General features: G+C 35.6%; 6 protein-coding genes across 6 annotated transcripts; 2 read left to right on the top strand and 4 right to left on the bottom strand.

Moving 5' to 3' along the window:
• The first annotated feature begins 24,133 nt into the window (after positions 1-24,133).
• LOC133321696 (phenylalanine--tRNA ligase beta subunit) lies at positions 24,134-26,241 on the top strand. Its single transcript, XM_061530780.1, has 4 exons — positions 24,134-24,304; positions 24,379-24,595; positions 24,661-26,021; positions 26,090-26,241. Exons 1-4 carry the CDS (start codon positions 24,247-24,249, stop codon positions 26,239-26,241), a joined length of 1,788 nt encoding a protein of 595 aa, XP_061386764.1. The 5' UTR covers positions 24,134-24,246.
• Positions 26,242-40,166: 13,925 nt separating this feature from the next.
• On the bottom strand, positions 40,167-84,964 carry LOC133321706 (ankyrin repeat and KH domain-containing protein mask). The gene is made up of 20 exons (XM_061530790.1): positions 84,961-84,964; positions 81,837-83,248; positions 59,995-60,033; positions 58,908-59,208; positions 58,747-58,843; positions 55,566-55,725; positions 55,196-55,495; positions 53,587-54,919; positions 52,709-53,553; positions 52,489-52,630; positions 52,158-52,369; positions 51,810-52,106; positions 49,904-51,595; positions 49,518-49,829; positions 48,691-49,446; positions 48,234-48,368; positions 47,903-48,173; positions 42,110-47,832; positions 40,299-40,483; positions 40,167-40,221 (listed from the first exon to the last, which is right to left on the bottom strand). The coding sequence occupies exons 1-20, from the start codon at positions 84,962-84,964 to the stop codon at positions 40,206-40,208; spliced, it is 14,232 nt and encodes a 4,743-aa protein (XP_061386774.1). The 3' UTR covers positions 40,167-40,205.
• A 12,761-nt stretch (positions 84,965-97,725) lies between these two features.
• On the top strand, positions 97,726-101,399 carry LOC133321705 (lysophospholipid acyltransferase 7). The gene is made up of 6 exons (XM_061530789.1): positions 97,726-97,937; positions 98,027-98,153; positions 98,219-98,378; positions 100,341-100,492; positions 100,554-100,930; positions 100,988-101,399. The coding sequence occupies exons 1-6, from the start codon at positions 97,726-97,728 to the stop codon at positions 101,397-101,399; spliced, it is 1,440 nt and encodes a 479-aa protein (XP_061386773.1).
• Positions 101,400-110,272: 8,873 nt separating this feature from the next.
• On the bottom strand, positions 110,273-111,844 carry LOC133321703 (myb-like protein Q). Its single transcript, XM_061530788.1, has one exon. It carries the CDS (start codon positions 111,839-111,841, stop codon positions 110,273-110,275), a length of 1,569 nt encoding a protein of 522 aa, XP_061386772.1. The 5' UTR covers positions 111,842-111,844.
• A 3,638-nt stretch (positions 111,845-115,482) lies between these two features.
• Positions 115,483-120,353, bottom strand: LOC133321702 (fat-body protein 1-like). The gene is made up of 5 exons (XM_061530787.1): positions 120,233-120,353; positions 120,006-120,157; positions 117,626-118,192; positions 116,611-117,558; positions 115,483-116,568 (listed from the first exon to the last, which is right to left on the bottom strand). Exons 1-5 carry the CDS (start codon positions 120,351-120,353, stop codon positions 115,483-115,485), a joined length of 2,874 nt encoding a protein of 957 aa, XP_061386771.1.
• Positions 120,354-126,689: 6,336 nt separating this feature from the next.
• On the bottom strand, positions 126,690-133,586 carry LOC133321701 (fat-body protein 1-like). The gene is made up of 3 exons (XM_061530786.1): positions 133,455-133,586; positions 130,972-131,922; positions 126,690-129,479 (listed from the first exon to the last, which is right to left on the bottom strand). Exons 1-3 carry the CDS (start codon positions 133,584-133,586, stop codon positions 126,690-126,692), a joined length of 3,873 nt encoding a protein of 1,290 aa, XP_061386770.1.
• Positions 133,587-143,925: the final 10,339 nt, after the last annotated feature.

Raw genomic sequence — 143,925 nt, 5'->3', positions numbered from 1 at the left:
CGCCTTCTTGGATGGTCCTTGAAAAATATTCTTTAAAAAATCCACGCCTTGTTGGATGGTCCTTGAAAAATATTCTTTAAAATATCCACGCCTTCTTGGATGGTCCTTGAAAAATATTCTTTAAAAAATCCACGCCTGTTCAGATGGTCGTTGAAAAAATATTCTTTAAAAAATCCACGCCTGTTCAGATGGTCGTTGAAAAAATATTCTTTAAAAAATCCACGCCTGTTCAGATGGTCGTTGAAAAAATATTCTTTAAAAAATCCACGCCTGTTCAGATGGTCGTTGAAAAAATATTCTTTAAAAAATCCACGCCTGTTCAGATGGTCGTTGAAAAAATATTCTTTAAAAATCCACGCCTGTTCAGATGGTCGTTGAAAAAATATTCTTTAAAAAATCCACGCCTGTTCAGATGGTCGTTGAAAAAATATTCTTTAAAAAATCCACGCCTGTTCAGATGGTCGTTGAAAAAATATTCTTTAAAAAATCCACACCTGTTCAGATGGTCGTTGAAAAAATATTTTTTAAAAAATCCGCGCCTGTTCAGATGGTCCTTGAAAAAATATTCTTTAAAAAATCCACGCCTGTTCAGATGGTCGTTGAAAAAATATTCTTTAAAAAATCCACGCCTGTTCAGATGGTCGTTGAAAAAATATTCTTTAAAAAATCCACGCCTGTTCAGATGGTCGTTGAAAAAATATTCTTTAAAAAATCCACGCCTGTTCAGATGGTCGTTGAAAAAATATTCTTTAAAAAATCCACGCCTGTTCAGATGGTCGTTGAAAAAATATTCTTTAAAAATCCACGCCTGTTCAGATGGTCGTTGAAAAAATATTCTTTAAAAAATCCACGCCTGTTCAGATGGTCGTTGAAAAAATATTCTTTAAAAAATCCACGCCTGTTCAGATGGTCGTTGAAAAAATATTCTTTAAAAAATCCACACCTGTTCAGATGGTCGTTGAAAAAATATTTTTTAAAAAATCCGCGCCTGTTCAGATGGTCCTTGAAAAAATATTCTTTAAAAAATCCACACCTGTTCAGATGGTCGTTGAAAAAATATTTTTTAAAAAATCCGCGCCTGTTCAGATGGTCCTTGAAAAAATATTCTTTAAAAAACCCACGCCTGTTATGGTCCTTGAAAAAATATTCTTTAAAAAATCCACGTCCTTAAAAAAATATTTCTTACGATTAGGATCCTAAAAATGATTCTTTAAGTTTTTGTTGAACAGTTGGTGTTGTGATTATTTTCCGAACGGAAGTAAATATCCATAAATGTCGAACACATCATCCTTCAAAGGATACACCTCAAATTTTGACATTGTTGCAGAACAAATTAGAATTAAATGAATATTTCTGAAGATGATTCCGGTTTCTTTTGTTAGGGAAAAGTCAAAAGAGAGATCGTAAAAAAATAAACAAAAAAGTGAAAACTCATTTCATGCTTGTTATGATTGAGAATTGAAATGAGAATAGGAAATTAAATTCAAATCTCAAAAAACAACACCAGTTGGTCTATCGCCAATAAAAACACCCATTTAAATATGGAAAATTGTTTTTCACTTTTTTCCTGTTTCTTTCACATCGACTGAAAGGGAAAACAAAAGAAACATTTTCATATTGTGCAACAATCACTTGAGAAAATCTCTATTTCCCCCTCCCCGCATCCAAGGAATTGAAAATAAAAAACAATAGAATTGAAACAACGGAAGGATGGCCCAAGAAAGGTATCCTTATTGTGCAACATAAGGGGGATCGATGATCAATTGAACGAACGATCCCTGACAGGGTTTTAAAGTGGTTGTTGGTAGGTTGATTGTTTGGCTAAGACCTAACTCCAGTGGTAACAGGTGGCGCAACCAACGGAAGCCACAAAAACAGTTTTACTTTTCTGGGGAAGAGCCCCAGAGAAGACAAGAAAGTGAAACGCCAAAATACAATGGAAAAAAGGCAACAATAATTTTTAATAAGTTTTTTGTTGATGTTGAGTGGTGTTGGCCAAAAAAAAGATACCTTTTTTCTTATGATTTTTATTACGAAATAATCCTGCTGATGATCATGATTATGAGTATTTGTTATTGTTGCCTAGATAACCGCGATCTTCGCATCCATACAGCATTCAAGGGAGTCATCATTCTCGTACTTCCGATTCCGAAGGATGGTTGAATTCTTCATGCACAGCATGAAATGTGTGAGAACATTTTAACATTCGCACTTGAAAAAGAAGTCCCACAAAAAATGAATGAAAGACGAGGAGAAGGACGAACACAAACAGTTAGCCCTCGATCCGAATTTGTTTCCTTTTTTGGGAGAGATTTTTTTTTACCTAAAAATCAAATTAAACAAAAAACGGAAGGATGTGGCTAAATTGGAAAAATTAATCAAATCGGAAATGTATACAAATACAATAATTAATCAAAGGACCTCTCCGTATAATTATTGAGGAGACATTTGAAAAAAGGGACTCATGGCCAAAGAGAAGAAAGGTTACTCTGTAACATCAACATATGTTCATATTCGAATACAATTTAGGGACACAATAAAAGGATTTGAATGGAGGTACGTCAAGTTAACATATCAAAATTATGTTTCAGTTCATAACCCCTTCCGACTATAACACGTGGTCAAGTTTAGTTCGAATTAGTTAACGGTCTCTATTAAAAGATCTTACAAAGGTTAAAAACACCACATCAGAAATTTGTAGCACATGTTTGATAGAAGGCACGGTGCTTCGGAAAAGAAAATAAATTTATTTATCTGGAAAGATTTTTTTTGAAGAATATATTTTTCAAAGGTCACAAAGTGCATTTTACAGAATATTTCTTCAAGGTCCAACACAGGCATGGATTTAAAAAAAAATATTTCTTCAAGGCCTAACACAGACATGGATATTTCTTCAAGGCCTATTAGAGTCGTGGATTTATTAAAGAATATTTTTAAGGTATATGAAAGGGTTTGTTTTTATACCCTACACAACTATGTTGTCAGGATATTATAGCTTTGTGTGTTTGCCCCAAGAGTTTGTAACGCGGAGAGTTTGTAACGCGGAGTTAAGTATACCGATCGTCATATCTCGACTAGCTGAGTCGATCTAGACATGTGTGTCCGTCCGTCCATTATATTTTGTATGGGCCACAATTATGGACCAATCTCCACCAGATTTTGCATGTATGATGGGTTCCGGCCTATTGTTTTTGGTAAAGATCGGTTAATATCTAGGGGATGAAATGGACCAAATACTTAATTTTTCCCCGTTTTTCTGGTCGCTCCAGAGGCCACAATTATGGCCCAAACATCGCGAATTTTTACATAGAGATGGGGATCGGGCCAATGAATAAGCATGCCTGTTTTGATAAGGATCGGTCAATATTTAGCAAGTCAAATGGACCCTGACTTTTGTGTGAAAAATTAAAAAAAATATATTCTATAGCGTATAGATTTACCCCTGAAGGACATTTACTGCTCCGCTCACTGGTTTTAAAGAATATTTTCATAAGAATATTCTTTCAATGATTTTAATTTTCTTCTGTCTTCCATCTTTTAAAATCACTGTACAAACACACACGTACGTAATTGTCGGTAATTTTTCCTGTAATCAATCCAATTTTAAAGGGCATTATTATTTCTCAAAGACTTGAAAACCATAGCAAACCCCATTCAAACTCCTCGTAGACATTCCAAACGAATGAATCATTCATTGAGGAAACAATTTCGCACCATTCCAATGCATTTCATTGATCGTGTTTCTGTGTCGGTTTCTTGGGTGAATTTGAATGGAAAGTGTTTCTGTTCCTTTTTTCTTCGTCTTCTTCAATTGCTACACCGATCGCAATTCATTCAAAAGTACTCAGGAAAGGCTTAAAACAATTATCACATACTCAACAAGAGAACAACAGCCCCGTCGGATTCAGTTCATGCAGAAACCCTAAACGCCACAATGCAGGGGAATTCACATATTCCTGCATTTTCTTGGATTTCTTTTGTGGTTCTTTAATTTGAATGTTTTTTATTTGAGAACAAAATGCGCATGAGGTGAAGTGGTTATGTTTTATTGGATGTATCGTGTATTGTTATTTCATTAATATAAAACAACAATAAAATAAAAATAATTGAAACAATTCAAGGAAATTTAGAGCACTTTTTTTAAATGGTGTGAATAAACATGTTGGGTAATAAATTCTTTAAATATTTATTTACGTTTGTGAGAAACACCAAATCAAAATAAGTAGCGATAGAAACCCTTAAACATATTTCAGTCTTTTAGGGAATAATTAACTTCGTTTTAGTCTAATGTTTGCGTATCCCATCACTTTGGAACCAAATGTATTTCAGTCAAAAACTATCGAAGGGAGTAACAAATTTTATACAAGCATTGCACATATTTTTACAAACCATAGACTAAGTTCAAAGATGGCCTATCGATCCTTCTGAAACTCTATCATTCATAAGAAGCAGGGATTGTCCTTCAGAAATGTCGGAAATCTTTCTACTTGAAAAAGTTTGGCTGGACTATGTATGTTTATAATTGCTTTACCAAAAACTAGATGACACCGAGACTACTGTTTCAGACGACCTTATTATTCGCTAAGAGATTGCTCAATATTTCGATTCGTAGCCATAGTATGTATTTTTTGAGAATAATTTTTTTCAGTACAATCGAATAGAATATTTCGCCCTTCTAAGTCGATTCCTTGTGTTCCTTATTTATCCTCGCAATGTCCCTTTACGCTTTTCTTGTCATTAAAACCTACATACATAAGACGTATTTCAATAAATTCAGTATACATTCCTCATTATGACAAATATGTAAAAAAATTAATTTCGATGGAAAAAGAACCGGGTTTCAAAAATTTGGAAACGATTTTGTTGCAGTGTTACCATTTAAACATGCATTTTAATTTATTTATATTCCTTTAATATATATATATATATATAATTTTGAGCTCATATATCTATCTCGAACCATATCGACTAATTTACAAAAAACCGCATGCTAGTCTCATTTCTTGAAACAATTACAACGCTAACTACCGATTCTGGGTAGGCACGATTCGCAATATGAAAGAGGGGCTGCTTGTCTTTACAAAGATAATTATTAGATTGTCGACTAACTGAATTGATATTGCTACGCGTGTTCTTCCGTCTGGCCAATTATTTTTTTTATAGGGTATATCTTTATTCCGAAAATCCAGAGAAGTTCCCAGTCTTTGGAATGAATCACCTATAAATGATATTAATTGTGTGTACTCGATATATTCATTGCATTGTATGAATATACCAAAAATAATTTTTCCTTGGCAAATTTATTTAACTTTCAAAAACCAAAATTCTGACCAAGGATCGAAATTCCAAGTTCGGTTTAAAAATGTGCTTATAGCCCAAAAATACGAATATTTGTGGGGCTATACCAAATTGCAATTTGTTTCAAGATCGGCATAAATAAAAACCAGTGAGCGGAACAGTATAGTCGGACGGGCCGACCATACGACACCCTACACAACTACCACGGGACTCTAACTTCCTGCGGATTTTTATTCCGAACCTGGGCAATATTTCGTAATATTTGCAACCTCTTGCCCGATTAAAGATCAACAGCTCTTCCTTACACTGACATATTTTCCGAATATTTATAATATTCGGTTCATGTCCATATTCCATTCCCCGAGGGTTGTGTTGTGATGTTCGTCTTGTGTGGCCTATATATCGACACGAAAAAAACACACAAAATTAAGTTTTCAGTTCACTTTATCCCAAAATTATTATCTGATCATCACCGAAAATTATAGGCGTTGGCCTTGACCATAACTGGAACCTCATGGAACATTTCAAAGCGATCAGCGCTATATTTCCGCCCTCTAGTGTGGTCCATTTGACCAGCTAAATATTGACCAATCTTTATTAAAACTGGCATGCTTATTCTTTAGCCCGATATCATTCTCCATGCAAAAAATCGCGGTGTTTGGGCCATAATTGCGGCCTCTGGAGCGACCAGAAAATCAGACAAAAATAAAGTTTTTGGTCTATTTCACACCCTTAATATTAACTGATCTTTCCAAAAAACAAACAGGGGCTTCTTAGGCCAGAACCCATTCTACATGCCAAATTTCGTGCAGATTGACCCATAACTGTGGCCTGTATCGTGTTTACAAATTATAATGGACAGACGGACGCACATGTCTAGATCGACTTAGCTAGTCGATATATGACGATCGGTATACTTAAAGGTAGGTCTAGGACCGATATTTCGCGGCGTTACAAACTTTTGGGGCTGCACAAAGCTATAATACATTGACAACATAGTTGTGTAGGGTAAAAAATATTTTGGAGATAATGTGTTTAAAATTTAAACCGATTCACACCTTACAAAAAACAGAGGAACGTCTACAGCTTCTCAATCAAAGTGTGTAAGATATATTAATCTGAAGTCTGATATACTTACTTATCTGGCTTATGACAGAATGATTGTTCCATAAGCCTATGTAAAAACAGACTTCCAAGCGCGTCGGTCTTGTGTGCATCTCATCCATTCTGAAAGACCATGTTCCGAAATGTTGTCATCTACTTAATATTTTCATCGGATTTGTGGCCTTCCCCTTTTGCTTGAACCATCACTTGGCTCGCTTTTTTATGCCTTCTGAGTGGGGGAATCCTCAACCATTCTCACAACATGACCTAACCAAAGTAGTCGCTGCAACTCGATCCGACCAACTATGTCGATGTCCGAGTATAAGTCTGATATATAGCTAACAATTGTGCATCATTATTTCAAAAATCACCATTTTTGATTTATGCTGGTTTTGCAGTAAAAGAGCGATATGAGCTGAATAAGAACATTCTCAGGCATTATTCTGCGGGTGCGAAACCTTGTTCCATATTCTTTCCAGATAGTTCTAGTCCATTTCTTTTTTTCAGTTTTCAACAATATTCAAATATTACTGTATTTCAGAAAGGAGATTTTTTTCTGGTATAGCCCGTCACAATTTTTATATTTATAGCCGACTTTTCCAAACGAAAGAACTTTAATTCCATATGCATAGTTATCGATGTTTCATCATCGTTAGAGGTGGTAGTTAATGGGTAAATATTGAAGGGGTAGGTAAAAGCCTATTTGCGAGTTTTTTTGTATTGAATCGCTAATACAACATCTTACACCATAGTTCCGTGTTTCCGTTATCAAATCGGTTTGAAAGGAACAGTTTTAAAATAACTTAAATACTTGACCAAATACCCGATTATTTACCTAAATTTTGGGTATAAACAACAGGCAGCCAAACTTTAGCTCACATGTTTTTAATGTCAAAACGAATAGTGGTACGGAAAATGGGGTCTTTGGGTCCATGTTTTAATATAACTCCATATAACCTTAACTCCCGAGTTTAGGTAGTTTACCTGTAATTTGCCACAGAGAGTTCTCTATGGGTACCAAATATCCATGTAAACATTTCTCGACGTAGGTCCGAGTTTTCTGGTAGCCCCCATATAAAGGTACCCCTATTTTGAGTATTTACCCAAATATTGCGTGTAAACTCATTATCCGGCGAATCACTTGACATTGGCGGTCATATATTTTTACTGTCAAAACGAATACTGGTGGGAAAAATGCGGTCTATGTGTCTATATATTGATATAACACAAAACTATCCATTTTAAATCGATTTGATAGCAGAAACCCGGAAATAGGTTGTATGATGTTGTATTAGCGATTCAATTTACTCAAATAAATACCCACAAATCTCTAACCATCGTCTTTATAGAAAAATATAAATTGAGCTCCATATTTTGACACAAATACTAAATAAAGAACCAATCTTTTTTAATGTGATGACTTTTTCTGGGATTTGTTGTTAAAATATTTTTTTCGCAGAAAGCGTTGTATATACGAGTGCAATTCGGAAAGTTCTTAGCCTAGCAGACAATGCGGGGTATACCTGTTTCTATATGAAGGAGTTGCCAGATCGAAACGCAATTTAACATGTGTTCATAACAGAGATGGAAGTTTCCAAAACACTTAACTTTTGTTTCTATTTATACCGCACTTCTTGTGCTAGGCTAAGAACTTTCCGAACTACCCTCGTATTTAATTCCATCTTTTGACATTGCTTCCTCGTATGAAGATTCGTTGGCTATTACCTCCTCTTCCAAAACGGTGCAGATATAAATATGCATTTCGAAGTGTAAATTAATCTTGGACTGCTATTTTCAATGTAGATAAATATATTTAGAAAGCTAGGTGGCTTTTCAAACCGATGTGCCAGTATGGACGCTTGGTGATTGAAAACATTATAAACTTATACCGTTGCACATCATATATTAAATTTTAAGTTTCCTGTCTGTAATTTGGGGCTTCGCTTACCTAGAGGAAAAAAATCAACTGACTCCAAATATCCCATTTTATTGTGAAGGTCATAAAGGGTTTTTATTACCGAAAAGTAATAAGATAATATATTCATCCTTTGATCGATTATTTATTATGGAGGCGTTGTATCGAATATGTCATCCGATAACTATTTATATAATATTAACTAATCGGATGTCCTAAGTCTGTTTTTACATTCTGTCTCTCACTCTTCTTTATTTTCAGAAGCGAAAAATTGAAGATAATGGACCAACCCATTTTCATCGAATGAAGTATCTGTTACGGAATCCTGAAATGATATTTAGCTCGATGGTAAGTCTATAACTAAATATTTCTGATAAAAAAACATAGCCTGATTCTTCCACATAGAATTATAGGTCACATATAAAGAACGACTTTACCCCATTAAATTTTACATTATATTTTTATTTTACAAAATCTCTACAACTTGCACCCTCAATTCAAACTTCTCCAATAAAATAATAAAAATACCCTACAAAGTAAAATGACCCCGCAAACTGACCCCAGTCCTCCAAACAATGGATACAACAAAAAACAAATAGCAATCATTTTGTTATCATTGCTAAACAACAAAAAAAACGGTAACGTTTAGTGGTGGTCATTTAAAATTGGACATCAGCCGAAAATCTCCTTCGCAGTTCACCAAAAATAATGAATGGCAATCAACAACAAAATAAAAATAAGCAAAGAAACTAAGGAAGGCCAACAAAATTCTTAAAATGTTTTTTGGTGTAGAAGCACACTTGCACTATTATAGCATTTTCCACCAACCGAACCCGCATCAGGTCCGACGAAGAGGAAGTGGCAAATTACATTTAATTTTATCAGCAAACAGAAACACAAAAAAACTAAAATGAAATCAAGCGCAAAATTTTCAAATTTCGAGGTCGTAACATTTTTGTTCTCCTCTTTTGCAATATTTTTTCTTCTTTTCATTCAAAAGATATTATTGTTAAGTTGATCTGACCACAAAAGCAAGGGGCAAAAGTGTGGGTATAATGAAGGACTATTTAATGTGGTGGCGTTGTGTTGTGTTCCTGCTGCAAAGAGCACGCGCAAATTCTCTCTCAGAAGTAAGGAATAATCGTGGATGGAATACTTTTGTTTTTGTTATTTGGCGAAGGTGTCTTTGGCAATGTTTTTTTCGTTTTGTTTTTGGAATTTCGAGAGACAATTTCAACAAATTTTATTGTTAAATTTAATTCGATCATTACCGGCGTGTTCCCTTCTTATTTTTGGTTTCAGATAATTGCTTTCAGGTGCAGACCTGGCTGTGATTGTTGCATTTACATGGATTCCTTCTAAATTATTTGAATGCATAAAAATGCGTGTGAAAAATACCAGATGAGAACCCCATTCCTCCACTAAGAATATTTAGAATATTTTTTCAAGGCCTATCCAAGGCGTGGATTTATTAAAGAATATTTTTTCAAGGCCTATCCAAGGCGTGGATTTATTAAAGAATATTTTTTCAAGGCCTATCCAAGGCGTGGATTTATTAAAGAATATTTTTTCAAGGCCTATCCAAGGCGTGGATTTATTAAAGAATATTTTTCAAGGCCTATCCAAGGCGTGGATTTATTAAAGAATATTTTTTTAAGGCCTATCCAAGGCGTGGATTTATTAAAGAATATTTTTTCAAGGCCTATCCAAGGCGTGGATTTATTAAAGAATATTTTTTCAAGGCCTATCCAAGGCGTGGATTTATTAAAGAATATTTTTTCAAGGCCTATCCAAGGCGTGGATTTATTAAAGAATATTTTTTCAAGGCCTATCCAAGGCGTGGATTTATTAAAGAATATTTTTTCAAGGCCTATCCAAGGCGTGGATTTATTAAAGAATATTTTTTCAAGGCCTATCCAAGGCGTGGATTTATTAAAGAATATTTTTTCAAGGCCTATCCAAGGCGTGGATTTATTAAAGAATATTTTTTCAAGGCCTATCCAAGGCGTGGATTTATTAAAGAATATTTTTTCAAGGCCTATCCAAGGCGTGGATTTATTAAAGAATATTTTTTCAAGGCCTATCCAAGGCGTGGATTTATTAAAGAATATTTTTTCAAGGCCTATCCAAGGCGTGGATTTATTAAAGAATATTTTTTCAAGTCCTATCCAAGGCGTGTGATTTATTAAAGAGACATTTTTTCAAGGCCTATCCAAGGCGTGGATTTATTAAAGAATATTTTATCAAGGCCTATCCAAGGCGTGGATTTATTAAAGAATATTTTTTCAAGGCCTATTCAAGGCGTGGATTTATTAAAGAATATTTTTTCAAGGCCTATCCAAGGCGTGGATTTATTAAAGAATATTTTTTCAAGGCCTATCCAAGGCGTGGATTTATTAAAGAATATTTTTTCAAGGCCTATCCAAGGCGTGGATTTATTAAAGAATATTTTTTCAAGGCCTATCCAAGGCGTGGATTTATTAAAGAATATTTTTTCAAGGCCTATCCAAGGCGTGGATTTATTAAAGAATATTTTTTCAAGGCCTATCCAAGGCGTGGATTTATTAAAGAATATTTTTTCAAGGCCTATCCAAGGCGTGGATTTATTAAAGAATATTTTTTCAAGGCCTATCAAAGGCGTGGATTTATTAAAGAATATTTTTTCAAGGCCTATCAAAGGCGTGGATTTATTAAAGAATATTTTTTCAAGGCCTATCCAAGGCGTGGATTTATTAAAGAATATTTTTTCAAGGCCTATCCAAGGCGTGGATTTATTAAAGAATATTTTTTCAAGGCCTATCCAAGGTGTGGATTTATTAAAGAATATTTTTTCAAGGCCTATCCAAGGCGTGGATTTATTAAAGAATATTTTTTCAAGGCCTATCCAAGGCGTGGATTTATTAAAGAATATTTTTTCAAGGCCTATCCAAGGCGTGGATTTATTAAAGAATATTTTTTCAAGGCCTATCCAAGGCGTGGATTTATTAAAGAATATTTTTTCAAGGCCTATCCAAGGCGTGGATTTATTAAAGAATATTTTTTCAAGGCCTATCCAAGGCGTGGATTTATTAAAGAATATTTTTTCAAGGCCTGTCATTTTACTGGTCTTCACGAAAAGGCATTCTGGCCTTCTATGAGAAGACCTTCTGTTCTTCTAGACCAAGCAGACCTTGTATTTAAATATTTCATTTCAGTATTCAAATTTGAAGTTTCTATCAATGAATCCGTTCTTTTAGTAAACTTTTACCTTTTTCTTTGCTCTTATTCTAAGTATCAATCACTGCAAAAATATTCAAGGTCTTTGTCTTCAGCGGAACGTATCTAATTTGTGAAGGTGACAATTTTTGTGTGTGTTAAGACACCTCACTTTTTTTGGTGCCTCCAATTAACTGTTATTTTCCGATAATTTGTAGTATTATCTTTATAGCATTTCATACCGTTTTGACAGATAGCCAGATCAGCTATCCGCAAAAAAACCGGTTGTCATTTAAGTTGGCAAAGACTAAATGGCCACACACGCGCGCCTTGTCGTTGGGTGAGTTTTATTGACATTTTTTGTTTGTTGGCAATGTTTGCGGATCCTTAAAGAACTACCTGTCGTCTATTGAAGCTTCGATCGTTTTCATTGTTGCAAAAAAAAACGTTTTGTTGTTGCTAAAAATTCCAGTTTCGAAATTTTGGCTCATGTCGCTTTAAATGTTGACGCCTTGAGCTGCTTTGGTGGTGACTACTTAAAATGGCTTAAATAACCATGGTTGTTGGGAGGTCTTCAATTTTTTTTTTTTGCGTTTGGTTCTTCATATCCTTGGCTTAATTTGTCGTTTATCATTTAGGCTGCGTCGTTCCTTTTTTATTTTTGAATGTTTTAGGCTTTACTTCCGAGTTTTTTTATGTTCGGACTTTCGTTTTTAACACTTTTTCTTTATTTGTCTGGCTAACACTGACTTTTTGTGACCAGACTTGATGTCGATCGTGGTAACAGATGTTTAGACTTAAAATGTTTTTTTTTCTGAAATTTATGTCCCAGGGAATCCTTACAAGGCTTAATGTGTGGCAAGTGCTTGGTAATAACATAATTAACTTGGTTTAATTGTTGTCAAAAATATAACGGTTACCTAACCAATCAACTGTAAACTGTGACATATTGTCAGGATTGAAAATATATATTTTTTATTATATTTGCATTAATTTTTTAAACGGCGTAGAATTTTTTATTTAAAAAATAAAATATGGATTACAAGCAGATGTCAGATTTAATATTTGAAATCTGTAGAATTCGAAGACCTACCAGTGTTCTTCTTCTGGAAGACCTACTCATCTTCATAAATAATGATTTCCTATTTAAGGTAATGTTGGTATTTGAATGTATGTGGGTTCGGGTCTGCCCAAAGATAATACCTATAGTTTTTGGTATTATCTTTGGAACATAAATTGTATTTTTGCCAATTTTGCCAAGGTCGAACTAGAATTATAACCAAAACATATTACAAAGACTGTTTTGACGGTGAGGACATCCATGTGAAAAATGACAACATTTTTAGCCCGTATTCAAAGACCCCGTACCATTTTCGTTCATTTAAAAATTTTAGCCGTATTTTGCAACCGACGAAGCTTTAATATTGCATCCAGGCCCCATTGACATTGTCTCCAAATAATTTCTCGCATCATTTTGAATAATTTCTCCGAAATTACTGTAATTTGGCATTCCACATTTCCCCCAGCATTTTTTAGAAATATTTCTATGTAGGCCTGTGATTTGACATAGCTCCACTTCTTGAAGTTCTTAAAAAATGTTGCAGAAATATTTTTATATAGGTTTAAGTTTTGTCATATGAAGGTTCCTTCCCAATTTTCGGTATTATACAAATGTTCGTAGTGGTTATAATTTGGCATTCCAGGTTCTCATCATAAAATACCTTTGTTGAAGATCCATGTTTTAAAATAGCTCCATATTAGAGTAGAGAGTTCTTCTCATTTAAAGGTGGATTCAGCATACCGGGTTCTTTGAGGGTTAAAATATATTTCCTTAGCCCCCATATAAGTGACATAGGCTCAATATAAAGGTCTCATCCCATTTTTTTACAGCAGTTTCCCACCAAACTATTTCGGTATAGGTCTAGGTTTGAGATAGCCGTCATATAAATACCGTAGTGAGAGTATATTTGACATTAAGGTTTTCAATGTAGGTAGGTGGGAGATGTGACTGATGTGATAGACGTTGGGTGAGCAATACTCGGAAGAAATGTATTTTCAGAAAAATATGAAAGAATAAGAAAAACGAGAGCGTGAGCAAAACGAGATGTACAAGAGTCAGAATGAAGTCCGGAAATTTGAACAATGAATAAAACACCAAACCGAAGGCTTTGGGACAGACAGACAGCGTGTTGAGGATTTGGAAGGAGCATTTTGCCAAACTTCTGGTATCAAATAGTGGCAGTGAAGTAGAACCAGAACCAATAGAGTCATCAGTTTTGAAATTTGGACGATAATAGTGTTGGCCAACAGATGCTACTATAGTTTAAGTAATCAATTCAGAAACAAGGCCATCTCTCGCCAGACTAAACTCACACTCTACAAGACGCTGATATTACCCATGCTGTTACAAAATCAGATGAGGCAGCTCTTGAAGTGTTTGAGAGAAAAGAAAAATAAAGAAAAGACAAATGGCAAATGGAAACCTTTGAGATTGAAGGGGTTTGGCGGACAAGAAGCTTTTCGCAAAAAAATTAACCCACCCAATTTTAGGTATTTTCAAGATTGTAATATTAAGCTCTTGTTCGACCGAAGCTGAAATTTCAAGCTGGTCTAACTATATGTAAATATGACAAATCTTAATTTGTCATATTTACATATTACATATAAATCAAATTAATTTTATAGGTAGACGTGGGAACTTTATGGGCAAGAATATAAAATTTTCGGCCCGGGTTTAAGCAGCAGTGGTGCACTTAAATTCGAATTTTGACTAGGTAGATAATCATATTGTTACAACTCAGATCTATTTTTAGACAGCATATAAATCACATGATTAAAAAGGTAATGACATATTGGAGCGGCATTATCAAAACTATCTTCGAAGGTCCTGTGTCCATTTGTTGAAAAACCATATCGGCCGTGGCGTCAACAAATTAGCGATATGATAACACAAGAAAATATTTATTTATTTTGCCGATTACACCACACAAAATATTCCACCTCGATATAATCCTTTTATTTAAATACACCACTTACTAACACAAAAGATCAAAGACTTATCCTTTTATAAAATTTGAATTATTTCCAAACTAAAAAATATTCCTCCCAATATTTTCCTTAGATTTAAATGCTCCAATTACACCCGATCACATCACATCAAACAAAGATTTATCCTTTGAATTATTTACAAAATATGATAATTTTTCAGAAACAACAATTCGAACATAATAAATCCATCATTCATTAATAATTCATACAAAGGCGTTAATCTATAATTAAAAGACAATAAAAAAACGAATGCGCACAAATAACTCAATTTCAAAGCAAAATCTCCCCCAAACAACAACAGCAACAATAGACCTTTGTACTGTGTTGGCAGGCATACATATTCCTGGAATTGATTTCAAATTAGCCGCTTAATATGGCTATCAAAAGGGACTAAGGATATTTTCACAACTGCAGTCTACTACTCCTACCGCCGCCGAGGAGGAACAACAACAATAAATGAGAGCACGTTTTAAACAAAAGAGTTGTATCGGTCTCAGGCAAAGGAGGATGGTTTCCCCCTCACCCAAACACAAGAACAAATGATAACTCTATCAATAAAAATCGCGCTATACGTTTAACGCGAATGAGCGAGCATGTGTGTATTGTTTTCTACACACAAAAACAAGGACCTTTACACTTGTGGACGAGAGCAATGCTTTTTTTGTTGTTGTAAAACAAAAAGGGTTTCTGTTTTTATTGTGCACGTTATGCTGCTGGACAATTAAAAAAGGATACACACATGCACTTCACCTCTGCTCCATATAAATGATTACATTTTTTTCTATTTCTAATCCTTTTTTCGAATTTCCTCTTACAAGCAAAGCAAATACAGCAATTATTGGGAGTATGAATTTATTTACTCAGCTCAAACCATAATCAATCTTTATTTGTCGGACAGAGTTGGTATTTTCTCCCGGTTAAGGGCTAAGCAAATACAAATCATGCCGAGTTAGTGGCTTAGGTAAATAAGACGGCGACGATGAAGAAGTAGGAGTGTGCTAGAATGATGCTGTGTGTGTACGAAGACAAATACACGAAGGAGTAATCGATCAATTGTTGAATTTAAATTCATATTGAGTTCACAATTGGGGATAGGATTAATATGACAAAGGAGGAATAGGCGTTTGTGGTGCACGTTTGATTAATCCTTTCTGAAATGTTTTAAATTATCACATTTTATTTAAAGGGTTTTCTAATAATTCGAATGGAAGGGAATGGTATTTATTGGAATCAAATTGTTATAACAAATTTAAATTTGAATAATTGTTCTAGGTTCACCCCTCCAATAGATCAATACAAAGAAAATAAATTCCATCGACGGTTGAACAATAGAAATTTGGTCACGAGACATTTTGTGGTCCAAAGACCCAGATTTCGATACACACTTGGCTTTACAACCCACTCTCGGCCAGGAATCCAATTTTTTGCAAAAAGTCCATTTAAGGTAGAGCCGATAAAACGTTATGTATTTGAAATCTGGGACCTTTGAGCTTTACACCAGCAAAATTTTATAACATTGTCAAATTTCATAATAAAGTCAAAACTTCATATTTTTGTGAATATAATTTATATTTGAAAATTGGTATATAAAAATTAATTTAATTGAAAAACATGGGATCCCTGGCCATATTACAATACAATATTTATTTCTGGCTAATTTTTGCCTGACGTTATCTGACATGTTCATTGAAAATTTATTTACTTTTTGTATAAAAGTACTCAGTACAATTTGACCAAGGTTTTTTCATAAGGTTAACATAACAGGGTGGCGAATTCGAAGTCTTTATTGACTGCCAAATTTATTATTTGAAGAACAAATAGACAAATTATATTTTTATTCGAACCAAAAATATTAGGTTGGGAAAAAATAAATCCATTATTTTTATATGAACTATAGGATTTTAATTAACATGTTTTGGAATGTTGTATGATTTGTTGCCATTTTAAACTTAACTTCATATTGACTCTCTCATGGAAGTCCTGTTCTCTATTTGCAAAAAACTCTAGTAGTCGATTTTCACAATCATACCCAGATACCAATTTTTTTACCATTAAGGGGACCTCCCCCCATTCTCGATTAAAAAATTATAATGTTAAGGTTTGTAACTTTACACATATATAATTGAAGATTTAGGAGAGAAGAAAAACAATTTTCAGAATTTTGTTGTTGTTGTTTTTGGTGATTAAAGAAAAATCCTTATTTTTGATGGCGGGCATGATAACTCCTCACTGGAACATCGGTATCCGGAAATTCCAAGGGTGTTAGAAAGAGTGCATGAAAGAGAACAAAATGGCGGACATTTGATTTTTTTTCTTTCTTTGTAAATTCGTCTATTTTTGACCACAAACTAAGTTAAAAAATAAGGAAGTTCTTCACCGATTGGCTTTATCCTAGTTCATACGATAGCTATACACTCCCAGAGAAACGTGTCAAAATTATTGGTTTTTGAGTTATCGTACCCGAATGCATTTAAACTTCCCAACCAAGCTCCCGAATTTTCTGGCGCATCACTGTAGATGTGGGTGACATAGCGTTGTCCTGGTTGAACACGACAACTCTCCTTTTGGCCAATTCTGGCCGTTTCTGACCAATTTTCGATTTTTAGCTCCTGGGCGATGTTACGACTGCTAACATGCCGGTCACCTTCGATCATTTCTCCAATTTTATCGATATTTTCGAAATGGGCGAAATGCATCTTTAAAATTAACAATTCCTGTTGCAGTATCGGTAAAAATATTTGGGGTGTAACTCAGTTTTTTAAAAACAATAGCGAAAAATTCAATTAAAATAAAATATTCCTTATCATAAATCATGATCAGCAAACGATTTATATAAACTCAATTTAACTCCCGAAAGAAGTTACTGATTTCATCCAAACTTTGCACACCGTAATATTTCTTCCAGACCTAAGATCGAGAATATCATACCTCTCTCACAAAAGGGTCCATGTTTTGAAAGATTTAAAATACCCTATAATGCGAACGGAGTATTCGTTTTCGTAAAAAAATCCGCACATTCTGATATGTTTGTCAAAGTTTGTTTGAATTTTTAACAGATCTAGATCGGGTCCTCCCCAAAGGGTTTGAAATGGTAAATCTACATAGATTCCGAAAATGGTTTATGGATCCATTTCCTTGGGTACCTTTTCCTCCTCCTCTTCCACAAATTGTCAACGTCTGGTATTTTCTCAATTTTACTTTAGTTTTAAACTATATTTAGTTATTAAATTTGAAATGAATCAAATTGGCCCTCTCCGTAAATTGTGAAGGAGGATCGAGAAATGGAACAATGGCTAGAACATTCAACATGCCTGAACATTCAACAGCACAGAAAAAGTGCTGTGTTTGGTGCACTCTTTGGTCCGAAGGTTTGGTTGGACCTTACTTCTTCGAAAACGACGATGTAACGACTATCACCTTCAATTCGGAGCGTTATGGACATACAATAACCGTTTTTTTTTTTTTTTTTTTTTTGCCTGCTATTAAAGAATACGACTTGGAGAATGTGTGGATTCAACAAAACGGTACCAGATGCCAAACAATTTAAGTGAATATGGCATGCATTTCTCGTCGTGGCGAACCAACTGGCTACCAAGATCATGCAATGCCCACGACGATAAAGTTACAAGCGTCGATTAGATCTGTCGCGAACATTCGTTGATTAAGAGCATTCATTTGAAGAACTCAAAAGATAAATGTTCCCGAATGCTCGCTAGCGTTGTTAAAAACAACAACAAATACAAAGATCATAAAGAAGGAAACACACACAGCGAATGAATGTGTGCGTAGCAAAAAGTGTTGGGCATGTGTGGAACAACAAAAAACTTGTCCAACAACTATTGAGTCCGTTTGTTGTTATTATTTTTGCTGTTTTGATCATTCGCGAGAATTAGCGAGCTTTCGCAAATGTTCGTTGTCATTCGTGAATGTCAGAAAGAATTTCAAACACCAACGCAACGAACGATCGTTGTTGTGTTCTCTCACTCGTTTGTTAGGTGTGTGTGAACATTCCTTAGACAAATGTTTGTTTTGTAAAGAATTGATACCGATAAATTCATTTGCAAAATGAGTCCAAAAAGAGTATTTTGTATCATTAGCGAACGAATTTTTACGCACCCTGTTTTTTTGTACTTGATATTGAAGAACGGTCAAAATGACTGGCTTCGGCAATCTAGTGTTAATAAGATCTATGTTTCTGCATTTATGATGATTTGCATTTATGATTTATGACGACACTGTACTGGCGTACTCGTCGAATATTGCGAAGCAAACAAACCTAAAGTTCTTGGTCAATTCGATCCTCCGATCATTACCGAAAGCTATATGTGTCGTCTTCGGCCAGACGTCTTGGACCAGAAGCAAAAGTTCATGCAAAATTTATATCGTTCCATAATTGGGGTCTAGTTATCGCATCATACAATACACTTGACCTCAGCTTCAACAGAAATTAATTTTTCATCGAAGAAAGATCCTTTTATCCTAATTATAAAATCAACTATCCACACAATGTGTCAATTAATGTCCTTGTGGTTAATTTCAAAATTACAATTTTTCATCCTTCAAAGAATTCGACAACAGTGACAACCAAACAAAAAATGTAAATCTGGTGAAAGTGACAACTCGTTGTGTGTGGGCCGGCTCACAGCTAGGATTACTGTTTTCCCTTTTTAGCTTCTTGTTAATTGTCGATTTAAATATCGAATTAAATTATTGGAAAAAGAAGATAAAGATGATGATGACGATGTTGAAAATGAAGACCTCACAGGGTAATGGAAAGGGGATTGAGGGAATGATGGTAACTTTAGTAAGTGACAAACAAAAAAACCAAGGTTGACAATAGCAACAACAAAACGGTATGAAGTCAGTAATCTCATTCCAAGGGATGAGCGAGCGAACTGACGATGATGATGATCTGTAGGATCTGATCACTGTGATCAGATAGAATTACATGGTGAACACACAACAATGGCAACACAACAGTAAGTGTAAACTGTCAACACAGCCCAAGAACCAGGGCTAACTGAATAAAAAATCCTGAAATCTTAATTTATAATTTCATAACAACAAAAACAATGCTGGAGGTTTACAAGGCTCAATGAAAAAAATAAAAACAACAACAACGAGTCAAATGATGTCAATAAGAAAGATTGTGATCTAGTAGTGGCTGGTCAATTTTCAATTCTATTCAAATTGAAAATTGTTTTTCAAAAAAATCGAAGATTTCACTTTCCTCTCCTTGCCCTGAATAAACATCCTATCAATTACAATTGTGTGTGGACCTTTGGGAATTAAGTTGTTGTTGTTGTTGTGTCACTGTGACAACAAGGGTATCCTTACACTTGTTACACTGTCAGGTACATTGTCAGCAGCCCTCTTGAAGGAAGGCTAATTTTTCTTAGAAGGTATTATTTTCGAAAAAAATAAATGTTTGTGTTTAATTTAAAATTCAATTTTGCCACATATTGGGTTGCCAAATGAAAATTGTGAACATACAAGGACAATCAATGTCCTTTCTCCCATGGTTAGATATTGTTGTTGTTTTTGATTGGGATTAACATAAAAATTCCTTGGATAAACAAGCCAAGAAACAAGTGTGTGTATGTTTCTTCCGTGTAAGACATCTTGTTGACATGCTGTATTTCTATTTGGCGACTCTTGGGTCTGCATCCAGAACCTAAAAAATCTTTTCAACAAGTGTCCAAGTGTTAAAGTAGCAATTGACTTCTTGTTAATCAAGGGAAGGGACAGAAAAAGAAAAAAACAACAAATCCAGACAATAACAATTATAATATTCCCATCGACTGTGCAGAATAACACCTCTGGGAAAACTTATGTCTCCAAGATAATTTTTTTTTTTTTGCACATATCCCATTGAACACTTGTTAGTTTCTCACCTTCAAATTAATGTTGTTTTAACAACATCTAATCCATCACATGCAGCAAAGGACCTTCATTTCAATGACGAAATCCTGCTAGTGTGATGTTTTCACACATCTTCCGTTTCGGCATCCCCTTTGTCGGTCATGAGTGCTCTAGTTTGTGGTAGTTACCGCCCACCAAACGGAAGTAGTGATCTACTTAAAATCAAATGGTAAAAATATCCTTACCATATTTTGTACAAACAAATCATTTATCAATCGACAAGTTAACAAGGATCATTAGTGTGTAATAATTGCAATTATTTTTTTCTTCCAATTGAACTCTTTGAAATGCGATAATTAGAACCTTTACAAATTTGCCGCTTATAGAGTAAATTTTGTTAAAAATATGCCGACATACGATATTATTTGCTAACAAGGTCATGTGTTTTGTGCACAATTCGGCAATCATCTCAAAAGAATTTTACAAACATCATTTGTCCACCCTTTCGCCTTAACAAGGTTCTTTAAAATGCAATTATTGAAAAAACTATCATAAGGAAGAGTAGGATCATTTGATGAGCCGCAACATTTGTTGCTATAATTATTCATATACTAATAAGTGTAGTTCGTTTACTATAAAAAATCTGTAGGAACATACGCAAGGGTCACAAGCTCCCTCCGAACTGTTTTTTCTTACAATAAGTTTGTTTTCCAAACATAGAAAATTTTAACAACATGTTTTCTTCGTATTTAAAACTGGAATATAAAAAAATCGATGGGAAGGTGTACCCGAGTCCTACCAATTAGATTTCGAAAATTGCCTATAATGTTCGTTACCATTCTATAAAGCGATCAAAATGTTTTACATATTTTACAAAAAATAATAATCATCGATATAAATTGCAAGAATCTTGAACTTTTTGAGTACGAGAATACATATTTTAAAGGCTTATAAAAGGGCTTAGTGTTAAGTGAATGACTGACAGGAAATTCGAACTAGAAGGGTATGAAAAGTACTAAAATGTACCAAAAATGTGGTAACCTTTTGTATCTGACGAACGGGAAGAGTTAGAATTCTGAAATTTGGAATGTGGGTCACTAATTGAAAGTTAGAAAGATGTACAAAAGGGGTTTTGGAAATTCGACATATAAGTGTACTAAAAGTACTAAATTTAGTTCAAATTTTATATATATTGAACATATATATAACTGGAATCTTAAAATTTTATATGAAATAAGAAATTCGTACTTATGTGTATTAAAAGTAGAAAATGGTACTAAATTTGGTACTATTTGCATTTAGTTGAATGTATAGAGATGGAATCCTGAAAATATAAATTAGGAATACTATTGGAGTACAGCATTGAGGTAGCTTTAAAAAATCGTACTTATGTGTACGAAAAGTACTAAGGAAATTCGTACCTATTGGTACGAAAAGTACTTTATGGTACTAAAGTTAGTTCAATTTGGATTATGCTTTAAAGGATAGAGCTGAAAACCTGAAATTTGGGATTAAGATTACTGTTGAAGATTGATCTATAGAGACATCTTTGGAAATTCGTATTTATGTGTACGAAAAGTACTAAACGGTACTACTAGAACGGAGGGAGCTGGAAACCAAAAATTTGGAATAATGGCTGCTGTTGGAATATAGAATTGAGATATGGAAGCATAGTACTTATGTGTACTAAATGATACTATATTTGGTACAACTTGATTATGTGTAAACGGATAGAGCTGGACTCCAGAATTTAGGAATTAAAATTACCTTATGGATGTAGGATTGACGTAGTTTTGGAAATTACACAAAAAGTACTAAATGGTATATGATACCAAATAGTTTATTTACAAATTGTTTTTGTGTGAAGAGATAGGGCTGAAATTTCATTTAGATTTTAGTGACCGGATAGACATTGAAAACATAAATTTGGAATGAAAATGAACTGTAATAAAATATTAAAAGCTTTTTAAAATTCAGAAAAATAGTTAAAGCATGATCAAGGTTTTAAAAATACAGATGACTAATAGTACGTTTACATTTAACCGGATTTCGTTAACCCAGTGGGTTTCAATTGTCATTTCCTTTGCATATATGTCAAATAAATCTTCATAAAGTAGGTTAACCCGGTAAAAAGTTCTAATGTACAAGGAGTTTAAAGATGACAAATTTTAGAAATATACGACTTATAGAGGACGTACATTTTATAGATCACAGCCAGTTAAAATACATATTTGGGTTTAATTCGTTTGAATGTTTGAATATATTAAAACAAACTTTCTCCTGTATAATTTCAATTTGTGGGTTACGTTTTTTGGCGAATATAATTACGATTAAAACCAAACTTTGCATAACCTAATATTTGAACCAAGCATATATAATGTTTGGCAGATGAGACTTATCGATCCAATTCTTTAAGCACTTCCCCACTAAGAACCTGAGTGGTTGTAAGGCACTAACTTTATTGTAATATATTTATCCTTAGGTTCTAATTAAACTACTCTTGCTTAGCCTAATCTCAAATACAAAATACTTATCAGAAAACTATTTATTATAACAATAGAATTTGATCTGTGGAGAGTTTTCCCATCATGTCCGTCATAAAATCTCAACACCAACAAAGTATTTTGAACAGGGCCAGATATCCCATTTTGTTGGCCATAATTAGAACATCGCTGATTACGATTCTGCAAGAAAAAAGAAAAATTTTGAAAATCGAATTGAAAATGGCGGTCATTTATTATAATAATTTTTGAACACGTTTTGTAGAGCTATGTTCACAGATTACAAAGTATCAAATGATGGATGTTTCGTTTAAGTCAAATAGATAGTTTTTGGTACGAAGATTTCACATCCAATATATAATCAAAAAATCAAAATTGGAGTGTACCGTTCAATAAGGGCTACCCCAAATAGTGGACCAAAATGTATCCTTTTTGGTTGAAGGTGAGACAAATTTATTTTTTTATTACATTTTTGCATTCAATTAATAACACTCGAAAATAACTCTGACATTTATGAACGGTCGCAATATTCCAGACAGAGAACATATCAAGGCGTCGATTGTCCAATACATTTTTAGTAAATACACTTTGTTTTAAGGTCGATCAATTAACTCATGTAAATAACATAAAACATATCGCGAAATTCTATATTAAAATGTGACTTCAGTGACTCACCGTAATAACGTGGTATCACATACATATTACAATAACAAACATGTGTTTTGTTGTTTTGGAGTGTTTACTTGCAAATTTCAATACCCAAAACAAAATTCATGAATTTCAAAATTTTGACATTTGGCCAAATAGTGGTGACTACTTTCCTAAGGCCCTAATCATTTGCCTTATAATTCCTTCACTTCAATGTTAAAATGCAGGACATAATCAAATTAATAATAAATAAATATAAATTCAATTTGAATGTATTAAGCAATGAATTTGAAGTACATTTAAATAGATTTATTCTTTTTTACTGCCCCTTTAAGGCAAATAAGAGTTTATTTTGCATTATTTTTCCTTTTTATTATTTAATAATATGAATATTTATTTAGTAATTATACAAAAACATTAATTTATAATATAAATTTAATATTAACGATCATTCTAAAAACTCCCAACACCAGCAAATCCAATTAGAATCACAGTGTTGTATAGTCAGTGGTGTTATCAATTCCCAGTGCTCATTACCACAACAATAAGAAGCAGCATAATAACAAACCGCTGTCAAATCTTTTTAACGCGTGTGCAATTTTTTCCCCGACATCTCCGGATTCGTGGCCAGGAAAAAGGGTTAAATATTGTTGGAATTTATCAATAAAATAAAACATGCCGACCATCGGAGTTAAACGTGATCTCTTATTCGAGGCATTGGGCAAAAAATACAGTAATGTCAAGAGAAATTAGTCGCTATTTATACGGAAAATTAATATGTGTGTGTGTCTGTGGTTTCTTTTATAGCCGATGATGAGTTTCAAACATTGTGTTTTGCCTTCGGTCTGGAACTGGATGAAGTCACAACAGAGAAACAAATGTTAACCCGTGAACAGGGTGATGATGCTGCTGGAGCTGCTGATGCTTCAGAGGAAATCATTTATCGTATTGATATTCCGGCAAATCGTTATGATTTGTTGTGTATGGAGGGTTTGGTCACCGGTCTGTTGGTGTTCCAGGGCAAGTAAGTTTTAAGAATGGGCGTTGTATTGAAAAACATTTTTAAATATCTCTCTTTTTTAATTGAAGAATCAAACCCCCACAATTTAAGATTGTGGAACCAGCTGATGGCAAACGTCAAGTTATGAAAATCTTACCCGAAACAGCCCAAATTCGTCCCTTTGCTGTGGCTGCAGTTTTGCGTAATATCACCCTGAATCAGGCTGCCTATGATTCCTTCATTGATCTGCAAGATAAATTGCATCAAAACATTTGCCGCAAACGTACCCTGGTGGCCATTGGCACTCACGATTTGGATACCATTCAAGGTCCATTTACATATGAGGCTCGTGCTCCCACAGATATCAGCTTTGTTCCCTTGAACCAAACCAAATCCATGAATGGCAATGAATTAATGGAATTCTATTCGACTCATGCTCAACTAAAACAATATTTACCCATTATACGTGACTCACCAGTATACCCAGTAATTTATGATGCCAATGGTGTGGTCTTGTCATTGCCACCCATCATTAACGGTGATCATTCAAAGATTTCATTGAAAACCAAGAATGTTTTCATTGAATGTACAGCCACAGATTTAACCAAAGCTAAGGTTGTGTTGGACACAATTGTCTGCATGTTTTCAGCACATTGCGACGAAAAATTCAGTGTTGAACCCTGTGATGTTATACAGCCGGATGGTACCACTGTAACCTATCCCGAATTGGAAGTACGTGAAGAAACCATTTCTGCCAAAAAGGCTAACTTAGCCATTGGTATTTCGGAGAGTCCCGAAAAAATTGCCGATATGTTGACACGCATGTATTTGGAAGCAGAATGTCAGGCTGATGGTGATCAAATTAAAGTTAAAATTCCACCCACTCGGCATGATGTCATTCATGCCTGTGATATTTATGAAGATGTGGCAATTGCCTTTGGCTATAATAACATTACGAAGTCGCTGCCTTCATTTATGCACATTGCCAAACAATACCCATTGAACAAATTAACCGAACAGCTCAGGGAACAAGTGGCTCAGGCTGGTTTTACTGAAGCCCTCACCTTTACATTGTGTTCTCGTGATGATATTGCACGTAAATTGAATAAATCTATTGATAATATACCAGCTGTGCATATTGCAAATCCCAAGACATTAGAATTCCAAGTTGTAAGAACAACTCTATTGCCAGGCCTACTAAAGACACTGGTGGCCAATCGTAAAATGCCACTGCCCTTGAAATTGTTTGAAATTAGTGATGTTGTTGTGGCCGATGATGATACTGAGGTTGGAGCACGCAACGAAAGGCGTTTGTGTGCTGTTAACTGCAATAAAACTGCAGGTTTTGAGGTCGTACATGGTCTCTTGGATCGTGTTATGCAATTGCTTGAGGTACCATGGAAATCATCGAACTCTAAAAATACTGGATATTATCTACAAGCTGCTGAGGGTAGGTTTTTCAAAATTGATGATACAAAATAAAAATTAAATTTTAATAAATCATTTTCTTCCCTGTAGATCCTTCATATTTCCCCGGCCGTTGTGCCCACATTATGTTGAACAATGTTGCCATTGGTAAAATTGGTGTACTTCATCCCACAGTTTTACAAGCCTTTGAATTGACCACACCATGCTCGGTGGTAGAATTCAACATTGAACCATTTGTGTAAACATATGGAGTAGTAATTCTTGGAAATGCATTTTTAGCTTGGTGTGGCGTAAAGAGATATTTAAGCAAATGAAATAATCAATTTTACAAGAGTTTGAAATAAACAATTAAAAAAGAAAATTCTTAAAAATTGCAACAACTTACTTTTTATTAATTTATTATGACATTCACACTGTAAAAGGAAAATAATTATAATAAAGCTCTAAGCCTTAAATCATAATCATATACCTAAAAGTGGTAAAATATTTATTATTTTTCATTGGAAGGCTTTTTTACCAAATGAGAGCCGAAAATGGCAAAATTCTTATGGAAAACCTGTCCAAAATTCTTATATCCAAAATTCTTATTCTTTTAAAATTGCAATATTTTTGTCTCGAAATTTTTGTTCAAAGTCTCTTGGAAGAAGTTTTTCCCATACTGCCTTTCCTTTCTCATTGAATAGGAATCCCTTTAGCTGTAATTGGGCTAACTTGTGGATATACTCGATACTATTCTTGATTATAAAGGAGTTCGTGACAGCGGTGTGCTGATGAAGTCAAACCAGCAGCAGTAGAAAAGGGTAGACACAATCAGCCTTATTCTGGGTATTCGCTAGGGAGAGATCTCGCTTGTGAAATTTTTTTCTCTTTCACACTCTAGCCTTATTCTGTATGGATAGGGAGAAGCAAAAAATGCGAGATGCGGATTTGAATTTTCAAGAAATGGTGTTTGAAAAAAGATCCGCGTTGCCAATTTTAATTTGATTTTGTAATATTTTTTAATAATTTATTTATTCCATTTCTTTTTTAAAATTATTAATTTTTATTATTATTTAAACTTTATAACAATAATTTACGTAGTTACTTAGCTGGCTTGTTACAGAACGGTTGTTCCATAAGCAGAGCTTAAAAAAGATTTCCAAGCGATTTGAAAGACTATATTCCGAGATCCATATAACAGCACGGGTAGTATCAGTGTGAGTTTGGTCTGGCGGGAGGTGGCCTTGTTTCTAATTGCTTACTTAGACCATAGTAGCATCTGTTGGCCAACACTAACATTCTCCGAATTTCAAAACTGATGTCAATAGTTTTATTTATTGCGGCACCAAGGTATATAAAATCTTTAACTACCTCGACGCTGTAGTTCTCAAGTTCCACAGTTGGTCCGAGTCTACTAGCATCTTGCCATCGACGAATAGGTGGAATGTGTCGATGTATTTTCATGGGTCTTTTCCAGTATCTGGCGCAGAGTTAACATCTGGTCAATGGTGGATTTGCCAGGTCTGAAGCCGCATTGGTACAGTCCAATAATGTCATTGACCATTGGCTTCAGTCGTTCACACAGCACGCTGGATAGCACTTTATATGCGATGGGAAGAAGACTAATTCCTCTATAGTGCACATATCGTCTTGTCTCCTTTTTGTGCACGGGACACATGATACTGAGGTTCCAATCAGTTGATGCATGCTCCTTACCAGCATCTGACCACCAGTCATGAATAGTTTGGCTGGAAACCCATCGGTTCTTGCTCCTTTATTACTCTTCAGCCGATTGATTGCTATTCTGATCTCATCTTGGCTAGGTGGTATACATTCTATACCGTCATCTCATATTGGTACCAGAAGCTTTTCAAAATGCTGCATATCCTCAACACGCTGTCTGTATCTGTCACCTGGTTACCTTCTTCATCTCTACAATATGAATGTGAAATGGTAAAACTGCTTTGTAATTAAAAGAAAATAAATAAATGTGGCAACATACAACGGAATTTGAAACAGCTGTTTATTGTTCTGATGCAATTTGGTGTAACAACTACAACCAGATTATAAATAAAAGAACATATTTTATGATTGCAAACATATAATATTCAAAATAATCATAAAATAAGTATTGTGTAGATATTTTTAATACTTATATTTTTTGTGATCAGATCCATTTAAATGTATTAGCGAAAAATTTCTCACAAAATGTCATCACATTCTGTAATCCAGAATAACTATTTTTTCTCCTAAGCGGATTTTTTCGCCTTCGAACTTGATTCAGAATAAGGCAAAAGCGAGAATGCGAAACAATTCCTTGTGAAATGTTGTTCAGAATAAGTCGAAGGGGAAGAGCGAGTAAATTCACGTGGAATTGACATCCATAATAAGGCTGAATATTTAAATTTTTTTTTTGGAGAGACAGATACATTTCTCACAAAATATCATCACATTCTCCCATTCCCTGTTATCCAGAACAACTATTTTTTCCCCAAACCGATTTTTTCGCTTTCGAACTTGATTCAAGATAAGGAAAAAGTGAAAATGCGAAAAAATCGCTGCGAGTTCTGGTTCAGAGTAACTTTAAAGGAAAGAGCGAACAAATTCACGGTGAATTGATGTGTCCTGAATAAGGCTGAGTAACGAATATCAGTAACCTACTGACTTTTTCATTATCCGCAACCTGTAGACGAGTTTAATAGCATTCAGCGCTCAAATCCCCGGTAAATAAACTTACATCCTTTCTTTCAGCTCTCACCAATAAAACAATAATTCTCTTGTTCTTCTTTGTATGTTGTTTTTATTTAGCATTTGTGTTTTTTTGTTTTCATTTTTTTTTGTTCTTTACTCATTTTTATCTGTTTAATATTATTACTAGTGGATTTGTTTTTAATAATATTTTTCTTTTCGGTTTTTATCAGTTTTATGGTTTTTAATTTTCTTTTATATTTCGTCTTAGTTTGTATATAGAGAAATTGCAATTTAACTTTGTTGTGGAGTAATAATTAAATGCAATTTCAAAATGTTTTTTTGTTTTAGATTAATTATTTTGCATTATTTCTATAAGAATGCATTTTAATAATATATTTGTTGTTGTTATTTGTTATTATTTTTAAGAGGGATTTCTGTCGGCTTGTAACTACGCTTTTTGTTTGTGGTTATACTTAGATTCGAATACGGTGTTTTTTGTTTCATTTTATTTTTTTTTTTTTTGCAGTTTTCACATTTTGTTTTATATTTTTTCTTCTTTATGCATAGTTATATTAATAATAATCATAATAATAATTAATATATTATTAATACAATAATAATATTTGTTGTTGTTCGGTTTGGTTTTATTTTGTTTCAATGTAATATATTATTAATATATACGTTTTTAGGTTTGGTTTTTTATCGTTTTAATAATAATAATAATCATAATATAATAATAAATAGTATTTTAAATAATATTTGTATATGCATTGTAATATTGTTTTTTATTACTTTTTCAATAACTCTTGCATATATTATCTGCCCGTAGTTTTTTACGAGTAATGACATTTTATGAAGCAAATGCTTTTTTTTATACAAGTCTGTGATTTTTTCCCCACTTTCCACCCATTTTATCTCGGGGTTTCCTCTTCTTGTCATAAAGTAATAATAGTGGTTTTCCGTATGGCCTTTCTCTGAGGATTGTAATCCTAATTATTCATTTTTTTATTTTTGTATACTTTCAATATCTACTAATTTCTAATTGTTATCATTTCATTTTTTAATATATAATTTTAAGTAATAAAAAACATGAATATGATCGTTACATAGTTAGTTAGATTTTGGTTTTGAAATTTTTTTTATTGGAATGAGAATGAATGAGAGTGTATTTATTTTTTGTTTCTACCCAGCAAACATTATGGCGCCATTAATAGAGGATGAGTAACTAATTTATTATATTTTAATTTTTGGTTTTTGAATATTTCTTTTTCAATTCAAAATTTTATAAATATTTTTTTATATTCTTGTTAATAATAAGATTTTATAAAGTCACTTGTTACTGTTGTTGTTTTTTTTTTCAGAATTTAATGTAATTTTAGCGATTTTTTCTTTCATTTATAAACATTGCTTGCAGCTTTTAGAGTATAATTGTTAAATGGTATTTTTTTAATTAGTAATATTAAAAAGAAAAAGGTGATCGTAAATAAAGACATGAATAAACAATTTATTTTTAAATATTAAAAATAGCTATTTTTAAAGAGTATGTATATAAAATAATAACAATTTTTATATATGAGTTGCATGTAAGATATATGTAATAGAAAATTATTAAATAGGAAAGAATATTTAATAACAATAAATAATATTCAAGATTGATCAAAATTTTAGGTATCAAGCACCATCCATTAGAACAAAACAAAATTATTGGAACTCTAAAGTGTAACTTAAAAAATATAAAGTCTCAACACCCATAAGTTAATTGTTTTTAGACATATTCAGCTCAGATTACTCAACTTATGATTACTCAAATTTATTACATAAAATAATGAAAAAATAAGTGAAAAAATTAATTAAAAAAATATATTACATCACATAATAAAATAAGTGAAAGCATAACCAGAATACCGGACAAAATTTTAAATATGTTTTTATTTGAGATTTTAGCTAGAAAATAGCTTCATGTTAATAACCCACTATATTCAAAAAAAGAAATAACAAGAAAACTGTAAGCGTGAGCAACTCGAGATGTAAGGAGTCAGAATGAAGTCCGGAAATTTTACCAATGAGTAAAACACCAAACCGAAGACTTTGGCGCAGGCACATCCTCCTGTAGAGTTAAAGAAGGAAGCCTGGTGGCAGATACAGACAGCGTTTTGAGCATCTGGAAGGAGCATTTTGAAAAGCTTCTGGTATCAAATAGTGGCTGTGAACAAGATACTTCAAAACCAATAAGAGATGACGGTATAAAGCGTATACCACCTAGCCAAGATGAGGTCAGAATAGCAATCAATCGGCTGAAGAATAATAAAGCAGCAGGTGCCGATGGGTTACCTGCCGAACTATTTAAGACTTGTGGTCAGATGCTGGTCAGGAGCATGTACCAGCCAATTTGTACAATTTGGCTAGAGGAATGCATGCCCCACGATTGGAACCCCAGCATCCTGTGTCCCGTGTACAAAAATGGAGACAAGACGATATGTGCCAACTACAGAGGAATAAGTCTCCTTGACATCGCATATAAAGTGCTATCCAGTGTGCTGTGTGAACGACTGAAGGCAATGAATGGTCAATGACATTATTGGAACATACCAATGCGGCTTCAGGCCTGGCAAATCCACCATAGACCAGATTTTCACTCTGCGCCAAATCCTGAAAAAAAACCCCCAAGAAAACCACATCGACACATTCCACCTATTCGTCGACTATAAAGCCGCATTCGACAACCCTATCCGTTCAGAGGTGTTTAAAGGCATGTCTGAGTTCGGCATTCCTGCATAATTAATACGGCTATGCAGGATAACTTTGAGTGGCACCAGGTCAGTAGCGGAATTTGGAAAGGACCTTTCGGAGCAATTATAATACCGAACGAGGATTCAGACAAGGTGGCAGTGTGTCGTGTGACCTTTGTCAAAGTGGGTCTGGCAGTAAATGGCGAAAAGACCATGCTGATGGTAACAACGTGCAAGACGTCCAGTAGTCTCGGACCAACTGTGGAACTTGAAAACTACATCTTCGAGGTATTGAACGATTTTATATACCTAGGTACCGCCATAAATAAAACTAAAGCCATCAGTTTTGAAATTCTGAGAAGGATAGTGTTGGCCAACAGGTGCTACTATGATCTGAGTAAGCAACTCAAAAGCAAGGCCACCTCTCGCTAGACCAAACTCACACTCTACAAGATGCTGATACTACTCGTGCTGTTGTATGGATTTGAAGCATGGGTACTTGCGCAAGCAGATGAGGCCGCTCTTAAAGTGTTTGAGAGAAAAAAATCTCCGAAAGATCTATGGACCGATCTGCTAGACGGTGAATATCGCCGTCGAATGAACCATGGGCTGTACCAGCTATTCTCGGACATCGGTATTGTTAGACGCATTGAGCTGCAGCGTCTACGTTGGCTAGGTCATGTTGTGAGAATGGATGAAGATGCCCCAGCACAAAAGCACATATAAAAGCGAGTCAACTGATGGCTCACGCAGAAGGGGAAGGTCACGAAATAAATGGAAAGATCAAGTGGAAACCACATTGCAGACTATGATATTTCAAACTTGAAAAACTGCGTAAAAGACCGACGCGCCTGGAAATCTTTTTTTAATTTCGGCTTATGGAACGAAAGTTCTGTCACAAGCCAGCTAAATAAGTAAGTACATAACAGTTTTACAGCGGATTCTTGATATTTCACTTTTATATTGTTATAAAGTTATTTAAACATAAAGTTATTAAAACTTAATAAAAAGTAACGTTTACAAAAATCAATAAATATAATAATATTAAAAAATATTGAATGTGAAAGCGAAATCTCTCTCTAGGAAAAATCATAAAAAGTCTAACAAATAACATATTTCAAGAACATAAATATTTATTAATTAACGAGAGCTCTTTAGATAAGCTTTACTTCAATAATTTGTAAAAAATTTATTAAATTTCTAAAACATATTTATTTATTGTTGGTGAGGTCTTTAATTTAAATATTTTATTTGAATAATTAATAATGAATATAAAACAAATAGGAAAAAAGTGTTCAATTTTAAAAATGTATTTTTCTTATTGTGAATTGGTAATAATAAAATAAAAATGAACATATTTATAAATTATTTAATGTGAATTTATTTTAAAATGTATTTTAGTATAATTTTTTTTAACTTTTGTAGATTAATGTTTTTGTTTTAATTTTTTATTAAAGCAAGCAATTGTTATAGTGTATACCGTTTAATATTCATTTTTTATGTTAGTTATATATTTTTTTAGTTTATATAGATTTAAATTTTGTTTTGGTTATGTTTAATGTCTAATAATTTTTAAAAGGGTTCATATAATTTATTTATGGTATGTTTTTTTTTCTTTGTCGATCAAATAAAATAAAAGAAAAAGCAGTGCATAGTTTTATGTATTATTTATTTTTTGGTTACAAAGTTTTCAAAGTTCCAAATGTGTGTTTGTATATGCAAGGTATGTATTAGGTATATGTTGTGGTTCACAGAAATGGGATTTTAAATTCCACAATTATTATTATTATTAATTGAGTGCTGTTTTATATATATACCTTAGTCCTGAAATATTTAAGTTTTTTTTTAAGTTATTGCTCACAAAGAATTCTCGGCCACGATTTGCAGCTAGTGGAATAAATACATATATAGTTAAAGACACGGATGGCCAGCAGATCTTATTGGATGGTCGAGTTAATGGAAGATTGAGGGGCTCCTATAAATAAACAGAAGTATGGGTTTGCGTCACCTGCCCATTGGCTAGCTAAGACTCAGAGTTTACAGTTTCTCTATGCCGTTGTTCATTGCTAATGTGGATGTATTGATACTGTCAGTCTTAACCGTAATCCTTTTACCTCTAAATACTGTTTTAATACCAGTAGTACTTGCCTGGCGGATGCGGACAACATCTTGACTGACGTTCATTTCGTAAACAAAGAGGAAGTCACGTCCCACACCGTGGTAAGCAATGTAACACCCATTCTATTCCAAAGAGGAAAATCCAGTTCTACGTGCACCCAAGATGAAATGTCATTACTTGAAGGACTAGTAGCAATTAAGCAAGCAGGAGACACAGCAACAAATTTCATAAACAAAGTGTATGACGACTTCTAAAAACCAGTGCGAATCTTAAAGTATGTGAGAAACGTTCAAAAGAAGCAATCCGCAAGTACCAACGAGCGAAATTCAAATCAGGAAATTTTACAGCATTTACACGGTATACTTCCGTCTTAACCAAATTGACGACAAAGAGAATCCCCAGTACTGCTCTAAATCTAATTAATCATAGTACTCACAGCAGGAACATCGAAGGAGTCTTTAAAAATGTCGAAACTCATCACGAAATTCAAATCAGGAAATTTTACAGCAAATCAGGAAATTGTACAGCAAACAAATTGACGACAAAGTGAATCCCCAGTACAGCTCAAAATCTAATTATTCAGAGTCCTCACAGCAGGCACATCGAAGGAGTCTTTAAAAATGTCGAAACTCTCACGAATCAGGAAATTTTACAGCAAATCAGGAAATTTTACAGCTAATCAGGAAATTTTACAGCAAACAAATTGACGACAAAGTGAATCCCCAGTACAGCTCAAAATCTAATTATTCAGAGTCCTCACAGCAGGTACATCGAAGGAAGTCCGATTCATCGGACTTCAAAAAGTATCAACATAAAAACAATGGCATTTCAGAGATAAATTATTACAGGTCCACTTGCAAATTTTTCATCTTATTAGAGAGAACCCTAGGTGTGTGAAAAAGTTTCGATAAACTATTCTCGCATGCTATGAACAAAAATCAGGTCCAAACATTTTCACAAAAATTAAAGTTGCCAATTTCAGTCGGAATCTTTACCAAACCTTCAAGTCTAACAACAATGTAATCTGCACTGCCAAAAGGCTCGAGCTTGAGACTCTTGAACCATCCAAAACCTTTGGGTTCGTTCATAATTAGGCAGCGCATCGGAAAATAATGTCGCGTCAAAACGAAAATGTACTCAAAGGAATGACAGAGTAATAAATATTTGTATCTTAAATGTCACATAGCTTTTAGAAGGGCAAATATGCTGAACTCTACAAGTCCTGGAGTGTAGATATATTTTTTTATTAGACACCAAACCATTGGCCTGTCTTCTCCTCTTCCAAAAAACTCCCTAAAAAGAACCATTGAATTTCAAATAAATGGTACACAAAAAGGTAGATAGAAAGAATAAAGAAATTTGTATTTTTTCAATCGCCAAAAACTGCCTACAACAGTACTCCCATGTTGTGTCAATTGATTTATTTTCTTAAATGTTCAAATTTAAAGCATAGTTCTAGGCGCTAAAATAAAATCACTTTGTCCATTACATTTGAATGTAGTTGATTATTAAATATAACGCCTGAAACCATGCTTCATTTTTCCAAAAATTTATAAAATAACACAAAGCAAAGACATAAAAGTATAAAGATAGGACAATCGATACGTCAACAATTTCCAATAGATGGCTTTTCCTCTGTTGTTACGATATCATAACAACAGAGCGAACAGAATTAAACGTTTTAATCGCTATATAGCAAGCTTATAAAATAAAAATATATTTTGTATGTGCAGATCTCTGATTTTATTTACATTTTATACACACATTTTCGCGTATTAGCGTTTTTATTCTTAACATGCCTCTGTTATGCCTGATACCCCCTGGATATTTTTTCATAAACTATTTTGTCAAAATGCATTTTGTCGAGTCTTTACGGTTTCTATGTCTTTGCACAAAGCCCCCTTCAACCAATCTGGCAACGTTGCTGTGAAATTAGCCATTTAGCAAAATGTAAATTCTTTGATTTTCCATTTTGTGGTACTAGGCAAACAGAACGATGTAGCAGCTATATTTTAACACAAGGTTAAATTGAAATGCCTATAATTCAGCAATGCATTAACAGATTTTCATGAAACTATTACCATTAGTAAGGGGAAAAAGTGTAGTTTTTATAGAAATCGATAATTTAAAGAAATTGTTTGTGAGTAGCGAGAAAATCACGAGTGTTTGTGGACTTCCTTAATGCCATATAACTAGGGGAAATTTTGCAATTTTTGGAAAATTTTGGACATTTAGTTATTGTTGAAGAGATGGACAACAACGAAAACCCTTTGATTTGATTAAAACCCTTAAAATTGTGGCAGTATGAGGGAATTTACAAAGTGTCATTTAATTTGCAATTTTACTATTTTAAGACGAAAAAATGGAATTGTTCGATCGATTTTCAATAAATCTACAAAATTTTAGATTGTAATTTGTTTTTGATGGATTTTTGTCTTCCCTTTTAAAGTTAGAAACAAACCCCCTAAATAATGAAATAAAATGTGAACCACAACAGAACCCAATAAGGTATAATTTTGTTCTTGTTTTTTGGTACTAATAATTGTTCATTTCATTTTTTATTTATATTTTTAAATGTTGTTAATTGTTTTTTTATCTTTTGTTAGATTTCTTTCTTAGCAGAGTTATTTGATTTTCCATACACCAAAAAACCTTGCAAATGTTAGCTTGTTTCTTTAGTGAAACTTTTAGGTTATTTTTATTGATATTTTGACAATGGAAATGTTATTAATGTGTCCCTTTTTGCATCAATATATGACCAGTGGTCGGCGACAATTTCCTTTAAAAATCCGAATTTTAATTGTGTCCATAATTTTACAATTATAAATATCTATTCTTCATATTTATATAAAGACAAAATTAATATCAATACATGCTTTAAAATCCGCCTAAGACTCCTTAAAATCTGTCAGGACAAAGTAAGATCAATATTGTAAATTGTCTGCCACGAAGTTGAAGAGTTCGTCTAGTAGTTCCACATATACAGAAAAATGGGGCGAGATCAGTAGACAAATATCTACTTATAGCCACATTAGGCTATGTCCACCTATGAAAATATCTTAAATTGGATAAGACCTATATTCCATAGTTTCTGCAAAAAAAGACCCCTAAATGTCAACCGTTTAAAAAATACACATAAGTCCTACGTCAAAACGTAGACCTATTAAATTTTCGGCAAGGACATTTTTAAAAGACCAAGAACTGAAATTCTAATGCTGCGGTAAAAGTAGGAGAATTGATCAAAATGTTTAATTCCAAACACCCACAATGTATGTGAAAAATGTCAAAGCTTCACATTATCAAGTTTTTAAAAATATTGAACCTTTGAGTTATCACCAGTAGTGGACCGATAGGCTTCAATTTACTATGTGTGATGTTACTACTACTGACCTCATTTTTAAATCCAAACATCCAAGCAACAGTCGCAATGAATGTGAAAAACGTCCAAAATCTATTTTAATTATTATGATCTCTAACGCGTGTGTGATAGTTCCCAAAAAGAGTGGACCCATAGGTTTCATTTTCAGACTTAATTGGAAGAAATATTACGATAAGCTAATTTTGGATAAAATTTGATATTTCAGTCATATGATTTTTTTAAAGTTTCAAAAGTAGGGCCTCTTTATGTAACAATTACCAGCAGCGGTGGATCGATGAGAAGACTCTATCTTCGGTCTTGATTGGTGGAAAAAAAGTTTTACGAGTAAACTTCATCTCTTGCCAGAAAAAACTTACGCTTTGCAAGATGCTGATATTAGTCGTGCTGTTGTATGGAGCTGAAGCATGGGTACTTGCGCAAGCAGATGAGGCAGCTCTTGAAGTGTTTGAGGGAAAAATTACCGGAAGATCTATGGGCCGATCTGCGTCCACGGCGAATATTGTCGTCAAATGAACCATGAGCTATACCATCTATTCTCGGACATCGATATACTCAGACGGATCGAGATGCAGCGAGTACGTTGGCTGGCTAGGTCATGTTGGGAGAATGGATGATGATTCCCCCCACTCAAAAGGCATATAAAAGCGGGCCAAGTGATGGTCACGCAGAAGGTGTAGTCCACAAATCCGATGGAAAGATCAAAAAGAAGACAACATCTCGGAACATGGTTTTCAAATTGGATCTCGAATCTCGCACAGACCGACGCGCTTGAAAATCTCTTTTTAAGCTCGGCTTATAGAACAAACATTCTGCTACATTCTACTCCATTCACTTCTTAAAAAATGTACATGTTTTCATAATGTTGACCCTTTTGAGGGGGAGGTACAAAACAGACTTCACGACTATTCTAGTTGTGATATATGATGATTTGCAAAGTTTGTAAATTCAGAATTGATTTGATTCGAATATCTCTGATATTTTAAAATTTTCTTCAAAATGTTAACCAGATTTTTCTACAAACTATAGTTTTTTTCTACAAGCTATAACTTTTGAAGAAGTTATTGCGATGGGCAAAGTTTAAAAAAAAATCGGTTAGTGTCTACATTAGGAGCCTAAATAGATTGCAAAAGATTTAGAACGGATGATTTGCAGGACAACCAAAGACGCCATTTAGATGACATAAAGCTTCCAGTTTCGTCATATGATAGTTTTTTAAATGCTAAACATGGATAAAGGGTCTTCGACATCATAAAAAAAAAACAATAAAAGTGGTGGATAAAATCCATTCGTAACGTTTAAGTATGAGTTGGCGCCAGGCGCCACATCTTTAATTTAGATTTTTTAAGCCCTAACATTTCTACATTTTTGCCACAATTATAAAATTATTCTCTATAAAGTTATAACCACTGTTTTGTTTTTTTCTGCAATTTTCCTCTTGTCAACGTCAATTCTTCATGGTGTTATAGTTTTTCGGTATTTTATAAAATTGTGTATCCAGTTATAAAGCCTACAAGAAATAAGGCGGCGGCGACAAGTGAATTAAAAAAAACTAATGACTATACAACAAAATTTCAAATGATGGCAACGAATGATTGGTGGTGATCAAGGTTTATTCATAAGGTTAACAGGGAGACGAATTCAAAGTCTTCATTGACTGTCAGATATATTTTTTGAAGAATAAATAAAATATTTTTATTCGAAACAAAATATTCGTGCATATTCTTATCAATACGCCTTTTTTGAAAGATATTTGGACCTTTTATTCTGTTCTGCTTCCTATTTCGCTATTAAAAAGTTGACAGCAAGAGAAGACTAAGACATGAATTCGGCCTGCCGGTTAACCTTATGAATAAAACATGGTGGTGATGTTTGTTTGGTTGGCGACTGACTATTAATTGAAGGCCATTTACTTTTCTTCTTCTTTCCTCGTAGAACAAAAAAAAATAAAATTGGAAAAATTTAAAAATTATTTTTAATGGTTTTTTGTTTTTATTTATATTCCATGCGATTTTATGTTTGTTGGTTTTTTTTTTGTTTTATTTTATATGTATATAGTAATATATTTATTAAATATTTCAGTGTTTGCTATTTTATAATATATATATTTTTTGTTATTCAAAAACATTTTTGTTTTTATTTTAATATTTTCATTTTATACTTCTGTGTTTGTTGTTGTTTTTTCTTTTGTAGCTGCTTACAGACTAACAATGTATGTAATTTCATTCATATATCAGAGTGTGTTGTTTTTCATGTTTATTTCGGGTTGTTTCTCTCTTTTTCAAAAAGGGGATTATTAGTGTTTGGGGGGGTAGGTAGGTAATGTTTTTTTTTTTCTTCTTATCATTATACGACGACGAGTAGTTCAAAAGTGTTTTTTTGTTTTTGCCTTAGCTTTTCTTTTATATAATTTTTTATAAGATTTTTTTTTTCTCTTGCAGAAGGAATATATTCTCACTAATTTGAAAGTTCGCACAAAACTCTTATATGTATACCAAAATGAAAAAGAAAGAAAATATATGGAGAATTTTCAATTGAACAAAAAATCAAAGTAAAATTCTTTCATAGATAACTTTCAAGCATAACTTCTTCTCCTTGCCAAGGTAGTAGAACATGAAAAACAATATATAATGATAGTTTAAATTTAAAAGTAATACAATTATACAATTTTAAATTGAAGTTGTTTCGTTTTTTAGTTTTCTCATTCTTCCAAGCTGGGCCAGGCCATTCAAATCTCTAGGTATTTGTTTATGTGTGTGTGTGTTTGGGGGTTGGGTATTTTATATATATTAGATATTTTTAAGCTTAATCCAAATGAAAAATAATTATAATAATGAAAAAACTAAAAATAAACATAGTAAATGTATGCGGCGGCTTGTGTTTGTGTGTGGGGGGAGAAAGGATAATTAATTGTTCTTTTCCATTTTCTTGTTGCCATTATTTTTTATATAAACTTGTGTATGTGTGTATTTTTTGTTATAGAGGAAAGTAGCGCTTGCCATAATATTTTAAAATATTATTATAAATATTCATTCTCAAAGAGACTTGTTTTTCTGTTTTTTTTTTCAGCGACGGCGGCATTTGCGACGACGACATTATGTATCGTTGAGTTTCGAGAAAATTTGACGATTTCTAATTTGTTTTTTAGCTTAGCCTTTTTCGATTGTTTTTTAGCTTTGTCATATAACTGGAGGATACAATATAGTTGAAAAATGTTGTTGTTGCTGATTTTTATTATTTAATGTTGTCGTTTGTTATTTTGTGTGTTTTGGGGTACGTCTCCATTCACTGGCTAATCTTACGTTTGCATCATCAATTGGTCCAATTGCTAGTGGCCCAGGGCTAAAAATAGAAAACAAACAAAATAACATTGTAAAGCTCCTAGTTGAAATTGAAGAATAAAACAAAATACTTACATGTTTCTCATGGTGATCCCACAATTCGATCTTATCAGGCATATGGGACATATCATTACCACCGACATGGCTTAGAAATGGTTGATACGCTGTATATGTTGGTATAACATTCATGGCCTGATTTTGATTTAATGGTGGTATTGGCTGCATGCTATTGTGATAGTCCAAAGCCATCTGAAATTGACAAAAGAAAATAAACAATAACAAATTAAAAAAACCCCTATTAAAAATCATTAAAAAAATTTTTAATCCCTTCACCGTGGGTAGGGAAAAATTTATTTACAATGGAGTTTCCAGTTTTATTTAGACCTAACATTACTATACTGCAACGAATGGTATTGAAAATAATGCAGGTAACATTCGAATATCTCAATGTACAAAAAACGGGGTTACCGTCATAATGGAGACTATTCATAAATGTGGACCGATATAGATAATTTTTGGTAGGAAGATTTTTCAGACCTAATGAGAAAGCAAAATATCAAACTATAGCCAATACGGTTTGAACCCCAAAATTTTATATCATTAAAATACCGAAAAGTTCTTCTTCTTAGCTGGCTTGTGATAGAACTTTCGTTTCTTAAGCCGAGTTTAAAAAAGACTTCCAAACGCGTCGGTATTTTGCGCAGTTTTTTCCCATTTGAAAGATCATATTCGGCAATATTGTCTTCCACTTGATCTTTCCATCTTATTCGTGTTCTTCCCTTTTTCTGCGTGAACCATCAGCTGGTTGATACCATCAGCTTCGTCTTCTCGCCGTTTATTGCCCGACCCACTTTGGCAAACTCCTTCTCAATTTGTTCAAAGATGGCTGTTACCGCTCTCAATGTTAGGCGAGTAATAATTTCCGACTTTAACTGCTGATCTTGTGCCAGTTAAAGTTATCCTGCATAGCCAAATTTATTTTGCAGGAATGCCAAACGCAGACATGGCTTTATGCACATCTAAACGGATAAGGCTGTCGAATGCGGCTTTATAGTCGACGAATAGGTCGAATGTGTCGATGTGTTTTTCGTGGGTTTGTTTTTCCAGGTTTTCTTACCAGCATCTGACCACCTGTCTTGAATAGTTCGGCTGGTAACCAATCGGCTCGTGCTGCTTTATTACTTTTCAGCCGATTGATTGCTATTCTGACTTCATCTTAGCTAGATTGTATACACTGTATGCCGTCATCTATTATTGGTTCCGGGGTTATCCTCTTCGTCGCTATTATTTGATACCAAAAGTTTTTTAAAATGCTTCTTCCAGATCCTCTGCACGCTGTCTGTATCTGTCACTTAAATCTAAATTGTACCAAATTTAGTGCCATTTAGTACACATAAGTACTATACTTCCATATCGCAATTCCACACTCCAAAATTAATCATTATTTAAAATTTTATGTTTCCAGCTTTCTCCGTTTACCCAAATAACAATTTGAACATATTTAGTACCATTCAGTGGTTTTCGTACCCATAAGTACGAAATTCCAATACTGCCTTAATTCAATAATTTTAATTTCAAATTTATGTATTCCATCTCTATCCTGTTCACTTAAATCTAAATTTTACCACATTTAGTACCATTTAGTACACATAAGTACTATACTTCCATATCTAAATTCCATACTCCAAAATCAACCATTTTTCCAAATGTATATATGTAATATACAATTAGTACTAAATTTAGTAATGTTAAGTACTTTCAAAATTTCAAACTTCTAGCTTCAGCCGTTTCGTCTGGGCGATGATCTGGCAGTCACTCACTCACTTATCACTAAGCTACTAATAAAAAACATTCGTAATCAAACAAAAAACTTACATGATATTGATCTTGTTGATGGTGATATTCTCCCCCCAACCCAGCCATTGAACCAGCTCCGGCACCAGCTGGTGGTGCTGCTGCACCACCAGCTCCGCCATAATAACGATACTGTTGTTTCATCCAATTCACCTGCTGTTGCTGCTGTTGTTGTTGTACAGCAGCTGCAGCGGCCTGCTTCTCAGCAGCAGCTCCCAATAGCCATGGTGGTAGCGGACCAGCAGCTGTATGCATTGCTGCTGCACCTGGTCCAGCACCAGGCATACCACCGCCACTAGCCGCAGCTGCCATAGCGACCAAAGTACTATCGTCGACACCGAGACCGGCTAAACCGCCAATACTTATACCCATATTGGTCATATTTGGATAATTATTGTATTTCCATGAGGCTCGTTCAGTGCCGATGGGTCTGGGCATTTTACGCATATCCTCTGTGGACTGCTGTTGTTGGGTTTGCATTTGTTGTTGTGGTGTTTGCAATAACATGGGTGGATTGATGACATTAGCATTGGTACCAGCACCACCGCCGCCCTGGTTTGGCGACATGGCTGCCGGAGAATTTGAACCGGGTCCGGTTGAACCATTTTCCAAGTTCAATAGTTCTCTGGTAGACGGCGGTACATAACCACCCGGAGCAGCATAGTCGGCATACCAACGTTGATTTTGTGTTTGGCCAGCTTGTGGTTGAGACTGGGGTCTTTGAGGTGCTAGATTCGGATTGTGATTATGGGGTGGTTTACCGGGTGCGGCATTGAAGCCATTTCCCGGGCCGGTTGGTTGTTGTGCAGATGGGTTTTGTTGTTGTCCTTGATTCGATTGAGATTGTGGATGGTACATACCAGCAGCACCCATGGCCTGTGGACCTTGTGGGGGCTGTTGTTTATTTCCAGCTCCCTGTTGCTGTCCACCACCACCACCAAATACGGAGCCACGTACATTCATTCTTGCATTATTGGCGTTGAACGCTTGCTGCAAGACGGAAGGGTCCATGGGGTAGCCCATTGGAGCAGATACGTTTAATTGGCCTGTTGGATCGTAGAAACGTGGCTGTTCACCGATAGCCCCTGGGGCGTTGGTAGTTCTGGTAGATGTGTTCGATCCAATGGGTCCGAAATTATGATGATTTCCGATAGTGTTGTCACCTACACTTGTGACATTTGAAGGTGGTGATTGCTGGGCAGTTCCACTGCTACCTTGACGATGCTGTCCGCTGGTATTTGGTCTCTGTATTGCCAGACCGCTGGAAGGAGGTCCTCCTGGTTGAGTATTTCCTGTGGTTGGATTTGTTTGTTGCTGATGTTGTTGTTGCTGTTGTTGATTAGCGTTGGCGGAGGAGGGCGGTTTGATAACTCCTGGTGAAATAGCACTGGCATCAGATGGCGCAGCTGGCGATTGTTGATTGGCCACATTGGCAGAAACAGATGGAGAAATTTCATTGGCTATGGGTATAGCTCCTGGTGATCGAGCTGTTTGTACCCCAATAGGCGGCACTCCAGTTTCGGGCAATATAGTCAATGTCTGCTGCTGCTGGCTGCCAACCACCATATTCAAATTAGTGGTTCCTGGTGGTGTGGTGGAGAGGCTAGATGAGGCCTTTGAACTACCCACGGGGGAACTTAGGATGTTACGATTGTATCCGGGAGCTTTAGAAGCGTCGGCCTGAGGCAAATTGTCATTGACCAATTGATTGGCATTGGTGTAGACTTGTGAAGCATCCGATGTTGCTGTGGTAGTTCCCCATTGTGTTTGATGATAGTCGTTGAACAGGGAATATTCACTGCTAATTTTCGAGGCCAGTTGTGTGGCAAAGCTGCCAGATGAAGCCATTGAGGTTGAGACTGAGGAGGTGGGCACATCCACGCCCAATGGTCCGGTGTTGATGTGTAAATTCTGTGACGATGACTGATTGGCCATTGCAGCAGAGTTTCCAATGTGAGAATGCGAGGACGACGACGAGGTTTGTTGATGTTGACCACCAGTCATTTGTTGCTGCTGTTGTTGTTGGGCTGTGGGTGTGGGAGCTCTTTGCTTATTTGGTGGTCCGATGGGTGTAACGGAACGACCATGATTACCTGCTGCAGAGGAAGCACTGTTGTTGTTGTTGTTGGCCGCTGCTGCTGCAGCATTTGCAGCTGCCACAGCGGCGGCAGCTTCAGCTACATTAAATGTACCAATGGGACCAGCTAAGGTATTGTTGTTGTTGTTATTATTGTTATGTGAATGTCCACCGCCGCCTCCAAGGTTTGGAATGGTGGAACTAGGTACAGGTTTCCCGCGGCCATATGGAGCTGTTATACCAGGACGTTGTATGCCACCCAATTCGGATTTTTTCGTTGGTGACATATTGCTTACCCCAGGTACCGCAGATGATGCTCCCGTCAAAAGCTTGGCAGCAAATGTTTGATTGTTGATTGCTGTCGATGAACCTTTGCCGCCACCACCCGCCTGAGCAGATAACGATTTTTGGCTGTTCTGGTAATTTGAAGACAGAACCTTAGAATTAACATCCTTGTGTTTGCCGCCGCCTTGACTGGTAGAAAGTGAACCTCCCATAGCGCCGCCTCCAGTGCCACCAGGGCCTCGAGTTGTTGAGATTTGTTGTGAATAGAAAGGCTTGGCTGGTTGAGTACGATTTGTTGTCGATTTAGGACCACCGCTGTTCCCGACAATACCACCCTGAAGTTTAGCAGCATTGTTTTTGCCAGCAGCACCATTGCCAAGTGACTTGGAATTTGATAGTTGACTGCCAGTAGTCGAAGAAACCGAGGAAGCGGTCGACGATCCCGAAGACATATTTTGGGCACTGTTCGCGGCATTATTAGATGTCGCTTGTAATGCCGTCTTGTTGTCCCAGGTACCCACGTGCATTGTAGCAATCGATGAGGACATCGACGCTGAAGATGCTGGTGGAGAGGTAACTGGTGGTGGAACCACATTTGCCTTAATTGTGGTATTGATTCGTGGCAACATCTGCAAAATATCCACATCAGGATCCTTGATCAAGGCCAAAATCAACATGTGAGCTTGTTTTGTGGCCTCGGTTAGACCTTTTATGGTGATGCTGCGTTCCGATTGATTTTTGCCTTGCTTTTCGACTTCAATGTGAGCGCCGGTAGTGGCACGTATGGCATTAATGTTGCTGCCAGCACGGCCAATGACACGAGAAATGGCATTGACTGGAACTTGCACCTTCTTGCAAATCATTTCGGGCATTGTGGACGTGACTGTGGTTGTTGTTGATACACCTGGCACTGTAATGCAAGTAGACGACGATGATGACGACGAGGTCGATGACGAAGATGAATTAGCCGATGTTGTTATTGACGAACTATTAGTAGTAGTACTGTTGTTGTTTGTGGCAGAAGATGGAGTAGCAACCGTTGAAGTAACTGCTGATGATGGAGTGGTTCCTGCAGCAGACTGTTGGGCAGAACTTTTCCTTACCACCTCTTTCCAACCATCTTCTCCCCGTTTGGGAACCGATGCAGTATTTGGATGAGATTTATTAGCCGCACTTGTTGCAGTTGGAACTCCAGCTGTCGCATTATCTGCGATTTCTTTACGATCTTCGGTATTCTTTCCGGCCAAGGATTTACGATTTCCTCCTGATGTACTGTCTGTTGTTTTTGATTGCTGCTGATGTTGTTGCTGCTGCACTTGTGGCTGTTGTTGTAGTTTGTTATTTGTTCCAGATTGTTGTTGAGCCGTTCCTGCGGCTGTTTGTAATTCCTTAGGGGCCAAATTCTCTTTTTCTTTTTGTTTATTTGATTCCTTCTTGTTCTTGGTCTGATTACCACCACCAGCAGCTGTGTTTGAAACTGCAGCATCTTCCTTTTTGCTGTCCACTGCTGCAGCGTTGGCCTTCTTATTGTTGGCGCTATTTGCTGTTTGTGTCTTGGAGGTGGCTAAGGTGGCATTGGAATCTTGTGATTTTTTATTGCCAGCTGATGATTTTGAGTCCTCCTTCTTTTGTTTTTGCTGCGACTTGTTGTTAGTGGACGAAGGAACTGAGGCCGTTGCTGGTGCTGCTAATGAAGGTTCTTCAATTACCGGACTGCTATTTCTGGTATTTTGGTTAGCCTGCTGCTGCTTATTTTTCTTTTTATTCTTATTTTTGCCACCTGTGGCAGATTTTTCAGTACTTTGGTTATTGCCTGCGGCACCTTTGATATCGGTACTAGAGCAAGATCCTTGGTCAATGCCGGAATCACCTTCCTCTCGGTAATTGGGGGCATTTTGCTGTTCATCGTCTTCGTCGGCAGCGTTATTTTCTTCATTGTCGGAATCTTCTTCCTTGTCGGAGTCTTTGTCTTCATCGTCTTCCTGACTTTGTTGACGTTGTTTACGTTGACCACCGCTGGAACCGGTTGCCTCCTCCATTTGACGACGTTTCTCTTCCTTTTTCTCCATCTTCTTCTTCTTTTTACGTTCACGTCTGCGTGCAGCCGCAGCCCTTCGACTTTCTTCGCGAGAACGCTCCATGTCTAGTTCTTCCAAGAGAATGGAGGCATTTTTATTTGCCTTGACGGCTTGAGCTTCTTTAGCAGCGCGTATAATCTTCATGCAGTCATAACACTTTTCGGATAGTTCTTTGTCGCTTATTGTCGAAATGAAGCGATTCATTTCCTGATCCGAGGGGAATTGTGTGACATATTGGACCATCCACTTGACCACTTTGGTGTGACCTTTGCGGAAAGCAGCCATCAGGCAAGAAACACGACGATTATCCTGAGAATCTATATCGGCACTGTGGGCATACAATATCTCCACAACGCTCAGGTGGCCACCATGGGCTGCCAACCACAAGGGTGAATTGCCCTTCTTGTTCTTAACCTCGACGGCAGCACCACGTGAAAGCAACAGCTCCACAAACTTCAAATGTCCCTTGTCAGCGGCAATGGTTAAGGCAGTATCCCTAGAGGTGGGTACAGGGGCGGCATTGACGTCGGCTCCTTTATCTAGCAATACGCGGCCCACTTCTATGTAACCACCAGAGGCAGCTTCCATTAGAGGTGTAAGGCCGGTCTTGGCTCTGTGTTCCACATTAGCTTTGCGATCCAAAAGTAGGCTGACCACTTCATGTCTTCCCTGGAAGCAGGCCAGTGTAAGAGCCGTGTTACGATTAGTCTCTATCTGGGCATTGATATCAGAACCCTGATCTAATAGAAGTTTTACAGCTGCTGTGTGGCCATTCATGGCGGCCAACATTAATGGCGAAATACCCAGTTTGCTACCGGTACGTGAATTAATTTCAGCTCCATTGCTTAACAGCAGCTTAATGATGTTCACATAGCCTCCACTGGCGGCCAAGCTCAGGGGTGTATAGTCAGAGACATTGCGATGTTCCTTGTTGGCTCCAACACTAAGTAGTAACTCGACCACCTCGTAACGTCCGCCGGAACAAGCTAGGGACAACGGTGTGTCCTTGGTGCGTTCCGATTGGGCTTCCAAGTCAGCGCCATGTTTAAGCAAAATGTCAACGACCTTTTCGTGGCCAGCAGTTGCTGCCAATATGAGTGGCGTGAATCCTTTTTTGTCGCGATGTTCGATATTGGCACCACGATTTATCAACAGCTCCACTAGTTCTTCGTGACCACCAGCACAGGCCAATGTGAGAGCGGTATCATGATTGGAATCAGTTTCGGAATCAACATCAATTGTTTTGTCCAGTGTTGTAGTAGCGGCTACAGTCTGCTGATATTGTTGTTGGGCAACGGCATTTGCTGTAAGTAAAAATGAACGAAAAAACGAATTAAAAATCATATTTTGTCTGATACCGCGCAAATAACTTACCTTGACTTCCGGCTGCAGTACGTAACAAAGAATAACGATTACGTTCCTTGCGAGATTGTTTGTCGATAACTTTTTTCGCAATGCCACCGGGCATTTTGCTGCCGCCACTTCCACCTCCGCTACCTCCGGCACTGGTCGATGCTTGCGGTGGTGGTACAGAGGCATTTGCAACAACTTGGGTAAAAGCTGAACTCAAATTGCTTGGAGCTGTTATTTGTGGTTGCTGTTGTACTGCTGCCGCGGCAGCAGCTGCTGCAGCCACCGCCATTTGCTGTTGTTGCGATTGTTGTTGTTGCTGCTGCTGTTGTTGCTGGGGTGTTAAAGCACATACACTACCCAAACCGACATCAACAGTGGCAGCCATTGTCGATAAAGTTGGACAGAATTGATTGACACCCCTTGCCGATTGAACAGCATTTGGATGCGGAACAACAACCGATGGTTGTGTTTGAGTAGCAACTTGAACCTGAAAATGTAAACGAAGACGTGAAGAGGTAAAAGTGGAGACAATTTAAAAAAATATGCAGTAGATAAAAGAGCATGGGGATATGCTATCAAAAGAGTTAGCATCATCTCTTATCCTAAAAGAAATGTTGCGAACCGAAATACATCTTTTAGATAGATATTGTGGGTTCTTATCGAAGGCCTCAAACCCCATCTTAAATTCAACATCCACACATTTGTTTACAACTCCTTACCTGTGTAGACTGCTGTTGTTGTTGTTGCTGCTGTTGTTGTTGCAACAATAACTGTTGTTGTTTCTGTTTCAAAACTTGCTGGCTGAGTACTTGTTGGGCTAATGCGGCTTGTTGTTGTAACAACAAATTGCTTTGCTCCAATGTGGTTTGTTGCTGGTGCAAATGTTGTTCCTGTTGTTGCTGCTCCTGTTGTTGTTGCATTAGACTTTCGGCTTGCGACAAATCTTGCAACATCTGCTGTTCCTGTTGTAAAAGTTTCAATTGTTGTTGCTGTTGTTTCTTTTGATCCTGTAACTCTTGATGGTGCAGTTTCAAGTGCTGCAACTGTTGAGCTGTGGCAGCCACTTCGTCTTCCAATTGATGGTCGTGCTGTTGCTGTTGTAGTTGTTGTTGTACAGCAGGTGGCAATTGGAATAGTAGTTGCAGGGATTGTGATGGTTTGTCACCCACATTTACCGCACCACCAGCATCACCACCAGCTGTGGCAGCACTGCCATCAACATTGAACACAAAATTGGCATTGGCATTTGTGATGTTTTGCTGTTGACCATTTTGCTGCTGCTGCTGTTGTTGTTGTTGCTGCTGTTGATTGGCAGCAGCTGCAGCTACAGCCTTTAGGAGACGTACATTGGTTTGCTGTTGTTGCAATTGCTGTATGTGTTGTTTTAGTTCATGATCCAGACCCAAATGTTGATGCTGTTGTTGTAGCTGCTGATATTCAGCCACAGCATCTTGTGAAGTTGTCGATGTAGGCAGTGTTGGTTGCAATTGCTGCTGTTGGGCAGCAGCTGCTGCAGCATCTTCAGGTGAGAATGGTATCAAAGACAAAGTGGTTTGCTGATGTTGCTAAAATATAGAAAAAAACAAACAGACAGATGCGATTATGCATTGGGAGGGGTGGATTACGAATAACTTACCTGCATTTGTAATTCATCGGCATCGGCAAATCTTTGTTGCAATTGTTGCTGTAGCTGATAATCCAAAAGCAATTGATTGGCTTGTCTCTGCTGCTCATGTTGTTGTTGCTGCTGTTGTTGTTCATCTTCTTCGCCGGCGGTTAAGAGACCTTGCTGTTGTTGTTGGTGATGGGCAGCGGCCGCTGCACTTATCAAATGATCTTGACTAGTCCATTTGGGTGTCAGAGCCCAATTGCCATTCCAACGAGTCTTACATATGGAATTTATGCCGAAGTCGGTTAGTTCACTACAGTTTAAGTTGCTGGCAAATTCCTGAAAAGCGAAATACAAAATAAATTATAGTAACCCGTCCGTGAAAATCGTACACGCATTTGTGTCAAACTTACCTGTAATGCTGGATCGTGAACATTGTGTATGACATGGAAGAATTCATCCATTTCCACTTCAATGTCATACATTTCATCACGCATACCCTCCTCGACTTGCTGATCGTCATTACCACCGCCACCAACAACTTGATGATTTTGGTGACCCTGGCCATTTGAAACACTCATGTTGGCTGCAGAATTGGCAAATTGTTCCAACGTTTCAGCATCCATGGCAGATGTGTAAACCAATTCACCACCACTTTGGCCGGAATTTCCAGCCTCCATATCGCCGCCACCGGCCTCATTTACTTGCTGCAAAATATCTCCGCCACCACTAGTAGTTTCATCCTGTGCTACAGTTGTAACATCGCCTATTTGCTGTTTGACAGCAGCCAAATGTTGTTGCAAGGCATTACTCAAGGCTGTATTGCCGGAAAATTTCAAATTCATATTTTGTGGGAATACGGTAAGAACATCATTGCCGCCGCCGGATGCTCCTCCTGTTGTACCTGCTGCACCAATTTCTTGACGCAAATCAGTAAAGGCTTGTGATAAATCACCTGGCTTCAGAGTGGCATTCGATAGGATGAGATTTTCCAAACGTTGAGAAATTGGTTTGATGAATTTGGAGGGTGATTTGTTGTTGTAGTCTTGTAGGGTGGCTGCAACTTTCATATCTTCAGTCAAATGTTGTTGTTGTTCGACATCAGAGTTTGTCTCGTCCTCGGGCAGACATTCTTCAGAGGCTAAGGAATGATCATCAAATGAACTGCGACGATCAGACTGCTGCTGTTGTTCATTTGCAGTTGATGCTGCAGCGGCTGCAGCAGCTGCGGCCGCCGCTTCCTGTTGTTGTTGAGCCAACTTTTCTTTCTTTGATAATTTCCTTTGTTTCTTGCTTTGGGTCTGACCACCGCTGGTAGCAGTGTTGGAGGATTCCTCTTTCGCAACGACATCATGTTGCTGCTGATCAACATTCACAGCAGCTGCTTGGGCGGCAGCCGTGCAAAGAGTTGCCAAATTTTTCATTTCATTACTGGTATCTGTCATTTCATGCGCTTCCAAAGCATTAGCGCCCGATTCCATACTACCGCCGCCAGCACCAATTTCCATAATTTGTTGTTGTTGTTGCTGTTTATCTGGTGGTGTTTCAGTTGGTGATTTTGGTTGTTTATGTTGGAATATACGCTGGCGTAGGTCAACAATTTGCCAACCTTCCTGCAGCTTCTTCAAACATTCCTGCTGTTCAGCCTGATTGAGGCCACATGCCTTGGCGACGGCTGCTGCAGCAGCTGCGGCATTGGCTTTATTAAAGGCATTCAAAGATTCGGTGACGGCCAACTTCGAGTCAGATAAAGCCGCATCAAGAGCATCTTGAATTTCTTGAGCGGTTTGCTCATTATCAGGTTGCTGCTGCTGTTGTTGCTGTTGCAGAACTTGATTTTGTTGAGCCTGTTCCGCTGATTGAAGTTCCATTAATTGTTGCAACTGTTGCTGCTGAGGATTGTACAAGGCCACCGAACCAGATGAAGGAGAAGCTAAAGGTGATGCTGGTGAATTACTTAAAGCAATAACACCTTGCTGGGAAACATCCAAAGATATTTGTGATTGTTGCTGCTGCTGATGTTGTTGAGCAGCAAACACCATATGATTCATGATGGCATGCTGGGTTTGTATGCTTGGAGTCGATTCGTTCGTAATTAACATGGGCTAATTGGAAAGAAAATGAAAAAAAAAAACAACAAATATATAATAGATATGGTCCTTAGTATGGTCTTCAAATTAATTTGAATGGAATTATTCTAAATCAATCTATATACAAATTATATAGAATTTGCCTTCATTCTAGGCAAACTCAAATATATGAGATTTCGGGGTATCCATAATATATGGTATGGGATGCCATACATTCTAGGCTACTTACCAAGTTATTGTAGATGGATACCATTTGATTTTGTCTAAATAATGGCTGCTGTTGTTGAGCCTGCTGTATGGCTGTACTTGTGGCTGAAGTTGCTGCAACCGAACTGCTGCTGCTGGGCACCACTGTGGATTGTGTACAGGTTTTACGCAACATTTTACCATCCTTTTTCGACACTGGCTTTGCCTTGGGTCGGTCACTAATAGCTGTGCTTTGCGATACTTCAGATGGTGTGGTAATACCACCAGTTTTTTGTGTTGCCTTACCACCGGCCACAATACGCTGCTGCTGTTGTTGTTGCTGGTGCTGTTGTTGCATTGCATGCTGTTGCTGCTGCTGTAAAGCTGCTGCAGCTTGCTGTTGCTGAGGCGTGGGTGCTGGTCCCAAAACAAATTGTGTTCCCTGTGGCAATGTTGTGGCCAATGTCAAGGGTGTTTGAGGATTATTGGGATCGAACAGTTCCTGCATCATTAAAGCTTGATTGGGTGCAAAATTCAATGGTTCTGGACTTGCTATGATGACCGGTTGCATTTCCGAACCATCGCCCAATGTACCGGGAGCAACTGAGGGAAGTAAAGAGATGGTTATTATTATTTTTTTAGATTTAAAGATATGACAAAATCCTTCATTGGGAAAAATTATAATGAAGATTTGCCAGGAATAACCCAACGCAATGTCTTACCTGCCAATAAATTTTGATTCAAAGCCATTTCATCGGCGCCATCACCCACATTTTGACCAGCAGCATTAACACCAGAACCAGTCATTTCCAAATATGTAGCCGGCAACAAAGTAGCTGCTAGATTTTTCTGGTCATTAGACATCTGAAATTACAACAATAATAATATTTTATTTGTCATTTCTGAATTAATCTTTGCCATATTCTTGTCACAGCTACATACCTTATTAAGATCCTGTCTTAGGACACGACGTCTAATAAAGCGAGCATCATCACTGAAACAGGGAAATTGCAAAATGGGTGGTTGTCGTTGTTGTTGCTGCTGGGATGTTGGCTGCAATTGTTGCTGCTGAGACTTGTTACCCAAGCCATCATCACCCAGCGGTTGGGAACGTTCAACATCTTGCATTTGTTGCTGTTGTTGATGCTGCTGTTCACAGTTGTTAGTGGTAGTAGATGTGGTGGTGGTGGTTGTGGTGTTAGTATTAGCGGCAGTGTTGTTGTTGGCTGTTGGTAGATTTACTTCAAATGGTTGGGGTGGTTGTAGACGATTCTTACGTTGATTTCCTTTTAGCTTAGTTTGCTGTTGCGGCTGCTGCTGTGTAGTTTGCTGTTGACCGGAAGAATGATTGTTGTTTTGTTGCTGTTGTTGAACAGTTGCTGACTGCGATGATTGTTGTTGTTGCTGCTGCTGTTGTTGAAGTACAGGTGGAGCCGGCGGTTGCTTTTGTGGGGGCGTTAAAGGCATTATATGTGACATTTCCAATTCGTACTGTTTACGCTGTTGCAATATATGCTGCTGCTTTTGTGCATCGGTAAGTGGAATTGCTCTTGCCACCTTACCACCACCCCTGGTGCCGGTGGTGCTACTGCCTACATTACCAAAACCAGCTTGCAAATGAAAGAGTCGCGATTTCGCTATAAGTGCCTCTTGCTGTTGGGCACTCAACGAATTGATATCAATGGCTGCATACTCTTCATTACAAGACGCCACTTGATTCACAACATCTTGACTGGATGTTACTCCTGCTCCTCCGCCAGTTGTAGATGTTGCCGCAACAGATGTTGGTGCCGCGACCATTTGCAATTGATCTTCGAAATATTCAACTGATCCACTGGCGGCTTGACCGGCATCACTGTTATAGGCCTGCTGATGGAATATGGGATTAGATGTCCGTACAGCCTCCGATACATCGTGTATGCTGGGTGGTGCACTCAGCTGCTGTAGCTGCAGCTGCAGTTGTTGTTGCAATTGTTTATGTTGCTGGTGTAGCTGCTTTTGTTGTTGCAAATTGATAAGATGCAATTGATTTGCGGCAGCTGCATTTGTGGTGGTGTTATTTATACCCACGGCTGCAGCAGCATTGGCCGCTGCTGCAGCGGCGGCTGCCGATTGCAAATCATTCTGGTGATTTTGTATGAAGTGCGGATATTTAAAGAGCAGTTCCACAACACGAGTATGTCCACCTTTGGCTGCCTCTATTAACATGGTACTGTTATCTTTCAATTTGTGGAAGGGATCAGCGCCACTTTTCAGTAGATACTCGACCACAGCCTGATGGCCACCGGCACATGCCAACGACAAAGGGGTGTGATCGTTACTGCTGGTCTGTTTATTAACATCGGCTCCCTTGGAAATGAGAAATTTCACGGTACACAAATGTCCGGCACGACAGGCTTTCATAAGTGGGGTGCGGCCACCTTCGGACTCATGCTCCAACTCAGCGCCATAGCTTAGCAAAACTTCAGCAGCATCGGTGTGACCATTTTCACAGGCATGTGTCAAAGCAGTGTCTCCAGTCTGTGTCTCAGCGTGGACATTGGCCTTATTTTCCAACAGGAAACGTACCAAATCAGTGTGCCCCTCTTGAGCTGCTTCCATTAGAGGTGTCGATGCACCCAGCTCCAGATTGGCTCCATGTTTAATCAAATATTCGGCCACTTCACTGAAACCACCGCAACAGGCCAATGTTAAGGCAGTCTCTTGGGTTTCCTCAGTGGTAGCATTGATATTTGCACCCTTACTCAGCAATAGGGCAACCATTTCCTCGTGACCTTCTCGGGCAGCTTCCATCAGAGGTGTATAACCTTCGTCATTGACCTCTTCAATGTTGGCTCCGCGTTCAATTAGCAAAGTGGCCAATTCGACATGGCCACCACAAGCTGCCAAGGTGAGAGGTGATTCGAATGAGTCGGTTGGCATGTTAACTTGAGCTCCGGAATCTAAAAGCAGGCGTGCCACCTCAACGTGGCCATCCATAGAGGCTTCCATTAAGGCAGTGTGCATTTCATCGGTTTTGTGTTCTTGATCGGCGCCGGCTTGCAGCAAAAAGCGTACCATATTCAGGTGGCCTTTGTAGCAGGCCAGTGTCAGGGCACTCTCTTTGAATTCATTTGAATGGGTATTAATACCGGCACCATGTTCCAATAAAACCTGTGTCAAGACATAATATTATTAAAAATAGCAAACGACAGAAACACAAGATAAATTTCAAATTTTCTAAACATCAAATAAGATCAAAGGATGTCATTAACTTTCTGGGCATTTATAACATGATGATCTCATTTCGGGCATCAGATTAGTAACTCAATCTTCTTAGTGATGCCCTAGATGATATCGGTTATAATTCAAAAAGTTTCAAATCTCGGATTGTCATCATTTGTAAAAAAAATCTTTTGTGGTTTTCTTTTTTTTTATTTTTTAACTTACCTTAGCTACTTCCACATGTCCAGCTGAAGCTGCCTCCATTAATGGCGTATGACCATTCTCGTTTTGTTCTTCAACATTGGCACCATGCTTTAGCAGTTCTTTGACAACTTCAACATGACCACCAGCGCAGGCAAACATAAGCGGGGTATTGCCAGTGGCACAATGAGCATTGACATCTGCATTGTGACTTAACAATAGTTTAACAATCTCCAAATGACCAGCAGAGGCAGCCTCCATTAAAGGAGTACAATCTTTCTGGCCCTTGTCTTCGACTTGTGCTGCAGACATGGCCAAAAGAACCTAAATGAAATCAAAAGATGATAAGAGGTGTTGAGTGTCGAAATTACTTCTTTTTTGTATCATTCCGTACCTGTGCCAATTCATAGTAACCAGCTGAGCAGGCCATCGAAAGCAAGGATTCACCATCATCGGTTGATTCGTTAATATTGACATTACCCTTGCCAAGTAAACTGCGCACAGTATTGACATCGTTATCGTTGCAAGCGGCAATTAATGTACGGGAGAACATCCTGAAAGAATAAATGAAGAAAATTATAATTGAATACTTGAATAATTAGTTGGGTAAATGGAACATTTGTAACAATGATCATTTCATAATCAAAGACGGACGATAATATATATATATATATATAAATCTGAACCGATTTCAATGAAACTTGACAGAGATTAGTTTATATTAATTTCAATAAATTGTACGAAATTTGTGCAAACGGAAAAACTTTGGGTCTTTAGAGTACAACTTACATAAAATTGAAGAAAGTATATATGGGAGCTATATCTAAATCTTAACCGATTTTCAGGAAACTTAACACACATCATTCTAGACTTAAATCAGTACGCTATGCCAAATTTCGTGCAAATCGAAAAATATATAGGGTCTTTAGTACACCATTTACATAAAATCGGAAGAAAATATATATGGGAGCTATATCTAAATCTTAACCGATTTTCACGAAACTTGGCACACATCATTCTACACTCAATTCAGTACGCTATGCCAAATTTCGTACACATCAAAAGATATATAAGGATTTGGTGGACCATTTACATGAAATCGGATGAAAATATAAATGGGAGCTATAACTAAATCTGAACCGTTTTTCAGGAAATTAATTACACATCATTCTAGACTGAATTCAGTACGTTATGCCAAATTTCGTGCAAATCGAAAGATATATAGGGATTTGGTTGACCATTTACATAAAATCGGATGAAAATATATATGGAAGCTATATCTAAATCTGAACCGATTTTTACGAAACTTAATACACATCATTTTAGGTTCAATTCAGTACGCTATGCCAAATTCCGTGCAAATCCAAAGATATATAGGGATTTTAATGCACCATTCACACAAAATCGGACGAAAAATTGTGTGGGCGCTATGTCTAAATCTAAATCGATTTTCACGAAACTTAACACACATCACTATATACTCATTTCAGTACGTTATGCCAAATTTCGTGCAAATTGTGCACCATTTACATTAAATGGGAAGAATATATATATGGGAGCTATATCTAAATCTGAACCGATTTTCATGAAACTTAACACACATAATTTTAGGCTCAATTCAGTACGCTATGCCAAATTTCGTGCAAATCGAAAGTTATATATAGGGCTTTAGTGCACCATTTACATAAAATCGGATGAATATATATATATATATATATATAGGGGAGAGGGGGCACCTTTGCTTTTTGCTTTCAAGCCTTATAAATTTTTTTATTTTATAATTTTTGGTTTATTATAAATTTTAACTAATAGGTACACATGTAACCTTTAAAATGAATATACATATGGCATACTTTAAGCTTGATAAATATATTTTATTACTGTTTTAATGGACGAACTCAAAGTGTTCAAAACTGTGAGGGGGGCAATTTGTTGGCATTTTTGAAAAAAATGGTTTTTTACAGTGTTCATGTTCAAATATGTATGTTTTTTATTCATACATATCAGAATTGCATTAATTCATAAAAAATATATAAAAAAGTTCAAAATTTAAAAAATTTAGATCAAAAGTTATTAAAACATAAAATGACTTAAAAACAAAAATTAATATGGTGAAAAATACAGTTAATTTCGTAATTTTATTAGCCCATTTGAAATTTTGAGAAATCGAATCCAAAAGTTAAAAACTCCTTTTTTTACTCGAGTTTAATGGGCATGTTCAAAGGTGCCCCACCATTGCATTTTACGGAAATTTAAAATAACTTTTTTTGTAATAAATATATATGAAAGAAATTACATTAGTTATGTTTGAAATGATTGTTGGAATGCAAAAAAATTGTTTGACGAAAGAAAACTATCACAGAATTCTTCCTGCTCCCTTACAACCAAATGAACAAAAGTTTACAATGACACTGAGAAAACATGGTCACCCATGCACAATTTTTTGATAACTGAAAAAGCAAGCCAAAATGGTTTACGCATATAGAGAACAAGATTGCCATATACAAAAATGTGGTTGCGGGTCGGAAAAATATTAAACCAAGATTTTATGATGTTCAAAGGTACGTTCAATATATATTAATTTGATATATTTCGGGGAGTAGTTTTGAAAAAGTTTGTTTTCCGAATGTGTATTCCCACCAAACCGATTCTTCTTCACATAATAATTTTTTGTTTAATAAAATAGCAATTCAAATCTAATCTGTGGTGTATATTCACGATTACAAACTATTGTTTATAGTTGTTTGTTTTATTGTCTCACACAACGAAAACAACAACAAATGGGGTTTTAAAATAATATATATATATATATATATATATTGTACTTTTGTGATTGTGTTAATTACACTGTGCTACAAAATAACAAAAAAATTTTTTTCAGGGGTTCTAATGTACCAATTATGTTTAGTTGGAGTCCCTGGATCACGAAAATACCTTTGGTTTTTCTGGGTCACTTCGAAAATTAATTTTATAACGGTAAATATATGGTTTCATGGATTTTCCATTTGAAACTTGAATAACTTATTTGCTTTATAACGGATTTATATTATTCTTTTTTTCTTTGGAAGAGTACAATTTTTCCTTTCAAACAAGATATATATTTATATATATATATATATATATTACAGCGGTTGAAATGTGAAAAAATACGCATAAAATGACAAAATTTATTTTTCTTCGGACTGTACGATGAAATTATGATATTAAGCCATATAATTTTTATTATATTACGGGGAAGAAAATTAAGTTAGCTTTCGAAAATGATAAAAATCAAAAAAATCGGTTAAAAAATGGATGACTTATACACATTTTTGTATTGAATCTATGCATATTCTCTAAAGGAAATATGGGTCTGTATCGTTTCCTGTTACAAACCGTTATGCGTATAAGAATAATATAAATCCGTTATAAAGTAAATAAGTTATTCAAGTTTCAAATGGAAAATCCATGAAACCAATATTTACCGTTATAAAATTAATTTTCGAATATATAATATATATATATTGGTACATTAGAACCCCTGAAAAATTTTCGTGTCGCACAGTGTTATTAATAATATATAAATATGTACTTACGTCTTATCACTACTAGCCCCTCGCATTTTTGTTAAAGCCTGTTTGGTTTCATCGATTGCATGGGTGGCATGTCGTAAAACGGGAGCTTTGTCATTTGCTAAAAAAAAAAATTCCATTAGAATTAGAATCTTAAAATTATAAAGGAAAAAATCACAACTTACCGGCAGCTTCAAAGAGGGCATTTAAATTACGATTACGATCGATTGTTGTGTCAAGCAGGAAATCACCACTGACTTCATTGGGATCTTGAATTTCTTCATCCTCATCTTCGTCGTCGATTTCCTCCTCTTCATCCTCATCGTCGTCTTCGTCATCTTCATCATCGTCCTCATTTTCATCTTCATCATCCTCTTCGTCCTCGTCGTCTTCCTCATCTTCATCCTCGTCATCACCATCATCTTCCTCATCGTGACCTTCGGCATCATGGCCACAGGAATCGGGATCGGATTCGGGAATATCATCCTATAAAGAAATGAAAAAAAAAAAAACAAATGTTCATTATATTACAAAATTAATTTAATATTTTGTCTCTACAATTTGATTTTGTTTTTAGAGAAGATTTAAGCAAAAATGATTAAACTCTTTATAAAAAACGTAAAACAATTTAAGCCAAATTATAATTAGTTAACAAAAGAAAACCAAACTCTTTGGAAATTATTATAATATTAAAAAAAAACTAAATTATAAAAATAAAAACAAATGAATAATAAACAAGAAGAAGAAGATCATGTTGTCTAAGGCCAGCACAAAATCAGTTAATCACTTCGTTTTCTTCATTTGATGGTAGTAGGAGTAGTTGTTGGGTATTATAATTATTTCATTATTTATTTATTTTGTTGATACAACATTTTGTTGGAGTCCACACACTAAAAGCTACATACTTTTGCAATTATTATTGAAAACAAAAAAACTAAAGCTTTTCACAATTGTGCCAAAACTATTTAATTTCTGAATTGTTATATTAGATTTTTATGCATTTTTTAAAACGAAGAAAATGACATTTTAGCAACCCTATTATTTCAATCAAAAAAACCTTGCCAATATAAATTTGCAACAAAAAAGGTTGATTTTGGAAAAAAGCTTTATTTAGTCATATTGTATTAGTTGTATTATTAGAGGAAATAAAAAATATTATTTCATTAATATTGTTTAATTGTTGGGTAATTTAAAAAAAGAAGATTTTTCTTTTTTATAAAAAAATCAATAGTAAGTAAAACGCAAAAAATGCATAAAAACGACGCAACTTACCAATAAATCTGGCCTTAGACACAAGCATGCCAAAAGGATCTACAAAAAGAAAATGGAAAAAAGAAAAGAATAAAATAATAAATTTGAACATAAAAATCATAAATAACAACAACTATTGCTTCTTCAAATACGTCTGGCTAAATGAATAAAAAAACATGAAAAACAATAGGACAAAAACAATAACAGCGACGAAACCACTCAACAATTCAAAACAATTTATAAAAAAAAAATAAATATAAAAAAGCAACCAAAAAGTAGTTACAAAGTTATTGAACAATATAATAATTATTTATAAAATATACATATTTATATAACTATTACATAACAATACAAACTACAGGTTATGATATTGGAAGAAGGAATGAATGGTATTTAATTTACGTTTTTATTATTTCCAAATTTTAAGAAATTCGAATACATAACACTGTAAGTCGAATTCTATTGGAATTATATATAGAACGGAGACGAAGTGTATATGGTAGATATGTATTTTTATAGTCGAATCTAGCAATAAAATTGGTAACAGCCTGGAAAATATAGAAACTATAAACTCGATTCTAAAGGCGCGTTTAGACTATAGCCTTTATCGTGATAAAGTGCATTATCTCGATTTAATTGCTAATTCGAGTTGAATTTACCTCGATTTAACATACAAAATTAAGGCTACGTTTAGACTACTCCATCGTCACGTTAATCCAGTTGATTACATTTGACGTATACGCTATGGAATTGGCATTTAAAATCGAGTACATTTCGTAACTCTAAAAGTACCTTAAATCCGCTCAATATTATATCGATTTGCTCTAAATCCTATGCTAAATTGAGATTATTTCAAATACAACCCTGCTTTTGTCCCAAAAAAATAGTAATAATAATAGTTTATCCTTAAAGTATGCTGAAAAATTGTTAATATTCAAAATAATTGCCCGATAAAAAAGTGTCAAGTGTTGAAAATGTATTATTTATGTATAATTTAGAACGACAAAGTCTTTTTATGTATTTTTGACATAAAAGAAAACAGTTTCTAATAAAAATATTAAAATATTGATTTAAACATTACCGCAGACATCATGAACGCAAGGAAATGTGTTTGTGTACGTAAACAAATAACAGCTGACAAATCAACATCATTTCATTACAATACTTCTAAAAAGTTATGGTTTGATATCCCGATTTACAAATTAAGTCCATTTAGAGGCATTGTTTAAACACGCCTTAAATATATAAAAATATGTATCAACAACATTTTATCTCGAATTCCACCTTTCCTAAGTGTAACCGCCATTCTAAATGAAGTGGAAGAACTCGAATTTAAAAAATTTAGAAATTGGCATAAATCGTGTGTTAATATTTAATTTTTAATAAATGATTTTGCAAATAATAAAATAATAAATCAATTTAATGTTCCCCATATTGTAATAGTAAAACGAATTTTTATTAAATTTGACACTGAGTTCCCAATCAAAACCTTAAAAATATTAATCGGAGACCCGTGAAGAATATTTAATATTCAATAAAGTATATTTAATCTATTTTGGATCCCGACCGAATTATTTTTGTTATATGTATTATTATATTATATGTATTTGTTATATTTATCATAATTCAACATCAAATTTGCAGAACGATTTGTCTTTTTATACAAAATAATGTTAAAAATTTTATTATTTACTAAACTAATTTTTCCTAGTAAGAATCCGTAAATTATCAATAACATAAATTACTTAAAGTATATTGACATATACGATTTTAAATCGACCCGATTAACGAAATCCAAAAATACACCCTAATTGTTTACACATACCCCCCATGGCACAATAAATAGGTAGTCCCATGGCCTATAAATAAGGTCACCAAGGGAGACCAGCTGATTATCGATACCTCTCAAGTTTGCTGTCAAAATGCATTATTGTGAATTGACGTACATTATGAAAACGTAAACAAAGTCGAAATTTTTGACATTAGACTTGAGAAAAAACAGCTGTTTTCCGATTTCGATTGCTATCTTGGTGACCTTATTAATAGATCTTGGGTAGTCCATTAGCGCACCTGATGTCTCGATTAACTGTCAAAGTGCCTAATTTCTACTTGAATTCGATGTGCAATGTTACCAACCATGTGAAATATGGAAAAAATCTCGATTACCTGCCAAAATTTTGCATATTTCAAATGGTTGGCAACACTACACATCTAATTCAAGAAGAAATTACCCACATTGATAGTTAATCAAGACATCAGATGCGCTAAATGGACTACCTATTCATTGTGCCATGGTCGAGGCAAAACCAAAGGTTTTTGTTTTGATACATCACCTTATTATTGCATCATGCACATACCTTTGATCATGATCTAAATGCCGATAAGCTGATGTTTTTAGTATACATATAAAATTATTAATTTGCGCCAAAAATATGTGTTTGCAATTTGAAAATAATGAAAAAAGAATTACAACAATGGAAATGTTTTTGCGTTGCTGTGATCGTTTGGAAAGTAAAATAAAACAAAAATTCTAAAAATAACTTTTATTTTCCTTCGATCTTTCATTTTTATATTTGGCAACCGTTTAATTATGATTTCGATCAAGATTAAAAATAAACCCTGCCTCACGATGATATAAATTTGTATGATAAATCGTGGTGAAATAAGCCAGATTAAGAAAATAAACCCGAAATCAGCCTTTAATCATGATTAAATGTTATATGTAACTTCCCTTTTAAAATAGGCTTTTTATGAAACAAAATTATATGTAAACATTGACAATCATAAAGGTTTGCTAGTGTGTAGCATACTTCAATAGCCGTTGCTTGACGTTTATATGCATGCGAGAGAGATAATATGTTTCTTCTTTTCTTCTATTTTGTATATTATTAATTAATTATTTTTGTGTATCAAATTTGCTTTAAAATTTCCTTTATTTATGTAAATGCATTAATTTATAAAAAAAAAGTTTAATAATTTATTTATTCATCATCGTATGGCAACTCTACTAATAAAGAATACTAAAAGAATCAACGAGAGAGAGAGAGCGCGAGAGAGGCCACACACTTAGGAGAGAAACATGTGTTCAAAGCAAACACACACTCATTCACACTGGCCATCATGTCAAAGCACAAAAACACTTGACAAAATATTTGTCATCAACAGAGGAGAAGGAGGAGTAGTAGTAGATAATAATTTTATGCTATTTTCTTTTTTCAATTTCATTTTTTGTTTTGCACTGCATAAACATATTAAAAAAAACGTACACACAGAGGAGAATACCGACAAAATGAGGGATTTGCAAAGGCCATGACATGTATTATAAAAAGAGAACGACCATTGGCACAATGTACGTACGACGTATGAAAAATAATGCCAGCAACCTATTACAAAAGCGTGTATCTGTCAATGACGGCAGCAAAACCCAAGTAATAATTTGATTGATAATTTTTAAAGTTAAAGTATTATGATAAATATAACCAAAATGAATTAGCTATGGTATATATAAACATTAAGAGAAAAGCTGCTAGGTAATAAATACAAAGAAATACAAAATCTTAATAATGTACGTACAACTTATGGAAAAAAAAGACCAGCAACCTATTACAAAAGCGTGTATCTGTCAATGGCGGCAGCAAAATTCAAATAATAATTTGATTGATCATTTTTTTAGTTATGATGAATATAACCAAAATGTATTAGCTATGGTATATATAAATTAAGAAAAAGGTACTAGATAATAAATACAAAGATATACATATATAAACGAATAACAAATTTTTCACAAAATTCGAGAAGCTATGGAGCAGAATTTTACAAAAATTACAGAAATTAATGACTATCTTGTCTCCGCCGCCTGTGCCAGAAAACTATCACAGAGTAGAAATAAAAATAAAATTCGAAAAAACAACAAAACGAAACAAATATGACGACCAAAAGGAATACATGCAAACAAATTATTATACGAAATGACGACTATACCAAATGACAACGAACTACGACTTTGTTTGTTGGTTTTGAAATGTACAAAGAAAAAAACCCCAAAACAAAGCAAAAAACCAGACGACAAGGGATACACAACAACACAATAATGATCATAAAACTAGCAATAAAACATGAAGAATATTTAAATACGTATTTCAACAGAATTTTTTTGTGATTGAAATACTCTAAGTACATACAATTAAATATATAAAAGTAATGTAAACAATTTTCAAATGAGTTATTTTGTTTCAAATGCAATTAAATTTTATACAAGAAATAAAAAAAGGACTCTGATTTCCTTTGTTCCACGACGATACAAAATAAATGCCATTATTTCATGAATTACGGTTTGGTAATTCGAGGTTAGACTATGGCTACGTTTAGACTACTAAATCCACTCGATCTCAAATGTCAATTCCATTGCGTATACGTCAGGTTAAAGTACATTTACATATACGATTTTAAATCGACTCGATTAACGAAATCCAGAAACACGCCCTTATACACATACCTTTAATCATGATCTAATGTCGATCAGTTGATATTTGTTAGCATACATACAAAATTATGAAGTGTAAACATATTATCTTTCTCGTATGCATATAAAACGTCAAGCAACGGCTATGGAAGTATGCTACACACTAGCAAACCTTTTATGATTGTCAATGTTTACATATATTTTTTTTTTTAATATAAGTCATTTATTTTACCGATTCTTAAAGTACATTTACATATACGATTTTAAATCGACTCGATTAACGAAATCCAGAAACACGCCCTTATTGTTTACAAATACCTTTAATCATGATCTAAATGCCGATCAGCTGATGTTTGTTAGTATACATACAAAATTATTAATTTGTGCCAAAAATACTTGTTTGCAATTTGGAATGAAAAGAAAAGCTACAGCAATGGAAATGTATTTATAATTCTTGGAATGTAAAAAAGTCTCCTAAAACACAAAAATTCTATAAATAATTGTTGTTTCCTTAACTTTTTCATTTTTGCATTTGGCAACCCTTTAAATATAAGAACATACGACATGTGAAAACAGTTGCAAATTTTGGTACTCTGTGAAAGAGAGTTGAATTTGTTCGTACAAAAACGGCGTTGCGTCTCATTAGTATAATGATTTTGATCATGATTTAAAATAAACCCTGCAGCACAATGATTTAAATTTGATTAAGAAAATAAATCCTGTATGTTTAAGTATACTTTTAGAAGAAATTATTATTATTTTTTGTGCAAAAGCAGGATTGTCTTTGAAATTTGCTCATTTAGGAAAGATTCTCGAGCAAATCATTTTACTTTTGTATAGTAAATCTAGATAATTTCAACACGATTTAGCTACTGAATCGAGGCCATGAAAGATTTAACTATTGAATCATGATTAAAGTTTAAACCCACCTTTATATAAAGATTGCTAGGAAAAAATAATTTTATTAGAGTTTCTAACGAGTCCACAATGGCTTTGTTAATGAACAAATGACAGTTAGGGTCAGATCCGCAAATGTAATTACTATAATAAGAGTTTTGATTTGAAAACACTTTGGTAATATATGAAGTCTTTAACTATTATATTTTAGTATATTTTTTGCAAACAATTTAAACTCCACCACATGGAGGATATTTTGAAAATAACCTTCTTAGCAGTAGAGTAATGGCGGCGTTGCTGCCCATGCATTAGTTTTCTTGTTGTATTTTTTGTTGTTCTTGATTGAGGGAGAACGAAAACGAAAAAACATGTGAATATTTTCAAGAATCACATTTTGAATGAATCATCGCCATCAATGCTTAAATTAATTGAGTCAATGAATGAATGCTAATGGCAAAAAAGGGAGACCAGAGAGGAGGGATGGGGTAGTCGGGATATGGTGTTAAATATTGTATGTTAACATACAACACACCAAGTCATATTTGTACGACGTACATATGTATATATGAACGGCCGACAAACATATGAATGATGGTGCTGACGGCAACGGCGGGGCAGCAGCAATTCAGCCAACCATCCAGTTTATTTGCCTTTCTTTGTATAGTGTGCAATAAAACGTCAACGACAAAACACGTAATCCGAGTACTTGACCTTTTTTGTTGAAGGGAAATTTGTATATAAAAACACAATTTGAAATTGCAAACAAAAAAAATTATAGAAAAAAAAATATAAAAAATATAGAAGTACACTTCAAAGACTAAAAAATATATATAAACTATTTTATTTGTAATAAAAATAGCTCACAAAACTTTCCTGGTCAATTTTCTAAATAGTAATAATGCTACCATATTTAGCTCTTCCAAATAAAAGTTTTAGAAAACATTTCAAGAGATCAGCTGATCTAAGTTAAATGATGCTTACCTTATTTAGAAATAATCAGTCGAGCTGAATTTACAATACAGAATTAAATAGACTTTTTATTTCGATTTTATTGAAATCCTACTCTAAATCAAGATTGATTTTAATACAATACTGTTTTTGCAAAAAAAAAAAAAAAAAAAAGCATGACTTTTCCCAAAAGTATCAAATGACATATCAAAATTCCAAATACCTTAAAAATAAATGGCAACAGTACTATACTTTCTAAATCGATTCGATTTAGAAAGTATAGTCTAAACGCGCCTATACATATAACCTCAGCAGAATATAAGCGGATTTACATATAACATTTCACCATGATTAAAGGCTGAATCAGTATTTTCTTAATAAGGCAGAATTTAGCACGATTTATCATACACATTTAAATAATCGTGCGGCAGTGTTTATTTTAAATCATGATGCAATAATAAGGTGATGTTTTAAAACAAAAACCTTTGTTTTTGTCTCGACCATCTGTCAAATTTTTCTTTATAATATTTCACATGGTTGGCAACACTGCACATCGAATTCAAGTAGAAATTACCCACTTTGACAGTTATTCGAGATATCAGCTGCGCAAAATGGACTAACTATTCATTGTGCCATGTTTTAAATCGTGATCGAAATCATGATTCTAATGAGATGCAACGTGTTTTTTGTACGAAAAAATACAACTCCTCATAGTGTACCAAAATTTGCAACTGTTTTCACATGTTGTTTGTTTTTATATACGACGGCTGCCAAATGCAAAAATGAAAGATCAAAGGAAAAATAAAATTGTTGTGATTTTAGTTGTTTTTTTTTTTACTTTTCAAGCGATCACAGCAGTTTCATTGTTGTAATTTTTCATTTCATTTTCAAATTGCAAACAAATATTTTTGTCGCAAATTCATAATTTTTTATGTATTACTAACAAATATCAGCTGTTCGATATTTAGATCATGATTAAAGGTATATTTAAATAATTAGGGTGAATTTCTGGATTTCGTTAATCGAGTCGATTCAAAATCGTATATGTAAAAGTAGTTTAAGTATCTTAAGTATGTATTTATTTTGTATGCTATTTGTATAGTTTGATAAGGATTATTTTAAATGTTTTAATGTGTTTAACTCTCATTTTCCAACTAAATATTTTATGTATTTTTTCAATATTTATGTTTAGTTTTTTTTTAACATTCGTTTCAGTAAACATAGTCATAAAACAATATTCAATTGTTTACTCAACGGAACAGTAGGACTTTCACTAGACTAGTTCTGTATATCACATTAGTGAATTGTTCTATTGAACTAATTACTAAAGGAATAATGTGAGGGAAATAAATACAACATTGGCCAACTTCAGACGAAGGGCGTATCATACCGGAAATGGGCCAAGGAGTTAACACTTCTATAAGAGGATAACAATTTAAATGTGAACATAAGTAAAATCCAATATATTTATGAATAAAATTAACTTGTTGCCATTTAATTGACATTAAGGAAACGGTATTAAGTGAACTAGTTCATTTGATCCCTTTTGTGAATTATTCAAGTGCGATTAAACTTTCATAGGGGAGTAACACCGCTTTGATCCAAACTCTACAAATCGTAATATTCTTCAAAATCATGTTGGAATAATGAGAAGATCGATCTACTGCTTCTGGTATAAATTTATTATTTCATTTGAAATAATAAATTTTTTTATTTAAACTTTTTACAAGACGATATTTTTCACCGAACCGAATTAAACTAACAATTCCACAATTCATGTAGCTTTAAAAATTCGTTACATTGTTCTGCAGAATGAACCTCTCGGGATCGTTGTCTTCTCCATATTGGTATGGTAATGAACTGTGATGGTAATTCAATTTTATTTCTCATCGTTTTTTTTTTTTTTTTTTTTTGCAATGTAATATTTTACTCCACCTTTGCTTCATTTTTTTCAAACAAATTCTTGTGGTTGTTGTTATTGTTTAATTTTTTCCGTCAAGCGTCTCTGATTGTATACTCGTTGTTTGTTGGCAAGTTGTTTCAAATTACTCAAGATATAATTTTTGTTGGTGTTGTTATCATTTTTAATCGTTATGATGGAGGAGGGAGAAGAGAGGTAAAATGTGTGGTGTTGCCAAAAAAGATATCGATTTATTTTTTATTATTATGAAAATAAATAAAATTGGCAAAGAGAGCAGATCAAGCCATAATATAGTAAAAAACAAATATGTCAAACAACAATGCAATTTGGCAACTCTGTTTTCATTTCATTTGGGGAACGAGAACGCAAACATAATAAAGCAGTTGGGAGAGAGAGAGAGAGTGGGAGAACTGTCGCCTCCAGACATGGAGCATTACGTCGTTGTTGGAGCCAAATAGCAACAACAATAATAATAACAACAACGACAGCAAATAATACGAACGAATTTGTAAGGAAACAACAAACTGATGATGTTTAGACGACAAGATGAAATAAAGGAAAAAAATACACAGTCGTGCAAAAGAAACAAATTGTAAGATGATGATGATAATTGTAAAGCAAACACATACACACACAACTAAACAAAAACACATAATTGCAAAGAAATCAAAAATATGTATTTTATCGCATAGCACAATATAATGTTAATAATAAGACATTTTGGTGGAATTACGAGAAATGTGTATAGGAAAAAATGGAAAGCTAAAAAATATATTCGAAAACTTAAAAAATGTAAAAAAGTTTTTATTAAATAACTTTTAAGATTTGCAAAAATGGGTAGAACAGCTAATTAGTGTCAAGAAATTGACATGATGAATAGATAAGATTTTACTAGAAAATCGTAAAATCAAGATAAAACTCGAAAAATCCAGAATGACGTGAATGAATTGATTGATGGGGAACTGACAAATAGTAAAATGGGGTACACACTAGCCAACATAAATAGTAATTGATATAGAAGGGTGTGGACAATTTAAGTGAGGTACACACTCGTACAAAAAAATCTGGATAAAAGGGACAAAAACCAATCATGGCGTCTATGATTTGAATTAAATGTGGTACACATTAGCCAACATAAAACAAAGAAATAAAATTTGTTGTATTTAAAATAAAATAAAAATAGTAAATTTCAAACTTCATACAGCTCGACTTATAAAGACATTTTCAATCTACAAGAAAACAACATTTAGCTGGTAATCCCTTAATCTCGACTATAAGGTACAGTGCATCCCGACTGTTTGATACAGTTTAATTTTCTTCCAACCCTGATATAATAAAGTCGGCATTGATGTCAACATTTTATTTATTTTTTCTTTATTTTCAGAGAAATGTCATAGCCAGTTGTAATTTTTCCGAAGAAATGAAATTCTTACAAAATGATGATGATGTTCAATGAGAATTGTTTCGTTCTTGAACAAATATGATAAATGAGTGCGGTGACAGACAGGGAGGAGGGAGGAAAGTATTTCATTGAATTTTCACTCTTTATGTTTATGATTTTTTGTTCTTGGTTGGTTGTTTGGTGGTTTCTGTGCTCGACGGCAAGAGGCTAGACCGACATAAACAATTGAAAATAAATAAAGAAAAAAACTACACGTCATTAATTAGACACGACGCCACACAACCAACCAGCAGTAGCACCAGACGGCAAAAGCAGCAAAATATAATGGCAAACCATGTATACATATCTTTAATAATTTTTCAGTCAGAGAAGGACACAAATGAGCACCCGCCGCATGACATATGCAAAAAATATATATTTGCAATATTGAGAAGAAAACGAGTAATAACATCGTTCGGCCGGAATGTATGTGATATTTCAAACTCGGTCGAAATATTGCGAATTTGTGCCGTGATTTTTTGAATTTAGAATAGAAAATTTGGTAAAAACTTTAAAATATAGAATATGGTTGTTGTTGTTGTAGCAGCCCTATTGCTTCTACACAATGGGATGAGGAGACAGACGTTGGCCGAGTATAACTCGGGTCGTTTCGGATCGTAGACCCCTCTGTCGTGGAAACGATTGAATATGGTCGGGATCAAATGGCAAATCTTTTAGTAAATCGAACAATCGATATCACAATTAATTTAAAGATTATATTATGTTCACTTATAAGCCCATTATCGTGATTATATCTTTATGATGGATATTTTTGTTGCATATTTTCTTACAATATACAATGCGATATGAAAATTAAATCACGATTAAGCAGTTAACCACGGCAATATCCGTAAAGCTCATTGATTTGACATTTATATTCTCGAAAAGGAAGGATAAGGAATTTCAGTTAGTTAGTTCCATAGTTCATTTTAGTGAATCATGTCAATTGAACAATGCCTGCATGCAACTTCAGAGTGATTCGAGTTAAAGGTTAAAAAAACATTAAAAAACAACTAATAATTGTTCTACTTTTTAACATATTTTCAGCAAACAGAAAATAAATCAAACCCCCCAAAACGTTTACTGGGAAATAGGCATACGAACAAGCAGCAGCAATAGCAGCACTCTTGGAAACAATCAATAATACAAAAGTACAAAATCCAAATATACTTTGTTACATACATACACTTCTAGGGGGGTTTATAGTACACTAGCAAAGTACCCGCTACTTCGTATGCGGAAAGGGAATAAAAAAATATTTCATATGGAAATGGTGAATACCGTATAATTAGTTGTACTATAGTTCTGAATTCCACCTCTATTCCTACATTTAATATCAAGTTTATTACCATTAATTACTCTTCATACACATAAGCACTATTTTCCGACATCCACACTTTAGCAAAAACGTACAGGTTCCACGTGTAATTCCATTTAGAATTTTCGAACACCGTCACCTCCACTAAATTTGGTACCAAAAACCCTTTGGTCCTTCTTTCTAACTCTCTGTCAATGACCAACATTCTAAATTTTAGGTTTCCAGCTCTCTCCGTTATCCAAGTTTAGTGAATTTTCTATTCTATACTATTGGTACACATAAATTCGAGTTTCCAAAGTTGTCTCCATAGCTCAATACTACACTTCAACAGTAATCTAAGTTCCAAATCTCAAGATTCAACCAAATCCAAATTGCTTCAAATTTAGTACCATTTAGTAATTCTCATACTCATAGGTAAGAATTTCTAAAACTACATCAATCCATCAATCCTAATCTTACTTCCACCAAAGTCCAAATTGTTCCAAATTATTTTTAAGTCCAAATATTAGGAATCCCGCTCACACAAAACGAATTGTACCATATTTAGTACCAATTAGGTCTTCTCGTATCCATAAGTACGAAATTCCAATACTTCCTTAATCTTGCAATTTTAATTACAAATTTACGTTTACTATCTCTATCCGTTAACTCGAATCAAAATTGTACCAATTTTTTACCATTTAGTACACATAATGACGAATTTTAAAAAATTACCGACATATCTCAATTCTGCACTCAAACTGTAATATTAATTCAAAATTTTAGAATACAGCCCTACCGTTCACACATTTGTAAGATTTCCGGACCCATTTTGTACTTTTTGTTTCTATAATTAACAATTTCCTAAACTATGTCAATCTTACACTCCAACAGTAATTTTAATTAAAAAATTCGGGAGTCCAGCTCTATCCGTTCACACATAATCAAGTTGTACGAAATATAGTACTATTTAGTACACATAGGTACTATGCTTCCATATCTCAATTCTATATTCAAACATCAACCATTAGTCCAAATTATGGGTTTCCAGCTCTCTCCGTTCACCCAAATCCATCTAGTGCCGTTTAGTACTTTTCGTACACATAAATACGAGTTTCCAAAGATGTCTCTATAGCTCAATCTTCAACGGAAATCTTAATTCCAAATTTCAGGTTTTCAGTTCTATCCTTTCAAGCAAAATCCAAATTGTACTAAATTTAGTACCATATAGTACCTTTCGTACCAATAAGTACGAATTTCATAATCTACCTCAGTCCTACATTCCAACAGTCATTTTAATTCCCAATTTGAAGACTTCAGCTCTGTCTGTTCACCTAAATCCAACTTCCACCAAATTTAGTACCATTTAGTACTTTTCGTACAAATAAGTACGATTTTTTAAAGCTAATTCCGATTATCAAGATTACATCTCTACACACTCAACTGAATGTAAATAGTACGAAATTTAGTACCATTTTACACTTTTTATACACATAAGTACGAATGTACTTATTTCCGTACATCAACACTACTTCCCAACCAGTATTCCATTTCATATGTCAAGATTCATGCTATATATGTTCAATATATATACAACAGGAAATAAATTCAGTAAAGTTTAGTACCTTTAGTATACTTATAGGTCGAATTTCTAAAAACCCTTTGCACATCATTCTAACTTTCCATCAGTGACCAACATTCCAAATTTCAGAATTCTAGCTCTTCCCGTTCGCTAATAAAAAGGGTACCATATTTGGTACATTTTAGTACTTTTCGTACCCTTCTACTTCCAACAAAACTTCCTGCATACCCCGATCCTACACCCCCATAATGACTGTACACTGTAGTATGAATTTCCAAAACTTCCTTCTTAACCCAAACCTACACTTCACAGAGATCCTAATTCCAAGTTTCAGAATTCCAACGCTATCGGTTCACTCACAATCCAAATTGTACCAAATTTGGCACACAGTAGTATGAATTTCCAAAACCTCCAACTTACCCTAACCCTACAACCCCACGGTGACCCTAAATCCAAGTTTCAGGATTACAACTCTATCGGTTCACTCACAATTCAAATTGTACCAAATTTAGTACACAGTAGTACGAATTTCCAAAACCTCCTACTTACCCCAATCCTACACCACCACAGTGATCCTAACACCAAGTTTCAGGATTCCAACTCTATCTGTTCGCCCACAATTAAAATTGTACCACATTTAGTACACAGTAGTACCAATTTCCAAAACATCCTACATACCCCAATCCTACACCCCCACAATGATCCTAAATCCAAGTTTTAGGATTCCAACTCTATCGGTTCACCCTCAATTCAAATTGTACCAAATTAAGTACATAGTAGTACCAATTTCCAAAACTTCATACATACCCCAATCCTACACCCCCACAGTGATCCTAAATCCAAGTTTCAGGATTCCAACTCCATCGGTTTATCCCCAATTCAATTTGTACCAAATTTAGTACACTGTAGTACGAATTTCCAAAACTTCCTACAGACCCCAATCCTACACCCTCACAGTGATCCTAAATCCAAGTTTCAGGATTCCAACTCTATCGGTTCACCCCCAATTCAAATTGTACCAAATTTAGTACACAGTACTATGAATTTCCAAAACTTCCTACAGATCCCAATCCTACACCCCCACAGTGATCCTATATCCAAGTTTCAGGATTCCAACTCCATCGGTTCACCCTCAATTCAAATTGTACCAAATTTAGGACATAGTAGTACCAATTTCCAAAACTTCCTACATACCCCAATTCTACACCCCCACAGTGATCCTAAATCCAAGTTTCAGGATTCCAACTCTATCGGTTCATCCACAATTCAATTTGTACCAAATTTAGTACACTGTAGTACGAATTTCCAAAACTTCCTACATACCCCAATTCTACACCCCCACAGTGATCCTAAATCAAAGTTTCAATATTCCAACTCTATCGATTCATCTACAATTCAATTTGTACCAAATTTAGTACACTGTAGTACGAATTTCCAAAACTTCCTACAGACCCCAATCCTACACCCTCACAGTGATCCTAAATCCAAGTTTCAGGATTACAACTCTTTCGGTTCACTCACAATTCAAATTGTACCAAATTTAGTACACAGTAGTACGAATTTCCAAAACGTCCCACTTAACCCAAACTTTCACCCCCAGACTGATCCTAAATCCAAGATTTATGATTCCAACTCTATCGGTTCACCCACAATTCAAATTGTACCAAATTTAGTACACATTAGTAAACATTTTTAAAACTTCCTACATATCTCGATCTTACACCCCAACAGTTATCCTGACTCCAAATTTCATGATTCTAGCTCTATTGGTTCGCATAAAATTCAAATTGTACCAAATTTAGTACCATTTAGTACCCATGAATATAAATTACTGAAACTGGGTAAAAAAATTCCAAAACTACGTACATTCCCAATTCTACACTCAGATGTCCAACTCCTAATGTTAATTTCAAATTTCAGGATTCCAGCTCGATTTGTATCTCCAAATTAAATTTGTACCAAATATAGTATCATATAGTACTTTTCGTACACATGAGTACACGCTTTCAAAACCATCTCCTTAAATAGACTCTACATCTCATCCCTAAGTCGCATTCCAAATTTCAAGTTTTTAGCTCTATCAATTCACATTCTACGAAATTGTACAAAATTAAGTACATTTTAGTACTTTTCGTACCCTTCTATTTCGAATTTCCAAAAACCCGTTGGTACATCTATCCTACACTCAGCGACCACCAATCCAAATTTCAGAGTTCTAGCTCTACCGGTTCGCCAAATACAAATGGTATCACATTTAGTACTTTTTAGTACTTTTCGTACCGTTCTAGTACGAATTTCCAAAAACGCTTTTGTACATCTTCCTAACTTTACATCAGTGACCCACATTCCAAATTTCAGAATTCTAGCTCTTCCCGTTCGCCTAATACAAAGGGTACCATATTTGGTACATTTTAGTACTTTTCGTACCCTTCTAGTTCGAATTTCCAAAAACCCAGCCTTATCTCACGCCTACACACCAACACCAACCCACACTCAAAATTTCAAGCTTCTAGCTTTAGCCGTTTCGTCTGGGCGATGATCTGTCAGTCAGTCACTCAGTCACTCACTCACTCACTTAACACTAAGCTCTTTTATATATATAGATATGGAAATATGTAGAAAATTGATAATTGAGTGATTTTAAATTGTCTTTCGATTGTTCGTATATACGACAACGTACATATATACATATAATCACGCCAATGAGCAAAAGTCAAGTCCTGACCAAGTTAGCATACTTGTCGAATTTCCTAACAGGGAATCCTGGACTAGTGGCTCCCTACCTCTGCCAGGTCTGTCAATCTTCACAGACGGGTCCAAGATGGAAGAAGGCACTGGCGCAGGCGTCTACTGCAGGGAATTAGGTATACGAAACTCATATAAACTCAACAATGATTGTAGCGTTTTTCAAGCAGAGATTCTTGCAATCACGAAAGCGGCCGAGATAGTAAAAGCACTTAATACAGACTTTACAGGACCGGTGACTATTTACGTAGATAGTCAGGCGGCCCTGAAAGCGGTGAAGTCGCATACTATAAACTCGAAAGCAGTTCATGATTGTAAGACCGCTCTGAATGATATACGTCAAATAGTTGGGTTATGCTGGGTTCCAGGACATAACGATATTGAAGGGAATGAGATAGCCGACGAGCTTGCTCGAGGGGGGTCACAGTCGTCCAGTCTTCTGATTGAGAGATCTGTGAAACCCCCTATTAGCTATTTCATTGGCAGAATCCGTGCGTTCTATTGCGAGGTAGTCGGCAACAGATGGCTAAGGGAACCTGCATGCAGAATCTCTAAATCTATCTGGCCAGAATTCTCTCATAAAAGAACGTCTTCGCTGCTGGATCACAACAAGAGGGAGATTAAGATCGTTGTGGGGATCATTACTGGTCACTGCAAAGTTAGATCTCTCACTTCTAAGTGGGACTCCAGTGGAGAGGATTACTGTCGTCTATGTGAGGATGAAGAAGAAGTGGAAACAATTGAGCACATCCTTTGCAAATGTCCATCGCTGATCAGCAGAAGACATAAACAGTTTGGATGTTATGAAATTGATAATCTAGTCTTCTTCTCCAAAATAGACCCTAACCTAATTCTAGGCTTTGTCAAAAAATTGACTTGGCTAAAATAATGTCTCTTCCGCTTCCGCTCCCTCCTATTCTGACTACCTCTCTCTCTACTCTTCCACTATCTTTTCTTCTCTCTCTTTATAGGTACACCTATACATAATGGATGATCACAATGGACATAGTCTCCGAGTGGACGGTTGTTACAACAGCCGTACATCCCAAACCTAACCTAACCTAACCTAGCATACTTGAGTGTTTTTTGTAGAAAATTGGAGACCCCTAAATCTTCATACAACTAAATACCGAGGTGTCTTATATATACACTAGGCGAACTTAATTTCTACTATAGACAATAGCTGACTTCAGAGTCTGCTCTAGGCAATTTATGGACCGCCTCTTATAGACCATTGCAGACCTCTACATATTTTTAGGATAATTGAAAACATATATTTTCATAAAAAAGAAGAAAGATAAACATGAGTGTTAGCAAATCGAGATGTACAGGAGTCAGAATAAAGACCGAAAATTTTAACAACGAGTAAAACACCAAACCGAAGGTTTTGGTACAGGCACATCCTTCTGTAGAGATGAAGATGGAAACCTGACGACAGATACAGATAAAGTATCACTTTGCAAAGCTTCTGTTATCATATAGTAGCGGTGAAGAAGATACCCCAGAACCTATAACAGAGAACGGTATATATTGCATACCACCTAGCCAAGATGAGGTCAGAGTAGATCGGTGGTCAGATGCTGGTCAGGAGCATGCACCAAATGACTAATACAATTTGGCTAGAGGAATGCATGCCCTTGCACAAAAAGGAGACAAGGCAATATGTGCCAACTATAGAGGAATAAGTTTCCTTTGCGTCGCATATAAAGTGTTATCCAGCGTACTGTGTGAAGACTGAAGCCAATGGTCAATGACATTATTGAACCATAACAATGCGGCTACAGGCCTGGCAAATCCACTATCGACCAAATTTTAACTATTGCCAGATCCTGGAAAAGATCAATGAAAAAACATGGACACATTCCACCTATTCGTCGACTATAAAGCTGCATTCTACAGACATCCCTATCCGAACATGGGTGTTTAAAGCCGCAGACATGTTCGGCATTCCAGGATAACCTTAACTGGAGCCCTTCAATACCGAACGAGGATTCAGACAAAGTGACAGTTTGCCGTGTGATCTTTTTAACATTCTGCTGGAAAAGGACATACGAGACGCAAAGGTGAACAGTAATGACACTCTGTACACCAAACAATACATGTTACACCCCTACGCCGATGACATTGATAAAATGGGTCGAACGTTGCGAGCGGTAACAGCCACAAAATGCGAAGGAGTGCCAAAGTGGGTCTGGCAGTAAATGGCGAGAAGATCAAGCTGATGGTATCAACGCGCAAGACGTCCAGTAGACTCGTATCAACTGTGGAACTTGAGAACTACAGCTTCGAGGTAGTCAAAGATTTTTATACCTCGATATCGCTATAAATAAAACTAATGACATCAGTTTTGAAATTCGGAGGAGAATAGTGTAGGCCCACAGATGCTATTATGGTCTAAGTAAGCAATTCAGCTCAAGAGGCATATAAAAGCGAGCCATCTGATGGATCACGCAGAAGGGGAAGGCAACGAATTCGATGGAAAGATCAAGTGGAAGACAAGACAACATTGCCGAATATGATCTTTCAAACTGGAAAAACTGCGCAAAAGACCGACGTGCCTGGAAATATTTTTTTAAGCGCGGCTTATGGAACGAAAGTTCTGTCACAAGCCAGCTAAGCAAGTAAGATACTACCCGTGCTATTGTATGGACCTGAAGCATGGGTATGGGAAGGCCACGAATCCGATGGAAATATCAAGTAGAAGAAGCATAGTCTATGGAATTGGAAATATCGTAAACTCCTGTCCTGTCCTGTCCTTCTCGAAAAGAAAGAAGATACAAAAATTTTTAAAAATATATTATCGTTGCTTGAAAAAAATGCAATACTAGTGTTTGATGTTTGTTGGAACAATCGTACGTTCGTTTGTGTTCGGTTCGTTATGTTTGCCGACAACACAAAAAATATGTGTCCAAACGAAGAAAAAAAATCCCATAAAATACGCAAAAATACACCACACAAACTCAATAAAAATACTAACAGCAACAACAACAATACAAAGCACTGACACAATCATTTCTCATTTCTGGCTTCGAAAACTCGAATAGTCTCGTTGTCGTCTTCGGCGTCGTCGTTGTCGTGCTATATACAAAGTGCAAAAAAAAAAATTGAAGAGTACTACAGCCACAAAAACACGTTGTGTTGTGTTTGATAGCTGTGCTTTATGGCTGTTGTCGTCGTCTTCTTCTTCTTCGTCACATACAACGTACAGGGCAAGATACTCTACAACCGAATTGCCCTGTCCGCATTCGTCTTGACCACCCCCGCCGCATACAATTTTTATCCAAGCGTCTGCTGTTGTTGTCTATATTCATTATTCGTACTCCCTCCCTCCTATTCCTTCTAAAATTGAAGTCAATGTTTATTTTTTCAATTTCATTATTTTATTTTTGTTAAATATTCTTTTGTTTGATATGTGACGAGTGGTGTGGTGTTGGTGTTTTAATGTTTATTCTTTTCTTCATCATTCCTTGTTGTTGTCGTTCACATTTCATTTATTACATGATGGATGTACAAGTATGTGTATGTGGAACTACTACACAGAGTACATTGAGTGGATATAAGTCGGTCGGACGGACGGACAAATGGACGTGCGTGCGAATTTGCGTGTATGAAATGATTTTTAATAAATCTCGTTGAAATAAAAATGCAAAAAAAAAAAAACAAGAACAACAAGAGAGCGGGCATCTGTTTTTTAAAAAAACAGCAACCTTCAAGACGTCGACGACTTTACATGTGTTAATAAAATACATTTACCCGCAGAAAAGAACAAGGAGGAGGAGAAGTAGGAACAGAACTGGAGAATTTTATCTCATCGAAAATGTGATAACATAAAAAAATGTTTCTCTGTTTTAGTACAAAGAAATGTGATTTAAAAAAACAATTAAATAAAAAAGCGGTAAACACTGAAATTAGCAGAAATGTAGCGAATGACAGCGACAATGCGTTGAAAACATCATGTTTTATTCTGTCAATTGACTCTCGCCCAAGTCTCTCTCTCTCTCTTATCTAGAACATGCCATCATCTCACACTCACTGTAGAGTGACATCGATAAAACAGCTGTTTAATTCTAATAGAGCAAGTAGACGCACAAAAGAAATTACATTTGAAGGATTTATGATTTAAGACAAAAGACGATTGAAAAAGTTATAAAAATAAGAACTTTAAGAACTGGAGCTACCGTAGAATATCGTTAAGATAAATCCGAGTATATTTTATTAACATTTTACAATTTTTTTAAATTTCCCTCTGTATTAAATAGTTGAGTGGTGGATAGAAAAAAGTTTGATGATAAATGGTTTGTTGTTGATAAGGCCGGCCATATACTTTATAGGCAGATGATTTCCTACAATCAGGCACTTAATAAAATAAAGGGTTATATATAGCAGAAGCCTACTCCCACCCACTTGCCAGTCGTAAGCACTCCTTGTCCCCATAAAAATATAGAAACACAATGGAAAACACAAGCAAAAGCAACACTTGGGTACTAAAAATCACCATCAAAAACGATCAGGAGTGTCGTAATGCTACTGATGTGAAAAACGCAGCGTGTAGGGAAACCCTACAGACAGTAGCAACACGAAACCCGAGGGAGAATTATCAGGAGAAAAGGAGACAAAAACGTAAGCGTCAGCAAATCGAGATGTACAAGAGTCAGAATGAAATCCGGAAATTTGACTAACAAGTAAAACACAAAACCGAAGGCTTTGGTACAGGCACATCCTCCAGTAGAGATGAAGATGGAAACATGATGACATATAGCGTGTTGAGGATCTGGAAGGAGCATTTTGCAAAGCTTCTAGTATCAAATAGGTTCTGGGATGAAGTAGATACCCCAGAATAGATGACGGCATTTATTGTATACCACCACCAAGCCAAGATGAGGTCAGAATATTAATCGGCTGAAGAACAATAGTAAAGCAGCAGGTGCAGATGGATTACCAGCCGAACTATTCAAGATCGGTGCAGCATGTACCAGCTGATTAGTACAATTTGGCTAGAAGAATGCATGCCCAATGATTGGAACCTCAGCATCCTGTGTCCCTTGCACAAAAAGGAGACAAGACAATATGTGCCAACTATAGGGGAATAAGTTTCCTTCCCATCGCATATATAGTGCTATCCAGCGTACTGTGTGAACGACTGAAACCAATGGTCAATGACATTATTGGACCATACCAATGCGGCGTCAGGCCTGGCAAATCCACCATCGATCCTGGAATAGATTAACGAAAAAAACATCGACACATTCCACCTATTCGTCGACTATAAAGCTGTATTCGATAGCCCTATCCGCTCCGAGGTGTTTAAAACCATGTCTGTGTTCGGCACTCCTGCAAAATCGATACGGCTATGCAGGATAACCTTAACCGGGCTCAAGATCAGCACTTAAAATCGGAAATGACTTCTCGGATTCAGACAAGGTGACAGTTTATCGTGTGACCTGTTCAACATCCTGCTGGAAAAGGTCATACAAGAGGAAAAGGTGAACAGAAATGGCACTCTGAACATAAAACAACACAAGAACATTGAGAGCGGTAACAGCTAACTTTGAACAAATTGAGGAATCTGCCAAAGTGGGTCTGGCAGTAAATGGCGAGAAGACCAAACTGACTGTATCAACTTGCAGCAAGGCGTCCAGTAGACTCGGACCAACTGTGGAACTTAAGAACTACAGCTTCGAGGTAGTGAAAGAATTTATATACCTTGGAACCGCCATAAATAAAACCAATGACATCAGTTTTGAAATTCGGAGGAGAATTGTGTTAGCCAACAAATGCAACTATGGTCTAGGTAAGCAATTCAGAAACTCACACTCAACAAGACACTGATACTACCCATGTTGTTGTATGGACCTGAAGCACGGGTACTTGCGCAAACAGATGAGGCAGCTCTTGGAGTGTTTGAGAGAAAAAAATCTCCGAAAGATCTATGGGCCGATCTGCGGCCGATGATGGCGAATATCGTCGTCGAATGAACTATGAGATGTACCATCTATTTTTGGACATCGACATAGTCAGACGTATCGAGCTGCAGACTAAACTACGTTGGCTAGGCCATGTTGTGAGAATGGATAAAGATGCCCCAGCGCAAAAGGCATATAAAAGCGAACCAGCTGATGGTTCACACATAAGGGGAAGGCCACGAATCCGATGGAAAGATCAAGTGGAAGACAACATTGCCGAACATGGTCTTTCAAAATGGAAGTACTGCGTCTGGAAATATTTTTTAACCTCGGCTTATGGAACAAATGTTGTCACAAGCCAGCTAAGTAAGTAAGTTAGACGTATTTTTCTCCTCAAGTAATTGAAGAGAGGTCTTTACAACAACCACAAAGTCACTGTTTGGTACCCTCTTTGATTCCAAGATTTGGTGCCTAATATTTCCCAATATTTTATAAAACCAAAAACAAAATTTTGCATTGAAAAAAAAAGAAACAAATCTAAATTCTAGAACTACAGAAGCTGGAAAAAAAGTACATCTTAGAGAGATAAAGCGCTAAAGGAAACAAAAAATTTAAAAAAAACTATTACTTAAAGTTTATGGAAAGGACGATATTTGCCAAAACTTACCTCTGATACAGATTCCTCATCCGATTCTGATAGATCCGTAACTGGCGGTGGATACAATTCCGTATCGGTATCGGAATTATCGCTGGTAATGATATTCTGCAATGCATTCGATATGGCATTTACAATGCCCACCGACGATGACAGCGACGATGAATTCGACGATGTTGATGTGGAATTTGAGCGGGAGTTGTTGGCAGCAACCGATGATGCGACAGCGGCACTTTTGAGTTTTTGTTTTAGTGCTGCTGCGGCAGCGACGGCGGCCGCTTGGGCACCTGCACTGGAGGAGGCACCAGCTCCTTTGGCGGCTGCAGCAGCGGCTGCCGCTGAACCAACCAGTAGCGGTAACGCCGAGGTAAATTTTAAATGGGCATCTTTCGATGAGCCACCGGCTTTCGCCGATGATGAGGCAGATGATAACGCTGATTTACCGGTTGTTACAGCCTGTTGCTGTATGGCTAAGGCGGCTGCTGCCGCAGCTGCTGAGGAGGATTTCTTCGAACGCGTTGAAGAAGTGGGGTTGTTGGATGCAGATGCCGACGCCGACGCCGATGCTGATTTGCTTGAGGTAATTGTGGGCACAGTACCAGTAGCCGTTGATGTGGCTGGTGAGGGTGGTACTGTATTTAAGGCTCCCAAATCAACATCCGCTGATGTTGTTGTTGCTGTTGATGCAGATGGTGTTGCTGATGCTGCAGAGGAGTTGGAGGATGCGGCAGCATTTGTTGGATTGGAATTTGCTGTTTTTGACATTTTATTGCCAGGGGCAGTGTTGCTGACTGCGGCGGGGTTGGATGCTACTGCTGATGATGACGACGCCACATTGGCTGTCGAAGAAGCTGATGACGCGGCGGATGTTGATGTGTTGGAATTGGTGTTATTAGTGTTGTTGTTAACTTTTAATTTGATTTTTGAGTTGGTGTTATTGTTGTTGTTAGTATTTTTCAATCTAGCAGCAGCGGCAGCAGTTGATGCCACACCACCAACACCGCTGTTGTCCAACAACAAATCGTTAGTTGTCGTTGTTGTTGCTGCGGCAGGTGTTATTGTATCAGTGGCGGAGGAAACAACTGTTGTTGTTGTTGTTGCGGAGGAGGAGGAATTTTGACGACCTGCTGCTGTATTGTTGTTGGTAGCATTGCCCTGACGTGAGGACTTTTTACCAACAGCGGCGGCAGGCGTTTGTTGTTGACTATTGTTGTTGTTAGTAGCAATGGTGGCGATTGTTGCAGCTACTGCAGTAGCTGCGGCCAATTTTAAACTATTATTATTGTTGTTGTTATTGTTTTTCTTATTTTTGTTAGACTTGGTTTGTGGCTGCTGCTGTGTTTCTGCTGCTTTGCTGTTGTTGTTATTATTTTTGTTCGAATTCGTCCCAGCCGTTGTTTTATTCAGGTTTTTGTTTTGATCATCTTTATTCATTTTCTATAATTTTTTTTGTATTAACAATTTTCTTTGTTGATTTGCACACAAAATTAAAAAAAAAATTGTATTGAATAATTTGTTTGTTATTTAGTATTGTTGTTGTTGTAATTTTTCACTTGAATCACTTTTGTTGTTTATTATTTTATATTTTTTTGTATCGGTATTCTATTGTTGTTGAACTTCTTTTAATATATTTTTTTTCAATTTTTCTTCTTCTTATTTGGATTTCAGAAACATTCTTTCAAAGCTCTTTGTTCACTTTTTTCTTCTTTTCTCTGGGAAAGGAAACATAACAAAAGAATTATTTTTTTAGAATGGGATGATGAGCGAGGGAGGGAGCGGTTAAGTTATAAACAACGCTAACATTAGTTTAACTCTGTTTAAAGCGGATGTCGACGAAATGAACGAAAAGGAAAAAGTCTTTACAAAGAAAAAAAGAATCGAAAACGAACGAAACACTCGGCACAATGCAAAGATGTACCGCCGACGACCGTAATCAACGAAAATTTACACAAGCAACAACAAATTGTTCGAATGAACGAACGACCGACCGAAAAACCAAAAACGAGTGAGAGAAACCGATAATAGCGATAAATGTGTAAAGGAGAAAGAGTAGCATATTTGTATATTAGCACTATAATAGAAGAAATAACAAAAAAACACTTTCGCGTTTTCTTTTTTTTAATATTTATTTATGGCTAATTTGCATACATAGTTAGTTGCCTTTTTGCCAAAATATTTTTCTTTTCAAATAAAAAAAAAAAAACAGAAATAATAAGCAACGTTGTATTAATTTCATTGGTGTGGTGAGGTGATGGTGAGTGCGTCGTAGAGTAAGGTGTGAACCCACAAACAAAAACGAAATTTTGGTATACAACTCCTATGGGATATTTTGGGTTTTCAACATTTATACGATGCAAGTCCCTTAATTAATAATATGTTTACATGAATATATTTTCCCACCTAAAAAAAACAATGACTCATCCATCTAGTCCCAAAATGAATAAATTATGCCAAGTAAAATAGTATATCTTAGTAGTCTTACGGAAGGCCAGACTCCGGAGAAAGGCGTTTAGCTAATAACTGTGCTGATAGACTACAACAAAATTCCCAACAGTTTTATTTAAATACCTACATCGATTGGACTATGTGACATGGTCAGAAGAAACCCAATAAGGAAAGTAGTAAAATCGGACTGGGTCGAATATAGCCTTCACCACTTTGGATATATTGTAAATATCGTCAGCTAAAATGCAAAAAGATGTAACTAACAAAAGCATAATCGTGTAGGAGAAGCCAAAAACTGTTTTGAATAAAAACTATAAACATGTCAAAAAAAGTACGCCCGGCAGGGTGATATTGCATATGACGAATAATAGACTATATTTTTTTTAACAAATTTAGTTTAATGGCAGTCATAATAATTAAGTAAAAAACGTGAATTTTTTGTTAGTTACGCCTTTTTGCATTTATCAAATAAACCCACTTGTAGTTACGTCTTTTTGTTTTTTCTTAATAGAAGCTCCTTTTTTGACCGCAGACGTGTAAAACTTTGTCAACACATGTATTTTATTGACATTCACAATATTCATTCAAAAAGTCAATTTTCAATTTTTTTTGTTAGTTACGCCTTTTCGCATTTTAGCTAACGATATGTATCCTTACAATTGCATGTCAATGTTCCCTCGAAGGAACATACTCATGCCTTTCAACAACCCATGCTAAATTAAATTTCATTCGGACAGATTATTGTCTGCGTACCATGGGACAAATTTATGGAAAACGTTTTATAACAAAATTAATACACGCTATTCTGTACGCCGCACTCTTAAAAATTTAATTTAATCTGAACGGATATTCACGAAACTTAACACACCTGATTCTAGACTTAATTCAGTGCGCTATGCCAAATTTTGTGCAAATCGAGGGATATAAGGGGACTTTGTTGCACCATTTACCTAAAATCAGACGAAAATATATATGGGAGTTATATCTAAATCTGAACCGATTTTCACGAAATTCAACACAAATCTTTCTAGACTTAATTTAGTACGCTATGCCAAAATTCGTGCAAATCGGAAGATATATGAGGAATTTTGGTGCATCATTTACATAAAATCTTGGATTACATGTGAAATAAATTAAATGAAATAAAAATCGGACGAAAATATATATGGGAGCTATATCGAAATCTGAACCGATTTTCCCGAAACTCACTATTCATCATTTTAGACTCAAATCAGTACGCTATGTCAAATTTTGTGAAAATTTTCAAATGCACAATCGATTGGACTTTATATCCTTCGGTGACTTATTGATGTGATGTGTGTTATGGTTCGTAAAAATCGGTTCGGATTTTGATATAGCTCCCATATATATTTTTGTCCGATTTTTGGTAAATAAATATATATGAAAGCTATATCAAAATCCGAACCGATTTTTACGAACCATAACACACATCACTCTAGACTCAATTCAGTACGCTAAGTCAAATTTTGTGCAAATCGAAGGATATATAGGGACTTTGGTGCACTATTTACCCAATTAGAACATGAGCGGGTTCCAGAAAGAGCACCTTTATCAGTAGTTGTGTTGATTTGATTGTGGTGGTGGTGTGTGGCTGTATTAAAACCAATCCTCCTCTCTTTCCAGAAGGAATAAATGCCCTGTACAAAAACTTCAACATTTATAATTGTCTATTTTCAAGTATTTTCTGAAAGCCCCATCTGCTACGACTGTCACCAGAATTTGAGAAACTTCAAAAATATCTGAAGTTTTGCATTATCTTTATATCAGTAGAGCTCCCCAGACAAAATTTGAATGTGTTAGCGAATCTAACTTATCAGTTTTGTTGGTGATTGTGCAGAATGAAAACATGGAAATAATGCTGAGTCATCATTTGTTTATAAATCTTGAAGAAACATTTAAAACGTTTGCAATTCTAGGAATATAAAACAATATTTAAATATCACTTTGACATAATTTTTAAATATTGGTCTGTTCCCGTACTGCAAGAATCTACTAGATTGTACTATTTTCTTCGATATCATAAAGAAAAATTCGTTATCGTAGTAAAAAGTAGTACATTCTTGCAGTACGGGAACAGACCATATGTAATTGGATACCCAGACGCTATAATATTCCTATGACACGATCACACGATCCTTTTCTACTAGTTTAATAAACATATGACATATGATGATCCTGATCGGATCCTGTAAATATAAGTAGAACAAGTTGAGTTTAAAATATATAAAGAAATGAATAAACCTATATAAATAAATATACGCCATTATACTTCGCAATAAGTTCATGTCCTTGATATCTCTTTGTTGAATTGAAACTAATTGTATTTCTGTCTATATATGATCAATGTTCAGTTAAATAGATGTCTGCGCCATTATAACTTCGCATTAAGTTCATATCCTTGATATCTCAAATTTAACCCGAATAGTGCTGTAATTATTTTTTCGAATTGTGGGACGAAACTTTCAGCATCTATAGATTGTGGGTCACTGAATTCAAAAATTTGATTTGTATCCTTTTTTCTTATCAAGATAATCGACAGGATCAATTTTTGGGCTGTGACCGTATGTTCACACTAAGCACTGCTCGGGTACAGATTTTTAGATGATTTATTGATCGTATTATGAGTGTGATCATATGGTCACATTTAAATCGTATAATACACATCAAGCATTTAAGTTAGAATATTTCCTGTAGTATAGCAGCAGTTATATTCCATTGATATATAGCAAAATTTAACTGAGTTGTGAATTGGGACCTTTGAAAATTTTGCAATTATGAGCCTCTGATATGATATTCACATTCTCCATAAAAAACTGTGTACATATTCTAAAACATAAATAGAACAAGATAAAAAATCATATAAGATTCATATGTTAATTTATATTACATACAAACATTTATATAAAATGATTTATATTTTTTTCTTCCTGAAGTTTCCTCTTCATTTCCCCAGTAGACATTTCCTTGCTCCGTATATTTTATTGCATTGCATTTAAGTTATTGTATAAGGCCAATAATTTATGATATTTATAACGTCTCAAATTTTTCATACAATAATTCAAATTTTTTACTAAAATTGTGCATTAATTTGCATTTTTTATTTTAATAAAAATGCCTCTTCTTCTTTGGGCAAAATGACTTGGTGTATAAGCAGCAGCATCAGCTGATTGTTTGGCTGTCAAAGCCATGCCTGCCTGCATGCATTTACACAGGGTTGTACTTTCAACGTACAACTGAGCAATTTTGTTTAGGCAAGAATGACATGAAAGAGCATGAAACAACATAACAATATTGCATATTTAAAACATTAAATGTTAATAAAAATATTTTTATTATTTTTTGTTTAATAAAATTGCCATTTCATTTTACAAAGGCCACTCACTCACACTACACTCTCACATTTATTTTATTGTACTATCGCTCTTTCTCTTGGTCATCATGCCTCCCATCCATATTATTTTTTTACAAATGACGATGACACAAATGAATACCAGTAGAAAACAGAAATGAAAAATGGATAATTCTCGTACAACGATATATTTATGAAATGCATTTCTAATGAAATTAAAATAAAAAAATTATAAATAAAAAAGGACTGCAACAGCAAATTAAGCCAAAGTAATAAAAAATTGAAAAAAGCACGTACAGAAAAAGTCATGAAAACTCAAGGAATTTCTGGCAATTACGATAAACGAAATAACCCCAATGAAAAGGAAAAAACCTGGTACCCCGTCAACTAAGCCACAAATGAACTATGTGGAATGGAGTGGAGAGAGAGCGAGAGCTATTTTACATTGAAATGGAAGAAGAACAAAGGCAAGCAGGCGGCAGTCTCACTTGGAATTAATGATTTTCATACTTTTGGTGTGTGGTGTATGAAGAACAAAATTTGGTTTTTCCTTTTCGTTGTACGGAACGGAAATAATGCAATTTTTGTCCAGAATGTATCTGGAGGAGAAGGAGACGACTTTGTGGTCGCCATCAATATAATTAGGAGACTTGAAATTTTTTCTACATCTGAATAATCGGCAAATAAATATTTGGTAGTTTCTTTTTTGTGTTGCCTGCCTGCCAGTCAGCACACACACCACTTTGAGTACGGCGAAAATGAAATAAACCCAACTCACATCCACTCAACGGACACAAACACACAGTCACACAAACATTTCCTCGGCACACAACACAATTTTTTCAAACACACGATGATAATGGATATGGCAACGATTACGGGCTACGACTCCGACAACAACAATGACGACGACGGCTACACACCAACCGACCAGCATACAAAGAGAAAGAGACGACGAAGACGTGCAACGAAATTGAACTCGAAAAGGAATTGAAACATGAACGACGGAGACGACGACGATGGATAGATGGTGGTAATGGTGATGGAATGGATGATTAAAGGGGCGTGTTGGCAAAAAGGGCGTTATAAATTCTTATGATTTTTATTATTTAAATATATATATATAACAATATATTATTATTTATTTTTTCACGCGATTGCCACTTTCTCTTTATTAATACATATCACTGAAAAGGCATTATTCAAATTTTTTTGTTTCATCATATAATTCTGTGCTGCTTAAATTAGAGATTGTGGCGACGACGACGTCAAAATTTTTTTTCTTCACATCACACACCAGCAGCTCTGGCTGGCTGGCTAGAGCAGACACACAAGAAATCAGGTTTTCATCAGGCCTTTCATTTTCACATTTTTTCATTTGCTTTTTTCCCCGACATTTTTCGATTCTTTTTGCAAATTATATAAATTTATTTGATATTGTGTGGCTTTGGCGTTCCGAAGGGTCATAATTTTTATTGCACAATTATGAGAATTTTTGTTAATTATTCACCAAAATTTTTTCAAGAATTTTCACGATGTGCTAACGAAACTTCAACGAAATTCATTTACACACACTTTACACCGCGATATTAACGAAGAGCAGTAATACCATTTTTGCGGCGAATTTGTCATCGTACGGCGACATTGAAATGTATTTCGCGCACAGAGTTGCCCAATCGAGTAGCAGGGAACGGCACAAAGCCAGCCAACACAAATCAACACTGGGGGCACATCATTAAGAACACAATAAGGCCAAGTAGAAGAAGACGGCGACGACGACGAAAAAAACACTCTTCTTTCGAACTGAGGGGGTTTCGCAATCTCCGCAAGAGACAAAGACGGGCGGACACAGGCACAAATGTTTCAAGAACTCATTAAATGCCAAAAAAATTTGTTCACATTTCACACATTTCCAATTTCACACGGTATTTAACTTCCTTTCGCGAACATTTAATGTATTTCACTGTATTCTCTTTTTCCGCAGAACATTTATGTTCTACTTTTTCCATTTCATTTAACGCTTTTTTGGAACTAACCTCAATTCAATATGCGAAAACGCGTGTATTCTTTGTTGTGAATTAAAAGTGACTGAGTTTTGACTGTTTTTCGCTGTTTCTCACACACACGCACACATACACTCTCTTTCACACACAGTTGCCTTTTTTCGTCATCTGACGACTGACTCTTCCTGGCAAAGCGACAAAGAAAAGAAAATTTTCGATCTGTCGTCTGTCTGCCTGCGCTACAATACAATGTGTTGTCTGAAGATTAGAAGAATAGCACAACGTTTTACCATCGAAACTTTATCGGATTATTAAAGCTTGAGTTCGGCTCAAATGTTTTCTATTATTTTTATTAAATTTCCCGGATCTATATTTTACACCCATCTACAAAACTTCACAGTTGTTTGCCATGAGTTTTTTTTAGGTTTTAAATGCGAATTTTTATTAAATTTCCCGGATCTATATTTTACACCCATCTACAAAACTTCACAGTTGTTTGCCACTAGTAGTAGAAGCGGAAATGTGCAATATGGCAACGCCATCAGGCGAATTGTAAAACGTCAATAGCAGTGTTGATTTTTCCCAATATAACATCTGCTCAAATGACATGCAATTGTTTAAGGGGGCCATAGACTTTGCGACACACGTTAAGTTTATTGAGACTTACAACAAAATTTCTATACATATATCGGCCACTTAAAACTATAATGTATTATTTTAATTTTAATGTTTTGTGTATATTAACAAATTGTAAACATGACAATGACAAAATATTTATGATAATGTAATCTGATGGTGTTACAATATACTTGCTCCCGGCATATTCGAATGTTTTGTAGAGGATCATCTACACAAGGATTCTTAAAATTACTATACAAATTTTAAACATACAAACTAAAATAAAAACTAAGGACCAAAACAGAGCATACTAACCCCTGTGTATGCCGGGAATTGACGATGTATAAAGACTACCAGACAAATAATTTTGTTCCTTTAAAATGCCAATAGGAGATAAATAATTTGTATTTGACCAAATAAAATGTGACTCTGAATTTAAAATATCGCGCATCACACCTCCATTGAAATGTTGGAGATTTTTAACAAATTTTTCTAAACTCGCACAACCTTACAATAGAAGACGTGTCGTAAATGAATTCATTCGAATACCTTTTGTCTTGATGTTGATAGTTCCTACATATGCATTTCCGAATTACACCCCTTTCAAAAATTTCCAATTCTTTCATTACGGATAGAGATATGGTAAACCAAATCGGAAATGCATAAAGTAGGATAGGCCTTATACTTACTTTAAACAGAAGTAATTTCGTTTTAATATAGATATTTGTTGTTAAATAATATTGGAAAAGCTCATTTCATATTATTTGCTTTCTTCAAATTATTCCGGGCATTAGAATTAAACTTTAATAATTTGTTAAAATAAATTCCAAGATATTTAATATTATCTTCAAATTTTATCTCAATACCATGAAGGAAAAGTTTTAAATCTTTGCTTTGCGGAACTACAAAACGCTTACATTTCCGGACGCGTTACGCAAGCAGATTCTTGAGACACAAGTTGTATGGAAAATATGAAGGAGAGAAAAAAAAAAATATTCGGGTGACACATTTTATTTATTTGTTCATCTGTAGGAGTAATATTGTTTGTAATGTGTCCCTAATGGTATGCCAATAAGAGGGAACATCAACTGTTAATGAACATGGTTTTCGAATAAAAATCCACTCGATCTGAAATGTCAATTGCATTGTGTATACGTCAAATATAATCCACAGGATTTGGGAACTTGATTAAGGTGACGTATACGCTATGGAGATCGAGTGGATTTAGTAGCCTAAACGCGCTCTAAGAATTGTTATTTTATTTTAGTATTTAAAGAAAAGAAATGTCGGAATTTTATTTCACAAAAAAGAGAATATTGCCGAAAAGATACCTTAGTGTCACTCTTTCTAATAAACGTTGTTATAATAGTATTTAAATAAAAGAAATACATATTTATAAAAAAATAATCGAAATTAATTTTAATAAATAAGAAAATATTGCCTAAAATTTACTTTTGTGTCACCCCTATTAAAATTACCTATGATTATGATTAGGCAACAACAAAGACCGGCACAACAGTAATCCTCCACAACAATTTCGATTTAGGAGGGAACATAACACCTCACAACCTCTGGTAAAAATAAGGGATTAGCTTTATGATAATTTTTCCTCTGGCAATTCCACCGGAATGATTCTACTCGACATTAAATTAGCCTTTGATACTGTTGGGCATAATGGCCTCATTTACAAGATGCTTAAGTTAAATTTCCCAATAGAAATAATTAAAATAATACTAAGCTTCTTACGTGGACGAGTATTATATGTCTCAATCGGATCGTGATACTCTGAAAGAAAGGAAATAGTTGCGGGATGTCCTCAAGTCCTCAGTCTCACTTTTTGCGACGATACATCAATTCTGTTATGATTGTTTGTTCTTCTTGAAGAAGTTTTATTGGTACCCCATAAAAATAAAAAATATTCAGTATTTACTCAAAAAAATTTACAAAATTTAAAACAATTATTTTTATTTTATGTATTCAGTCCTATACTACAAATAAAATCGAGATCCAAATTTTTGCACAGCATAAGTCATGGTACCCCTGGACAGAGCTGATATTACACATCATTTATGGGATAAAATCGTTTAGTAAAATAAGTGGCAACTATTTAGAGTTTTGTCAAGTTATCTTTTAAAACAATAACGGTACTTTCCACATTTCCAAAAGCATTTGCTTAGTGCAACAAGTGAAAGCAAGTATTTTTTTAAAATACCTAGAAAAGAACTATCTATTGAAGAACGAAAAATAAAAATTAATAATATTGAAATAGAAAAATCCTATTCCGAAATAGGTAAAATGATAAACAGAACCAAAACCGCAGTCAAAAAAGTGGTTAATCGATACAAAAAAGAAAATATAATTGAAAATAAACCGCGATCAGGCCGGCCCAGGAAGCTCAACATCAAAGAAGAACGAAAAATTGAATATATTATTAAAATAAATTCATTTACCAGCGCTACTAAAATCGTTGCAGACTTAAAAGCATCATTTGGGAAAGCTGTTTCAGCAGACACTGTACGTAGGTGCATCAAGAAGTATGGATTCAATGCTCGCACTGCCCGCAAAAAGACACTTGTTAACAAAACAAACAGAAAGAAGCGTGTCGATTTTGCAAATTATTATAAAAACAAGACAAATGAGTTCTGCGACAAAGTTATTTTCTCGGACGAATCGAAATTTAACATATTTGGGTCGGATGGACGCTCTTTGGTGTGACGGAAAAAAGGCGAAGAGCTCAATCCAAAGAATACCAAATCCAAAGAATAATTGTATGGGGATGCATGTCAGCAACTGGTGTTGGCAATTTGGTATTCATTGAGGAAATAATGAATAAAACAGTTTACATGAATATTTTGAAACAAATTTTGAATCAAAGTGCTGAAAAACTCAACTCAATTCGTGATAATTATTACTTCCAACAGGACAATGATCCAAAACACACTGCTATTGACGTTAAGAAGTGGATCGTATAAAATACACCACACATGCTGATAACTCCTCCACAAAGCCCCGATTTAAATCCGATTGAGCACCTATGGGATCATCTAGATAAACGAATCCGAAATCATACAATTTCCAGTAAGGCCCAACTTAAAGAAATACTTCTGACAGAATGGGGTAAAATATCGTCGCACTACACTAAAAAACTTGTATACTCAATGCCCGAACGATTAAATGAAGTCTTAAAACTACCAAACTACCTACCAAATATTAGGTAAGTCAATTTAATTGTAAAAATTAAGTAATATTAAATATTTTTTCTCCAGGGGTACCAAGACTTACTTACTTAGCTGGCTTGTTACAGAACGGTTGTTCCATAAGCCGAACTTAAAAAAGATTTCCAAGCGCGTCGGTCTTGTGCGCAAGTCCACCAATTTGGAAGACCACGTTCCAAGATGTTGTTTTCTACTTGGTCTTTCCATCTAATTCGTGGCCTTCCCCTTCTACGGGAACCATCAGTAGGGTCATTTTTATATGCCTTTTGAGCTGGGGCATCTTCATTCATCCGCACAACATGGCCTAGCCACCGTATTCGCTGCAGCTCAATACGACTGACTATGTCGATGTCCGCGTATAAATTGTAGAGCTCGTGGTTCATTCGACGCCGATATTCACCGTCGACGCAGATCGTCACCGTCGCCCGTAGATCTTTCGAGGAATTTTTCTCTCAAACACCCCATGCGCTGCCTCATCTGCTTGCGCAAATACCCATGCTTCTGATCCATATAATAGCACGGGTAGTATCAGCGTCTTATAAAGTGTGAGTTTGGTCTGGCGAGAGGTGACCTTGTTTCTAAACTGCTTACTTAGACCATAGTATCATCTGTTGGCCATCATAATCCTTCTCTGAATTTCAAAACTGATATCATTCGTTTTATTTATGGCGGTACCAAGGTATATAAAGTCTTTAACTACCTCGAAGCTGTAGTTCTCAAGTTCCACAGTTGGTCCGAGTCTACTGGACGTCTTGCGCGTTGATACCATCAGCTTGGTCTTCTCGCCGTTTACTGCCAGACCCACTTTGGCAGACTCCTTTTCAATTTGTTCAAAGTTGGCTGTTACCGCTCGCAATGTTCGACCCATTATATCGATGTCATCGGCGTAGGCGAGTAACTGGTGTTGTTTGGTGTACAGAGTGCCATTTCTGTTCACCTTTGCGTCTCGTATGACCTTTTCCAGTAGGATGTTAAAAAGATCACACGACAAGCTGTCACCTTGTCTGAATCCTCGTTCGGTATTGAAGGGCTCCGATAGGCCATTTCCTACTTTAACGGCTGACCTTGTGCCACTTAAAGTTATCCTGCATAGCCGTATTAATTTTGCAGGAATGCCGAACGCAGACATGGTTTTAAACACCTCTGAACGGATAGGGCTGTCGAATGCGGCTTTATAGTTGACAAATAGGTGGTATGTGTCGATGTGTTTTTCGTGGGTCTTTTCCAGTATTTGGCGCAGAGTGAAAATCTGGTCAATGGTGGATTTGCCAGGTCTGAATCCGCATTGGTATGGTCCGATGATGTCATTGACCATTGGCTTCAATCGTTCACATAGCACACTGGATAGCACTTTATATGCGATGGGAAGGAGACTTATTCCTCTATAGTTGGCACATATCGTCTTGTCTCCTTTTTTGTGCACGGGACACAGGATGCTGAGGTTCCAATCATTGGGCATGCATTCATCTAGCCACATTGTGTTAATCAGCTGGTGCATGCTCCTGACCAGCATCTGGCCACCAGTCTTGAATAGTTCGGCTGGTAACCCATCGGCTCCTGCTGCTTTGCTGTTCTTGAGCCGATTAATTGCTTTTATGATGATGCTTTATACACTCTATACCATCATCTCTTATTGGTTCTGGGGTATCATCTTCATCGCCACTATTTGATACTAGTAGCTTTTCGAAATGCTCCTTCCAGATCCTCAACACGCTGTCTGTATCTGTCACCAGGTTTCCTTCTTCATCTCTACAGGAGTATGTGCCTGCACCAAAGCCTTCGGGTTGGTGTTTTACTCGTTGGTAAAATTTCCGGACTTCATTCTGACTCCTGTACATCTCGATTTGCTCACGCTCACGTTTTTCTTGTTCTTTCTTCTTTTTTCTGAAAACACGTTTCTCCTCTCTCCTTTTCTCCCGATAATTCTCCATCACGTTACGTGTTGCTACTGTCTGCAGGGTTGCCTTATACGCTACGTTTTTCACATCAGTAGCATTACGACACTCCTGATCGTACCATGGGTTTCTTGGTGGTGGTTTTTGGTAACCAATTGTTCTTTTTGCTGCAGTTTGTAGGGAGTGGGCAATTCTTTGCCATTGTGCTTCTATACTATTATCGGGACAAGAAGTGCTTTCTTCAAGCAGATGGGTAAGTTGAGCGGAGTAGGCCTCGGCTAACTGTTGGGTTTGCAGCTTTTCGACGTCGAGTTTCCGTGTTGTATTAGATCGCACCTTTGCTGCAACATTAAGACGGGTGCGTACCTTGGCTGCCACAAGGTAATGGTCCGAATCGATATTCGCTCCTCGGATCGATCGGACGTCTAAAACACTGGATGAATGCCTTCCGTCTATCACAACATGATCAACTTGATTTCTCGTTACTTGATCAGGAGAAATCCAGGTGGCCTTGTGTATATCGAGATGCTTGAATCTGGTGCTGCTAACTACCATGTTTTTTGCTGCCGCGAAGTCAATCAACCTCATGCCGTTGTCGGATGTTTCTTCATGAAGGCTGAGTTTTCCGACGGTGGGGCCAAAGATATTTTCCCTTCCGATTTTTGCATTAAAATCTCCTAGCAGAATTTTAATGTCATGGCCAGGGCAACGGTCATATGCTGTTTCTAGGCGCTCGTAAAATATGTCTTTGGTCTGTTCATCTTTATCTTCGGTCGGAGCATGGGCGCAAATTAGACTGATGTAAAAGAACTTTGCTTTTATACGAATTATAGCAATTCGCTCATCTACTGGAGTGAATCTGGAGACAAGGTCTTTTATTCTACTGTTAACCATAAATCTGCAGCCAAATTCATGTCTCGTTTCATGGCAGCTATAATACAGGGCGTAATCGTCTGATTTACTTACGCCTGTCCCTTTCCATCGCATTTCCTGAAAGGCAATAATATCGGATTTGTACTTTTTGAGTATATCCGCCAAAGCGAACACTGCCCCTGTTCTGTACAACGTGCGCACATTCCAAGTGCAGATTCGCAGATCGTGGTCCTTTATACGTTTGCGGGGGTCGTCAACATTAGGGGGGTTTGGTTTTCTTTTTCTTTGCTTTTTCATAGTAGGTTGGGTTTTCCGAGAGTGGGCAACTAACCCTACGCCTCAACCCATTTTTTTATAGTTCTTATGGGTGAACTCGCGGCACATATTAGCTCACTATTTCATCGGGTGATAAGAATAGCTCCCCAGGTGGCACCGCGGGGAGGTCAGTGTCCACAATTGAGATGAAAGAGGGACCAAGATACCAAGACTTATGCTGGCAAAAATCGCCATGTTAAAGCCAATGAAATATTACTTTAATTTGTTGTAGTAGAGGACTGAATACATGAAATAAAAATATATATTTGAAATTTTGTGAAGACTTTTTGCTGTGCAAAAATACGGACTTGGCCTTATGTCGATTTTGTTTTAATAAAAAATGAAATATTACTTTAATTTGTTGTAGTAGAGGACTGAATACATGAAATAAAAATATATATTTGAAATTTTGTGAATTACTTTTTGAGGAATTACAGAATATTTTTTGTTTTGTATGGGGTACCATGACTTTTGCTGCTCACTGTATTTCATAAGGAAACGCAATAAGGATATCCTATGGAAGAGCAATGTAAAGTATCCTTGATACTCGAATAAATTTCAAGAGCCACATTCCGCATATAGTTGACAAAATTAATAAAACCAAAAGCATGATGTATCCATTAATAAATCGGAATTCAGAACTTAATATAGAAAATAAGATCCTTATATATAAAGGTATTTTCAATAAATATGAATTGTCAATTTATAAGAAAATATTAGAGTCGATTGTGATTTTAAACGCTGTTCTAATTTATTCGTTTACATTAAACAAAACCAACCTAACATGTCATGCTTGAAGTTTTTTTGCGTCAAAAACCAAATTCGAAAATAAGTTTTATGGATTGTAGCAGCTTTACACCCCAATTGAACGCCCATGTTTGAAGTGTAGTAGCAGCTTAAGCTAAACAAACCAGCGACGAATCATTCCATTAACGGCGGCGGTGTGCCTTCAAATCCTAGTCACACATGAAAAGGCAACGGCGTTTACTTGTCGACCTACTTCCACCTCTGGATGCAATCATCGGCAATCACATCCACAAAAAATATAAACAAAGAGAGTGAACTGAATTGAGTGACCGACCGCATCGACGAATTATGAATAAAATAAATTAAAACGCCCGGTACTTCATTTGTTGTTCTAATAAATAAAGAAAAACAAGTTCAGAAATGAATGTCGACGATATTATTTACGTAATCTGCCTGCTGGCCTGTATAGGAGCAGGCAATTATGTGCGCAAAATTCCCGACAAGAGCCAAAAGAAGTATATCAGTACGGCCTTGGGTATTTTAATGGTCTTCATTGTGTCAGGATGGAATTCGTTTCATTGCTTTGTATCAGCGCTACTGGGTGCAGCTGCTGTAATCTATGTGCATCCAAGGTTCGTATACCCCAGTGAAGGTCAAAGTTCAAAATAAAATGATTTATTTTTATTATTTTTCCCAATTTTGTAAATTGTTTCCATATTAGCAAATGCCATTTAGCTGCCTTTACTGTGATGTTTGGCTACTTGGCATTCTTCCGTTTGGCTAGTAAATTTGGTCTTCCTGATCCCCCGGGTCATATAAATATGATTCAAATGGTTATGACCTTGAAGGTATGTGTGTGGTTTTGTTGCTATTGCTATTTTGTGTGTGTAGTGCTAAAACAACTGCTTTTTAGATTGCCGGTATTGGTTTTGAAAAAACTGCCTCTTGGAAAAAACTTAAAGAACGCGAAAAGAATGAAGACGTGGAAATATCTGAATATGATACTGCCGTACAATCGGTAGATATAATTGAGATTATCCATTACTCGTTCAATTATATTGGTATATTGACGGGTAAGTAGTAAATTGCACACCTGGCTACTGAATGTACCTACAGAGGTTCGAACCAGACAAGAGATAAGAACTATAAAAAAACGTTTATCATTATTGATGGTTAATCAATTTAAACAATAACGCTTTTAACAATTAAGTTTATCGCTACTGTCTATAGAATTTAGTAAAGCGTTAGCAATATGAAAGCTAGAGAGAGAAACCCTACGAATCGTCTCATCAGACATATTTGGCGGGGAATGTTACGTTGATAATTATACCCTCAGCCGTATGGCTAATAAGGGAATATGCACTTTGATACGGGAAAAATGTGCCTCATCGAAATATTGATTTTAGACGCCATGTTTCTTTGGACCATATCCGTTTCACACAATTTAGAGTCGATTTACAAATTTCCCAACGGTCAAAATTGTGCTGATATTTCATTATAAAATATCATGCAAACAACGGACTATCCGTTTTGGATCAAACTTTTTAAGCAAGCCTATATCATATACAAAGATGGTTTACTCCTTCTACGTGGGCAGTTTGGAAAGTTCTTAGTCTAGCACAAAAAGCGCGGTATAAACAGTAAAAGGTTGTTTGAAAACTTCCATCTCTGTTATGAACACATGTTAAATTTTGGTTCCATATGAAGGAGTTGCCAGATCGAGACAAGGGACCAATTTGAAAGACAATGTTTCGAAATGTTCTCTTCCTCTTGAACTTTCCATCGTATTCGTGGCCTTACCCTTTCTTCGTGAACCATCAGCTTGGCTCGCCTTTATATGCCTTTCGAACTGGGACATCGTTATGACCTAGCCAAAGTAGTCGCTGCAGTTCGATATGTTTGATTATGTCGATGTCCGAGGATAAATGGTACAGCTCATGGTTAATTCGGCGGCGATATTCACCGTCAACGCAGATCGGTTCATAGATCTTTGCTTGCGCAAGTACCCATGGTTTGGTCTGCCGGGAGGTGGCCTTTTTTCTAAACTGCTTACTTTGAAACCATAGTAGCATCAGTTGGCCAACACTACTCTTCTCCGGATTTCATATGATGTTTATGGCGGAACCGAGGTATATTAAATCCCTGACTACTTCGAAGCTCCAGTTCTCATGCTGCACAGTTGGTCCGAGTCTACTGAACGTCTTGCGCGTTGATATCAACAGCTTGGTTTTCTCGGCATTTACTGCCAGACCCACTTTGTCAGACTCCTTCTCAAATAGTTCAAAGGTGGCTTTTACCGCTCCCAACGTTCGACCCAAGTACCCAAGTATTGCTTTTGCTGCAGTTTGTAAGGAGAGGGTAATTCATTGTCATTCTATATTATTATCGGGACAATGAGTGCTTTCTTCAAACAGGAGGTTAAGTTGAGTGGACTAGGCTTCTGCTATCTGTTGAGTTTTGTGCAGCTTTTCGACGTCGAGTTTTCGTGTTGTTTTCGATCGCACCTTTGCTGTTACATTAAGACGAGTGCGAACCTGGGCTGCTACAAGTTAAAGGAATCGATATTCGCTACTCGTATCGATTGAATGTCTAAAACACAGGATGAATGCCTTTCGTCTATCATAATATGATCAATTTAATTTATCGTTGTTTGTTCGGGAGATAGCCAGGTGGCCTTGTGTATATATAGATGCTTGAATCTGGTGCTGCTAACTACCCTTTTGTTGCTACCGCGAAGTCCATCAATCCTTCATGGCGTTGTCGGATGTTTCTTCGTGGAGTTTTAATTTTCTGAGAGTGGGGCCATTTCCCCTTCCGGTTTTTGCATTTAAATCTCCTAGAAGAATTTTATTGTCATGGCCAGGGCAGGAGTCATATGCTGTTTCTAGGCGCTCATAAAATATGTCTTTGGTCTGTTCGTATCTTCTGTCTTCCCGCGAAGCATGGGAGCAAATAAGACTGATGTAGAGGAACTTCTTCTAGTGCAAGCCTATTTATAAAAAATACCTAAATAAAATTAAATATTTTTGTTATAGGTCCATATTACCGTTATCGTACCTATCGCGATTATTTTGAAACCTCATATTCCGACTACGCTCCGACAATCAAAACAACTTTGGAACGACTAAAATATGCTGGTCTCTACTGCAGTCTGTACTTATTGGGCAATTACATATGGCCATTGGAGGTAAATCTTAAGTTGAATTTAAATACCAAGAAATACTAAAACTTTCTATTTTATTTTTCAGTATGCCTTGACTGATGAATTTTATAATGAACGCTCCTATTTCTATCGCCTTATGTATGTCTGGCCAACATTCATTATCTTCCGAATGCGTATATACACCGGCTTAACTTTGAGTGAATGTGTCTGCACAATGGCTGGTTTCGGTGCCTATCCTGTAGAAGCTGATGTCGCTAACGGAGCTGGTCCTCGTAAACCGTATAAGCATTTGACTCCGGAAACCTATAAGGGAGAATATACATTTACTGCCATTGTAAACACAAATGTGAAGGACGTCGAGAAGTGTCCGACATTCCGTGAAACAATGAAACATTGGAATATTTGCGTACAATATTGGTTGGCTGTTAATGTATATAAATTATTCCCCAGTAAAAAATATAGGTGCGTTTGTAATTCTTCTTCTTTTCATTGCAAATTTTCATTTATTTATTTTTCTAGAACTGTGGTCACACTACTTGTCTCTGCATATTGGCATGGTTTCCGCCCTGGCCACTATTTCTGTTTGATGGGAGCACCATTCTATGTCCACAATGAAGATATGTGGGATAAATTAATACGCAAAAATGCCACCGGTACTAAGCGCAAGATACTTGATGCTCTCTTCTGGTTCTTTAAATTTTTCTGTGGAAGTTATTTGGGTACCGCCTTCTTATTGGTGACATTTGAAAAAATATGGCGATTCTATAGTTCCGTCTATCATACATGTTATGTGGCATGGATTGTATTTTTGGTAGTCGGCACCGTTTGGACAAAACGTAACAAAGCCGAGGAGAAACGTAGAAAACGTCTTGAAGAAAAGAAAGAAGAAGTAGAAGGAACCAAAGCAGAAGAAGATAAAAAATCCCAGTAATTAGATATGATAATGGATGACAGGATCGATTTTCCCTTTAGATTAGTGTTAATACCACTCTACACAAATTATATTGCATAAAACACAAGTATATATACATACATATGTATGTTCAAAGCACAGTCAAATGCCACACAAAATAGTTATGATCTTGATATTACAATAGAAGGGCTTGGCATAGTTTTAAGTTAAAAAAACAGAACAGAACAAACCAAATTTGTAAAATGGAACTACTACTCCATTAAATCTAATAGCAAAAATAAAAATCATTTATTTGTATTGTTTACTTAACATAATACATTTACAATTATGCCATAAATAAATGATTAAATTATGATAATTCCACCCCCTATCTTTGACGATTTATTGGTCACATTGTATGGATTCAATATTTATGATGGAATCGCAAAATACAACATTTTCCAAATGTTAGGAGTTTGGCGCTCAATTTTTTTTGGGGGTGTTTGGTTAGGTTAGAATGTATTGGAACACGACTATTATTTCATTTATCAACACAGAGTTGTATGTTTAAAGTAAGAGTTCAGAAGATAAGATAATAATCAAAAGATAAGATGATGTACCAAGGTTAGGTTAGGTTTGGGGATGTGCAGTCACTTAGGTGACTACCGCACTCTGAGACCGCTAGGACCGTTGTGAACATCCACGAGAAGAAACGAGATAAGGAAATATCTGTAGGGGGGAGATGATTGGGGAAATAAAGGGAGATGAGAAGCTTACAGACAAATATAGGAATCAGACAGAAGATGTGTTACGGGTCAAGGTCGGCCAAATGGATCTTGACACGTTGTACCTAGGTTCGTTGTGCCAAAGTTCATAGGCTCTTTCGTCGAAGAATGCCTCAAGGTGCTCGTCTAGCTAGTTCGTCCGCTCTTTCATTACCCAAGATGTCACAATGTCCTGGTACCCAACACAACCGATAGCTGTAAGTTCTTCCAAAGCTGCTCTACACTTGAGGACGGCCTCAGATTTGATATAACAAGATTTAATGGCTTTAAGAACCGCTTATCCACAAAGATAGTCACCGGTTCAACGACCTCTTCATCCAGACTTTTTATCAATTCCGCTGCCTTCCAAATCGCTAAGCTTGGTTTATGGAACAACCGTCCTGCCACAAGCCAACTAAGAAGAAAATATCTAAATCTGAACCAAACCCAATAGGGTTCGTCCTTGAGAACGACGATTCAATCAGGAAGCTATATGTCAATGCTTTTTTTATTTATTTATTTATATTTTATTTTGTAAAAAAAGCCTAAAGGCCAATGAGATTTACAATATGCATGAACTTATAGTACCTACTCCAGATTATGAAAATAATAATTTAATTTACCATATAATTACAATTAATAATATATAATAATAATATTTAATTTTTTGTAGATAACAAACAATTTTATAAAGGAGAAAAAATTTAGTTCTCAGTTTAATTGAAGATGCCGCAAAATGCGCTTCCGAAAGGTTGAAATAGATGTGCAAAAAGTTTTTAAGTTATTGGGAAGGGCATTAAAGAGACGAGAAACCCTAACCCGAAATGACTTATCCATCCTTCCAACTAAACGAGGTATTAGAAGGCTTGTAGTTCGAGTAGAACGTGCAAATGTAAACGAATTAACAAGAAAGTTAGGACATTGAAATTTAACAATTTTATAAAAAAGTAAGAGGCATCGAATATTAACAAATTCATCAAATGTACATCCCAAAAAGTCTCTTGTTAGAGGCGTAATATGAGAGAAGCGTTTGGAAGAATAGAGGTAACGCATTGCGTTGTTGAACGCCTTGTGAACGAGCTTCATTCTGGTCATAGTTGTGCCAGAAAAGAGTTCAATGCCGTAGAGTATGTTTGGCATAACTAATGAATGAATTAATAACTTTTTAATATGATTTGGTAAGATTAGATCACAATTATAAAGCTGGCGTAAAACATAGTTTATACGTGAAACAACTCGATCTATATGATGAGAGAAGTCAAGTTTATTATCCAGAAGAACACCAAGACATTCCAATCTGTCAACAAAATCGATTGATACACCATTATACTTTACATTTAATACAAAATCGCGAGGAGAAAAAAGCATTGCTTTTGTTTTGGAAGGGTTAACAGAGAGCTTATTTGCAACCATCCATTCTCTAATTATAAATAGAGTGTAATTAATTTTAGCTTGTAGCACATCTATTGAATCGATGTTGCTTGTGAATAAAATTTGAACATCGTCAGCAAATAGGAAAGGTGAGCTATAATGACACAGGGAGGAAAATAAATCATTAATGTACAGCATAAATAATAATGGACCAAGCACTGAGCCTTGCGGCACACCACTTCTCACCGAAAGTATACTGGATGCTACACCATTCACGAATACATATTGCTTTCTATTTGTCAGATATGAGGATATCAAGCGACACGCACTGCTTTGCAGTCGGTATAGTGAATTCAGCTTACGCAAGAGTGTGCCGTAGTCCAATCGGTCGAAGGCTTTCTCCATATCAATAGATACAAGCACACTTGCATTATGATCATCAAAGGACTTTCTAATGAGATCAGTGAGTCCAATGAGCAAAGTGGTTGTACTTCTATGTCCACGGAAAGCGCATTGAAAATCAGTCAGAAGTCCACAAGTTTCAATGTGTTGTGACAATTGAAGTTTTAGAACATGTTCTACTACCTTAGCTAGGATAGGCAAGATAGAAATAGGTCTGATATTATCAATGCTAATCGAATGCGATTTTTTCCGTATGGGAACTATCCTAGCCACCTTCCACTCGGATGGAAAAATAGATGTCATAATTATAGTATTCACAAGCCGAAGGAAAATAACCCCGATAAGAGGCAATACAATTTTAAGAAACTTTAACGGGTATCCATCATTACCGGCCACATTGGATTTTATTAAAGAAAATGCAAAAAACAATTCCTCAAGAGATATTGTTCGAAAAGTAAAATCACTTTCAGAATCAGAAAAAGATAAACTATTTGTGCTTATTGAATTGTCCAACTGATTGGCAAGAAATGAATTATTAAGTTGATCCACATCAATATCTAAGGAAGTACATACATCAGGACCATTATCATGTATTCCATTATTTTTAATTTTTTGCCACAGTTTTTTCCCATTACCAACGTCCGAAAAGGAGGCAAAGTGTGCTTCACGTTTAGCTTTTCTTACAAAGGATTTGGCTCTATTCCTAGCTTTGCAAAATATTTTCCAGTTCTCGTCGGTAATGTTCTCTTGATAAGCTTTGAAGGCCAAATCCCTAAGAGATGTATAATAAGCAATACTAGGACAATTGTACCAATCGTCTGTGACTACACAGACTCTTCGACGCTTTAAGGGAACAGCAGAGTGAATATGGGAAAGAGCAGACATAAATATTTGAAGTTGCTCATTTACATCCGATGTACGCCATATGCCTGAAAAGTCGAAGGAATTTATTTTGGATTGTAGCGAGTCGGCATTGACTGCCCCATAGTCATAAAACTCATAATACGCCTCTTCACGCCTAACGGTAAAATTAATCCCAACGTATATCATTGCATGCTTAGAAATTGACGGACAAATAACCTGATCTGAAAGTAAAATGTCATCAGGAATGGACACTAAAAAGAAGTCTAAGAGAGACGTAGACTTGTGAGCCACATCAAAATGGGTTGGTTTTGAGTTATGTCTAATTGACATATTCATCCTAACACAAGATCTTCTTACGAATGAAGCGACATTAGCATCTAATAAATTTTTATTATAATCACCCATAATGACAATTTTGGAATACCTAAGCAACAAGTCGGCAATTTCATTCTCAAACGCCTCAAAATCGCCATGAGGTAGATATACTACCCCCACTAAGACAACCTCAGACTCACAAACAACCTCAGCAAATAAACATTCAACAACCCCGTAATTAATGCCTCTATAAACAATTTTATATGATAGGGATTTTGAGAGATACAATGCGACACCACCGCCTCTATTGATGGGTCGATCATTACGACAACAGTTAAATCCATTAACTTTTACACAGTTGGACGATATTCCCGGCTTCAGCCAAGTTTCTGAAATCCCTACAATGTCCAAAGTACTACCGGCAATAATATTTCTAATTTCCGAAAATTTAATCGAGGATGGATTAACGCAGAAGCTCTGAATGTTGTAATGAGCGATCTTCATGCGCAAACTCATATTATTAAACTGAGAGCAAATTTTTTGATTATTATGAATAACGTCACCTAAGTTATTCATTGTGTGTGTTCCCGTACACAATAACGGACAAAATTTTTACGATTTTTTTTTAATTAAAGCAAAAATATAACTGAACTAATATCGAGAAAATTAATATGAAAAATATAAACAAATTGTATAATTTAATATAATATAATACAAGTGGGAATTTTTTATATAAGAAACAGTAAATTGTACAACAATCATCAAAGAAAATGCAAAAACTTAATATGTAGAAGAATACTACTCCGGAACACAGTTATACCAAAATTCTGCCCTTATATACAATTCCGATAATACATAGAAGATAATATAAAATAATAATACTGATCATTTATAATCTTGAGCCATCGGAAGTAATAGGAATATTAAAAAACAATATTTCAACAGCACTAAAGAGAAAATATCTCACTTTGATTTATTTGCATATAGCTGGAGCTGGAATTGTCTGCAAGATTACCAGCTAGTGCTAGACATTGTTGTAAACTCAACGATTCCTTCTTGCCATTCAGATGAATAATAGTAGCTTTAGGAACGTCGCCATTTATAAGTGTATACTTTGCTATATGTTTGTTGTCTCTTAATTTTCGACATGTATAAACCAACTTCGATGCTTCTGGTGTTAAGTGGTCATTGAGGTAAATTTTAGAGTTACCTGCTCCATCGATAATCTCACAAAGATTAATGGTACGCCTGCGGTAGAAATTTGACATTATCCGATCCCTCAATTGAACGGAATTTAATTTTACCAAAATCGACTTCCCATTAGCAAAGTAACAGCTGTGCTGAATATCTTTAGGGCTCAATGGTACATTGCAAAGATTACAAATATCTATAACATACTTGCTAAGATCAACAATTCCTCTGGGTAAACCATTAATAACAATATTTGCGCGGTTAAGCCTTCTCAACAGAGTATTGTTATGCCTTTCAACTAGTTGAAGCCTCTGGCAAAAGTCGTTGTTAGTTTTAATAATCAGCTTTATATCATCTTTTATGTCACGAATTAGTGATTTGAACTCTTCTCTTAATTGTAACACCCATTTATTAATTGTTTCTTCAAACCCAGCTGCTGACTTCTGCAAATGTTCATCCAAGTCTTTTTGTTGGGCAAGGATCTGGTTTTTGAGAGATTCGCCAAAATCTAGGAAGCGTCTATCTAAAACATCTGTGCTTCCAGGCGATGCTGCAATACTACTTCTATCATTGCCACTAGTTGAGAGAACTGATGAAACACCATTACCATTCCCACTCGGCGAGGAATCATTTATGCTGCATTTGGGACATGTAAATTCAACAGCTTTGCTTTTTAATCTTGCCGTTGAAATGCCTAAACACTTGGTAGCTGATAATACACAGAGCATCGGCGACAGAAAACGCTATATTGAGTTTTTGTGCAATTGGTATTACAAATGCCACATTTATATTCCTTTGGAGGAGCCATTGTTACTGCACAGGTTATGTTGTATTTTTGTAAACAAACAAATATACAGGTTACAAAAGTGCGGCAAATACAATTGCGATACTAAAAAATTACAGCTGGTTTTCAACAATTGTCACTAATTCGAACTTCTATATGACAATTCTGCACTACTCCACTACAATTAACTTTGTATAATTATTTATTTATATATTTCAATATTTTTTCGATAAGCACGCGTAAATTTTAGTTCTTCATCGCGGCGTTGCCAGATTGGTCAATATAATAAAAAGCGTAATTTTAAGATTTTTTTCTTATGGCGAAATTAAAACCTTCGTGACGTTTGAGCGCACCAACCAAAAATTAGATCGCGTAGGGATTCGGAATCACCCACCTAACAAAAATCATTGATGTAGTAGGAACGAACAGGAAAAGTCGATTTTTTCTTCTAAAATGGAATAATAAGAAAATGCCAATATTGTCCATATATCACTTCCTTGGATCATTTAGAATTGGTATGGGTGCCAATTTATTGTCGACACCATAGAATTGGCCATTTAGCATTTTTCGTCTCACAACGAATCGCCTAAAATGAAATAACCAATGTTTAACTTTATTTACAAATACTTTTCATCATTCCATCCTACTTACTTGCCGCCTTCCTTTTGATAATCACGATATAATTGTATTTTTATACATTCCTTTGGTGCATTATTCAGAAATTGATTCCATCGGCAATTTAAATACAAATTTTCCTTCAACGATAGAACATGATTTAAATGTTCAAATTGATCATAGAATTTTGGCAAAATATTATAATTATTTTGTATGTATGAAATTTTTGGTTTGATATTCAGCGATTGGCAATCAAGGGGATCTTTTGTGGAGATGTTTCCATTATTTGTTGTGAAATTTTCAAATTGTTTTATATCGATTTTTTGTGGTAAATTGAAATTTGGTTCACAAATCATATTTGATACGTATAAATATTTCAAAATCTTATACAAAAATTTTCAAAATTTGTAAATAGGTCTCAAAAAGTGGCACACCTTTTCTAATTTTTAAACTTTAGAGTACTTTTCGATTTGTGAATTTCTTCTAGGTTCGGAACCAAGGATTTGTTATACTTCAAGAGTTTGTTTTTTACTCTTTTTCATATCCTTCACCACACTGTAATACATGATACATATTATGTATTCGTACATATTTTTGTAACATGCAAAATCAAACGGGATAGACCCTGTCGTACTTTCTTACTACTTAATTGTCATTGGTCTGCCCAATTTTGACTTCTCATCTACTGGAGTGAATTTGGAGACGGGTTATTTTATTCTATTAACCAAAAATCCGTAACCAAATTCATGACTCGTTTGATGGCAGATACAATACAGGGCGTAATCATTTGATTTACTTACGCCAGTCCCTTTTTATCGCATTTCCTGAAGGGCAATAATATCGGCTTTGTACTTCTTGAGTAATTTTACATAGCTTACCGAATTGAGTCTACATTGATGTATGTGAACTTTTGTTGAAATCGGTACGGATTAAGATATAGCTCCCATATATATTTTCGTCCGATATTTGGTTAAACTGTGCGCCAAACTCCCAAGGTTTGTCAGACAATGTAGACAAGATTTTGTATAGCGTACTGGAATAAGCACATATTAACGACGAAGCATACCGAAATGAATCTAGAATGACGTCGTTCGCTTCAGTTTAGTAGAAGTCATAAATTTAAAAGTTTTTATTAAAAACTTGCTATTTATTTTATTATTATTAGAATATTGGGAAACATTTAATATTTATTTCGGGTAATAATAATGTCTAATTTTGATATTCTATTTCTAAAATAATTTCCATATCACAAAAGGAAATGTTAGTTAATTTTTAACAAAGGAGTGTTGGACTACACATACTTATTTATATGTGTATATACATAAAGAATATGAAACTACATTAAATACTTATGTTATTTAAAAACATAAATACAAATATATATATATATATATATGTATATATATACAGTATCGGACAAAACATATTAGACTAAATTTAAATTTTCATTAAACTACATAGACATTAATATTATTCATGTTTAAAAACTTATATGCATCGAAATTCAAAACATAACTTTTATTCTTTAAAAACAAATAGGATTTATTCGACATATTATAAAAAAGTCGACCTTTGTAATGTAAAAAAAACTAAAATATGTCAAAAATACACGCGACAAAACATATTGAATCAAACAATGCAATCAATATTTTGTGGAAAATCCCTCGGTTTTGAGAACGGCTGCACATCTTCTGGGCATGGAAGCAATAAGGTTGTCTATCGTTGTTTTGTCTAATAGCAATCCAAGCACCTTCCAAGGCTTCAAAAAAGTTTTTTTCTTATCTCCTCCCACACCTTCTCTATTTATCTTTTTATTAACTATTTCCCATAAATTTGCAATCGGATCTAGGTCCGATGATTGTGCTGACCACATCATTACTTGAATTTCTTTTTCAACCCAATCTTTTACATGTATGGGTCCTAGTCCATTTCCAGAAAAGCAACCCCAGACCATCACATTGCCTCCCCCATGTTTTACTGTGCCTTGGCAATGTCGTGGATCTAACCTCTTATTTATTGGTCTCTATACTCTCTTCATTCCATCAGAACATTTTAAATAAAATTTTGATTCATCCGAAAATAAAACTGTGTTCCACTTCTGAATATATGATGTGTTCTTCGGCAAATTTCATTCGAGCTTTTCTATTATTTTCGATATGAATGGATTTTTTACAGTCTCAAAAGTTCAAAATTCTAATAATATAATTTCAGTTCAATGTGTTTTGTCCGACACTGTATATATATATATAACATTACAATACAATTGATTTTATGTAAAAATGTATTAATTACACTAAAACTTAATTTAAGAAACAGTTGAAAAGAAAACCCCTTAGCTTATGTTATGGTCTGTATATGAGCAGCATCGTCTGTAAGAAATTACGACATATTAAACGTGTATGGATTGTCGGATATCAGAACGTTGTCATATATCTCAAAAATATTGCTCAGATTGTGTGGTTTCAGACAGACGAACAACATATCGAATTCCCTTCCAATCACGAGTCCACTTTATGCGGTCTTCGACTCGGACGTCTACATCGCTGCGTTGAAAACCTTATGGTCGAGGATGGTGGTGTAAAATATTTTCATTTTCTTTTTTGCTTTCACTTTTGCAGCTCTTGCATATTGGCTTCAAAGAGTGCGGTATTTATTTTATGTTTCAGCGATATCAGAATTTCCCGGCTTGTTATATTTCGCATTTCATTGGCAACATATTCGCCATAGGTGGTATATTCGTCGCGAACCATTGCTGATGAAGTTGTGGGTGCAGCAGCAGCTGTGGTGGTAACGAGAGTACCATTGGCTGTCAAAGACAGAGGTGGCGATGTTGTGGCCATGGTATGTATTGTACCCGGAGCCAATGATGCATTTCGCAGATGCAATTTGGTGGATGATGTCGGTGAACTGAGGGTAGATGTTGAGGCATTTAAAATGGTCATTCCTGATGACGATTGGTGGTGCTGCTGATGCTGTTGTGATGATGATGTTGGATTTGGTGTTGCTGTCAATATGGTTGCCGTGTGATGACCCGCAGCATCGTAGTAAATGCGTTTTGTTGTTGTTGTACTGCCACCAGGCGACACCGTCGTATGTAGCTGATGTGTTGTGGCGGGAGTTTGATGGAGATGATGATGTTGCTGGGAATGATGTTGTTGCTGTTGTTGCGAATGGTGGTGGTGTTGCTGCGACGGCGGCGGCTGCTGTTGTTGTTGTTGTGGCACATGATGTTGCTCATAGTATTCCCCCTGGTCATGTGTATCTCTACGTTGTATCTTGATGATGCGTGCCGGTATTGTATGCACTGTTGTTGTATTGGACGAGGCATTTGTTGTGGCAACAGTACCACCACCATTCATATGGCCATTTCCACTACTTGTGGAATAATTCATTTCTTCATCCGATGTACTTTGTATATTAAGGGTCTCCAATTGGTCATGGTCCTCTTCAATGTGATGCAATTCGGCATGCTCAGTTTCAACATTGGTTATTTGCAATTCACTTGCTCCAGCATGTGTATAGGTATCTGTGTTATGTTGATGCTGCTGCTGCGCTTCCAATGGCACACCAATTCCCTTGATGGTCATTTTTGGTTTGGCCTCCTCAATTTCTTCCACATCTTTGGTTGTCTCCTCAATCAATTTCTCCAATTCATGCGAACGACTCGACGATGTGGAAGTGGCATTTCCCGATGGCACTGCCTCATAGGTAATCGTGGTGGGACGACGTTGTAGCGTTAGAAATTCCTCATTATCATTACCCGAACCGGCACTCGTATCATGCTGCTGATGTACCACCGGTATTGCCTCACGTATAATATATTTTGTGGTCACTGTACCATCCTCGGTTATTTCCGCCTTTAAGCGGCCCTTATTCGAACGACAGGCCTTGGGTGAACTTAAGAATTGTAAACACTTGAAGCCAAACCATTTCGAGTTGTAGGGTTCCTTACGTTTCATGCGATTGATCTCACGATGATATTGTGTTCGCAGAGTGTGGAACTTCTTTTCAATTTCCATAATGGGTATGTTGCCACCCAGCGATACCACAACTTCGCCGAGCAGCTTGTGTTTGACATCTTTTTTACGATAATCTTCATGGGTCATATCCCAAAGGCCACGTCTCTTACGATATTCCTGTATGAGGGCTAGGGTTTTTTCTCTGGTCCATTCCATGGTCATATTGCTTTATTTCACGGATTCGCTTCTATATTTTCTTCCTCTATGGAATTGTCTCGGAGTTTTGTAAATGTTGTTAGTATCTGTGTGTGTGCGTGTGTGTATGTTTCACACGGGTGTGTGTTGTGAAACCAACCAAAAGTTTCAAATATAGATTTTCTTCTTATACAATGTTGCAGGGTTGGCTGGCTGACATGCAGGCAGCCGACATTTACAACTGATGACGTTTGTTTAGATACTTTTTTTATTTATTTTGTTTTTGTTATTTTTTCACTTTGTTTATATTCCCACAAGTATGTTTTTTTTCTTTGCTACAAATATCACTCACATTTTTTATTAAAACTATTTCAATTAATTTATTATTACATTTATTCCATCATATCCTCAATTCACGCCGATACTGAAAATAGTTTTATTTCCAACTCTTTTCTTTGCAACCGAAATTAAAAACGTTCCATCCTATATTGGGGCAAAGGAAGAAAGAAGCAAACAAACAAATATTTACGAATGAGATGTGATGTACATCGCCGAATAGAGCCGATTGTTGTCGTTGTTTCTTTTGTGTTGTTTCGAACGACATTGTTTACTTGACGAACGAACTAGTTCAATTAAACGATTCACTAAATGAAGCCGGCGAACTAAGTCCATCTATACTTTATTAACTGAACAAATGATTGTTATGAAATTTTAAAGTTTATTATTCACTAGCAAAGTGGCCGCTACTTCATATGCGGAAAGGGAAAAACCGAAAATCATATTTCATATGGAAGTCGTGAATACTGTATAAGTTGTTGCACTATAGTTCTGAATTCCACCTCTTTTCCTACATCTAATATCATGTTTATTACCATTTAGTACTCTTCATAAATATACGTCCAATTTTCCGAAATTACTTTCTTATTTCCATTATACAGATTTAGAATAGATCAGAATTCAAATTATATATTTACGTACAGGTTCCACATTTAGTACTTTTCGAACACATAAATACACATTTTCAAGACTACGTCCGTACCGCCACCACCACTAAATATAGTACCAAAAACCCTTTAGTACTTCCTTCTAACTCTCCGTCAGTGACCCACATTCCAAATTTCGTGCATTTTCTATTCTATTTACTATTCGTACACATAAATTCGAATTTCCAAAGTTGTCTCCATAGCTCAATACTACACTTCAAGAGTCATCTAAATTCCAAATCTCTAAGTTTCAACCAAATACAAATTGTTCCAAATTTAGCACCATTTAGTAATATTTTACTCATATATATTAATATCTAAAACTACATCAATCCTACACTCTAACAATAATCTTAATTCCACCCATGTACATCAATCCTGCTTTCAAATAGTAATTGTAAGTCCAAATTTAAAAAATGCTTTTCGTACCCATAAGAACGAATTTCCATGCTCTCCGCTAAAAATCTTAAGTCCAACAACATCCAAATTGTTCCAAATTTAGTACAAGTTATTACCTTTCGTAGACGTAAGTACGAGTTTCCACATATTTAGTACCAATTAGTACTTTTCGTACTTTCGAATTTACCTTCATCCCAAAAACAATTTGTAAACTGTTTGGTACTATTTAGTACTTTTTATTTCTCTAATTAAGAATTTCCTAAACTATGTCAATCCTACACTCCAATATTAATTTTAATTAAAAAATTCTGGAGTCCAGTTCTATCGGTTCACAAATAATCAAGTTGTACCAAATATAGTATCATTTAGTACACATAAGTACTATGCTTCCATATCTCAATTCCATATTCCAATAGCAACCATTATTCCAAATTTTTTGATTTCCAGCTCTCGCCGTTCACCAAAATCCAAATTGTACGAAATTTAGTGTATAAATTTAACCAAATCCGTTTTTTACTGGTCGGCACATATCGTCTTGTCTCCAATCATTAGACATGCATTAATCTAGCCAAATAGTACTATAATACTAGCTCTCAATAGTACTAATCAGGTCCTGTGTCCTTTTCTAATATATATTCGCTAACAAGGCTGGCCAGACCAGTCAGTTGATCGATGTAAACGGTTCTCAACGGTTCTGGAAATAATTTGAATCGTGCTTATTCCACTGTTGGCGATTTGTTGGGCGATCGTTACATTCAACAAGGTCTAAGGGACAAGAATTTTAAAAATTATTTGAATCGTGGCTCTTCGAGAGATATTTTAAAACGTGATTAATCGGAAATGAATGAATTTCTGGATGGTCGGATACAAATTCTGGAAATAATTTGATTCGTGCGTTTCGGGAAGTATTCGTAATATTGTTGATGTATTAGTTGGTCCCCCAGGGCTGCTCAAGGAATCAAAGTTGGAGAAATACTGTCAATGGTGGCCTTCGATACAGTATGACAACATGGCATTTTTATACAATCGTTTGGCTTCGATCTACAAAGTTTCTTTAATGATGGCGATTTCCTTAATGATTGAGTCTTTCGAGTAAGAGTCGAAGACAAGCTGTCTGAACAGCGTCCAGTCAAGGCAGGGCCACCACAAGGATCTCTGCTTGGACTAGTTCTGAATAACTTGTTCATTTGTGACACTTGAAGGAGAAATGCTAATAACGTGTGCTGATGATGTGCTACTGTCATTGCAAGGACACTTTGGAAGCACTGTGGGACGAAGGCTGGACGTGTACATGGAAACATTTTATAACTATTTCAACAAATGGGCTCTCAATCTTAGTGTTGGAAAATGTGTATCTGTGTTTTTTAAGGGGCAACCCCAAATCAGCATCCGACAACACATTCCAACTATTAATGTTGGTAATGAAATAATCGGTGTTTTTCACAGGATGAAGTATTTCGGAATAATGCACGACCGTTTTTGACTTCTGTCGCCACTTGGATTATGTGCTGTCGAAGGCAAAGAAGATGAACTTCGCCTATGAAAAGCCTTTTCCGTATGCGAGGAGGATTTTCGTTGGAGGTGTAATTGCTAATTTACAAGCAAGTAATCCGCCCTATCCATCATCTACTCTTTCGCCGCTTCGGCAGACATATAGTCAGCTCAAATGGAAAGAATTGGAGTATGGGAAAGAGGAATATTGGCAGCATGCTTGGGAATGAGAACAACAAAAGAGAGCAATGGAATCTACAGACGCATGCCAAACCAGAACGTCTACAATGCCATCGATATCAACCGGATCGATGTCTGCAGGATGAGGAACGCCAAAGGAGACAACTTATGGAGAATATGATAGTGGACCAATTCCTGGAGTACAAGTTGGAATTCTTCGCCATCATTAGAAGAAAACAGCTGCCGCCTGCTGTATTGCTTAAGTTGCGAGATAAACGAATTCTGTATGATGATGACCCTCGAAGGTACCACCGTTTTGACGCTGATGTTGAGTCTGTGTACAGCACAACTCAATAAGAACCATTCTCATAATTGTAAATTGTTAGATGTAAGTTTAAATTTTAAGGTAGTTGTAAGGAAAGTCGTTAAGGCAAGATTATTAAATTGCATTCAATATTTATTTATTATCTTATTTATAATTTAAAGAACAAAATTATTTGATACTACTTATACTCTAATTAAAAAAGGGGGAATTCACGATTCAATTCATCCATGGTCCATGTATAGTCATCGAATTTGGGAATCTTAGTTATAAATCGAAATTAGTTTTCAGTCATCATGATAAATGGTAATATCCTTTAGCACAACATTTGAGAGATTTGCTAACTGGCGGATATCGGAAATTTGACGATCCAAAGGATATACAATGGGTAAATTATCCAGCAATATATTCTGCAAACCTAATAGAGGAATTTCAGACTGATTTACATTTATTTTATTGCCAACGAGGGGGGTGATGACAACCAATAGCTGCATGGGTAAACCATTTACACGGCCACGTGGCAAAAGTAAACGTTGTGGCAGCAAACTTGTTTGTCCTATAATCGTATCAATCGTATCCCTGTTAATCTGCCCTTGCAATGCACCCATAACCTGTTGATATATTTCCAAATAGGGTGTAACATTGCCATTATCGGTCGAAACGATGTCACGAGATTTAAGTTTTAAGGTATTGCGTCCTGCAGTTAATTGCAGCTGGCCAATGTCCAAGAGTATGGTGTTTAAACGTTGTTGTTCCAAGGATAGTTCCTTGCCCAGGGCATCCACTTTGGGTATGAGCAGCGAGCGTATGACAACATTCTGTGTACGCTGGGAGTTGACCTCCAAATTTATGGTAAACGATTTGTGATTAAGACGTTTTTGGAGGCCTTGGATAATATTTTGGTTGTTATTGTTAAACCGGACCTTCACCTCATCCACAAAGGTGCGTAGCTGATCAATTTGTAGGCGATTAATGGTGACATCGTTGTAGGCAACATTTTCTACACTACGTGTTGCCAATAGCTGTTGTATCTGCTTATCCAGGGTTATGACAATTTGTCGTAATAAAATTTGTGTTATGGGATCTTCAAGGATGTTCGAAATTGGACCACCCACCTGCTGCTGGTATTGTGCTAAATTTATAATTTCTTGTAGAATTTCATTGAGTACGATTTGATTTATCTCTTGTAGGATTATTTGTTCTCCAGTTTGGTCTCCTCCTACTCCACGTTGTTGTTGTTTTTGTTTCAAATGTTGTACAACTTGTTGCAGGGTGGCTTCAAGACGTTGATTTATATTTTGTAGCTGTTCGATTAAAATGGTCTTGGAATTGGCATCTAAACGTCTGTCTTGAAGAAGTATCGTATTGAGATTCTGATTAGAAAGATTTTCCAAATTTTCGATATTTTGTAATGCAATTTGTTCCAAATTTAAACGTGCCACCAATTGTTGTAATTGATAGAAAATTAATCGACCAACAATTTGTTGTTGTCGTCGTCCATTGTTGAGGGGAGAATTTGTTAGGCTACGTGGTAGACGATTTCCACGGATATTGGAATTTTCAACGTTTTCAATGAGTTGTCTTTTAAATTGAGCTATAGTACCACCAATAATATCTTCCGAAAGGGGATCATCTTTTAAGGTGGTACCTTGTCTCAGATTTTGTGTGGAACCAACTCTCAATGTGTCGCCAATATTATTACCTCCAGTATTTGTATTGCTTTGGCTTTGCTGGCCATAGCCCAAATTTTGTGTGGAACGATCTCTTAATGTATCACCAATATTAGAAGTATCACGATTGAAATTACTTGCAGAATTTGTACTCCTTTGGGTTTGTTGGCCATAACGACCACCCACCAAAACCTCACCACCATTGACAGTATCTCCTGACATTTGATTCCTTGAGCTGCCCTGATTGGTGCGACCACCTAATAAATCAACAATTGTAGAATAACCACGAATTAAATTACTTCCCGAGTTTTTATCCCTTTCGTTTTGCAGTTGGCTGGAGCGACCATCTAAGACATCAACAACATTACGAGTATTTCCCGAATAGCCACGATTCAAAGTACTTTCCGAATTTTTATCCCTTGAATTTTGTTGCAAAGAATGACCAATCAAAAATTCATCCACAGCAGAATAACCACGTTTGAAAATATTTCCCGAAGAGCCACGATTCAAATTATTGCCAGAGTTCTTATCCCTCAGGCCTTGCTGGGTGTAACGATCGCCCAACAGCCCGCCAACAGTGGTATAAGCACGATTCAAAATATTTCCCGTGTTCTGATCCCTTAGGTTGCCCACATTCAAATCGATCAATTGAGATTGTCTGCCCAACAAATTATCCTTGTTAACGAGTATATTCTGAAAGGGAAATTGGGGCACATTAGTAAACACAATTAATAATGAAGATATTCGAAACTTTACTTACCCGAATATTACCAACAATATTACTACTACCAGTGACCATGACATTTTGATTTCCATTTCCAATGGAATTTTGTATGCTACCCTGTTCCACCACCAGTTGGCTAACTAAAACATCAAGCAGCGATCTGACATCAAGATCATCCGACAACAAAACATCATCATCACCATCCTGATTATTTACATTTTGACCCAATCGTGAGGACTGGAAATTTTGATTGCTAATTCCGAACGTAATATCCTTATTTCCAACAATTCGTATAAACGTTGCATAATTATAGGCTTGTGGTAAAATTTCATAGAGGGCGGGAATGATTAATTGTTGAGTGTCGCTACGCTCCTGCAGAGCCACAATTAGAGAATTTACAAACAATATCGGATTTATATTTTGACGGGCATACACCACCAGACGTTGTAAAGTTTGAATGTCACTGGATTTTGCAAATAAACGTGAGAGACCATATTGTTGACGTACGACAGTCTCTTGGGTCAGGGTGTAGATGTCATTGCGACCCAATACGCGATTCGATTGAATTAAATCGAGCACAAGCTGTGTGTCAGCATCCAAGGGCTACATTAAGAGATAGAGAGAGGAATGAAAATAATATTGATTTCCAGGACATATGGAAGGAAGGGTTTAATACCCTCCTGGTGGATGTTGAATTGCCGATGTTGCAGCGTAATATTCGTCGGAGATCCGGTGAAGATTTATACAAATATTTCTTTCGAGGAATATAAATAGGCGTGGATTTCTAAAAATATTTTTTCGAGGACTATAAAAAGGCGTGGGGTGACGTAGGGGATGATAGATACCAAGCAACGGCTCTGCTTGGCTTTAACATGGCGAAGTCCAGGCTTGTCTTGGTCCCTCTTTCATCGCAATTGTGGACACTGACCTCCCCGCGGAGGTAAATGTGCCGCGAATTCACCCATAAGAACTATGAAGCAAAGAAAAGGAAAACCAAACCCCCTAATGTTGACGACCCCCGCAAACGTATAAAAGACCACGATCTGCGAATCTGCAATTGGAATGTGGGCACCGGATGTACTCAAGAATTACAAAGCCGATATTATTGCCTTAAAGGAAATGCGATGGAAAGGGACAGGCGTAACTAAATCAGGCGATTACGCAAGCAAATTTACAAAAGCAAATCGAGATGCACAGGAGTCAGAATGAAGTCCGAAAATTTTACCAACGAGTAAAACATCAAACCGAAGGTTTTTTTTGCAGGCACATCCTCCTGTAGAGATGAAGAAGGAAACCTGATGACAGATACAGACAGCGTGTTGAGGATCTGGAAGGAGCATTTTGAAAAACTTCTGGTATCAAATAGTGGCGCTGAAGTAGATACCCCAGAACCAATAAGAGTTGATGGTATAGAGTGTATACCACCTAGCCAAGATAAAGTCAGAATAGCAATCAATCGGCTGAAGAATAATAAGGCCACAGGTGCCGATGGATTACCAGACGAATTATTCAATGCGGCTTCAGACCTGGCAAATCCACCATTGACCAGATATTTACTCTGCGCCAAATCCTGGAAAAAAACACCAAAAACACATAGACACATTCCACCTATTCGTCGACTATAAAGCCGCATTCGATAGCCCTATCCGTTCGGAGGTATTTAAAGCCATATCTGCGTTCGAGATTCCTGCAAAATTAATACGGCTATGCAGGATAACTTTAAGTTGCACAAGGTCAGTAGTTAAAGTCGGAAAGGACCTAACGGAGCCCTTTAATACCAAACGGAGATTCAGACAAGTTGACAGTTTGTCGTGTGATCTTTAAAAGGCCATACGAGAGGCAAAGGTGAACAGAAACGACACTCTGTACACCATACAACACATGTTACTCGCCTACGCCGATGACATTGATTTAATAGGTCGACCATTGCGAGCGGTAACAGCCACCATTGAAACAAATTGAGAAGGAGTCTGGTCAAAGTGGGTCTGGCAGTAAACGGCGAGAAGACCAAGCTGATGGTATCAACGCGCAAGACGTCCAGTAGACTCGGACCGACTGTGGAACTTGAGAACTAACACCATAAATAAAACGAATGACGTCAGTTTTGAAATTCGGAGAAGGATTGTGATGGCCAACAGATGCTACTACGGTCTAAGTAAGCAGTTTAGAAACAAGGCCACCTTCCGCCAGACCAAACTCACACTCTACAAGACGCTGATATTACCCGTGCTATTATATGGATCTGAAGCATGGGTACTTACGTAAGCGGATGAGGCAGCTCTTGGAGTGTTTGAGAGAAAAATTCTCCGAAAGATGTATGGTCCCATTTGCGTTGACAGTGAACAACTGCGCAAAAGACCGAAGCGCCTGGAAATTGTTTTTAAGCTCGACTTATGGAATGACAATTAATGCTTACCCCCTTGTAATTATTTCGGTTCGTAATTCCTTGAATATCAATTGCCAATAGATTTTCATGACGCAAAGGCAGCTCAACATCCTTGAGAACATCTAAAAGGAATTTTTGCAACAGCAATTCCTCTCTGGTCATGGCATATAGACGGCCAACACCTAAAAGGATAATACAAAAGAAGGATAATCACAATTGAAATGCAAATACATATACATATAACCCATCCTACATACCATTTTGATTATTCCGCACACCGTTTACATTCAAACGTTGTTGTTGTTGTTGCCGTTGATCTGTTACAACACCACAGGCAGCAAATCCTGCCAGGCACAACAGAATAAGAATATTTCTCATGATGAAGACTGCAAAAAGGACTGAAAGAAAGAAAGTCTTTGCTTGCAATGTACCACACAGAAGACACTTCAAGAGACTTTGATGCTGTTACATCGGATCGCATGGCTTTTTATACTTCATCCGATAGGCAAAATTACATGCCACAAAGGAAGAAAAATCATAATGCAAGAAACTCTTAATAGTCCAACGGCAAAGGTTATTAACTGGGCAAAAAAACATTTCTGTTTTTTTGCTGATTCGGTGACATCGTAAATCGTTTATATTTTTGGGTTCGCAATTTGTACCGGTTGCTATGTTTGTTGTTGATAAGGTCCATTCTCCAATCACACATCAATGTTTAATGTCTTTTGTTAAACAAATTAATTGACCATAGACAAATAATAATGAACGGTATTAAGACACATGTCGTCAGTTTTTTGTGGTGGTGGCTTTTTGACATCTTCTGAAATAATCGAACAAAAGAAGAAATTGTTAAATTTTAAAATTAAGTGAATTAAATATAAGAAAATTTAAAAAGAAATTATAATCTCTAATATCGATGTTTTTTAGAAAGAAATTCTAATCTGTACTATAAAGTATATATTAAAAGTATTTTTTTCGAGGACTATACATGTGCGAGGATTTTTAAAAATATTCTTTTTCGAGGACTATAAAAAGGCGTGGATTTTTAAAAATATTTTATTCGAGGACTATAAATAGGCGAGGATTTTGAAAATTAATTTTTTCGAGGATTATAAGTAGCCGTGGATTTTTAACTTTAATACCTTAACGTATATTCAGGGGTGGTCAGAACCCTTGTACTTCGAAAACATTTTTATTATTATTAGATTATTTGATGTAGCAACCTAACACATAGAGCCAAGGACTACAATCTTAACTCTCACAAACGGAGCGGAGCAGTATAAACCGACGGGGCCGGCCATACGATACCCTATACGTGGATTTTTATACCGAGCCTGGGCAATATTTCGTGATAGTTGCACCCTCTTGCCCGATTAGAGGTCAACAGCACCTCGTCCTTACACTGACATATTTTCCGAAAATTACTAATATTCAGAACAGTCCGGTGAAGGGAATATGGATAAGTAATTGTCCATATTCCTTTCACCGTGGGTTGTGTTTTCAAGGAAATATTTTGTCACATTTTGATAGCAACAATTCTGGGATTTTTATACACTCCACCATTTCCGACCCTATAAAGTATATATATGCTTGATTCTAAGACGATCTAGCCATGTTCGTCCGTCTGTCCATCTGTTGTAATGATGCTATCTTCTGAAGGAATTGAGATAGGGTGCTGAAATTTTGCATAGATTTGTCTTTTGTCTGTAGGCAGGTGAAGTTTGAAAATGGGATATATCGGTCCACGTTTAGACATAGCCCCCATATAAGGGTACCCTCCAATTTTAGGTATTTTAGGGTTCTTGAGAGCGTTTTTCAAGCGAATACGCTGAAATTTGGTATATTGGGTTCTTATTGAATACCAAATATCTACACTAAAATAAAATATCGGTCCACTTTTCTGGTAACCCCATATAACGATACCTCCTAATTTTCAGTATTTTGGGGGTTTTGGTCGTATTTTTCCACCGAATTAGCTGCAATCTAGTATTTTGAGTTCTTAAAAGGTAACAAATCTATCCACCAAAAATTATGAATATAGGTCAATTTTTTCGGATATCCCCCATATCATGGTATCCCCCCAATGTTCGGTATTTTGGGGTTCTTGAGCGCGTTTTTCTACCGAATTCGCTGCAATTTGGTATATTGTATTCGTATATGGTAACAAATCTCCCCACCAAAAATTATTAATATTCGCCCCCTTTTTGGGGTAGTCCCCATATAACCCCTTTTTTATATTAAAATAGTTATCTGATTTGTTCCGCGTTTTGTGTTTGGTTCTAAGACTCTGTTGTAATCATTTCGCCTGCGGAGGATATCGCGATAAATAACTAGAACGTAAGTTTCGATAATGAACTATAGCCCGCATTTAGGCCTAACCCCTGTGTGGGAGGTTCCAGAAGGAGTGGACCGATATTCCCCATCATCGAACTTGAACTAAGTTTGGAAGAAATGATAAGATGTACAAAGTTTGGATGAAATCAAAATTTTCTGAAACGGATTTGGTCCAAAGAAACATGGGGTCTAGAACCTATATTTCGATGAGGCAATGGATGAAATCAAAATTTTCTGCAACGGATATGGTCTAAAGAAACATGGGGTCTAGAACCAATATTTCGATGAGGCACTTTTTTACCTTGTCAAAGTGTATACACCCTTATTAGCCATAAGGCTGAGGGTGTTATTATCCATTAAACATTTCTCAAATTTTTTATTATGGTTTACATAATCGGTTTGTAGAGATGTCGGAATAGGTCCACTTTTCGGTATGTTCACTACATTTTCATTTCTAGTACCTGTCAGTATATCTATGGTGGGGGGTATCTAAAGTTTGGCCCGGCCGAACTAAATTGGGCACATCCAACTTATTTAGTCCAAGGACGAACCATAATAAAATTTGGAAAATCGGTTCAGATTTAGATATAGCTGCCATGTATATTTTCGTCCGATTTTATGTTAATGGTGCATCAAAGCCTCTTTATATCACTCGATTTGCACGAAATTTGGCATATCATACTGAATTAAGCCTAGAATTATGTCTTTTAAGTTTCGTGAAAATCGGTTCAGATTTAGATATAGTTCCCATACATATTTTCATCCGATTTTATGTTAATGGAGCATCAAAGCCCCTTCATAACCTTCGATTTGCACGAAATTTGACTGAGCGTACTAAATAAAGCCTAGAATGATGTGTTTTAGGTTTCGTGAAAATCGGTTCAGATTTAGAATATATTTTCGTCTGATATTGTGTTAATGGAGTATCAAAGCCCATTTATATCCTTCGATTTGCACGAAATTTGGCACAGCGTACTGAATTAAGCTCAGAATGATGTGTGCAAAGTTTTGTGAAAATGTGTCAAGTTTCGGGAAAATCGATTCTGATTTAGATATAGCTCCCATTTATATTTCGTCCGATTTTATGGTAATGGTGCATCAAAGGACATTTATATCACTCGGTTGGCACGAAATTTGGCATAGCGTACTGAATTAAGCCTAGAATGATGTGTGTTAAGTTTCGTGAAAATCTGTTCAGATTTAGATATAGCTCCCATATATATTTTCGTCCGATTTTATGTTAACGGTGTATCAAAGCCCCTTTATATCTTTCGATTTTCAGGAAATTTGGATAAGCACACTGAATTGAGTCTAATTTGCTTTGATTGTTATAAAAAATTGACGAAGTGCTAATAGGGTAGTATTAAACAGTGATTAACGGGTTAAGGAAGGCAGTCACCCCGTTACATGTAGATCGTTTACATTGCAAATGTACGGATTGATAAGAAAATTGGGTGTTTGTTCTGCATATTTTTTTCTATATGCCAAAAAGTATGCCATGAATAAAAAGTAAAACAAAAATCGACCAGTTGTTATATTTATTAAAACATCCACAAATCCGCTATCTGGTCGATTGAACTGAGAGGTACCAGAAGAAGTGGTCCAATAAACGATATCTTCAGTATTATTGTAGGTTAATATTCCATTCACTTCATATGACATTTTGATAATTTTGGGGGAAAGTTATCAGAAGGAGTGGAACGGTAGGTTCCACTATTATTTCGAAGTGATAGGATTGCATACAATTAAATACTCCATTAGCTTCTTGTTGTAGCAGCTCCATTACTTTTTCCCATAGACTAAAGTGACAGACGTTAGCCGATACTCTGGTCGTTTTGGATCGAAGACCCCTCTGTCGTGGAAACGGAACAAAGTATAAGAGTAATTGGCTTTTTCAGATAATAGATGATAGACGGCGAAGATGCATGTGAAAACTTCGAAGCAACGAAAATCCGTTGTCGTTTTCGCCTTGGCGAATGTACTCAAGAAGTGCAAAGCCGATATTATTGCTTTACAGGAAATGCAATGGAAAGGGACTGCTGTAAGTAAACCAGATGATTACGACGAGAATTTGGCTGCGGATTTATGGTTAACAGGAGAGTAAAAGACGTCGTCTACAGATTCATTCCAGTAGATGAACGAATTGCTACAATCCGAATAAAAGCGAAGTTCATCTACATAAGTCTTATTTGCGCCCATGCTCCGACGGAAGACAAAGATGAGCAGACCAAAGACATATTTTACGAGCACCTAGAAACATCTTTTGACCGCTGCCCTGGCCATGACATTAAAATTCTGCTGGGAGATTTTAATGCAAAAATCGGAAGGGAAAATATTTTTGGTCCCACTGTCGGAAAATTCAGCCTGCATGAAGAAACATCCGACAACGTCATGAAGGACTGAAAAAAACATTCAATCGTTTCGAGAAGCGAAGGACAAAAAACATGCAATTGATTCGAAAAACGCAGAGTATAGAGCAACTCTGCAGACAGTAGCAACACGTAATGTGATGGAGAATTATCGGGAGAAAAGAAGAGACGAGAAACGTATTTTCAGGAAAAAGAAGAAAGAACAAGAAAAATGTGACCGTGGGGAAATCGAGATGTACAGGAGTCAGAATGAAGTCCGGACAGCGTGGATCGAGCATTTTGAAAAACTTCTTGTATGAAATAGTGGCGGTGAAGTCGATACCCTACAACCAATAAGAGATGACGGTATAAAATGTATACCACCTAGCCAAGATGAGGTCAGAGTAGCAATTAATCGGCTGAAGAATAATAAAGCAGCAGTTGCCGATGAATTATTGAAGACCGGTGGTCAGATGCTGGTCAGGAGCATGCACCAGCTCATTTGTACAATTTGCTAGAGGAATGCATGCCCATTGATTGGAACCTCAGCATCCTGCGTTCCGTACACAAAAAAGGAGACAAGACGATATGTGTCAACTATAGAGGAATAAGTCTCCTTCCCATCGCATATGAAGTCCTATCCAGCGTGCTGTGTGAACGACTGAAGCCAATGGTCAATGAAATTATTGGACCATACCAATGCGGGTTCAGGCCTGGCAACTCCGCCATTGACCAGATTTTCACTATGCCCCAAATCGTGGAAAAGACCCACGAAAAACACATCGATATATTCCACCTGTTCGTCGACTATAAAGCCGCATTCGGCAGCCCTAAAAGTGAACAGAAATGACATCGACATAATAGGTCGAACATTGCGAGCGGCAACAGCCATCCTTGAACGAATTTAGAAGGACCAATCGGACTAACTGTGGAACTTGAAAACTACAGCTTCGAGGCAATGAACGATTTTATATACCTCGGTACCGCCATAAACAAAATCAATAACATCAGCTTTGAAATCCGGAGAAGAATATTGTTGTCCCAACAGATGCTACTTTTTTTCACAAGCCAGCTAAGTAAGTAAGACATTTAGTTCTTCTATGAAGAAGACCTTCAGCTATTTTATATTGAAGACCTTCAGCTCTTCAATGAGCAAGGTCTTCAGCTCTTTGATGAGCAAGATCTCCTTCGCATCTATGACGAGGACTTCATGTCCTTCTACGACAAATACCTTCAGTTTTTTCTACCTTAAGACATTTAGCTCTTCTATGAAGAAGACCTTCGGCTCTTCTATGGAGAGGACTCATCTATGGCGAAGATCTTCAACTTTTCCATAAAGAAAACTTTCTACTTTTCTATGAAGAAGACCTTCAGCTCATCTATGAAGAAGACCTTCAGCTGTTATATCGACTTTCAGTTGACGAATGCCTTCAGCTCTTCTCTGACAAAGGCCTTCAGCACTTCTTTTCTGACTTCAGTGACAAAGACCTTTAACTTTTCCCTAAAGAAAAGTTTCTGGGTTTCTATAAAGAAGACCTTCAGAAGATTTGCAGATAAATAAAAAAGACCTTTAGTTTTAGAAGAGTTGGAGCTTCTATGACGAAATATCTTCAGCACTTCTATGAAGAATATCTTCACCTTTTTAATAGTGAGACCTTCAGTTTTTTCTTCAAAGACCTCCATCTCTTCTATAACGAAGGCCTTCAGCTATTCTATGGTTCTCCATAGAATAGCTGCTGGCCTTCTTTATAGAAGAGATGGAGGTCTTTGAGGATAATAAAAATGGTATTAGTGCGACTTTTTTCTGTTGCTTTTAAATAAATGCTTTCTACTTTTATTCGTATATATATATATAATTACAAAAACAAATATACATATTGACTAACATAATATTATATAAATATGGAATCAATTAATCAGATAGTTCGTTGCAATATCCGATCCGATTATTGTCAGCAATATTGGATTGTCATACATTCGTGGTATTAGCTCGGGGAGTGGGGGTAGCCAGATAGACAGCGAGTGTTGCTTCTTATTGTGGTAGCCGATTTACTTTATCCTCATGATAAATCAAAATATCCCGCATCATAACATTGGGTAGGGTTAAGAGCTTCTGAACATCACCGGCATTACGATCCAGGGGATAAGTCAGGGGAAGATTATCTAATAATAGAGAATCAAGACCCAAACGGGTATTTACAATTTGACCTGACATCATAGATGTCGGGGTGTCATCATCGGCAGGTGTAATGACAACCAGCAACTGCATTGGCAGACCCTCAACACGACCACGTGGCAATAGTAGACGATGTGGCAATAGGGTAGTTTGTCCCATTAAAGGATTCAAAGTCAAATCGATGTTACCCTGTAGGGCAGTCATAACCCGTTTATATAATTCCTGGTAGGTGGTAACATCTCGTCCGGTCCAGGTTATGTCACGGGATTTACGTTTGATGACATTGCGACCAGGCGTCAAATTGACATCGAAGATATCAAGTAGTACGACATTTTGACGTTGTTCCTCCGCAGATATTCGGCGACCTTGGCTATCCACTTTGGGTATTAGGAGGGTGCGTAGAACAACACGTTGATTACGATTTGAGCTTAGGTCCAAATTTATGGTAAATGATTTGTGATTTAGGCGAGGCATGCGACCGATTATGATTTTCTGAGAATCCACTTCGATGGGATTTAGGATATTTGTTAGATCCACATCAACCTCTTCCGTATAGGTTCGTAATTCATCGACTTTTAGGTTATTAATGGTGACATCACCAAAGGCAATGTCATTTAAATTACGTGTTGGTCTCAGTGCCTGTATTTGACGTTCAATGGTATTGACTATGTGACGGAGTAGTAATTGGGTTATAGGGGTCTCAAGAATATTCGAGATTTGACCACCCTCTACATATTCGGAGAGATAAACAACTTCCTGTAGGATTTCATTTAACACGAGGCGATTAATTTTTTGGTTAATCGGTTGATCATCGAGACCATAGTTGTTGTAATGTTGTTGCCTTTGGCCAAGATGCTCGATGTTCTGCTCCAGGGTATTTTCAAGGCGTTCGGTAATTTCTTGCATTTTTTCGACGACAACTTGAAAGGTGCTGTCATCTAAACCCATATTTTGCAGCATTGTGAGATCCATATTTTCCCGATTATCAAAGCTACCCATTTGACCTTGAACTGATTGCATATCCGAAGTATCGATTTGATTCAGACGTCCGATACCCTTCATAACATCCACAATGGTGTTGGCATTCATTGCCGCACCTTTAATCTGGAGCATTTTCTCTTTGATAGTATTTATCATTTCTTGGGAGTTACTTGAATCCAAATTTCCCATGGTATTACGCGTTAGGGCCACACGATTTAATCGATTCATAGAATTTGCATTCGTTCCGCTATTTTGTAATGCAATCTGTTCAATATTCAGACGTGCCACCAATTGTTGCAGGTTATAGAAAATCAATTCACCCAAACGTTGAGTTCTTTCATTGCGGGGTGTAATGCGGTTTAAGCTGCGGGGTACCCGGCGCATATCATCTTCAACATTTCTTTGTGGGATATCATCCTGGTTAGTATTGCGAATTTTACCATTGAGTAAACCTAATCTTCCGGAACTAACACGTACAGAACCATCATCCTCCATTGATTTAAAATTGTCACCGCTGTTCCGACGATTCATAATATTTTCCGTAGATCCTCGAACTTCTTTACTCATTCCCAAATTTCTATTTGTTTGCCTATTATCATCCTCATTTCTATTATTTACAAGATTTCCAAAAGATCCCCTCTTATCCACATCACGGCCTACGTTGCGTCGGTCCACATTATCAGGCATAACCATAAACAACAAATTATTTGTTCCACCCATCTCAAGATCTCTATCTATGTCCATATCATAGCCAAAGTTTTTACGGTTCAGTGATCCCTGTACATTAGTTCTCGCGTTAACTTTCCTATCCATTTCCAGATCATAGCCGAGATTTCTTCGATTCACATCACTGCGAAGTGGTACTCGGACCAGATCATCTTGTCTATTCATTCCCATATTTCTATTTCGCTGCAGATCCTCATCCATTCCATAATTTCTATTCACTACCTGATCTCTTCCCATGCCATAATTTCCCTTCTTATTATTTTGCAGATCTTCGTTAATTCCAAAATTTCTTCTTATTCCCTGATCTCTGTCGATACCAATATTTCTCTCCCCTTCCATGTTTCTTCTGATTCCATAATTCCTATTCACATCCTGATCTCTCTCCAAGTCATAATTTCTCCTCTCATTCCTTTCCTGATCCTCATTCATGGCATAATTTCGGTTTATTCCCTGGTCCCTATCCACTCCTCCCAGATTTCTATTCATAGCATTCGTTCCCTGACCTCTTTCCATATTCACATTCCTCTCCATCACAAAATTCCGTTGCATTCCAGGTGAATTTCCCGTCATACGATTAAGATCGGAACTTCTATCCACATTACGATTTAATAGACCTTTAAGACCAATTTTTCCATTAAGTAAACTTAATTTTGGGCTACCGCCGAAATATTGAGGTCGTTCCTGATTCATCACGTTGCGATCTTCATCATCTAGGCGTCGATTTGGTAGATTTTGATTCACACGTTCCCGATCGTTCTGCAAAATACTGTCATCGTTGTCATAATATTGATTTTGATTCACACGTTCCCGATCATTCCGCAAAATAGTCTCATCTTTGTCAAAATATTGCCGTCTAGTTGGTATATTTTGATCCATACGCGGATAGTTTTCACGAAGTGATTCTCTAGCATCCAAATCAATACGATTGAGGGGTCGATTCTAATCGAAAGGAAATATTTCAAAAAGAGTATTAGATATATAATATGTGACGTTTGGATAATCTAGGTAAATAATATATGATATAGGAATAACGTAGATAATATACTTGGATAACGTAGATACATTATTCGTACTTTTAAGATGATGTAGATAAATTATCCGTGCTAATTGGATAATGTAGATAAATTATCCGTACTAATTGGATAATGTAGATAAATTATCTGTGCAGATACATTATCTAACCTATTTGGATAATGTAGATACATTATCTATACAGCTTGGATAATTCACATACATTATCTATTAAAATTAGATGATATAGATAAATTATCCGAGCTATGTAGATACATAATCCATACTATTTTGATAGTGTAGTTACATTATCCGTGCTATAGATACATTATCCATACAATTTAAAAATGTAGATACATTATTCGAGCTAAAGCTACATGTAGATAAATTATCTGAGCTACAGATAAATTATCCAAACTATGTAGGTAAAGTAGATACATTATCCAAGAGATTTGGATGATATAGATAGATACATAGATACATTATCTACACTATTTGGATAATGTAGATACATTATCTGACCTATAGATAAACTATCTAAACTTTTTGAATAATGTAGATACATTATCTAAGATATTTGAATGATATAGAAACATTATCCGAGCTATAGATACATTATCTAAACTATGTTTGTAATGTAGATACATTATCCAAGATGTTTGGATGATATAGATACATTATCCAAGATATTTGGATGGTACAGATAGATTATCCAAGATATTTGGATACATTATCTGAGCTATAGATACATTATCTAAACTATTTGGATAATGAAGATACAATATCTAAGATATTTGAATGATATAGATACATTATCTAAGATATTTGGATAATTTAGATACATTATCCGAGCTATAGATACATTATCCAAGATATATATATATATATACACACATTATCTAAACAATTTGAATAATGTAGATATATTATCTAAACTATTTGGACAATGTAGATACATTATCTGAACTATAGTTAAATTATCTAAACCATTTGGATAATGTAGATTCATTATCCGAGATATTTGGATGATATAGATACATTATCTGCACTATTTGGATAATGTAGATACATAATCCGTGCTATAGATACAATATATTTGGATGATGTAGATACATTGTTCGCAGTAGAGATACATTATCTATACCAGTGTAGATATATTATCTAAACTTTTTGGCTAATGTAGATATATTATCCGTACTATTTGACTAATGTAAATGCATTATAGATACATTTTACAAACTATTCGGATAATTTAGATAAATTATGCAATATATTCGGATGATGTAGATACATTATTCGCAGTATAGATACATTATCTACACCATTTGGAAATTGTAGATACATTATCCATTCTATTTGTTATAATGTATCTACATTATCTGCGTTTTTGAATAGATAAAATGTAAAAAAATAATCTTACCACATTCCGCTCTACATCATATCCTCCACCTCTTCTCATTTCAATTTCATCTAAATTATATCGCACACGGTTCCTCCTCAACATGTCGTCATCATCATCCTCATAGTTCTGCTTTCCAGATCCCATGCCACCTATAACATTTCGTTCGCGACCCATAAACATTGAGCGGACATCATCTGCATTATTCCGGTTACTCGTCTGAACATCCATCTCACTATCTACCACCCTCACAGCGTTCGACTGCTCCACAACTAATTGATCCAGTAGAATATTTAGGAATGCACGCAAACCCAAATCATCCGATAATAAACCCTGACTATTACCCATGGGTATAATACGCACACTATCCTTATTCTGATCAGGCGGCATCATCAGACGACCACCAATACCCATTGTCCTTTGCATGGCCAATTGTTGATGCATATCACGCCATGGCATCCATAGCTGGGATTTATCAAAGACAACACCAGTACCATCGCCCACACCCACACCCACACCAAGACCCATGAAGAAGGGATTAAAATTCAGCTTAGCATTACGTTGCATTTTAATTAGATCCAAAAGACTAGGTCTTTGAGAGACACTATTTGTATTCTCTGTCACACGAGGTGTTTCCCGTCCGATCTCTTCCACAGCGCGTACCACTTCATCACCAAGATAGTTTCGTGGTAAAATTTCATAAATGGCTGGAACTATTAACATTTCGGTATCGGTGCGATCCTGCAGTGCCAATGTTAGGGCATTTACAAAGAGCACTGGATTAACGTAGCGTCTGGCATAAATAGCTAAGTTCTGCAAAGCTTGAAAATCTCGAGCACGAACAAATAGACGATAGAGACCCAATAATTGCCGCAGATGGATTTCATTTGTCATCGAACACATGACGTTGCGTCCTAATAGGCGATTGTTGCGCACCAGATCTAATACCATTTGCATATCATCGTCGATGGGCTAGAGGTTGGGGGAATACGACAAGGAGGTTATTTAAAAAAAAATTCTGTCAATAGATCGAGTGATTATTTACTCTATAGAAGGCTCTAGAATATACCTTTTAATTATAAAATGTGCTTGGTCAATAAATAAATCGAAACTCTTCGAAGGAGGCTTTTAAGACCCTCGAAAGATCACTTCTAATGATAGACACCCTTTGAAGGTGAGATTCTCTTAATAGAAGGCCTCGAAGTAAGTCTTATATTTGTAGAATACTCACACGAAGGATGACTTCGGGTGTGGATAAACTCCAAAAAGAACCTCCAGGAGCGAAACTTTCGAAAAAGGTATGATATTAATACAAATTCTTCAAGGGAGGTCTTTTATCAATAGAAGTCCTTCGAAACAGGGCTTCTATTAATTGAAGAACCTCGAAGGAGAACTTCGATTGATAGAAGAACTTCGAATGAGAGCTATTTTTTATAAAAGGGCCTCGATGGAGGACTACTATCGACAGAAGAACCTCGAAGGGGGACTTCTATTGAAAGAAGAACCTCAAAGGAGGACTTCTACTAATCGAAGACCTCGAAGGAGGACTTCTAATGATAGAATAACCTCGAAGGGGGACTTCTATTAATAGAAGAACCTCGAAGGAGAACTTCTATTGATAGAAGAACCTTGAAGAAGAGCTTCTATTATTATGAAGACCCTCAAAGTAGGACTTCTATTAATCAAAGACCCTGACAGGAGGATTTCTATTGAAAGAAGAACCTCGAAGGAGGACTTCTACTAATCAAAGAACCTCAAAGGAGGTTTTCTACTAATCGAAGACCCTCGAAGGAGGACTTTTATTGATAGGAGAACCTTGAAGAAGGGCTTCTATTAATAGACGACCCTCGAAGGAGGACTTGTATTAATAGACGAGCCTCAAAGGAGGACTTATATCAAAAGAAGAACCTCGAAGAAGAGCTTCTATTAATCGAAGACCCTCAAAGCAGGACTTCTATTATATATATTAATAGAAGACCCTCAAAGGAGGACTTCTATAGATAGAAGAACTTCGATGAAGGAATCGAAGAAGGACTTTTATTAATAGAAGCCCTTCGAAGTAGGGATTATATTAATAGCAGATACTTGAAGCACTTCGGAGGAGGTCTACTGTCAATAGAAGGAAGTATTTTTTCTCTCAAGGGAAGGCACTCGTAGGATGACTTTTAATAATAGAGATCCTTCGAAGGATGCATTTTGTCAATTGAGAACATTCCAAGAAGGTTTCTTTCATATCAGCAGATGTGATCTCCTTAAGGTCCGTCAAGACCTTACGGAAACCTTCTAACAATAGTAGAGGTCTTCTATCGAAAGAAGAATCTAAAAAAGATCTTTTGTCAATAAATTATGGCATTATGTGGGCCTATAAGGTCTTCGAAGTATTCCTCTTCGAGGAGGTTTGCTGTCAAGCCGTTCTTCCTGCGAACCTCTAGGGTTTTCTTTTTTATTTGTTTATATTTTTTTATTGAAAATCTGTTAGGCTCTTCTTTCGACGAAAAACTTACCCCTCTATACATATTTGCATCCGCAACACCCTCAACATTAACCTGCAAGAGGGAAGGATTCTGCAAAGGCAATTCAACTTGGCGTAGAATATCTAATAAGAATTTTTGGCGTAACAATTCATCTCTTGACATGGTGTACAAACGGCCAACTCCTATGAAAAAAAAAATATATTTTAAAGAAGGATTTCGAAAAGCAGGACACTTTGTCATCTTCAAAAAATTCTCCTTACCATTTTGATTGCCCTGCGGTACATTTAAATTTACACTTGGACGATCGACAATAAGGCCACATGTCGCCAAACCGACTAGACACAATAAGGGAAAAATTAACCTCATCTTGGAAAACAAAAAATACTTCGGAGGGAATCCACCACTCAAACGTCGCAGGAACACTTGAAGTGACTATAGTTTGGGCCCACACGGGAATTCGATTTATATACCCTTTGCATGGCTTTACTTTACATCTTGAAACAAAAATTCTTCTTATCATCACCTCAGGTTATTAACATGCGATGTTTTTGTTTTTTTTCGGCAGTTGTTATTTTGGAAGATTTTTATATTCGTATTTTTTATAGATTTCCTGCATGATTGATTTTGGTTTATAGCCATCGGAGACAAAACAAAAACAAATTAGCGATAAGCTTGATCCCGCACACACAGAATAGCTTAAATGATCGCAAAATGCCATTCGACTTTGCCAGTTGTTGGATGGATTTCCATGCAGATTGAACTGAGAATGAAAACATCGTCAGCGTGTGCATGGAAAATTTTTTATTGGCAATAAATGCGGGATCAAGAATACCTCTAGAGATGGATTTTTTCTTTTAATGGCTCTGTTTCAGATTTTTGCGGATAAATTTTATTCCTATCTTCCTTCCCCCATTAAATTCTGGCTGGCTGAAAATTGATTTAATTTACTACGAACTGAAAATAATATTTCCGATCTGAATTTTAGGAAAACATATTTTTGTAATCCTCCTCCATCGAAGCTGTATTGTTTCTATCGGAAAAACATAAATTGGAATACATAATCGAGGTTATAGAGTTTACCTCTCATATCTCATAAATAAATTGGAAAACGACGGTAATAACTGGCACGAAGTTCAATTGATTTTGAACCATGATGAATCTTGAGTCCGATAAGAGGCCGCGGAATCCTTATCGCATAGCAATAAATCGGTTAAAGCTCAAGAAAATAGCAGAATTTGATACGCTACAAAGATGTCATGCTAATAGAAATCATTCCAAGTGAAGTTATTTAGTTCACGAAGGAACTAGTTCACTTGAACTATTAACTGAAAAGAATGTATGAACTGGACTTGTATATAGGATTTATTCCGAACAAGGAAAATTGTTCTATTAAATGTGCTCCTGTATTCAATTTACTCAACCTGCCTGAAATGGGAAAGTTTGACATTAAGCAAATCTTTCTTCAAGGAATATCTCGGATTCCCATCATTTTCATATGTGTTACACATATATATGGCAATTGAACTATTTAGTGAAAACATGTGGAATAGATAGAAATATAAATTTGATAGATTTTCATTCATGTTTTTCAATTTTTATTTTAAAGACCCTCGAAAATATTTCATTTTCAAAATAAAAATAATTTGATGATAATTTGTTTGTTTATTTACATTTTTTCTGTCAAATGAGTTGACAGAAGAACCTAGAAGGGCTTACAACAACAAATTTCCAGTTGGTTTTTTTTACTTCAATAAAATAAAAACAACTACAAAAAACATTGAACCTGTTACCATTCCATCAATATTATACCATGTTTTGTTGACCAATATGATTTATTGTAAAACAATGTTTAAATATTAATAGTTTATCATGCGATTTAGAAGAAAGATAGAGTGCATGAAAATGGGCAGTCGAAGGGAATGTGTTGAAAAAATGAAAAAATGTGTTGAAAAAAGGGAATGTGTTGGAAAAACTCTTCATTTCAGAACCTACACAAAGCTACTGCGTTGCATATAAAGTTGTTTAATTCAATAACAAACTGGTTCAATTGAACGATTCACTAAAGAGAGTGTATGAACTAGTTGGTCCTGCGGTTATGATTTATTACAAACGAGGAATATTTCCTACGATTTAGAAGAGAATTACAAATTAGACATTAAAATGCAGAGTCCCAAAACCTATAACGAACTACCCATTTCAAGTGGAGTTGTTTAGTTTAATAACAAACAAGTTCATTGAACGATTCACTAAAGAGAGTGTATGAAGTAGTTGCGTCGATATGGTTCTTGCCATGGACATTGAGAGTTTCTTGTAATTGTAATAACCAAAGAAAAGTCCAAATAACATGAAAAATAAAATCGTCGTATGTGTACCTACGATAATCTACTCCCTTCCAAGTTTAGTTCAACGATTTACTGTGAAAACAGTGCTTGAATAGCTCACGATGGAACTAGTGCAATTGAACAATTCAGTAAAAAGAGTGAATAAACCATTGATATGTATTACACGAAAAAAGAAAAGACAATAGAACGCCGCTCCAGAACTTACAAGAGGCTAAGTTCCAGCAAGTGAAGCTGGTTAATTCACGAATGAACTACTTCAATTGAAGGATAGAATTCCAGCCATACTAGGAACTAATCTCCAATCTCCTATCGACCCGCATGGCGTCTCTTCACACTTCACTCCGATCAAGCATAATTTCCTTACAAATCACGGCATACTTGTCCTGAAATCAGCGCACTCATTTATCTGTAGTCGCTCATTTCAAAAATAGTTTCTCCTAAAATTATCAGCATAATCAGTTTGTGCGCCATATTGGATATTGGATTATATGATCGTCACATTTACTACAACAAAAAATCAAACTGACCTCGCCTCATGAGGAGGCTGCATCATTTGCCACAAAGGCTGGGAGCATATCTAGATCTATAGAGTTTTTGAGGAAATGGCCGAGTGAAAATGATCTTCTAAGAGAAGTGTTTTGGCGCCCCTATAATTAAGCAAATATATGGGTTCCTAGTCTCCTCACTTAGGTAAACGTACTCGCGCCCATCAGCCTCATGGATAGCCAGTTCAAGTTCCATAGTTGGTCCGAGTCTACTGGACGTCTTGCGCGTTGATACCGATGATGTCATTGACCATTGGCTTCAATCGTTCACACAGCACACTGGATAGCACTTTATATGCGATGGGATGGAGACTTATTCCTCTATAGCACATATCGTCTTGTCTCCTTTTTTGTGCATTCATCTACCCAAATTGTACTAATCAGCTGGTGTATGCTCCTGACCAGCATCTGCTGGTTACCCATCGGCTCCTGCTGCTTTGTTGTTCTTGAGCCGATTAATCGCTTTTATGACCTCATCTTGGCTAGGTGGTATAAACTCTATACTTATTGGTTCTGGGGTGTCATTTTCAACGCCACTATTTGATACTAGAAGCTTTTCAAAGTGCTCCTTCCAGATCCTCAACACGCTGTATGTATCTGTCACCAGGTTTCCTTCTTCATCTCTACAGGAGGATGTGCCTGCACCAAAGCCAAAATGAAATCATTCAGCGAATAAAAAAATCTATATGCCCCCAATTGGATAGCCAATTATCCTTGAAGTGTGCAAAAAATTAAGTGAAAATGTGACGGTGTCAGTGAAAGTGTTTCTGAAAAATAAGTGAGTCAAATGTGAAATACAAAATCTTTATTTTTAACTGTGATTTTTAAGTGATTGTACGCAATTAAATAAAAAATTGATGTCGAATTGGCGTGGTATGTCAAATATCGAGAAAAAATGATGCCCACCAGTTTATGGAGGAAAATTATGTACACTTGGGTAAGTAGATCGAATATGAATTTTTCCAAATTTAGTTGCAGATTCAAATTTCAAATTTAATTAAAGATATGTAAATGTATTTTATTTATAACGCCACACTATAAATTAATATTTACTATCATGGTTAATTAATATTTCCTATCATAATTTCCTCCGAATTTTCCACAGAATTCCATCTTGTCTCAAAATTGTTAATATACCAACAAAATTGGCTATAAAAATATAATATTTAAATAAATCAGCTTATCACGACGAATTGTTAATAATGCGGCAAAATGGGTTTATAGATGTGCTATTGCTTATGCAACAATTACAGTTATTTCAAAAGATTGTGAAAAATATATACACATATATTTTTTTTTAATAAATGCATTTTACGTCAATGCCAATTTCAATGACACTGATCTACAAAAATTTTGTTTCGTTGCCTTTTGTGTATTTAAAACTTTTTCAAATTCAGATATACTGCTAATTTTAAATTTTTTTGATAGTAGTCATTCGTGGACGCACTAAAAATATTTTTGATTTTGATACCAATTTTAAAAATTGTTTCGTGTTATCTGTTGATATTGAACATTGTCTAAGTTGACCTATATCAGATATAGAAGGCAGAATTGATGACGTGAGGAAATCCCATTGATGATAGGAAATCCCAGCTTAATCATCCCAATGGAAGCTATCGAATGTGCCGAGAAGGAAAATCGCGCGCAATTATTATCTCTGAGTGCAGGCTAGTTGTTAGAGTCGTATATATATATATATATATATATATGAAGAAGAAGAATTTAAGATAAGAGCATAACATTTCACATACAACGTTGATTAGTTAGTTTTAATTATAATTTATAACACACTAGCAAAGTACCCGCTACTTCGTATGCGGAAAGGGAATAAAAAAATAATATTTCATATGGAAATCGTAAATGTTGTATAATTTGATGTACTATACTTCTGAATTCCACCACTATTCATACATTTAATATCAAATTTATTACCATTATGTACTCTTCATACACATTGGCACTATTTTCCAAAATCTCTTTCTTATTTCGATTACACATTTTAGCAAAAACGTACAGGTTTCACATGTAGTTCCAATTATAACTTTTCGAACACATAAATATAAAGTTTCTAGACTACCTCTCTACGATCACCACCACTAAATTTTGTACCAAAAACCCTTTGGTCCTTCTTTCTAACCCTCTGTCAGCTCTCTCCGTTATCCAAATCCAAATTGTTCAAAATTTAGTGAAGTTTCTATTCTATTTACTCCGAGTGTCCAAATTTGTCTCCATAGCTCAATACTACACTTGAACAGTAATCTAAATTCCAAATCTCAGGATTCAACCAGTAATTAGTAATTTTCATACTCATAAGTAAGAATTTCTAAAACTACATCAATCCTACACTCTAAAAGTAATCTTACTTACGTATTCTACCAAATTTAGTACTTTTCGTACTCATAAGTATAAATTTCCAAATGTACCTCAAATTGTCCAAATTTAAGAATTCCAGCTCTATCTGTTCATTAAAAACCAAGTTGTACCAGATTTGGTACCATTCAGTACTTTTAGTACCCATATACCAAACCAATCTCAATATTCCAAACCTGCTTTCAATAGTCCAAATTTAAGAATTCCAGCTCTGTCTGTTCATTAAAAACCAAATTGTACCAGATTTGGTACCATTCTGTACTTTTCGTACCGATATACCAAACCAATCTCAATATTCCAAACCTGCTTTCAATCGTAAGTCCAAATTTAAGATCTCCAGTTCTGTTCACTAAATTGTACCATATTTGGTACCATTCTGTACTTTTCCTACACTCCCAGAGTAACCTAAGTTGCAACGTTCAGTATTCGAATTCTAGCCTTTCATCAAAATTCAAATTGTACCAAATTTTGAGCTTGTCGTACCCAAAGTACGAATTTCCAAAAATACCCCAACCATGCACTCCAATAATAACCTTAAATCAACATTTAAAGATACCAGCTCTATCCGTTCACTAATAATAACTAATAACTAATTTCGTAGACGTAAGTACAAATTTCTAAATCTGCCTCACTGAAACAGTTATTTTCTTCATAAATTTCAGGATAACAGCCCCATCCGTTCACATAGATCTAAATTGTACCATATTTAGTACCATTTAGTACTTTTCCTACTTATGAGTTCGAATTTCCAACACTGTCTCAATCCTTTGCTATAAGAGTAATTTTATTTTCAAATCCATAAATCTCTATCCTTTCACTCAAATCTAAATTGTACTAAACTTAGTACCATTTAGTACACATAATTATACATTTTTAAAACTACCTCCATGTCTCATCCTACACTCCAACCTTATTTTTAAGTTCAAATTTTAGGATTCCCGCTCATACAAAACGAATTATACCACATTTAGTACCATTTAGTGCTTCTCGTATCCATAAATACGAAATTACAATACTTCCTTAATTCTGTAATTTTTATTCCTATTTTAAGTATACCATCTCTATCCGTTAACTCTAATCAAAATTGTACCAAATTGTACCATTTGCTACACATAATGACGAATTTTCAAAACTACCGACATATCTCAATTCTGCAATCCAACTGTAATATTAATTAAACTATTTCAGTATCTCAGCCCTATCCGTTCACACAAGAACAATTTGTAAACTATTTGGTACCATTTAGTACTTTTAGTTTTTATATTTAAGAATTTCCTAAACTACGTCAATCCACACTCCAACAGTAATTTAATTCCAAAATTCTGGAGTCCACTTCTATCTGTTCACACATAATCATGTTGTACCAAATATAGTACCATTTAGTACACATAAGCACAATGCATCCATATCTGAATTGCATATTCCAACAGCAACCATTTTTCCAAACTTCAGGTTTCCAGCTCCATTCTAAATTTAGTACTTTTCGTACCAATAGGTATCAATTAGTACCACTTAGTATTTTTTGTACACATAAGTACGAATTCGCCAAACTACCCCCAATCTGGCACTGCAATAGTAATCCTAATTCGTATTTTCAGAATTCCATCTCTATACGTTCAACTTAATGCAAATAGTCCCAAATTTAGTACTTTTCATTCACATAAATACAAATTTGTAAAATCATTTCCATACATCAACACCACTTCCCAACCTGTATTCCATATACAATTTTCAAGATTCTAGCTATATATGTTCAATATATACACAAATAAAACTAAATTTAGTAAACTTTGGTACTTTTCGTACACTTATAGGTCGAAGTTACAAAAACCCGTTTGTACATCTTTCTATTCCATTTCATCAGTGCCCACATTCCAAATTTCAAAATTCTAACTCTTTCCCGTTTGCCCAATAAACAGGGTACCATATTTAGTACATTTTAGTACTTTTCGTATCCTTCTAGTTCGAATTTCCAAAAACCCAGCCTTATCTCACGCCTACGCATCAACAACAACCCATACCCAAAATTTGAAGCATCATGATAATTACTAACGTCTTTTATATATTAAGATATCCTTAGAATATTGCAATCGAAACACACCGACTGTATGTAAACACACACTCATGCACATATATATATCATTTGTCTTTAAAAATATGTATTTAAAAATGAAATAAATTATTGCTATTAACATTGTTGGTCTGTTGACATGCATTAAATTTTTAAATTTATTTATTGATTATTGAAAAAGATTGATTTCAATTTCATTGTTGTTGTCATTGCTTTTGTACGAATATATACAATATGAAAATAATAATAATAATATATATATATATATATATATATAGATTAAAGTGGTTTTGCATTTGTTTAGAGCTTCAATGGGGAATGATATTATATATGTTTGTATGTTTCTAGAAATTTGAGAAGATTTTAGTTCCATAAACGGTATATAAACGATTTTTTAAATAAATTATTGGGAAGACTTTACAATACAATAACATCTAAAGAGATCAATAGATTTGCATGACACTGCTCAATACCAATATGTACACATTTCCATTTAAATAACGGATTTTAAAAATAAAACATATTTATTAGATAAAAAATAATAAAAATACTTAAAAATTTAAACGATGCGCTTTATTAAAACTGTTTAGATTTAAATCACTTATGCACAAAATAGTACGATAGCATTGATGTCTAAAAACGTATTCTCTTTTCATCCGACATTTTTTGATGATTATCTCTCACACACTTACTCTCAATTTAGTTCTTTTCAACACTGATATAAATCGTGGCTTTAGTTTGTTCTCTCTTAGTTGCTATCTCTCTCTCTCCCTATCTAATCACCCATGCATTGCATGTAGATATTAAAAGAATAACAGTTTAATGAAGGGACAGTTAAGAGTGAGAGGTAAGAATGGAGAGGAATGTGACATATTGCGTTTCACTCTCTTTCTCTCTCGTTCCCCAAATAAAGGTATATAGAGAAGCAGAGTGTGTGTTAAAGAAACGGGTTATTTATTTATTGAATTACTCTCCCCGAAAGGAAATGAAAAAAAAACAAACAAAAATATGATTTGTTGTGACGCATCGTTTCGAAATTAAATAGGGCGTATACTTAATGAATGTGTATTATTCATACGACCCAGGGTACATATAATAGACTTTTTGAATATTATATATGCACTTAAATAAGTAATTTTCATAACAAATATGAAGGATTCTACGATCCAATGGATTTGTTATCATTTTTGTTTGTTTGATAAAGTTTTATCTAAAATACAATATTGTCAATTATAGAATAAATAAAATACGGTTTAGCCATGTCCGTCTGTATGTTACTATAGAGCTTGGAATATTTAAGATTGAGATATGACATTTTGCACATACATTGATACTACTTCTAGAATGCGTGGTATTGCAAATGGGATATATCGATCCTCGCTTTGGTATGGATCCACTTTGGTATTTATTTATTTCTTTTTTCATATCATAAACCAACCTTCTAAAGCACAATACAATAAAATGGACCCCACATAAAGTCCCAATCGATTTATGTAATTTGAATGTTAACATTACATGGTGAACGTTTTATACCGTTCGCCCCGTTCGATTACTTGTTATAAATTGTATTTATATCGTAATAGTAGTAAATTGGAGTAAACATACCTGGTTCGACATAAGCCTTTTTGTTGGTGAATATTTAGGCATTCATGCGTGTATCCACGAAAATATGTGAGGTTGTTGACCAGCCTGAAAATGATAAAAAAAATCTGTCATTGAAAAAAATTCTATAGAAATTGTTGTTATTGATTATTATTTGTGCAGTTAAATTTGATATCGAAAATAATTTCTGTAAAAAGTATGTCTGTTCCAGAACCTGCAAGAATGTATAATTTTTTACTACGATAACAATTTGTCCTTTATGTTATCGACACTAATAGTAAAAATTAGTACATTCTTGCAGCAAGGAAACCGACCAATTATTATTATTTAGTAAAGAATTTATTATTATCGATAATAATTTCTATCGACAAATATAGAGAGATCATGGTTATCGTCAAAACTGTTTTTGGAATTTTTGCTATCAACAAAAATTTTGTATAGAAATCATGTTTATCGATAATAATATCTAAAGAAATCTATGTTATCGATAAAAAATTTCTAAAGAAATCTTTGTTATCGATAAAAATTTCTATAGAAATGTTTGATATCGAAAATAATTTCTGTAAAAAATACTGTTATCGATAATAGTTATATACAAATACAGTCGATAATAATTTCTTTAGAAACAACATTTATTGGTAATAATTTCTAAAGAAATTTTCAATATCGATAATAATTTCTATTGAATTTATTGTAATCGATAATAATCTGTATAGAAATTCTTTTTATCGATAATAATTTCTGTTGAAATGATTGTTATCGTTAATAATTTCTATATAAATTATGATTATCGATTATAATTTCAATGGAAATTATGTTTATCGATAATAATTTTAATGAAAGTTATGATTATATAGACGACTTTGTAGAAATTATTGTTATCGACAAAAATTTTTTATAGAAATTGCCGTTATCGATTATAATTGTTATATAAATCATTGTTATCGCTCCTACTTCTCATAGAAATTATTGTTATCGATAATTAATATTAGCAACAACAATTTCTATAGTAATGTTTGCTATCGATAATATTTTCTCAAGAAATAACATTTATCGATACACATTTTTTGTAGAAAAAACTGTTATCGACAGTAATTTTTAAAGGAATTTTTTTTATTGATAATAATTCCTATTGAATTCATTGTAATCGATAATAATTTGTGTAGAAATTTTTGTTATCGATAATAATTTATATAGAAATTACTGTTATCGTTAAAAAATGTTTGTTGAATTTCTAGCTTTAAACAAAAATTTTGCATGAAAATTATGGTTATCGATAATAATATTTATAGAAATATTTGTAATCTATAATACTTATGTCTATAGAAATGACTGTTATCGATAATAATTTTTATTGAAATCACTGTTATCGATAATAATTTTTATAGAAATTATTGTTATCGAAATTAATTTCTATAGAAATTACTGTTATCGAAAATACTTTCTATCGATTTTTTATTATCGATAATAATTTCTATAGATTTTGTTATTATCGATAATAATTTCTATCTATTGTTATCGACAAAAGTCCTCCTTTTTTTGATATTTGTTATAGATAATTTCTATGCATC

Source organism: Musca vetustissima, unplaced genomic scaffold (assembly GCF_032173495.1).
Source record: "Musca vetustissima isolate MV318-11 ecotype Yass unplaced genomic scaffold, APGP_CSIRO_Mvet_v1 utg75198, whole genome shotgun sequence".
Lineage (NCBI taxonomy): Eukaryota > Metazoa > Arthropoda > Insecta > Diptera > Muscidae > Musca > Musca vetustissima.
This window is presented reverse-complemented; position numbering and strand designations above follow the sequence as displayed.

Bases quoted from the DNA above. Each gene is read 5' to 3' on its own strand.
- LOC133321702 (XM_061530787.1), bottom strand. From the start codon at position 120,353: ATGAGAAATATTCTTATTCTGTTGTGCCTGGCAGGATTTGCTGCCTGT. The intron at 120,158-120,232 runs GTATGTAGGATG...TTATCCTTTTAG, and splicing joins TGTGCGGAATAATCAAAATG to GTGTTGGCCGTCTATATGCC. The intron at 118,193-120,005 runs GTAAGCATTAAT...CTCTTAATGTAG, and splicing joins ACCGAAATAATTACAAGGGG to CCCTTGGATGCTGACACACA.
- LOC133321703 (XM_061530788.1), bottom strand. From the start codon at position 111,841: ATGGAATGGACCAGAGAAAAAACCCTAGCCCTCATACAGGAATATCGT.
- LOC133321701 (XM_061530786.1), bottom strand. From the start codon at position 133,586: ATGTCAAGAGATGAATTGTTACGCCAAAAATTCTTATTAGATATTCTA. The intron at 131,923-133,454 runs GTAAGTTTTTCG...CCCAACCTCTAG, and splicing joins ATGCAAATATGTATAGAGGG to CCCATCGACGATGATATGCA. The intron at 129,480-130,971 runs GTAAGATTATTT...CCTTTCGATTAG, and splicing joins ATGATGTAGAGCGGAATGTG to AATCGACCCCTCAATCGTAT.
- LOC133321696 (XM_061530780.1), top strand. From the start codon at position 24,247: ATGCCGACCATCGGAGTTAAACGTGATCTCTTATTCGAGGCATTGGGC. The intron at 24,305-24,378 runs GTAATGTCAAGA...TTTCTTTTATAG, and splicing joins GGCATTGGGCAAAAAATACA to CCGATGATGAGTTTCAAACA. The intron at 26,022-26,089 runs GTAGGTTTTTCA...TCTTCCCTGTAG, and splicing joins TTATCTACAAGCTGCTGAGG to ATCCTTCATATTTCCCCGGC.
- LOC133321705 (XM_061530789.1), top strand. From the start codon at position 97,726: ATGAATGTCGACGATATTATTTACGTAATCTGCCTGCTGGCCTGTATA. The intron at 98,379-100,340 runs GTAAGTAGTAAA...TTTTTGTTATAG, and splicing joins TTATATTGGTATATTGACGG to GTCCATATTACCGTTATCGT. The intron at 100,493-100,553 runs GTAAATCTTAAG...TTTATTTTTCAG, and splicing joins ATTACATATGGCCATTGGAG to TATGCCTTGACTGATGAATT.
- LOC133321706 (XM_061530790.1), bottom strand. The intron at 60,034-81,836 runs GTAAGTTTTGGC...TTCTTTTTGTAG, and splicing joins ATGAGGAATCTGTATCAGAG to ATCCTTTTGGCATGCTTGTG. The intron at 47,833-47,902 runs GTAAGTTATTTG...TTTTACTTACAG, and splicing joins TACTGCAGCCGGAAGTCAAG to CAAATGCCGTTGCCCAACAA.